This window comes from Eucalyptus grandis, chromosome 5, assembly GCF_016545825.1.
Source record: "Eucalyptus grandis isolate ANBG69807.140 chromosome 5, ASM1654582v1, whole genome shotgun sequence".
Lineage (NCBI taxonomy): Eukaryota > Viridiplantae > Streptophyta > Magnoliopsida > Myrtales > Myrtaceae > Eucalyptus > Eucalyptus grandis.
In genome coordinates this window covers 26,755,741-26,899,919 of record NC_052616.1, presented here as the reverse complement: position 1 = coordinate 26,899,919, position 144,179 = coordinate 26,755,741, and the positions used below count along the sequence as shown (strand labels likewise).

The 144,179-nt window shown below is 38.6% G+C and overlaps 4 protein-coding genes, 1 long non-coding RNA gene and 3 other non-coding genes across 9 annotated transcripts; 2 read left to right on the top strand and 6 right to left on the bottom strand.

The window, feature by feature from the left end:
* Window positions 1-8,191: 8,191 nt before the first annotated feature.
* LOC120294177 lies at window positions 8,192-8,347 on the bottom strand. Its single transcript, XR_005551668.1, has one exon. It is a non-coding gene; the product is annotated as a U4 spliceosomal RNA (small nuclear RNA).
* Window positions 8,348-16,203: 7,856 nt separating this feature from the next.
* Window positions 16,204-16,356, bottom strand: LOC120294176. The gene has a single exon (XR_005551667.1). It is a non-coding gene; the product is annotated as a U4 spliceosomal RNA (small nuclear RNA).
* A 9,572-nt stretch (window positions 16,357-25,928) lies between these two features.
* On the top strand, window positions 25,929-41,767 carry LOC104444671 (peroxisome biogenesis protein 1). Its single transcript, XM_039312748.1, has 17 exons — window positions 25,929-26,253; window positions 28,017-28,190; window positions 28,740-28,836; window positions 29,326-29,802; window positions 31,301-32,032; window positions 33,262-33,353; window positions 34,491-34,564; window positions 34,692-34,914; window positions 36,232-36,325; window positions 36,455-36,609; window positions 37,146-37,376; window positions 38,640-38,840; window positions 39,270-39,395; window positions 39,490-39,551; window positions 40,127-40,244; window positions 40,977-41,261; window positions 41,460-41,767. Exons 1-17 carry the CDS (start codon window positions 26,047-26,049, stop codon window positions 41,496-41,498), a joined length of 3,387 nt encoding a protein of 1,128 aa, XP_039168682.1. The 5' UTR covers window positions 25,929-26,046; the 3' UTR covers window positions 41,499-41,767.
* Window positions 41,768-43,173: 1,406 nt separating this feature from the next.
* Window positions 43,174-58,204, bottom strand: LOC104444672 (vacuolar sorting protein 3). The gene is made up of 14 exons (XM_010058407.3): window positions 56,882-58,204; window positions 54,431-54,706; window positions 53,335-53,531; window positions 53,040-53,181; window positions 51,976-52,248; window positions 51,804-51,876; window positions 48,553-48,601; window positions 47,844-48,132; window positions 47,382-47,437; window positions 46,743-46,811; window positions 46,527-46,638; window positions 45,245-45,334; window positions 44,093-44,263; window positions 43,174-43,817 (listed from the first exon to the last, which is right to left on the bottom strand). Exons 1-14 carry the CDS (start codon window positions 58,199-58,201, stop codon window positions 43,725-43,727), a joined length of 3,210 nt encoding a protein of 1,069 aa, XP_010056709.2. The 5' UTR covers window positions 58,202-58,204; the 3' UTR covers window positions 43,174-43,724.
* A 7,929-nt stretch (window positions 58,205-66,133) lies between these two features.
* LOC104431504 lies at window positions 66,134-67,138 on the top strand. Its single transcript, XM_010044128.2, has 2 exons — window positions 66,134-66,469; window positions 66,569-67,138. The coding sequence occupies exons 1-2, from the start codon at window positions 66,134-66,136 to the stop codon at window positions 67,136-67,138; spliced, it is 906 nt and encodes a 301-aa protein (XP_010042430.2).
* Window positions 67,139-75,656: 8,518 nt separating this feature from the next.
* On the bottom strand, window positions 75,657-78,521 carry LOC120293155 (glutathione S-transferase zeta class-like). Its single transcript, XM_039311980.1, has 7 exons — window positions 78,355-78,521; window positions 77,751-77,807; window positions 77,481-77,566; window positions 77,172-77,243; window positions 76,860-76,913; window positions 76,277-76,423; window positions 75,657-76,118 (listed from the first exon to the last, which is right to left on the bottom strand). The coding sequence occupies exons 3-6, from the start codon at window positions 77,544-77,546 to the stop codon at window positions 76,331-76,333; spliced, it is 285 nt and encodes a 94-aa protein (XP_039167914.1). The 5' UTR covers window positions 77,547-77,566; window positions 77,751-77,807; window positions 78,355-78,521; the 3' UTR covers window positions 75,657-76,118; window positions 76,277-76,330.
* A 1,526-nt stretch (window positions 78,522-80,047) lies between these two features.
* Window positions 80,048-83,563, bottom strand: LOC108959891. 2 transcript variants are annotated; one of them, XR_005551095.1, is made up of 3 exons: window positions 83,486-83,563; window positions 83,119-83,221; window positions 80,048-81,525 (listed from the first exon to the last, which is right to left on the bottom strand). It is a non-coding gene; the product is annotated as an uncharacterized LOC108959891 (long non-coding RNA). The 2 variants fall into 2 exon arrangements; XR_005551094.1 differs by lacking the exon at window positions 83,486-83,563 and adding an exon at window positions 83,321-83,447.
* A 44,154-nt stretch (window positions 83,564-127,717) lies between these two features.
* Window positions 127,718-127,823, bottom strand: LOC120294187. Its single transcript, XR_005551678.1, has one exon. It is a non-coding gene; the product is annotated as a small nucleolar RNA R71 (small nucleolar RNA).
* Window positions 127,824-144,179: the final 16,356 nt, after the last annotated feature.

The following is a 144,179-nucleotide window of genomic DNA, read 5'->3' as shown; positions in this document are numbered from 1 at the left end:
AAGGGAACAGATCTTGCTGAATAGGTTTAGTTGTGCTGCAAAAATTTTCCCTGCTTGATCATATAAATTATAGTAATTAAATTGTTGCTAATTTCATAATTATAAAAAGGTTTGGTTTCTTCATTCTTCTTTGTGGAGCAAGCTTGTCCAGGCTATTCTCTGTTCTTTGGCTTAAAGGCAGCACTTCATGCATGCTGCAGCTTTCAGTCCCAGTCATTTAGGGTTCCTACTTTGGTGAAGTGACTTTTTATTGAGAGGTCATCTATCTCTATGTAAAATTGCTGTAACAGCAGCTCCATGGTCTGTTTGAGGGGATGGACCATAACGGATGGTGGCGTTTCCATTTTTCCCACAACTCTTATGTAAAATTGCTGTAACGCACAAAATGGTAAAGCTTTACAATTAACGGACAAGATATATTTCTTTTTCCTTTTTTTTTTTCCTATTCGATTGGTCATCGAGGAGTTGGGATCGATCACCCAACATCCGAGGCGAAGATTCAGACAGCAGAGGCTAAAATAGAGAATAGCCTCTTTCTCTCGTCTGCTAATCCGAGAATGACAGTGAAACAAAAATGTGCAATGAGCAAAACGTGCGATGAGCAAAGGAAGGTGAATGTGTCCCCTAGTCAGTTCATGTGGCACGATAAGGGTTGAAGATTCTAATATACACATAACATTACCTCAACAGGACAATCTGGTGGACCAAGCAAATATCGAGTAAACGAGACAGGGATGCCAGATAGATCAACGTCCACGCCTTCGTGGCTGTCAATGAAAGATTCAAAGGTGGAGGCTAGTAATGTACAACCAAAAACCGAAAAAGACTAGGCTAGTAATGTACAACCAAAAACCGAAAAAGACTGGAATGCGAATCTTGGACTTGTCGATTGTTATCAAAATTGAACATCTCAATGGCTTCCACGGAAGGAATGTAAGAGGATAAAGAAGATAAAGCCCCTCGTCACCGCAAAACGCCCAAATAACCGGTGTCCTTTCCCCCACGATTTGAAGTATTATCGTCTAGCATTAAAGTAGTTCGGACCTTTGCAAGTCCACTTTAGATGGCGACAATTATATGCAAGTTGGGTACTTAACATTCATCTATTGATCCCCGAAGTTTCATATGCCCGAGTGACAGCCGAATTTTGATGGCAACACGATATACTATCACATCCCATAAAAATGACAGAATACATGTCCAATTTACTTGCAAGTTGTATGGAATCCATGACATTGTTAGTTATGGTCTAAGTTTCATAGCTGTTGGTGAATGTGCCCCCATTGATTCAAAGGCCTAAAATTTGTTGAAAAGACGCCAATCAATGTGGTATATACATATCAAAAGCCTGGCATAAGTTTACAATTGTGTAAAAGAAAAGGGCAGAAGGATCTATGTAATCATCCTCCATCGGTTATAAGACAACGAATCTTCTCGTGTAAATGTTTGTGTCAGCTCTCTCTTTCGGATGGCTTTGTGATAATGAGCAAGTTATTCTCATATCCATTGTTATGAACAATTGGCCGCAATGGATCGATCCTCCATGTTCCATCGACTATGAACTTTATCTACATCAGGAAGACCACGGAGGTTATGAAGCTCATCCAGAGACAGCAATTGCTTGTAATTTTAGATCGCCTTAGACTAAATTGAGAGAAGACCTACCTCATATCTTCCAGGATACAACTGAAGGCACATGGAGAAAACTCCGATGCTCGACTTCTCCATCTTTCCCTGCAATGAAGCACATTACTCTACTGAGCATCATTTAGAGAAAGCTACTCGTATGTATGAACCACAGAACATAAATCTAAAAGCATGAAGTCTGAAGAACTCTCGACTCATATAAAGCGGATCCCGACCCCCTTTCTTTTAACCAGTGCACATGATGGGATAATATACGCATTGGTGAGGATTAATCGAGTTGATATGTTTAGATCCAGTGTTAAGACAAAAACGAAACTTTCACAAAGACAAAAAGAAGAAACGTTATTAAGTTAAATTTGTTAAGACGCCAAAGGCTTGAGAATCACCGATGCTTCAAACAAAAGGTTGACTGCCTGATTTTTTAAGGCAAGATGGACTAGACATGCATTGACCGCACAGATAATAACATCCTACAAAAATGCTTTGCGGACCTACTCAGCATGGATGAAACAACAATTTAATAAACTTGAAAATTATGAGTAAAGATCGATTCATGTGCCTGATTCACTCGATATCATCCAATATGGGTACAAAAGATATGAAGCCATGAGGCATTTTCATAGTCGTGGTACCAAACTTCCACGAGCAAAATTGAAATGTAAAACTCATATGTACGCCACAACTAGAGCTCCACGGGCATTATACCATGCTATTGCAGGTAGATTCTAATTTGACTGCCTATCACATCTGCAATGATTTGAATACCAGTCCATACTAGCTAAACTGCTCAAAGCAAATATATGGTGCAACCAAATAGTTCACAACAGAAAATCACAACTACTCCAAAGTTTACCATGAACTACATAGAACCCAGTGATGAGAACTAACCTGGGTGGTTCAACCATCAAATGACCCAGCTAAAAGCACCCATTTTTCGAATCGATATCATCCCAAAAGGAGACCAATCCAGCCTAAATGCGTTACTAGCAACAAACAACTCTATCCTCAAGCTAACACTCCTAAAGGCACCCCGAATCGATTCTCGGGGCACAACAAGCACCATCCTGGGTATCACCTCTTGATTTTGGATTACTCTAGAAGGGATTTGACAAAAGAAGAATTCTAGCTCAAAAGCAACCATATGTTTACATATTATATATTATATAAATACCCGCTAAATTCTTAAAAAATGCATTTTTTAATCATATCGAACTCGTTAAGGAAAAAGAAAGGAAGAAAGAAAGTGACTGAGCTCACCTTCCATTGGAGATTTCGTTCTTGCCGATGAACCCAAAGAAAGGGCCTTGATTGAACTCCTCGAGCTTCTTCGCTTGAAATACTGCTGCAGTTCCTTGGCCTTCGCCTCGGAACTCCAGCGTTATCCCGCCGCCGTCCTCCACAGCCGCCTTTGCCGCCCCCTGGGCGGCGGCGGCTTCGGCTGCTGGGGCGGCGGGGCGACCGCGGACGATAGCGGGGAGGAGGAGGGGGGGCGGCGAGGGGGACGGGCCCGAGGGGAGGGGCGACGGGCCGCCTCGGGGGCCCTCGGTGCGGGAGCTGCGGATGGTGGTGGCGACGCCGACGACGCCGGGCCTCGAGGCGGCGGAGGAGGAGAATCGGAAGAAGGGGGCGGAGGGGGAGGGCGGGATTTTGAGGCACGGGGCGGAGGAGGGAATGCACATGACGACGGAAAGGACGTCTTCAAGCGATCGAACGTGTGTATGTACAAGAGCGAGCGTCTCCGTGTGAGAGAATGAGCGAGCAAGCTAGTGCGTGAGATCTTCCAATGGATTGAAGACTCCCGCGCCCGAACTCACCAACGAAATGAAACCCTAGAAAATTTTTTCCCCAAACTCATAAGCCGTGCGTTCGAGAAGAAGAGAAAGAAGAGAAAGCCCAGAACAATTTTGCCTTGTTAGATTATCGACGTGGAAATGCCGGGTCGGATGATCGTGAAGGAGAGTTAACGATAGGCCAGATTTGGGACGCGAGTGAAAGTTGGTGCTTTTTTTCGAGACAAAATAAAGTTCGGGCCAGATTTGTCCCAAACCCTAAAGTTCGTGCTTTTTTATGGAATTGGCCCCTTGATCATATGAGGTGCTACATACTTCTGCTTTTGCTTAACTTTAGAATATTTTATTAATCTATAATATATATATATATATATATATATATTTAACTTCTCCTTAAATTAGTGTTTATATTGTAATGGCTACCATTGCAATCTATTTCAAATTGCTTTGCTGCAGTGGTTAAGAGATTTAAGGACTTAGTATTTACACAGTTAATTTGTACGGACTGTTGTTGTGATTTTTTTACCTATTTTCTAATCCAACTCCCTAATTTTTTTATATTTAATATTCTTTTCGTCGCAACCATTATGCTAGTCTACTCGTATCATAAGCTATTAAATTATGCAAGGAGAAAATGTTTAAAATTATGACAATGGAAGTGAATTTCAAGAGTTATTTTCCTTTTTAGCTAAGTAATTTCATTTTCCAATTTTAACCAAGCAATTTCAGGTCAATATTTTGGGCATTCTAAAATAAGAAAACCAATACATTTCACTTAATACGAGTCCTCCTCAATTCATGGTCGATCACAGATATCTCAATATAAATTTTCCACTTAACTAAAAGCTGGTAAAAGTATTAAAAAAAAAAAGTTCTAAACTTATCGTATTTATACAAATTTAATTCTAAACATTTTAATTGGATAAATTTATTTCTAAATTTTTTCATAGTGGTACTAATTGAGTCCATTCAACTAATTTTTGTTGGAGATCACTGTTATAGATGCTAGCCATCTTACTGACATAACCGCATTGATGTGGACAAATTTTATAATTTTTTTAAATATTTTTTTCTGAATTTTTAAATTTTTATTATTTTTTTCTCATATTTCTTTTTATATTTTTTCATCTTGGCTAATGAGGGTCGGGGGCCCTTGCCCAATCCATCATTGATCATAGGCAAGAGTCATGAGGCCCAACCTTCAACCTTGCAACCTTTGGCAAGGGCTCAACACTTGGCCAAGGCCACCCTTGTCGACCCTCGGCTAGGCGAACAATGGGTTGTTTGAGGGCCGCAACCCTCATCAACAACGAGCAAAGGTTCACAAGGCCTCGCCTAATGGTCAGTGAGGGTAGCGGTGACCATTGTCATCGACAATGAAAAAGTAGAAAATAGAAAAATAAAAGGAAAATATTAAAAACTATGTAAATTTTATCAACATCAGCATCGGCTGTCTTATATCAATCGTGCCACGTAAAACAACTAGTGTCAATGCCAACGATTTCCAATCAAAATTAGCCAAATAGACTTAATTAATACCATTGTGGTAAAGTTTAGGATTAAATTATTCAAATTAAAAATTTTATGATCAAATTAGTACCACTGCAATTGATTTATAACTTTTTTGGTACTTTCTCCTAAAATGCTTGACAGTGAAGTCATGGTACATTTGAATTTTTAGCTTGAAATTAATTTGCAAATAACAATTAGAGTTAAGACGAATGCCAAAGTTTTTATTTTTATTTTTATCAGAGGTGATTCATTATATGTTAAATGATCATCAAACAAAATAACATTGAAACAAAAAGAAGATCTGAGATGAATGACCCGAAAGGTTCCTAATGAAGAAATTACGAGTGACCTGATAGAAGAGAGTTAGTCTAATTAAGTAGCCTCCAGAAGCAAAAAGTTACTCCTATAAAAATTAAAACTAAGCTTAAAATGTAAGAAAGGCAAATAATGACCGATGGCAGATATCTCAACATAAATGTTAGACATAATAAAATGCTGGACGATGAATTCAAACTACACTGTTAGGTTTGATTATTGTATCTGGTCCGGAAAAGGAAAATGAAAAACTGGTATTCTTGCCGAACAGACCGATAAGAAGGAAATTTGCAAACGGAATATCAATAATCAGATAAACAGAACGAATGCAATTTATCTCACTGAAGGGATACATTTACAATGTCTTGAAACAAGGGCACTCATCATCCTCATGGAATTTCGGTTTATATTTAAAAAAAAAAAAACAAATTACTAATAACTGCTGCCGTTCTCTTGCTTTACGTAGGTGGGATTTGGATTATGAGAAGAAGGAGAGGGGAAGTACTGCGGAGGTGGCGGAGGAAATCCCGGAGGAGGCACGACCGTGCCGACTGGCGGGGCTGGTGGCGGCAGTGGCGGGGCAATGCCATTGGCGGCCAAAAACTCCTGCGACGCGAGGGCACGGCCTTCTTCTTGGCCCTTTCGCCTTCCCATGTGGTAGCACGCGAAGCACAGGACGACAAAGAGGATCAGCATCGGGAGGGAGACGATCACGACGTACCCCATTTCTGCGGCTTCTTCCTTTGCTCCTCTTCTTCAAGATCAAGAGTTTCTCTGACTCGGATCGGAGAGTTGATGGAAAATCTTGATGTGTGGTGGATTGTTTCTCAAGGGAAGTGTTGCGATAGAAAGTCGACTATTGCGAGAAAGTCAATGGAAAGGACATGGGGACTTGGTTGCGGGAAGCAAGAAACTTCTGCCCACCTTCTAGCCAGAACCGTTGACCACATGCTTTTTCGTGCGTTGTAAACAAAATAAAAATAAGTCACATGGGATGACAGCCGCTACCTCCGTTAGATCTCCGTGGGTGACTTATCTATACGAGGTGTTAAATGGTGGTGATCGATTTTAAGGTGGTAGGTTTCAAATAAAAAATATGAAAATCATTGTAGTTGATTCCTAGTCTTATCTAATTCTAAAATACTACGTTTCCTTTCGTTCTATATATATTTGCTAATTAATTTCATATAGTCAATTGCGGTAGGGATCTATCGATTTGGAATTTTTATTGTGGTATTATTCCAATAGTTTTCAAGAAGCGATCATGCGTCATAGTTAGTAACACACTAGGTCTGTTGCCCCAAGCGCAAAGATGCTTTGATGAAGTCCTGGTTTCTCACTGACATTGACCAGAAATTCCATGTTCCAACGAGTGGATGTCATACCCCTTTTAAATCCACTTCTGTTTATTTCTTGAGTAGCCCCTTTCATACGTTATTCTACTCATAGCTCTTTACGTAACTCTTTGTTTTATTAGCATTTATTTGATGAACTATTTTAGTGGTCTGAAAAAGTTTCAATTCTTGAATAAAAAAAATCCTAGACCAAACAGACAGAAAATGCTTCATAATATTTGTTTATTCTATACTTTTGCGTTAAAATTTCAAACCCACATTGGTTTTAAATTCGAATTCATTGTTAATTGTAAAATACTGCATTTCCGTTCAGTCCATATATTATTTACTCATTAATTTAATATAGTCTATGTTTGTTTGTACAAAGTCTATGTTATTTGTTTAACTCAAATATATATTTAAATTATATCTGGCTGGTATGATCTACTGGTTTTACCCTTAAGCGTCTAAATTTGGTCAAACCCGTTAAGAATGAGAGCCACATAAGGAGAATATGTTCTCAATTTACAAAGTTTCTAAAAAAATTTAAAATTCACCAAGCTAAAAAAGCTATTAACAATGTCTTTCTATGAGAAGAGACTATCAATATCGTGAAACAAAATTAACTAAACTAAAATAGCTCTCGATGATGTCATTTTTTGTGAAAAGACTCACTATTTGCGAAAATTAACAAATTTATCATCTCATATTGGAATAATATAGAATTCTAACAAATTTAACACTTCATATCTCTAACTTCAAGACAAATACAAAAATTAACACATTATTGGTTTGGGGCTTTTCATGAGACGGAAATTAATTTCATTTTGAGATTTGTTAAAAATTTTATGAGATAAAAATTATGCTAAAATAGGGACAATTGCACCATAAATTCTAAACTTATTGTGAAAATGCAATTGCGTTTAAATTTTTCAAAAAGCATAATCACGTTCTAATCAAAACAATTAAGCCTCTTCATTAACTCATTCAATTAGGCTATGGAAAATGCCGTCATGCCTTTTCTTATTATTTCCTCAAATCACTTGGCACTGATGTGATTCCACTGCATCGGGAAAAAAATTAAAAATGAAAAATGAAAAAAAGGATTAAAATTAAAAACGAAACGAAAAGGAGGATAAAAGAAAAAAGGATCAGAATTTTAAAGAAAAGCTTCTTTTTTTTTTAAAAGGCAAGCATGATTGAAATTGTAATTGCTCTAGCAGGGGTACCGCAATCGCCGTAATTTCAGTTCGCCTTTGGCGTTTCGGCGAGAAATCCTCAGTCTTGTACGGCAAAATCATCTCTAACATGGACTGATTCGACCATCTCCTTGTCTGACATCATGGCGGGGTCCCTCAAACGAATTCTACAACCCAAGCATGAGCTAATCAGAAAACGCTCCTCCAATATTGAACCCACTGAAAATTGCAAGCAATATTTGAACAAAATCTGTTAAAGATATAATAGATCAATGCACTATTACAAATATAATTAAACTTCCAATTTATCCCTTTAAAATAAATAAATCAACTTGAATGTAATGATATGAAACGAAATTGATATTAAACCAACAAAGTTTGAACTAGTAATTGTAGCGTTTTACCTCATAGGGAGCCCTTCCAGAAATTCTCTCAATGGCCAGGGCTTGAACCCAAGCCAAAGAGTGGGTTTGGAAATAGTTTTCAACCAGCAATAGACACGCCTCAATTAGCACCTCACTAGCTATGCCATTGTCCCAAGCACAAAAATGCTTCATCTTATATGAAATTCTTGGTTTATATCACTAGCTAAACCTTCTTGGTAGGCCATGTGGGACACTTGTCTTGCCCTTGTAAATGCACAAGTCAATTTTTAGATAATGGACGTCATTTCTCTTTGAACAAAACCCATTAAAGATATAGTAAATCTCCTCAAGAATGAAAACCCAAAACAAAAAAGAGGGCAAATCTTAAAAAATGGTCTCTTCAAGTTCATTTCTTGATGCAGAAGTGAAATGCAAGTTTATGAATTCATGAGAAAACGAAAGAAGAAGACAAAATGAGGAAAATTGCATGGCGCAAGAGAAAGCACATTGTCATATCTTGGAAAAAGGCTCTTGACAATAGAAGAAGAAAAACAAGTGAGAAAGGAGAATTGCAATTTTGCTTCGAATAATAGAAAGTTCAATATTTTTAATTCTTCATGAAAGTCTGTCATAAACATGATTTTGGATTTGTGGATTTTGACTATGATTGAATTCTCAAGATTGATAGGAGTTCGCGACCATTGGCTGCTCGAGCTTCCTTGAGTTCAACCCTGGCTATTTGAGCTTCATCGAGCTTGTTTTGGAGCTCTTGGCCATGGAAACTTAGGGCCATTTGATAATGATTCTGTTCTTGGGAGTAGTCTAATCAGAAATGATTCTTTTTTACTTTGTTCTCAAGAATTGATTATAAGTATTTTAAGCCGTTTGGTAATTATCCAAATTTTTTTATTCTGGAATAAAATTGCATTTGGTACCATGCTCATTAATTCTGTTCCAAATCAATTTCTTTTAATTTTTAAATAAATTTTTTACTTTTTTTCTTTTTTTCTTTTCTTTTTTTCCTTTTTCTCCTATTATTCTTCTTCTTCTTCTTGTGGCCGATCGCCGGACCGGTGATTAGCCGACGAGGGCCAGCCGACCGACCAAACGAGGGTTGGCTACCTCACCGGAGTGTCGCCGACCCTCAGCGAGGCCGACCCTTGTCGGTCGAGCCTCGCCGGTGGCCAGACCAGCCTTGCTGGGGCTGGGCGAGCCTCACCGGTGGCCAGGCGGGCCTCGCACAGCCCCAGCGAGGCCCGCCTGGTCACTAGCGAGGCTTGGCCTCGCCAGATCTAGGAGGCTGAGCCTCACCAATGGTTGGGCTTGCCTTCGGCGAGCTCGCTGGACCTTGCCTTGGCCTGGCAAGCCTCCGGCGAACGGCAGCCGGCGGCGGCGGACAATGGTGGGCGGTGGTGGACGGCAGTCGCAAGATGGCCAAAGGAAAGAAGAAGAGTTGTTGGTTTTGATTCTTAAATTTGTTCTCAGAACAAGAATCAACTTCTTCTTTTTTTTATTCTTGATTCCACTCCCAATCTGCTCCCAGAACAAAAATTTTGCCAAACACGATTCTGAGCCCAAATTGATTCTAGGAACAAAAAGTCAGAATTTGGCCCTATTTGGATGGTTACCAAACAAGGCCTTAATCTTTTTCGAGCCTTTGGCCATGGCCACTCGAGTTTCATCATAGAGAAGGAGCTTAGGAGCTCGTGACCATGGTAGCCGGTGCTCCATGGAGCTTAATGCCATGGCTTTGCTTGAGCTTCGTCAAAGCTCCCCTATTGACCGGTTGTTTTTTATTTAATTTTTAGGTTTCTTATTATTTAATCTCATCCTTTAAAAAAATTGATTTTTTTAAATATGCTTTTTATTTATAAAAAATCATTTTTTTAATCCTAACGTGGCGCTTGGTGAGTGTGTTAAGAAAGTTATAAAAAAAAGCTAGGAACATTTTTAGTTAATTGAACCAATTCTAACCGTTTTAATATTTAATTACACCTTTTCAAAGTTTTAAGACTTTATTATACTTTTATAACAAATTTTAAGACTTTACAACAAATTTTGAGACTTTTAATCCAATAATCCATTCAAAATAAATAGATAAATTTAATTTTTTTCTTGCAATTTTATGAAATAAAAATGACATTCAAGCCAATAAGTTTTGAACTAATGATTGTAGGGCTTTACCTAAAGGAGGGATTTGGAAATAGTTTTCAACCAGGATGAGCCTCGCTTAGATCATTGCCCCACACTTAGATCATTGCCCCATGTGCAAAGATACTTAATCTTAGATGAAATCCTTGGTTTTATACCACTAGCTAGTGCTTCCTTGTTCTTGGTAGGCGATGTGGGACGCTTGCCATACCCTTGTAAATGTGCAAGTCATTTTCTAAATGATGGACGTCATTTCTTTTTGAACAAAGCCGTTAAAGAATAAATAATTCTCCTAAAAAATGAAAGCCTGAAAAAAGAAGAAGAGGAAATATCTTTTTTTAAAAAGTCTCTTCAAGTTGATATATTCAAATAGTGGGATTTGCCTTAATGGCCAACCTTCTCACATAGAAATGGGGGAGGCGGGGGATTCTAATCATCATCTTCTCATAGGGTGTTTGAGGTGGGAACAATTAACTTCAAGACTCCGTTTGTTTCACAGAAAATAACTTTCGAGAAAACATTTTTTGAATTTTTCGACGTTTGTTTCATAGAAAATAAAATAGTCAAGGAAAACATTTTCCATTATTGAAAAAAAAAACACCTTGAAAGATGGGGAAATGGAAAACATTTTCCATAACTTTTTTTACCTCGTTTTATTTCACCAAACATATTTTACTTTTGTTTTTATTTTTTAAAATCGAGTTTTAATTTTCTTTTCTTTTCTTTCTCCTTTTTTTTTTTTTCTTTTCCTCCTTCTTTGGCCAGTTGCTGGCTTGGCAAAGGCTAGCGGCTGGCCACTAGCGACGCTCGAGCATTACCAGATGATGGTGAGGCTTAGGCCTTGTAGATTGGTGATGCTCAAGCGTCGCCTGTCACGCCCCGACCCTCAGGCACGCACACATCCCTTACTTTTGGTCGATTTTAAAATGCGATATCCCAGGACTATGTATCGCCGACCCTTTCATTTATATATGCACATGCGGAAGCGGTTATAATTCCTCAGACAATAAAGCAATGGGATAGAAAAGCAGGCCATACATTTTTCATACTGAAAATTCACAACTACAACTTTTTACATGCAAACAAGGACTGACAAGACAGGATAGGATTTCGGTCCTCATCCGGGTCGTACTCGATGTCATACTCGGGGTCATCCTCCACGTACTCCTCTTCGGGTTCCTCAACAAGGATCTCCTCGTCGATTCATGCTCCTTAGGCTCCTCATCCAGTCCCCGAAATGGTTATTCAATAACCACTGAGACCACGTCTCAGCAAGTTCTACTTCCTAAGACTCAATTAGTAAACTAATACACCTTAGGGCTGCCTACGCACAACATGAGTCAGAGGACTTACCTTAGCCTCAGATTCCACCTGCATATTAGTACAGATCGAATAGGCACACAAGCAATCGCATCACCGATCGAAGCATCGATCTAATCGACTTAGTCGATTTCACATCAGGAAGACCACTCACGATCATCTCCCTTCAATCATTCACTTCACAACATCAAACCAAGGCAATGAATCACATCAAGTCACACTCAGATCGAATCCTCGATCAATCGACCTAGTCGATTACAAGTCAATTAGACCATCTCATGGTCATTTCCAATCAATCGGGTCCATTCACAACATCAGATCAAGCAATGATCAATCGATCTAGTCGATTACATGTCATCACGACCCATGCCTGGTCGGCACATTCAATACTATCTATAAGTCCGACCATAGTCCAGGACTACTCACTCTAAGCTGATATATAGATAGTATAGCTCGCACTAAGCTGATAGGGTTAAGGTATACTGCTCTCGCTAAGCTGACATATCACCCACAGGCTGATATAGTATACCCCCGATGCTCACACTGAGTTGATAAAGTGTACTGCTCGCGCTAAGCTGACATATCGCCCGTAGGCTGATATAGTACACCCGATATCTTTTGCTCTCGTTAAGCTGACATATCAGAGCCCGTAGGATGATATAGTATACTATCCGACCATTCAATCCATTCCATATGCTATCCTTCTCGATAAAATAACCGTGTGTGGGGACACGGTCGGCCTTAGCCAAAATATAATATTTTCCTTTCCATAACTCCCACATTTTCTGTAGTCCACCAAAACACTTTTAGTGCTGTCAACCGACACCCGGTTATTTTCCAATTACCAATCAAAGATTATTCCATTAAAGAATAATTCCCAATTTCACAAATAATTCAATTCAGCACAAAATAAAGCTCAATTAAATAAATGAACTGCGCCACGACAATCAGCACCAAATTCCGGTCGCTGGCCATCCCAGTTGAATTTCCGGAAAATAAATAATTAAATAATTAATTTCGAAAATTAAATAAATAATACAATAAATTTAATTTAGCACAATATAAAGCTCAATTAAATAAACGGAGCGCCATGATCATCAGCATAAAATCCCGGTCACTGGCCATCCCGGTTGAATTTCCGGGAAATAAATAATTAAATAATTAATTTCGAAAATTAATATTTAATTCCTAAAAATACCACCTAGGCTCGAATCGCTTAATTAATACCCGATAAGGGACGGGAAAAATCCCAAGAAGCATCCAATAAATACTAAGACATGTTTACTAATTAAATGCACAATCAATTTAATTAACATGCATCAATGAGTCTTTAATTTAATTACTTTAATCTAATCTATCCACCTAATTGCAATTAATTAAATCTAATCAACCTTTAAGTATAATTAGCAAACTAAGAAGGCATTAGTGAGCAAAACTCACTTGCGCAAAGCGAAGACCGGAACACCGCGATGACGACGCTACGGCGGCCGAATTCCAAAATTCCGGTGGCGTCGATAGACACTCGGGCCGGGCCTACAAGCCTCGCAAGCCTACAGCAAAAGCTGGCCTTGGGCCGACTTGCTTCACGAGCCCCAGATGGGCTGAACTTGCTGGGTCTCACTGAAATACAAATGATGCTGGGCTTGAAACTAAACTGAATTGGGCTTCAAGATGGGCTGAATTGAGCAAATAACAACTTGCTGGGCTGGAGTCCAATGCTTGTGGGCTGAACAAGAAAGCCCAAAGAAGCTGCTGGTCTTGTTTGGAGAAGCTGGGCCGAAACACAACTTAACCGGGCCTGTCTTGTCGCAGCTTCAAGATGCGAACTTCGCTGGGTTGGCTGCTTCGACAAGAAAAATGGAGGCGCTGGCTGGTTTCGTTGACTCGGATGGACAAATCCCGAGCAGCTACTGGCGAGGTTGGCTCCGTTGGCGAGCTGCTGATGATGGGCCAGACTGTGGTCCGAATTGCTGCAGGATTCGGGACTTCGCTGGCGGCAGCTAGCTTCGGACGAGGACTTCGGGCGTTGAAGATGGAAGCTCGGTGGACGAAGGAATCAACCGCGGACGTGCGGCAGCTGCTTCAGTGGGATGCTGCTGTGGACGCGTGGAGTTGCTGCTCCATGGAACGTTGACTGAGCGTGGAGCAGTAGCAGGGTCGCACGGGGTCTTCGGTTGCTGATGGTTGACCGGTGGAAGCTGGCTAACGGACAAGTGGCCGTGAATGAAGGGGAGGAGAAGCAGTCGGTGGGATGGCACGTAGCTGAGGGGAACTTTCGGTGGAGTGGCGTGCGGACGTGAGACGTGCGTGGAGATGGAGGGCTTCACCGTTTGCTGACTTCCACTCGTTGAATTGAAGACGTGCAGCAGCAGCTTCGTGGGACATGGGCCGAGCGGAGAGAGAGACGGCTTCGGTTGAATGGTGGCAGAGACGAAGGGAGCAGAGGAACGTGGGTTGTAGTGGTGCTGGCAGGCGGTCTGGCGGCAACGAGCTGCCCCTGCTGGCCTTCTCCCCTCCTGGTTGGAGGTCGCACGCATGGAACGGAGAAGAAGGCTTAGACGATCCAGGAGAGAAGCTGTTCGGTTGTGGGGTATGAGAGAGAGAGGTGGATAGCTATGAGGAGTGAGGGCTCCACCAAGGTTTGATATTTTGCAAAATATCTCCCTTAAATCAATCTAAATCATGTATAAATACTTGGCCTTCATTAAGCCCATCAAAAATAGCCCCATATAACCTCCCAAGTGGTCCATTCTTTGCTAGGGTGTGGGGATGTTACGAATTTCCTAAAGAACGCTTCAATTGCACAACCACTCCTCATGATTCACTCTTACTTAGCCTCTATAAAATTAATCAATGTCTCCATGCTCCAATTGTTATTTTTCATCATCCAATAACCCATCTTGCATCCCAATTTCACAATCCCTGGCTTCAACTGAATAAAAACGGCCCTATTATCCAGTCGAATTTAGAATCCGAAAATCTGGATGTCACATCGCCAGAGGTGGTGAGGCTCGGGCCTAGTTGATCACCTTTGGTGATGCTCAATGGCGAGGCTCGGGCCTAGCTGATTGACAATGCTCAAGCGTCGCCAAAAGACCGCGAGGCATGAGCTTCGCTAACGCTCAAGCGTCGCCAAACGGCGACGAGGCTTGAGCCTCGCAGACTGGTGATGCTCAGACAGCAGCGAGGTGTAAGCAGATCGTGACTCTCGAGGGCAACGAGGCCCAAGGTAGCGCTTGCCCTCCATTGCTGGCAAACAGTTCAAGAAAAGTAAAAGAAAAAAAAAGAAAAGGAAAGAAAAGAAGAATACAAAAATAATTTTAAAATATATTTTAAAAAAATAATTTAAAATTCAATTTTTTGAAAATAAAATAAAAATATAAAAAATATAAAAAAGAAATAACAAAAAATGATCAAAAAGAAGTGCATGGAGGAAAATCAAATGAGATACCGAACGAAGGAAAATATTTTCTACTTTAATTTCAAGTTTTAGTTTGTACATCGAAAAATATTGTCATTTTCCTAGAAATTGAATTTCAAGAAAATATTTTCCGAAAATGTTTCATTTTCTACGAAACGAATGGAGCCCAAGTGTGAGTTTTGACTCTCATGCCCTGTAAAGAAACAAGTAGAAGTCTAAAAGTGAGTTAAAAGTTAGACTAAGATAGACCAAAACAAAAAGTTAATATCTTGATGCATAAGTGAAATACAAGTTTATGAATTGATGAGAAAACAAAAGAAGAAGACAAAAATTAGGGAAATTGCATGTTGCAAGAGAAAGCACATTTTCCTATTGAGGAAAAAGGCTCTTGACAATAGAAGAAGTGAGAAAAAGAACTGCAATTTTGCTTCCAAAGATAGAAAGATCAATATTTTTTATTATTCATGAAATTTTGTTATAAACATGATTTTCGATTTGTGGATTTTGACAGTGATTGAGTTCTCAAGATTGATAAGAGTTTGCGATCCACTGCTCGAGCTTCCTTGAGTTCAACCTGGCTACTTGATCTTCATCGAGCTTGTTTTGGAGCTCTTGGCCATGGAAATGTAAGCCTTTTCGAGCCCTTGGCCATGGCCACTCGAGTTTCATCGTAGCGAAGGAGCTTGGAAGCTCGTGACCATGGTAGCTGGTAACGTCATGGCTGCTTGAACTTCGTCAAAGCTCGCCCAGAGACTGATTGTTTTTCATTTAATTTTTAGGTTTTTTATTATTTAATCTCTTCCTTTTAAAAAAAAGTTTTCTTTTAGTAAAAAATCAATTTTTTTCCTAATGTGGCGCTTGGTGAGTGAGTTAAGAAAGTTATAAAAAGTTTTCTTTTAGTAAAAAATCAATTTTTTTTCCTAATGTGGCGCTTGGTGAGTGAGTTAAGAAAGTTATAGAAAAAAACTAGGCAGCATTTCTAGTTAATTGAACCAATTCGATCCATTTTAATATTTAGTACTTTTTAAAAGTTTTAAGACTTTATTAAACTTTTATAACAAATTTTAAGATTTTTAGTACAATCATCCATTCAAAATAAATAACTTCACAATTTTTTTTAACGAATAAGTTTTGAACTAATGATTGTAGGGCTTTACCCCCAAAGGGAGCCCTTCCAGAAATTCTCAAAGGCCAAGGCTTGAACCCAGGCCAAAGAGGGGGTTTGGAAATAGTTTTCAACCAGCAATAGACGCGCCTCGGTTAGTACCTCACTAGCTGCGTCATTGCCCCAAGCGCAAAGATGCTTAATCTTAGATGAAATGCTTGCTTTTATACCACTAGCTAGACATTGCTTGTTCTTGGGAGGCGGTGTGGGACACTTGCCTGCCTTTTTGTAAAATGCGCAAGTCAATTTTCAGATGGTGGACAACATTTCTCATTCTCATGTTATGGAGTGCTTTTGTCTTTCTTATGTTGTCCCCACAAATATAAATTATTAGCTTTGTCATTGTTCGAGGTACTTCCGTCCATTCACACTGAGTATCCCAACACCTTAGGTATTGCTTTTAATATTCTATTTTTCTTCATTCGGAGATAAACATCATTTAGGCATTTCCTCCCAAAGTTTCATCCTTTTGGTCAACTCTAGAATGTTATTTTTGCCTTGATGCATTTCTAAAACACCTTTCGACTTCAATATAAAGGTATGGCTTCTACTTTTCTCTAACTCGATAAACTCCTTAGATTTACTTCTTCAACACACTTGTCTATTATTGGACTCGTGATCTAAAAATAATTGGAGTAGTTGAGAGTATTATTAGAATAGACTAGTTAAAGAGTGAAAATTGCAGTCATATAAAATTGTTTGTGAGGTGATTGAGTGGCAAAATTGGGGGATAGAAACACCAAGCTCGCACATGCTACAATAGTGAAATGAAGGCAAAGGAACAAGTTATCCATGTTGAAAGTAGATGATCAAAATTGGCGCAAGTAGCCTCAACTAATTAAACAACATATAAATATATTCTATCATAGGCTATATGGCATAGTTGGCCCCAGAAATCTTCAGCCGATTATAGACCAATGTCCTTGCATAGTTAGAGATGAAATGATTGAAGCTCTAGTAAGGCCAATGATATTAGAAGAAGTAAAATTGGTGGTTTTCCAATCTAGGGCTACAAAGGCACAAAATCTAGATGGATTGAATTGACAGTTTTATCAATATCACTGGGAGATAATTTAAAAAGAAGTACACCAAATGGTTGAAAAGTTCTTTGTTTCAGGTGCTTTAGACCCCTCTCTCAGCAAAGCTCATATTGCCCTTATTCCGAAGGTTGCAAGCCTTAAATCTCTAACACAATGTAAGCCTATTAGCTTATGCAATTTTAGCTATAAGATCATTTCCAAAGTTATGGTTAATGAGCTGAAACCTTGGCTAAGCGGGGTGATTAAATTGAAACAAAGTGCTTTCATTAGTGGATGAAAAATACAAGATAACATCTTAATTGTCCAAGAAATGTTGCACCAACGCAAAATTAGAAAAAGAAAGGAAGTTTCGAGCGGTACTAAAACTTAATGTGCAGAAAGTTTAGGATGGTGTGGAATTGGACTTCCTACGCGAATGCATGAAAAGTATGGGTTTCAGCATCAAATTAACGGGGAACCTCTCTGATCTTTCAGATCAATTGGAGGTGTAAGTAAGGGGATCCTCTTTCTCCTTACCTTTTTATTATTATGAAAAACATGCTTTCTCTACTCATACACAAAGCATTAGGGGATGGAAGTTTGAAAGGTATTAAACTAAATAGAAGCTGTCCAAGTCTCTCACACTTACCTTTTGCTGATGATGTGAAGAACTTGGCAAATCTTTTCAACCAATATTGCTATGCCTCGAGTCAAGTAATCAACTTGAACAAGTCTGGTATATTTTTTTAGCAACTACTATCCATAGCAATTGAGGAAGAATATGGCAAAAGAATTAAGAGTTCCTATCATTGCAAAAACAAAGAAATATCTTAGTATTATGTCGGATTGGGGACAATCTAAGAAAGAGATGTTTGTGTGGGTTCTAGCGAAAGCAAATATGAAACTCTATAGGTAGAAAGAAAACCTAATGACGAAGGCGGGGAAGGAAATCCTTATTAAAACAATAGTACAAGCACTACTACAATATGCTATGTCTATATTCAAGATTCCTATTTCAATTTGTAGAGCAATTGAAAAAATGATTGCATCTTTCTATTAGAAAAGAAGCAATGCAAAAAAGGAATCCACTAGAAAAAATGGGAGGTGCTGAAAACCAAGAAGGATCGTGGGGGTTTGGGATTTAAGGACCTTATTGCTTTCAATAACACCATGTTGGGAAAGCAGGCTTGGAGACTCATACAAGCCCTTTCAACCTTATGGAGTCAGTTGATGAAAGGCAATACTACCTTTCAGGGGAGTTCTTAAAGGCAAATAAAGGATCTAAACTGTATTGGGGATGACAAAGCCTACTTTCAGGAAGAGAGATATTAGAGCAACAAATCATGTGGTTTGTGGAAGATGGCATGCAAATTCAAGTAAGAGAAGACAGATGGTTAGAGAGAGGATACATATGAGGACCTATGAAAAAAAGAGATCTTGATTATGAGGCTAACCTAATTGACCAAGACTCTAAACAATGGAATATGCAAAAATTATTGAGCTTGTTTGACGAGGATCTTGTAAATGAAATTCTTACAATCCCTTTAACCCCTACCAAAATAGACAAACTCATATGGACAAAAAGCAAATCTAGATCCTATTTAGTCAAAAGTGGATACAACACACTACATTCAACCAACGATCATAGCAACCAATTCTAGGCTTCCTCATCATACCAACTACCCAAGAACTTATGGAACTTGATATGACAGCTCCACATTGACCCAAAAATCAAGTTTTTTTCTTCTTTTTTTTTTTAATATGGAGAATGTGTACTAATGCACTCCCAATGAAGGAAAATCTCCACAAGAGAAAGATGATACTTGACCCGCTTTACCTGATGTGCCATTGTGAACCAGAAATGCAAGAGCTTATTTTTTGTTCGTTCCTAGAAGATGAAATTATTTTTTGTCGGTTCATCTTTGTAAGTGAAAAAAGTTATAATTTTTAGGAAAATATATTTTAAATCATTTATTTCTTGCGAAATAAACATACTCATAATTTTGTTGGAAAAAAATTTGAACAGCCTTAAACTTGTAACTTTACATAAAAAATTTTAAACTTTTATTTGAAAAGGTAAATAGTCAAAACTCAATTAAGTGAATATTATAGCAAATATAAATCACATTGATGACTAATGGAGCGTTTGGTAACACTTCCGAGAACAAATATTTTAATTCTTTTGTTCCTTAGAACAAAAACGGAACAAAACCACGTTCGGTAAATTTTTTGTTTCCGAGAATAGATTTGAAACAAAAATAAGAAACAAAAACGAAATTGTTTCTTGTTTCCGGGAATAATATAAGAAACAAGTTCTTCTTTTCTCTTCATTACTTTTCTTTCCTTTTATCTTCCTTTCTTCTTTCCCTAGCTGGTCGCCAACCTCGGTGATGGCCAACAACCGGCCAAACAAGGCCCAGAGACATCGTTGAAGCCTTGTTGACCCCCGGCAAGGTCACCCCAAGCTCGCTAACCACTAGTAAGGCCCCCCAAGCCTTGCCATGGCTAGGCGAGGCTCTTCACGCCTTGCTTGGCCACCACAAGGTCGGTGTCGCCTACTGTGGTGGCGCTACCGTGGGCCTCGCCTTGGTTGATCACTATGAGGTTGGCGTTGTTTGGGTGGGCGAGGCTGACCTCATGGTGGTGGGGCGAGGTCGAGCTTTGCCGATGGCCGAGCGAGGTTGTCTGGCCTAACCAAGGTGAGGCCAAGCTTTGTCGGTGGCCAGTGAGGCTCCCTCAAGGCTGGTGACCTTGCTAGCCCTCATTTGGCCGGTCGTTAGCTAACCATGGCCAAGGCCAACGATTTGCTAGAGGAAGGAGAAGAAACAGAAAAAAAGAAAAGAAAACTATAATAAATTTATTAATAAATTAAAAGAAATTCTAAGTCACAAAAATATTTTGGGTCATACTAAATATATTTCTATTCCGGGAACAAAAATTTTATATAGTTGCCAAATGTCTTAAAATACTTAGAAATTGTTTCTGAGAATAGAAATAGAAAAAAATGTTTTTGAAAAAGAAACCGTTACCGAAAATTGAAATATTACCAAATGCAACCTAAGTTGACCAAGTGGATTTAGTTTGAGGTTAGAATTGAGTGCATTTTCTTCTAGTATTCTCAACCTAAAATGGCTATATCTTATACATTCAACCGGTCATCTTCAGACAAATGCATCACTAGCACCGCTGGAGACCTATCAACAACACGATCCATTGCTCATTAGTTTCTTGATGCTGTCAATGTTAGTCCGGACAAATTGATTTGCGAATGCACATCCAATAATCCTTTTGAGTAATTAGCATATAAAGACATGGAAAAAAGCTAAGTCGGAAATCTAGACTTAAGCACGCTGTCTTAGGCTCGCGACAAGCCTCGCAAAAACACAGACCTCATCATTGCGGTTTCGCAAGTGTAGAGCATAGATTAGAAACCCTTACTGAAGAAAGAAAATTATTGAATTTGCTCATTCTAGGTATGGCGCGATAAACTGAGCTAATTACGACGCAAAAACTGTTTTTGAACTTGTTCTTCTTGATTGGCTCATTAAGAAACACCGACTTGCATAATAAGCTATTTCATTCATTGAACCAAATTTCTATGGTACGAAGTAGATAATAGCTTGCTGTGAATTGGAGGTAAAGAAACGTACCTGGATTTGTGATCCAAGCGAGTTATGTTGACCGCGCTCATTAATGGTTTTTGCAATCTGCGCACCTAACACCTAACTGCATCCCAGTCCACAAAATCCATATGATTCGCAATTCTTGATCCAACATTGGAATACAACCTTCTCAGTTCCTCCTACTCAAAGGGGTCGGTTTTCTTTAACTTTAACTTCCTTCTTTGCTTCATTTTCCTTCTCCCGTCTTCCCGCATGCCCTTTCTCGTGTTTGATAACACCTTGAGAGTTCACTTTATTTCTTTAACCACAATTGGTTTCAGGGTGTCGTGGGATTGCTGAATCTTGACGGCTTGAATATTTCGCGATTATTATCTCTGAAACTGCATCTTGGCTCAACAGGTCACTTCCAATAGTCTCCTGGACATCAGCGATGAGGTTCTAGGTCACTGCTAATAGTCTCTTGGATATCAGCGATCTCCTCATCCCTTCTATTGACCATGGGCTGAATAGAGGGGAAACATGTGGTGGAAGATCATAAAGTACATGATTGGTTACTTCTATCCATAGATTTATCTCGTACTAAGAGCAATGTGTACATAGTTTTCGAGAAACATAATGCAGGGAAACAAAATCGCCACATAATACTAAGCCGAAAGTAACTAAAACATTTTCAGTCAAGAAAACTCCAACAACCGAGTACACAACAGAGCCTTTCCAAGGTCGGAAATGTCTACGTCCTACGGAGTTTCCAAATGTGTATTTCAATTACTTCTTCACGAAAACCACTGCGATTAAAGATAGAGTTATTTCAAAATGATTAAATCTCATAATTTATTTCATGATCTTAGAGTAGATAACTCAGTTGATTTAATTTTCGTGTGAAGAGACATGTATTCCTTCAAAAATAACTCGCTAACTATTCCAAGATGCGTAATTTCAATGTTTAAACATACATATTTTTTGTTTGGAAAAATTATTCCTAGCTAGTATGGGCTATGGGTCTTAGCCCCTTGAGCCTAAGTTAGTCATAAACTTTTAAAGCTTTGATACAAATAAGGGGAGGAGACCCTTATTTATACATGAACTCTCTAATTACAATTGTATATCTCCTTTTATCTAGCAGTGAATATCCCATCTTTCCCACTTACTAGTAGCCGACTTTAATTATAGGTATACACTAGAATACAAGAGTATATTTCATATATAATCCCCTAGAATATTATGGAGTACACATGAAGTTCATAGGCTCTTCAAAGTTTACGGTTTACCTATTCATCTTAGACGCTTCCTCGATCCATTGTGTGTTGAAACCTCTAGCCGATGACACATGCGTGGTAGTATATTATATAGGTTGAGTGACAAACAGGTCTATGGAGTCGAGATTGAGCGTGCGGTTTATCATGCATCATGCCCACAAGCAATGCATAATGCATCTATTCGGACTGTTGTCGTTTTGGTGCTCTCGAGTCTGCTTTAAGTCACGCATGCCTTGCAGACCTTACTTGATAAATTGGATTGAAAAAGAGCTCTAACATGTCCTTATGAATAGTTTTCTTTTAAATTTAGGAAACTTTTTGAGGGACAATGTGGCTTTGCAAGTACTTTTAGCTACTCTTCACGAATTTATGAAGCTATTCTTTAGTAATGTCATTCATTACTAAACTCTCAGTTGATATTCTAGATAATACATAGTAAGTTTGTCACTGTCTAATCTCGCCTTTTCGCCTTTAATGATGAAAACTTGTAGCTGTCGGCCCATAACCATGAAAAAAAAATCATAACCATCAAAATTAAGGGCTTATGGTGCGCATGACAAAATTTCTGGAACAGAAATTGATTTCTGGCTAAAAATTGATTTCTCAATTTCTATTTCGAAACGAGAAACTAAAAATTTTAGCTTCTGATTTCTTCTTCAAATATATTTCTGGAATAGAAATCTGTTTCAGAAATAGAGAAATCAAATTGCGTTATCAAATGGATTTCTGTTCCAAACCTTTTAAAATGGAAAACAGAGAAACAGAGAAATCAAGAAACAACAATTTTATCATGCGCAGCCTTAACCTCATCATCACTCTCTTTATTTTTATTCCTTTATTTCTTTTTTTGCTAAAGCAAATTATAACATTAGAATAGCAAACACTTCACCTTAGCATAAGAAAGGAAAAAAAAAAACGCTTGTTGGCGATTTTTAACTAAGACGACATCTTTTAAATAATGCTGAACGAAGTTTAGTTCGTTTTCTTGATAAAGGTCTAATACAATAGAAAAACTGGAACTATCCACTTCGTGTAGGATATGACCCGCACTTTCAGTTATTTCAAGAAATATTTTGCATTCAAGCAATACCGAATTCTCAAAACCAAAAAAATAATTAAAAGAAAAAGGGAACGCACATGGCGTGAGAATTTTGCGAATCAAGCAGCGAATTGGATCGTTTTCTTTGGACTTTAGATCATAAATTAAATGCATCCATAAATTAAAGAATTCGAAAAGCTGATCATCAACGAAGTTTTAGATTTATCGACTATCCAAAATTACTATACACATATCATATAGAATCAAAAGGGTTAGTTATAGTTTCACTTTAAGATCCGATGGGTGAAGGACTTGACATCGCGATTTAAGGCGTGCTTGAAAATATATATTTGATAGAATCAGAAGGATTAGTTATAGTTTCACTTTAAGATCCGAAAGGTGAAGGACTTAAAGTCCTGAATTAAGATGTGCTTGGAGGTTTTGTTTCGATTTTATGCCCATCCTTAGTTTGGACCTAATCAACACGAAGAGAGTTAAAAAATTTACATATTAAATCACGTCTTCAAATAATGGTAATTTTTTTTAAATCAATCGATCATGGCATCTAGGGGTGTGCATGGTCCGGGCGGGCGGTTCCCGACCTAGAACCGGAACCGCCCGCTAAGTACCGGTTCCGAAAAATTGGGCAGGATCCACCCATTTGTTGCATGGATCCCAGGGAACCGGACCGCACGGCGGTCCGGTTCCGGTGGATCTATGGAACCGATCTTGGCGCGGCGACGCCGGTTCTTCGGGATTTGCAGAAGGGTCGCTTGGGCGAGAGGCAGCGGCGGAGTTGGGTCGCGGGTCGCTGAACTGGATCGCGGGTCGTTGGGAGGCTGAACGGTGACGGCGTCAAGGCTGAGATGAGCTCAGATCTGTAGTTGTCGAGCGAGATCAGCGCGGCTGAAGCAGGGGACACCGAGCGTTGGTTGTGGATGGGTCTCGTGGGTTGTTGGAGTCGCGGCCACCGGCGTGAAGAAATGAGCGGCGGTTGCGGTCTTTGCACGTCGAGGAAGGCGGATCGCGGGGAGGCTGAACGGCGACGGCGTCAGGGCTGAGATGAGCTCAGATCTGTAGTCGTCGAGCGAGATTAGCGCGGCTGAAGCAGGGGACACAGAGTGTTGGTCGCGGATGGGTCTCGTGGGTTCTTTGGAGTCGCACCACCGGCGTGAAGAAATGGGATGGGTCTCATGGGTTCTTGGAGTCGCGGCCACCGGCGTGAAGAAATGAGCGGCGGTTGCGATCTTGCACGTTAGGGGAAGGCGGATCTAGCAAGACGGCGACGATGGCGGAGGTGCGAGCGTCGAAGGTCGGTGGGCGCGCGGTATGAGATCGGAGTGGCGCCGACGAGGGTGGTGGCGACGGCGGGCTACGGCGGCTTTGCGGCTCGTGCGGTGAGGCGGACGCACAGGTCACCGAGGAGGAATCGAAATAGCAAGAGGAACTGAGGAAGAGAGAGAGAGAGAGAGAGAGGTCGCATAAACCGAAGAGAAGTGGAAGAGACAGAGAGAGAGACCTAGGTTTGTTTTAGTAATTTTTTTTTTTTAATATTAAAAGGGAACCAGTCCGGTTCGGGTGGGCGGGCGGGCGGATCCGCCCATGGAATCGGGAACCAGGCCGGTTCCCTCAGAACCACTGCGGTTCCGGGGCGATTCCGGTCCCTGGTTCCGAGCGTCCGGGCGAGATTAAGGTATTTTACACACCCCTAATGGCATCACAAAATCTCAGACCCCATCAAATCCCTACACGTACTTTCTCTCTGCGTATTAATTTTATGCTCCGTTCGTTTCGCGGAAAATAACTTACAGGAAAATATTTTCCTGAATTTTCGGTGTTCGGACGGCGGAAAATACACGGTCAACGGAAAATATTTTCTCTCGGAAAATTCCTCTTTGGAACTCCTTTTTCCTTCGTTCTTTTCCTTCTCTTCTCTCTCTTCTTTCTTGCTCTCCCTGCTTTGCAATGGCTTCCTTCTCAGGATCGGCCTCCGCCCTACCCGCCGCTCTGCCCGCCTCTCCGTCCGGGGTGCCGCCGCCGCCGCTCCTCCCGCCGCGCGCTCCGCTTCCCCGGCTCGAAGCCGCTCGGGAGGATCCGGCTCAAGAGGGAGCACCGCGGCGGCGCCGGAGGCTCATGGGAGCCCGCCGTCCGAGCCGCTCGTCGTGCGGTGCGAGGCTTCGGTGGACGGGTGAGCCTCGCCGGCTTTGGGGCGGAGCTCGGCCTTGCCCGGATCCAGGCGAGCTGGGCGGGGCTCGGGCCTTGCCCGAGCTCGCCCGAGGTGCAGCGAGCCGCGAGCTCGCCGGATCTGGCGACCGGATCTTGGTCGGTCGGATCTGGTGACCGGATCTTGGTCGGCTCGCCATCGTCAGGCGTGTGGCGGTGGAGGAAGGAGGAAGGAGGAGGAAGAAGGAGGAGGAAGGAGAAGGAAAAAGAAAAGGAAAATATAAAAAGAAAAATAAAAAGAAAAATAAAGAAATTAGTTAAGGAACGATGGAAAATGTTTTCCACTCAAAATTTAAGTTTTCACCGAACACCGGAAAATATAGTCCATTTTCCTGGAAAATGACTTTAGGAAAATATTTTCGGAGATGGCATTTTCCGTGAAACGAACGCAACATTAATATTAAACCAAGTTTCAACGATTCAACTCTTTTCAATTTCAAGTGGCAAAGGACCTAAAGAAAATGAATAAATAAATAAATAAAACCTTTTCCATGACCATTTTCTCAACAGGGAAATACCCAAAACCGGGTTTTTATCTCCTCGAGACTACAAACTCTCTCTCTTCCCCGGTAGACCATTTCGATTGCTGCTTCTTCTTCCCATGCCAGACCTCCACGCCTGCTGAAGAGAGAGAAGGAAGAAGAAGAAGAAGAAGAAGAAGGAGAAGATGGGGCTGGAGTTCGAGGTGAGGGCGGTGGGGGGCACGGAGGACTGCTTCGTCTCGCTGCCCCTGCCGCTGGTGCAGACCCTCCAGCAGTCCACGCCTTCGGGGCTCCTCCCTCCCCTCCTCGCCCTCGAGCTCCGCTGCCTCCGCGGCCGCGACTCCTGGGTCGTCGCCTGGTCCGGCGCCACCTCATCCTCGTCGGCCATCGAGGTTTTCGTCTCTCTCGCTCTTTCCTGCGGGAAAAAGAAGAGTTCCCTTTTCGTGTTTTTGCTTGAATTCCATAGGAAGAGGGCGAAGTAGCGTGCTTTGGAAATTGCTAAGGCTTAGTTGCGGTTAGCGTGTGGAGTTTTGATGAATTAGATGTGGGGATCGATTGACGGGCTGGGTCGTTTGTGGGTGTGTGTCTCTCTCTGAGCGGAATTGGTGATTTGACTGTCCTGAGAAATTGTGAAGATGGTTTCTTGGTATGCGTTCTGGGATGTTCTTGAAACTTTTTTTTTTTTTTTGCTTTTTTGTTTGGAGTAGATTATTTGCTTGGTAATTACTTGGGGAGCCATTGGTTGCGATCGGCGGAGTGGCTTGATGTTTTAGCAGCTTATGTTGAGTCTTGTTTCAGCACATGGTCAGAGGGACGGCAGAAATGGTAGTGGAAATGGTTTTGTTTGGGTTTGGTGGTAAAGCTATGGAGATAGGATGCGGTTACTTGCATCAAGATGGAGCTCTTGAAAGATTGAAAGTCCTGTTACTCACACACAATGGCTCTTTCCTGTACTTTGGTCGTCAGCAAATGCCAGCTACCGGTTTAGTCCGGAGTGTGCAACATTTTTTTTTCTTTGTAGGGAAAATTTATGGGAGTTATGTTGCCTTCTCTGAGTGAATTGACAAGATTTTTATTATACCAGTTGAAAGGATTCTAATCACTGAAAATTGTCTGATGCGACTTGTTGTTTCCATCAGCTTAGTTTTCTCAAAGAGTGTTAAGATCATGAATCTTAAAAATAAAACAGTGGGAATGACTAATGGGTCATAGGTAAGAGTGAGAGCTAAGGAAATTCTTTTTCCTAGAGTCAAAAGGGTCAATGTTACAGAGATCTCACCATGGAAACAATTATTTGTTTTGCTGGTTCATGAAACCATCTAGTCCTGGATATAAAGGATCAGTGTTGTTAAAAGCGCTAGGTGCTTTTAAGTCACTAGACTCTCCCAATTGCCTAGGTCGCTAGGCGCTAAACTAGGCCCTCACCCAATGGAGGAAGGCGCTTGCTAAATCAATAAGAACGCTTTAGAAACTGAAAGTAGAAATGAATCTGATATCTATCACTTTAAAACTCAAACTCAGTAGGTCTGAAGTTCTAAGTTCTAAGATAGCCTAATTTAACAAATATCAACCACATCATCTTTTGTCATTATCATCACCATCCATGCTTTCATCCCATTCATCACTAGATTTGCAACCAACAGCCTCCTCCAACTCCTCCTCCTCCACCTTCTTCTCAGTTTATTCAGACTTAGCTTTGTCATCGTCATTTTTTGCTATTCTAGATCTTGAAATTTTATCACTTGCTTTTGATCTCGCTTGTTGTGTCATTAATGTCCCATGTTCTTCAATCCCGATTCTCTCTACATATGTATAGAACATACACTCGAAAGAGCAGTATGGCCATTGTATCTGATGATGAATTGCATGTTTGCTCATGCATCATAATGATTTCGGTGAAATTGAGAAGTATCTTATGCCTTCCATTGGTGGTATTAATGCAATAGGCCATAATATAGAATCCTTTCAGATTTTATGGTTTTATTTTCACACAAGGTTCGCATTTCTTGTCTCTTCTCCTCGCAGCTAACATTTATAATTTTTTTTGTGAGTTATTTCATTCAGACATGTTATACTAGGTTAAAAACTCATAAGATACATGTCATTTTTGGAACTTTCATTTACCATATTTGTGACTACTTCATATTCTGTATAGGTTTCTCAGCAATTCTCTGAGTGCATTTCATTACCTGATCGAGTTGCTGTTAAAGTGCGTGTTATATCAAACCTGCCCAATGCTACTCTAGTTATGGTGGAGCCACTTAGTGAGGATGATTGGGAAGTTTTGGAGCTAAACTCAGAGCATGCTGAGGCTGCTCTATTGAAGCAGGTAATTCTGTCAACAGTTTTTTGTATCTGGATCATAGATACTTTATGATCCTTGGTATAAGGATTTCTTTTTCTGGAAGTCTTGAGTATGAGCAAGCCATGTTTTGTGCTAACATTTTTCGCACCAATGCCTTTTCTGCTGGCAATTTAAATAATTTAAAGTTCCTTAAGGCTCAATCTCAGACTCTGAAAGAAAGTTTTAAGTCACTCTTATCTTATGAATTTGTTATTCACTTTCTGGTCTTTTCTTTATTTAGGAAGGGGGTGGAGGGTGGGGATGAGTCTATCAACACAGAAGGTTTTAGGATTTAAATGATGAATTATGGCTAGCTCTTTGTCATGCTTTCCTTTCTCTTGAATCAAAGCTTTGAAGCCTGGTTGTGCCAGTTTTGTGCAGTATGTTAGTGCTGTTCCAATGCAGTAACTGGTGTTACCTCATATATCATATAATCTTAACTTCACTTCTGCTACAATGGCCATGTAGCATCCTTTTCTGAAGCAGCATCCAAGCACTTTCTTGCTATATTACATGGTTTTCTTTCCCTTGCAGGTTCGGGTTCTTCACGAAAAAATGAACTTCCCCTTGTGGTTGCATGGCCAAGCCATCACATTTCGTGTTACCTCTTTATATCCAGAGAAAACTGTAGGTAAGATTAAATCTTCTGCAATTGCTTTGTCTATCTTTACTGTAGTTGAGGCACTTCAGCAAGCAATTGTTGCACTTTTTGATGTTTAAGCTTCATGGAATCACTATCTTGCTTTTGTTTTTTTCAGAATGATTAGAGATTATTTGTTTGCTGGATAATTGTACCTTTTTTCCTGTTTACTCAAACTTAAACGTGATGAAGATGAAGTGTTACCTTTTACCGTATGATTTTAAGATTCAGTGCGTGTATTCACTAAAGTGATTATTTTCAATGTTGCCTCATGTACTATTTCTTGCAACATTTTGGATCTAGTTCTCATTCTACAACTACATGCAAAATATGCTCTATTTTATCATTCCCCGATAATGTGGGATTTCACTCACCTCTATTCCTGATAGGTTAAGCAATGTGCAAATTTGTCGTATAGATGCATAACCTGTTTTTGTAAGCATGTTTGTACCAACATGACTGATGTGAGAATTTTCTCAGTCCAACTTATGCATGGGACTGAAGTTGCCGTTGCCCCAAAGAGACGCAAAAAGAATTTGCTGAGAAATGACTCCACACAGTCTCCTGACAGGAAGCATCAATTACAAAGGGCATTACTGCGAATTCAAGAACCAGATGAGAGATTGATACACAAGAATATAGTCAATGGTGTTGAGCTAGGGATAGTTCTCACAGCTATCGCTTATATTCATCCAGAAACTGCTAGGAGCTTTGGCTCTGATTCTCTTAGTACAGTTTTTATTACACCCTTTTCAGCAAAGGAGAGCAACATGAATCCTACCAACAATTCGTTCAGACCGAAAATCAATTTGAATGGAAAGGAAGGGAGCGGAGGAATCAAGAAGAATGAAGTACGTAATGCAGTAGTTTGTCTTTTGATTTCTGAATCTGTGGCCAAAGGACATATTATGATTTCGCAGTCTCTTTGCATGTATCTTGGAGTTGGCCTTCATTCGTGTACGTAAGTTTCCTAGATTTTAAATAAATGTAATGACTCCATTTGTTTGATTTGGCATAATGTGATTGCAGTAAAATTTTGCTTGCTTGCCTATGTATATCACGTGTTATTTCCAGGTATAGGTGTTATCGCATAAATGCTTGTTTTGTTTTTGTTTTTTGGTAGTACTTTATGTTATTTTAAATGCTCTGGCAGCTTCTTATTGTTTCTCAATTGTTCTGTTTTCATTGGTAATGGTTTCACCAGTGTCAAATTACTTGGAGTTTATTTAAGTAATTTCTTATATTGATGGAGTAACCTCTCCAGTAGGGATGCTGCATACATTGTTATTTGCTAATTTTAATTGCATTTTCAGTGTTTGCTAAACAAATATTTTGGAACGTTCTCACGATTGAAGAATTCTCGAACATTTCATAGAAAATTTAATAAGATTTAATGACAGAGAACTGCATATCCCCTTTCTCCCGTAAAGGTAGTGAGTAGCTGCATCTTCGAACTTAAACTTTCAATTTTCTTCTTCCCTGAATTTCTGAGTTGCAATGTCTCTCTGTTTAGTCTACAAGTTAAGATGAATGGGTTCCAGTTTAAATGGCTCTTTTGTACTTAGGAAATAACATTGTACAATTATTTTGGCATGGGAGAGGTTCTTACTATGTAAAAGATCCGAAATTCCTTTCAGTTCATTTTACTTTTTGATTGGTTTAAAATCCCATAGTGCTCACATCTTCAATGTACATTGGATACTTGAGTTTGAGTGCTTATATATATGATCAGCTATAAAATCTTCTCTCTGGAACTTTTTAGGGACCATAATATTGTTGATTGTGATATTATTGTTACACTGCGGTATCATCACAAGCTGCTGTTTTAAGTTATCTGCTTGTTTGTGTAAACAACTAAACTTAAATAGACTATGAACAGTTGAAGGTGAATTAGAAGAAATGACTTTCAAGTCTCTTGTCCAAGGACCAAAGACATAGGAAGCTCTGCTTTTATTGCTGAAGGATGATGCTGCGAGTACCTGATAACTGTTAAATTTGATGAACTAAGTGGTTCATTACAAACTTTAGGTATTCTTACATAAGATTTTTTTTAGGATAGGTGTCACAACAACTTCCCATACTTTACCGGTGGCATAATGAGTTAACCTACTTATCAATTTGAAAGCTCTTTTTGTATTCTAATTTTCTTTTAGTTTCAACTGAGATATGTCTAGGTATTGTATTTTCTGTTGGCAATGGGGAAACAAAACCTGTTATTGTATTTGGTGCCAGTGCATGCATGTATCCTTTCACGCTAGTCTATGGAAATCTGTCATCTTATATTCAGTTGGCTGACTACTCAGCAAGTTTTTGCTTTTGTATAATTTGCTTCTGGACTTGTAATATCTCAATTGAGTTTGCTAATGCGTATTTTCCTTTAGTTGACTTCTTTTATGTAGCAGAAGAACAAGCATAGAATACTAAGCAACGAAATGATTTTCCCTCTTGTTTGTAGGGGTTCGCGTGAAGAGTTGCTTTACAAATTTGAACAGAAACGTTTCGTCGATATTGGTCTCTCCTGCCCATTTTAAGTTGCTAGGGAAGGAAAAAACTCCTGGGAAAAATGGGGAAGAAGAGCTTAATCTGCACAGAAACAAGAGCAAGAAAAAGATGCATCTGGATGCGCACACGGGGGTTTCTATGGATGCTGAAGACTGGTCTTCTCATAATAAAATTGTTGATGCACTGTCTCATGTGCTTTCTAAAAACAAGGACGATGAGAATTCTTACGGCTCTGGGTTGCAATGTCTTCTTAAATACTGGCTTTTAGCACATCGTGATGCTATTGCTTCTACTTCTCAGGAGGAAGTTACTTCATTGGTTTTGGGGAATCAGACTTTGCTTCATTTTGTTGTAAAAATGGGCATGTTTAGATCTCCAGGAGAGAAGTTATCAAACACTTCATTAGCTAACAGATCTAAATTGGAAGAACAAAGAACTTCAATATTATTCTCTCTGATTATATCTGATGGGTTAACCCAACGTGAGAAGTTCAGTGCATACGAGCTAGCATTTAATGAAGGGAAAGAGAAGTGCAATGAAGATATGAAGTTCTTGGGCCAAAAGTTGGATTGGGGTGACCTGGCTTTCCTTTATTATACCAAGGATGAAAATTTTGAGGAGGACTTAGATTCAGATTTATCTTCATTGAGCTGGATGCAGAAAGCTGCTTCTGATGTTGTCAACCGTAGGTACTTCCTCTTAGAAATTAGAGCTGTAGGCATCTACTCGTCTTTGTTATTATAACAATAAAATGATTATAGTGATTATACTGGGGCACATAATTCTGCTCTGAGAGAGAGATAGTGAGGAGCATGTATACATACAGGATACCCCTACTAGCTCGAATTCCTTTCCTAAAGCACCAAATATTCATGCTGACTAGGGAACAGAAATCTTAATAGTTTCGACACTTCACTTTTTGTAGCTGATGTATAAAGATATCCGGACTAGGACTAAGGACTAGATTGCTTTTGGACAGAGAAGGAAGAGAAAGAGTGTTATGACCTTTTTTGAATTGGGTGTGCCTAAACTGCAACTGATACAGAATTTTTTCTCCTCCTGATGTGATCTATTTGTTAGATATAAACATCATAACCTTTCTCCTGTGTTTGGGATTTGATGGCATGGTGACCTCCTCTGAGTTAAAAATTCCATGGCATCTAGTCCTGATTGTTTGTTAGGAAGAAAATGAACTCAGCTATTGACTTCATTCCTTTTTATGGCAAGCAGTTGGAGGTTGAAATTCCAAGCACTAGTTTAGGTATTCTAGCATGAAATGGCACTTAACAATTTGTACTGTATTGTCATGATGACGTGTTTGGAAATGGCCTCATTTAGGAGGTAAATTCATTTTCAGACTCGAGGTCAATCTCTTTAGTTTAAAACAGGATCTGGATTTTACTTATGTTGAGAATATCAAATTATATGTTAATCAAGGGAACTGTTGTTCTTCATGGATTTGGTGTTGCTAAACATCTATGGATCCAGATTGATCATCATCTATATGCAGAAGCCAAGTGTCAAAGATGTTGCTAGGTTTATATTTTCTTTGTGTTTTGATGGAAATTTCAAAGTTTTGAATGCTCCTTTCATGATTTGTATATTACTTCAATTTCTACAGATTAACTTCATTTCTTCTCTAAATTAAAGGGAACTGAAACCCTCTAGCATGCTGCTTTTTGTTTTTATTGAGAGGTTAATATTATCAATCTGACTCCATTCTGACAATATACTTATGTGGGAAACTGGGGGGACGTAGTCACTTTCTTCACGACTTTATGCTGCTATGTTAGGTGGTGTTATCTGATTTTGGCGAATTGTAGCCATCCTCCCTCATACTTTTGATTCTTACCTGAAGGAAAAACGTAATTACCTTTTGACAGATCCCATCATGACTGTAATTCGATAATGCAGGGTTGATGGTTTTGCTCTCTTCAGCTTCTGGGATGTGGTTCAGCAAGTATGATCTTCCTCTGCCTGGACATGTCCTAATACATGGTCCTACTGTGAGTATAACTGTAAATTTTGAATTTTCAACAGTTTGGGCTCAGCTTTTGTCAGAAATATATGACTACACAAACATTAGCTTAGTTGTTATTGGGCGTGGATGGAAGCACTGTGTGATTGTAGCTTGTGCCTGTCTTCTGTACTCTATGTCCCACAATCTTATTTCTACTTTTGGGCCTGCCATATGTAACTTAGAAAGCATTCTGATATTTTCTGTTTTCAACTCTAGCCTTCAGAGGCCTGTGAAATCTTGTTTTACGTTCGTTGACCTTCGATCTAATAAGTTTAAGTTCATGATGTATCCGTGGTCAAAACACAGTCCTGAAAGTAAAAAGTTCGTGACTCTGGCAATCCTGAAAGTAAAATGTCAATGATTATGGCATCTTAGTATGCTTAGGAGATGACTGAGTAACATTAAGCCAGTGACAAAGTAAATGCTGTTCTTGAGATCTTATGGTAGTGGATAGGTGTCCTTATCTATTTCATCAGACAAAGTATGCTCGTTGAATCAATGTAACAGACAATCAGATAAAATCTGTAAGGGATTTCTTCTATTTCTTGATTGCATCTAAATTGAACAATATGAATCTACATAATGTTTACTCCAAAACGTCTTAATCACTTATAGCTTCTCTTTACCAAACATTTTATGGCTTTTGAGCACATCATGCTGTTAATTGTTAGAGGATTTTGGGTCTTAGTGCCATACAGTCCGTGAATCATTTGTTGTATATGCTATCTTCATCAGTAGGTTCTTCAGATGCCAAATTGGACCTTGTAAATGGGGATGGTTATTTCCATGTACTATCCAGGTGGCTTGCTCTTTGACCCTTGCTTGAGTAATTGTTGAGATAGCTTGCTCATTTGTGCGTCTCACTCGGTTTACCTGTGGAGTTTATCTCGACAACATATTCTCCACTGACATAGTTCAATTTGACCTTGTTTGATTAGATAAGTAGAAGTAAATGCCTGCAAAAGTTAGTATATGAGCTATGTTAGTCAATTAGTTTGGACTTCTATCTGACCTTTTTCTTTTAAATGTATTGTTCCATAGTCCTAATGTATTTAATATTCTCATTGGAGCATTGTATCCTGTAGTTCAGTTTATAATAGTTGTCATGACTATCTTTTATCAGGGGTCTGGGAAGACGCTATTGGCAAGAGCTGTTGCGAAGCACTTGAAGTTTCAGCCTGACATCCTTGCTCACATGTATGAATACTAATTTATTTTATTTATTTATTTGAGGACTTCTTTGGTTTTTGTAATTTTGGCTGAGCCAGAATAGATTGAATTTATTACCTGGAGACCTAAGTCTGGCCTTTTGTTTGCTGTGCAGAGTTTTTATTGATTGTTCTCGGTTTGCCCTAGAGAAGGGCTCCCTTGTCCGTCAGAAACTATCTGGATACGTAACCAATGCTTTAGATCATGCACCTTCACTTGTTGTCTTCGATGATCTTGATAGCATCATTTCTTCCTCTTCTGATTCAGAAGGGCCAGTATCGTCGACTTCCGCAATGGAACTTTCAGAATTTCTCATAGACATCGTAGATGATTATGCGGTAAGCTAGTTTCCTCAAATTGCTTAGTGAACATTTACAAAATGTTTTCAGCTTATGCATTGCTCTTTCATTGGAAGTATTTACAAGAGATATATGCAATATTGTTCCATGTTTCATGTGTTAGTACTCCAGTATGCGGGGATATATTATCTTCTTTGCTTGTTTGGAGGATGAGAGAAAGGAGCAGCTAATGCTGATTAGGAGACTTTATAAACTGTGAATGGAGTTTCCATTCTAGTGGTAGTTGGTGAAGTTGCAAACTGTTTTAGTTGTTATATCATGTTTTCCTAAATGTTGTTTATGTGACAATGGAATATTGGCAGCCTTAGAGGCTAATAGTTGGCTAAAACGTAGAGCTGTTTATAACATCTGAGTAGAGAGAAAGCTCAATGCTGAGAAAGCAAAGACTGTTATTTCTGATCTGCAGCAAAAGGGTTTTTTCATTTTGTTACAACTTTTCAAGAGCAAGGGATAAAGACTCTCTGGTGCGTGACTGCATGATCTGATACTTGCATGGGTGAGAACTCATTTGCTTTTAGTGAAAATTAGATTCATGGAGGAGAGGTTGGTGAGATCCTTTATCTGAGACAAGCAGTGGAAACCTAGCGGCAAGAATGACCTTTGGCTAAGCTTTGAGTTCATGGGCAAAGGAATGACTGAGCCACATTCCTAAACCCCCAATTCCAGTCTTATTTCTTTGGAAAAAACTAATCACATGTATTTAAACATCTTCTTTGATTTTGGATAGGGAGCTGTGTAAGAATTTTTTTTTTTTTTTTTTTTTTTTGTAAATGGTAAGAATATATATTGAGCTTTGGACAAAAATACACAAAGACGGCACCAAAAACTTATGCTCTAACTGTAAGACAGAGAGAGCGGAAGGCATGGTTTATTATTTAAAAAGTTTAAGCTTTTTCTTCCCCCTTTTTTGGTTAGAAACTTAAGTTGTTAGATGAAGGCGTGGTTTATTATTTAAATATTGTAATACTCCTCGTTTCGCATAGTCTGGTCTTTTTGCGTAGTACTTAGTGTTAAAATTTAATTATGGAAGAAAATTGGGCCTGGAAAGATTTGAACTCAAGATCTCCAACTCTAGCTCTAATACCATGTGTAAGATCTTGTTAGGACCCCAACCAACTATTCTAAAAGCTTAAGTTGTTAGATGAATGCATGGTTTATTATTTAAATATTCTAGCAGGAGCATCAAAATTTTTTGAGGGATTTCCTACTCAATAGTTTACTAGCAAGTACTAGTACTTATAATGCATCATTTGGAATATTATTGCGATTCATCTCTCATTTAAAAGTGTCATCCAGGAAAAAAGGACAAACTCATGTCGAATTGGACCCATTGCTTTCCTTGCAACAGTGAGAGCTCTAGATAAAGTACCGCAGTCCTTCAGTTCCTCAGGTTTGCCTCATGTTTGCTGGAGTATTTTTAATCTTCAAAAAAAACATTTCATGTTATATGTCTTCCTTTATATTTGCTTTGTTCCTTTTCGGTACTTTTACTGCAGTTTATACATTTTATCACTGCTAGGGAGGTTTGACTTCCATGTGCAACTGCCTGCTCCTGCTGCCTCGGAACGTGAAGCAATATTGAAACATGAAATGCAGAGGCGTTCATTAGATTGTGCTGACGAAATCTTACATGAAGTGGCATCCAAATGTGATGGTTATGACGCCTATGATTTGGTATGGTGAATTTGACCTGGATAACTTTCCTTCTCTCCTCCTTGTCCTCCTCTCTCTCTCCCTCTCTCTCTTGCAACTAAATTTTCTCCTCCGTAGAATCTGTGAGTCCAAATTAAGATGTCCAAGGAGTACATATGGCTCTGGAGATATGCCTTGTCCATGATTGGTGCACAAACAATAAGTGACAATTTCCTCTATATCATTATGGGAGAAACACTTAAATCCTCATCTTTGAAACTCAGAAAAATGATGTCAACAAGATATATATGTGTCTAAAGAGACTTTGTTGAAGCTGCACTGGGAAATGTAGTACATTAAGGCTATTTCTTGAGCAGATAATAATACGGATAGATAAACGCTGAAAAAGAAAATGGCCTTTCAGATGTGTGCTGTTTTGTCTATAAGCTATATCATTGTTGTGAACTTTATGTTGTGCATGCTATCAGTGTCTTTTCAGTCTGGTATTTTAGTTGTCTTCTACATTTGAATTACTTGTAAAATAATTGGAGCCAAAATCTTTTATTGACTTCATTCAGGAAATCTTAGTTGATCGAGCTATTCATGCTGCTGTTGGCCGTTTTATGCCTTATTCAATGTCTTTGAAGAGGCCTGAGAAGATGAGTCTTCTCAGAGATGATTTTTTGAGAGCACTGCATGACTTCCTTCCAGTAGCTATGCGGGATATCACAAGAAGTGCTACTGAAGGTGGTCGTTCTGGATGGGATGATGTTGGTGGACTCAGTGATATCAGGAATGCCATTAAGGAGGTAAAATGTTTTCTCACCTTTCTGTTTGATGAACAAAGTTACTGACCCTTTTGTAAACTCCCTATTTGTTGATGGTTACAGTAAATCTTTCTATCTTTGTGTATTTTGACTAATGGAAACTAGCCATAAAAATTGGCCACTCTATGTGTGCTGAAGTTCGTGACTTTGATATTTGTTTCTCTCTTTTTATTTTTGCATCTCAATACACGCATTATTTCTTGTCAGGTCTCTTCAAGGATATCAAGAAAATACAAAGTCAAGTCTCTTATTGTCTTAGTTTTCTTCCTGTGTTGATGGAAAACAGTTTACCTATATGATGGGCTTTAGATAGTACCTGACACCTATACCATGAACATTTATGGAACAATAGCTGTAGCAGTGGATCACTAATTTGAGCAGTAGTAAAACAAGCTATGCTAGTATACTGTAAATACCCCTTTCCAAGTAGCTAGCATTTGAGAGTAGCTACTGAATCTCTGACAAATGCAGCCTTTTTTTTTCTTATTTTCATGCATGTCTCAAGTGGCTCTTAGGTCATGATATTTTCCTTCACCTGTTTGATATCCTTATGAAGGCTCATCCATGAATAATGTATTGCAGTCTGCTTATGATCTTGCTATTAGCCATCCTTACTGATTAGAATCTACTATACTCCTTCGGCGAAATTATCTCTGTTAAAATAGTCAGCACAATGTGAACTTTTACTATTGTAGAATGATTTAAGTGGTGGTTCATTGTTTGGTGTTTAGTTTCCTGCTTCCAACTTGGAGTATTAATATCGTTCCCCCTGAAGCTTACAAGATACTTTAGTAAATGAGTGAATAATGTATTCTGCTTGTTTTGAAATGGGCTTTAAGGTTGTGCTTTAAGGTTAAGTTCTTATTTCCTTTCCGAAGCCCACTAGTTTCTGTATCATTTCCACAATTCCCTTGAATTTTTATTCTCACTAGAATGGGTTTAGCAAATTTAGCAATTTAATGAAGAACGGATCTTTTCAAGTCAATAGTACCATATTAAACCCGCATGATTCTCAATGAACATGATCTATCTGTTTCTTGACGTGCTTGTACATAATTACTGCACAACAGTCCTTAATTACTGTGAAGAGACTGGTCGTACTGGAAATTATCTCAAGCTCTTTGCTAATAATGTCTTTAATATTAACTTGTTATATAAAACTATTTGATCTTCATGTTTATCATTCTTCAATGTGCTGATGAAATGTTTTCATGCCTCTTATCTGTTAACTTTGTGAAATATCAGATGATTGAATTGCCTTCGAAATTCCCAAATGTGTTTTCGCAAGCTCCTCTAAGGCTACGATCAAACGTTCTTTTATATGGACCTCCAGGCTGTGGCAAGACACACATTGTTGGTGCTGCTGCAGCAGCTTGTTCTCTTCGATTCATGTCAGTGAAAGGGCCTGAGCTGTTGAATAAGTACATTGGTGCTTCTGAGCAAGCTGTAAGAGGCTTCTTTTCAACTACAATGATGTTGATTGTATTCCACCTTGTGCAATTGTGTCTTAAACCGATTTATTTCCGGACATTTCACAATTTGTGCTTTTTTCTGTTTCTTTTGTATGCATCTAATAGAGGTCCCTTCATATTTGTGAACACTTGAAATAGTATAAACTAAAAGCAGCAATGAGGATCCTCCCATAACCACTGAAGTGCCAAGTTAAAACGGTTGATGATGCAAGAGAATCCTCTATGATATTTAATTAAAAGAAAGATTAAGATGTAAATTGATTGAAGCTTTTCTACTGGGAATTTGTAATCAATGATCAAATTTGTACTGGATTTTCCATTATGCATATGGATGGCGTTGATTCTGTCAGCAGAATTGACCAGTTTTGAATATCTGAAACTTATGGCAATTAGAAAATTACAGGTACGGGATATATTCTCGAAGGCAGCAGCTGCAGCACCTTGCCTTCTCTTTTTTGATGAATTTGATTCCATTGCTCCAAAGAGGGGGCATGACAATACGGGGGTCACCGACCGCGTCGTCAATCAAGTTAGTTTCTTGCATTCAATAGCACTTTCAAGGCGGTCATGTGAAATCTGTTTAATTGTATGAATTACTAATGTCTTGTATTTCCTTGCTGCAGTTTTTGACTGAATTAGATGGTGTCGAAGTTTTAACTGGAGTGTTTGTTTTTGCAGCAACAAGGTAATAATTTCGTCGTACATGGTAACAAAAAGTGCTCTCTTCCAATAGCGTGCTAACTATAAACTGCTAGTGGAAATTGCACGTCTGTTATGAATGTTTCAGCAAACATTTTCGAGGAAACAGTTAGTGCGGAGACTCTGTAATAATCCTTAAAGGCGGACTACAAACTGCGACGCATGATTTTTCATTGATTTAGAACTGTTTTAACCTCAGATACATGGTGTTGGATAAACTAGATTTGTATTGCAGAAGGTAACAAAAGTTTGGATTGCGTGAATTATTTTCAGTCGCTGAAATAGCTTAAATAAATGTATTTAGCTGATCTTGAGCCTCTACAACAGCATCAACTGATGCTGACCGTTTCAATCTTGTGACATCAAGCATAGCGCAATTTCTCATATATGTTGGACATCCTTGCTGCATGAGGTTCTCTTTTGTTTTCCTCAGGGGTCATGGGTTCACCTATCACCTAATGATTCTAATTCACGTAGTCTTTATTGAGATCCATCCTCTATTGTATATTTATCAATTTATGTGCTTTTAGTGCTAATCAAATTGCATTTTATGTGAAGCAGTAGACCGGACTTACTTGATGCTGCACTTCTGAGACCTGGCAGGCTTGACCGACTTCTGTTCTGTGATTTTCCTTCTAAACAGGAAAGGCTGGATATTCTTAAAGTTCTATCAAGGAAGGTAGAAACCTAGTTTCCATCCTTCTGCCAGTGCTTGCTAATATGGTCTGAAACAGGTTTTACCGATTGAAATTTATGGCATTGCTTGTTAAAGAACGATATATCCGCAATCCTACTTTTTCAAGGAAGATGTATCAGTAAGATTATATGACCAGTGAATTATTTAAAAAAAACACACACAAAACAGAGAGTTAGAAGCAGAGTTAATCTTGAGCTTGAAGATCCTGGTAAGAACTTACGGCATCTGACAGAGTACATTTGGTATAACCCATTAAGTTAAAGTTAAAATCCCTTCTCTAAAAGTCGTTTTGCCCCAAATCACTCCAGGCATTGTAAATTAGAGTAAAACATAGCAAAAGGGTTGGATCTACAACCTGCTCATGTGAGGCTTAGGTAAGTTTGGAGGTCTAAGAGTAAATCATTTTCAAACTTGGACCTTGAGACTGATTGATGTAACACTTATTGATGTCGCTGAGAAAAAATGTAAGACATGCATGTATAGCTGATCCGTGAAACCGGACTTGGACCTACCTACCTTCGGTTATCATTTAGTATAAACTTTCTAAGACATTGTCATCCTCTCCTGTTGTTTTCTTTTCACTAATTAGGAAGATACTGGGTGTATTCACCTCATTATATTAAGCTTCAATTCAGTATAATCAGGCAGTAAAATTGGCAACCACTGGGCATTGCTTAAGTTTTCCTAAGTATCTGCTTTAATGCCCTTTTGCAGCTTCCCTTGGCCAGTGATGTGGACTTAGATGCTATAGCTCGCATGACAGAAGGATTGAGTGGAGCTGATCTTCAAGCTCTGCTTTCAGATGCACAGCTTCAAGCTGTTCACGATCTTCTTGACAGAGGTGATGTCGATCAGCATGGGAAAAAGCCAATTATAACCGACTCTCTGCTGAAGTCTGTTGCTTCAAAGGCAAGGCCATCAGTCTCAGATGCTGAGAAGAGAAGACTGTATAGCATCTACAGCGAATTTCTCAATTCAAAAAGATCTACTGCTGCTCAGGTCTCTCTCTCTCTCTCTCTCTCTCTCTCTCTCTCTCTCTCTCTCTCTCTCTCTCACACACACACACACACACACACACACACACACACACACACACACACACACACACACACAAACACACACACAACACACACACACACACACACACACACACACATGGTTCCCCACATTAATCTGTTGACAACTTGTTCATTGCAGTCGAGAGATGCGAAAGGAAAGAGGGCAACGCTAGCATAACGAATGACCTGGAATCATTTTTATGGCATCTTGTCCCTTTTTTAAAACGTCTATATATTCTTGTTCTTTTTTAATTCGATTCTCTCCCCAAAATTAGAGTCGTGCATCCCCAAATTCAACTGGGGATTCTGATAGTTACTTTATTATACGTATGTTGTAGTTAATCCTTGCAATAGTCTCATTCTCATGGTGGGTATGCGACATATATAGGATGTTCATCTCTGGGAATAAATTAATAAAATAGCAGGCTCTCAGTTTGATTTTTTCAATTCACGTCTCAAAATTCCGAACGGTGAGGGCGATCCATTTGCATTCGGGATCAAAGATATGGGGATGAAAATATCGTCTTTTGGCAGCAGCTGCCATTTCCAGAGCTCTGGCTTTGAGCACGGCATTCAAAGTGAAGAGACAATTTTGCCTCTTAGCAAGAATCAACGGAAGCTGTGGAATCCCATCTTTAAATAACTTTTCATCTTTGCCCGTACACAAATGTTGCTCGTCCGAGAAACTACAGAGCCTAACAAAGTGTGTGGACTCAATATCCGGCTTTGGCAAGGGACATGGAAAATTATGAGCCTGAGTAGTGCTAGCCTGGTAGAATAATCTCTCCGGCGAGTCAATGACACGGTTCGCCGTCTATTTTCCGGAAATTCCATATCAATGGACTTCTCACGATACCGTCTGCTCTACTGCAGTCACGGTATAAATTATTCACCGTAAAGGGTTTGATGCAGTGTGCTTTGATAATAGTTCATGACGCAACTCGTCTGTATCGTTGCAGTGAGTCTTTATAGGAGTGTTCTCCTTCCGTTCTTGCCTTCTTGGCTTGGAAGTCATTCATTCTGCAATATGTTGAGGCACCAGAGGACAGTGTGACCGGCTTAAGAACGAGGCATTGTGGTGTGGAGGGTCCACGTCGTTCTGGCTTGTGAATAAACTGAATTGATCTTGTAGTTTGGAGAAGAAGTCCATTTCTCTCGACTGGTCTTGACACAAGTAGTGTAGATTTCACTGCTGGTCACGGTACTACAAGAAATTGAACCAAAGAGATCACCTGGCCATTGAATTACTATTTCTGTCAACTGCTGAAAGGATGTCGGTCAGAGCTAAAACCCAAAGTTCATCAACCACGCAGTGAAGGTCCAATCTTACATTAAGTTAAACCTGTCATGAGCCAACTAAACAAAGTAATTATAACCCAAATTAACCAGTTATCTTAATTGTTCTCTCTAAAATTTCATTTGTTCTGTGAAAAAATTAAATAATTTGAAAAACATCTTCTCAAAAATGATTACTGATAATGTTTGAAATAATTGTATAATACAAAATATTTTTATTATCAATATCAATTTATGTCAGAATTTTTCGAGAATGATGAAAAGTGCTTTTTTTCATTCATTTTTCTAAGTAATATAAGCGATTAATTTGAGAAAACGTTTTTCAAATAATTCATTTTTTTATGAAACAAAGATTTTTATGGTACATTTGCACGAACCATGATCAGCTTTAGGTATAACAAAGCTATACGTCAGGTGGGGAGGAAAAATTCAACCCATCCTCACTCCTGTCTCTATGATCGTCCGTACAGAGCTAACATTGATGAACGAAATCATCAATAAAGGACACGTTCCATTGGAGAGATCTTTTATCCATTTGCAAAACTGCAAAATGGAGGTTCAATTCAACAGGAACTAGCGTGATTCAACAGGAACCAATGTAATTCAACATCCATGAATGTAAGCAATTTTACACTTATTCACCGTTCTCTTGTATAGATCAATCATGTACAACATCTATAGCCTAATACCCCTCAAGGGGTCAGAGAAAACAAACACTCCCGACCCGGATCTGTCTCAAGAGCACATTAACAGGACTACGCAAGAAATTTGTCAAGAAAGATGTACAATGCCGGAAAAACTGACACAGGCTCAACTAAGACTAAAAATTGTTGTTATCAGCTTGAGAAGGTGACAACTCGAGTGATGTGGAAGCCTCTACATTATCCTCTGGCGATTACCCAATGGGTAATAGAATCTTCTGATTCAAGCACGGCAGAAGGCAAAACTGCAGATGTTCATCAATGTTCCTCACCGAAGACAATTGCCTTCCAGTTCATCCACGAGCTGACTCCATACAACTCTAGGCCAGAACGCTGAAGTAACTGGGAATAATAATCCTCTTCTTGAGCCTTCAATGATTTAAAGAATTCGAATACCACATCTAGAATTATTTGGTCACGAGCCACCCTGGCTTTATTAAGACATCCCTCCTGAAGTCACGTCCCGAGACAGAAGTCGACTCACCTTGACGTCGGAAGCACTGCAGAAACAACCAACTTTCAGCCATTTAAATTAATAGAATTGTGTCAAAAGTTCTTTTTTTTCTTTTTAAATACCAGAATACAATTCTGTAAACTGAACACCATAATGTATTAAACTTAATATAATTTTCAAATTTGAGTGTATCTACCACATATAAACAATCAGCGGGCAAAGGTTCATAAATTATAAAAGACCTCATCGTCTTGTAACAATTGCAGTGTCTTTCTCCCCTTATTTGACTGGATATATGTGCAACAAATGTATATCACTGACCTTGTAGCAGACAACTGTGTCATCTGGGTACATCGCAAAGAGTTTAGTCCCAAGACGAGCCTGACATGAATCACAGAGACTCTCATCATTGATCTGTACATGCCGTGATCGCTCCTCCAGTATCGCTAACCTTGCATCAAGGTCTACAGCACGAGATAAGTTGTGTACAATCTGTCATAAAAGATCAAACAAAAGCACAAGGGTGAAACAGGTCTAAAATGGCAGCAATAAATAAATTGATTTCCATTTTCGGAGACAACCAATGAATGGAAAACAACAAATTGGGTTATAAAGATGCTTCCCACATTCATATTTATCTATCAATGGAGAATGTGCTTTTTCTAAAAGATAATAAAGGATGTTGCAAAGAAATTGTTCTAGTACATCAGAAACGTACAAAGACAAAATGAAAGAAAAAACAAACAAAAATAAATCAATAAAGAATGGGATATTTTGTTAGTAAACCATTTAGGTTACTTCAGTTTGAATCATAGAACTATGACCAAATAGAGATGCTCAATCTACATGGATTGAAAAGACAAGCCCCAGTCCCAAATAAACTGTTTCTCGTGACATTCCTTATAATAGAGGATCACGCCATTGAGTACTTTCTAATATGTACTCCGAAGCTTCTCTTTCCAGTTCCTTACGTAGGGAAGGTCAACTCATAACTTGATGCTACTCAGAAAGTTTACAAATATTCAATTGTGATCCAATGTTTATCCAACTCAGTAATTAACTGCTATATCTTGGCCTATGTATTGCATCACAATGGAAGCCAATTTTAAGCTACTTAATCACAACGTGGACCAAATGTTTAGTGAAAAGTGAGTTTACTGGGGGTATGAAATGGATGAAATGTGCAAGAAGTATTCATGGTAATGGGCAGAAAATAGTTATACCAAGGAAAAGGACTTCACATGGAAGAGAATAATTTTAAAACCAAGAGGGGAAAATGACTTTAGGACCATTTCTATACAACAGAAAATAAATATAATTTAGTAAAACTGAAGGAAGTTTTTAACTAGATCGAAGCATGAGAAAGATTAGTTCACCTGCAACTTAATCCCATAGAAGGATAATCTAACAGAGCACATTTCATTACCTACCTACATCAGCCAACTACAGGAAATTGGCATTCTTAAAACTTACTTGTCCTTGACGATGATGATGCAGCCGGGCCCTCAACATTCTTAAGATTGTATCTGAGGCCAGTTGAAGAGGCATTTCCGGAGATAATGTCTGCAACATATAAAAAAAATAATGTTTAGTTTAGGCAATTAAACCAAGCAGAAAAATGTATTCAATCCAAGTGAGAATGCAAGGAAGTATCTCGATATTCTACTCGGAGAAGTGTCTAGATCTACCAAAGATGGCCAGATCCAAAACCAAATCCAAAATAATTTACCCTATTTTAAGCATCAATTAGGTGTAATATATTTCTGCAATGTCCACGACAATCATTTTATTATTACAATGCAGAGAGAACTCTGCCCAACACACATCCATGCAACATCTCCAGACCTTTATATCCCCCAGATACAAATTGAAAGAACTTCAGACGTGTCGTGCAGCAAGATAAAACCATATATAAGGGAAACATCAGCATTAGTCCCAATTTAACCTTCCCAAAGTTACTAATCCAAAAATATGTTGTCTCAAAAACTCTAGATGGAATTAATGAGGACCAGTGTTTCCAAACTTGGACCAGAGCAAAAGCCAGTGAGTAGTCCAGTTCACATGCCTACCCCCAGTTTAACTAGTTGAACTGCTAGGTGAGAATATTATATCTTCATCATGCGTGGAAGTGAAGACGTAAGGTCCAGAGCTCTATGTTATTTCCTTTTGAGGTTTTTTGGCTTTTCAGGTTTGTTTAGAAGTTCAAATGAAAAAAAAAAAAAAAATGACATCAGAGAGTTGCAATGAGGTTTAAATCAGTTGGGTGGAGTCCAATTCCGTGAGATTGCTGGGCTGATCCACACTCATGACAGTATTTTTTATTTTTTTTAATTTCAGAATTTAGGTGCCACTTCAACAGGTCAATCGCATTACGATTATACCCGCTGAACCGTGGTCAAACCTTCTGGTTGTCACCATGATGGCTAACCAGGAGGAACTCAGCTTTGATTTCCAGTTCAACCTGTTGAGATTTCGCAGTCCAGTTTGGGAACACAGATGGGGACTGCATTTGATGATAATGTTATATGAAACCTCCCACATTGGGGCTTCACCGTGATTCTTTTTCCAACAGTCCTCACACTAAACATTAGCATCTTGAACCTACATTAATCATTAAATATCGGCAAACTGCAATTGTTGAGGGTTTCATCACACTGAGCATGGCATGACCCATACCACAACAAATAAATTTGAAGGAAATCAATGTAAAATAAGCAATGTGAGAAAATATAGGAAACAAGGGAGGGCTCATTACCTCAAGAACTTGTAGAGGATCAAGAGATTCACCATGGTTGTGGAGAAGCCGAACAGCTGCCTTAAACATAGGCTCCTTACCATCATGTGGATCCAGATACATATCAAGTAACCTGAATTAAATATAAAGTCAGAACCCAGATTACATTTTCATAATCATTACTGTACATTCTTCTTTCAGAATCCAAAGAAAAGTGGCCAAAAGAATAGAACCTACTGCATATAGGCATCTGGTCTGCCAATCTCTGCACAATATTGTTCAGCAGCTTCACTGTCCTCCAGCTTCCTGAACCCTCGTATATGCAACAACTATTTAGTAAACAATCATCCTGAGTGGATGCACACAAAAGCAACACACGCCCACACATGCACACACGCTCACCCATAGAGGATGCACACAAAATTAGTTTTACTAATTTTGTTGCTCATGACATTCTAAAACTTCATAGATCAAGTTCAAAAAACAATCAAGCATGCAACACTTCTTGTTGTAAAAGCAGTCTAATTACCACGCCATCATTGGCATCACAAGAGCGAAACACAAAGAAAAATTCAAATTGACTCTTTTCACGACAAGCATAATTAAAAGAAAGTTCTGCCGCCTTCTTTTGACCCAACAAATCATTCCCTAAATATAGCCTAAGCCATACATGCTAGTGTACGAAAAGTCATGATCCAAAGTAGTTGTTAGTGCGATAGCACCTCCCACATTCAGTAGGCATCACCAAGATACCTAAACTGATATTAAAAGCTGAAAACTATGGCAATATGCCATTCTAAAATTGATATAGGGCCCAAGAAAAATTTACAATGACCACATTATTTGTTAAATTACAGAAAATGTTATGGAACTTACAGGGCTAATATCTGTAGAACCATTGTCTCTTGCCCTAATTTTCTGTATAAAATAGCCTGCCAAGCAACACAATATTATCAAAAGCCAGAAGCAACAGGTAAAAATACCCATCTTTCAACTTCAAAAAGCTAGAATACTCATGCATCCATATAAAAATAACTAAGAGAAAGAAAAGTTGTAACTGTCATTATATCCCTGATGCAGAACAACAAGATAAACAGTGGCATAGCCTCAAGTTGAGGAAAAATCATACAAGAAAATGAATCATGCTTCAAATCACCAGACAGTGACAGGTCTTTTAAGTCAAAAAGTAAAAAGTAAACAGAACTTGAAATGAATCGGAGGAAACATGGAGCCTTCAATTTGAGTAGCCAAATTCACGTCCCACCATCCTCCCCATAAGCAGTCAAGTCTTACAATTTAATAACTAAAAAAACAAGAAAAGAGAAAGGGCAGCAAAACCTTTTCCAACCATAACTCTGAATTCTCAATCAATTCCAAGACTTGCATTGGATCATAGAGGTCAGAGGATTCCAAGAATATTTGTAGTCTTTCCCGGACAGGGCTTTCAAAAATTGAATGTGATCCTGAATCATAGGTGCTCTTTTCTCCTATGTTTCCCACACCATGTTCACCATACATACTTTCCCTTGCATAAGACTCGAGTGCAGATTTGGCAAGTGAAATAGCATACATTGTATGGAAGTGAGTGTCATCAGAGTCTTGATCTTCAATCAACCACTGAAGGTACCTGAGAAAGCAATCCTCATTAAACTACCGCTTAAACCACACAGTTAAAAGGTTTCTATGAAAACAAAAGCTAAGTCGAATTAGCTATTGGAAGTACAAGACAGAATTACTCCAATACTTGATAAATCTACAGTTAAAAATGTCATAACCCACAAGACAGAACACAAAGCATGTCTAAAAGAACTCGGAGACCAGTTCATTGACATTTTCACTGCTCTCTTGTCCCAAGATTGACATCTTCAACTACTTTCTTGTCCCGACATTGACATTTTCAACTGCTTCTTATTTATTTTTTTCTTTTGGAATGAATGTGGTAAGAATTTTGCCCCAGTACTCCCAAATTTCAAAAGTCCTTGAAAGACAAGGCTATTTGCTACTGCAATTTTGAATTAATAATTTACCAGACTAAATTCTGTCATACCTTTGGCGAATTTCAACTTTCTTAAGATCAATTGCCGCAAGCACTTCACCTACAAGAGAATATACCATGATCAATACAAGCAAAGAGTGTTCTGTGCATACCAATTTAGGCGTTTCAGTTAATAATATTATATAATGGCCAGAACAACATCAATACCAAAAGAACATATCCTGCTATCTTTTACATCTTCAGCTTGTAAAAAGGACTACAAAAGTAAAGCTACATGGTATAACAAATAATTGGCCAATCTATATCTTACTCAAACTGTCCACACAGAAAAACAGAGCTTCGTCCAGCCACAGAATCTTCGATTTCAAGCAGAGGCTTGATCAAATTAATGCGCAGTTTGGACGGAGTTATTGGGAGAGAATAGAAAGGATTCGGATAATAACCTCGACAAAAAAAGAAAGGAAAGGAGAGGATTTGATTATTGTTGGGATGCCTATGAATAAAAAGAAAGGAAATGAAGCAATTGAGTTCTTTCACATTTGGTTGGAGAAGAGGAGCGGAAAGGAATCTAACTATATCTTTATGACTATCTTGTCCTTCATCATAGGAAAAATAGATAAAATTTAGCTTTACTAAATTAAATAATGTAACAGTTTACTCATAAAAAAAGATATAATAACAGAAAAACTTCACTTCATTCAACCCAAACAGCCAACAAATTAAAACACACATTCATAGTTATAACATAAAACAAGCAAAGCAACCTAAAATGCTTTGACTATACCCATATGCAATATTTTCAAATCTTCTCACCTTAACTACAAAGAAAGTTCTAGCAAGAATTCTCTATGGTAGTAATTACAATGGTTCATATATTTTTTTTTATCTATAATTGCTTCACAAAAGGCTTCTAATTTGCTTGCGACGAGGTGTGAGTTATAATAGTAATGTTAAAGTAGTGAACCAACAAAAATCATGCATTCTGAACAATTAAAGCACACATTACTTTCACATGATCTAAAAAAAAAGCACATAATGAAAACAAGTTCAAAAAAGCATCTTATGCTTACGATCTAAAAAAGTTAAGAAAACAATTACTTAAGAAAATGAAAAGGAGGAGTGCCTAGTGACTGATCTTAAAATGCTTAAACAATTTGGACAAAAGTAGTTAGAGATGCATCATCCATAATAGATGATACAGGAGTACAACATGGCAAGTTAAAAGAAGAAATACATGAAATAAAAAATTGAAAATGAACAATAAAATGTGTGCTTTTACTCGTTAAAAGGGAACAATGTTCAAATGACGGTATTTTATTTTATTTTATATAATAGAGGGCATACATGGAAGAGAGAAAAAAATTGTGCATCTCCCACGATCCCCTCCAAATCCCTCGAGATTTGGATCGATTTGAGAATATTAAAGAATTAAAGGAAATTTTGGACTATAATCCCTCCAAATCTGTCGAGCTCAATCCCTCCTACCAAACGAGACATACTTTTTCTAATCTTTTATCTTCCTGTAAGGTCCCTCCTAATCACTCCATCGACACTGAGTGTAAGGTATAAAATTTAATCTACAAAGCACAGTTGATTGGAATGCTACTTTAGACTTAAGGTTCCACTATAATAGAAACAGATGAGGGCGAATTACAGCCAGACAAAAACCAGAGTTTACATAACTTAAGAGTATGTCAGTTCTGTGGAGAACACTGACCAGATCAAGAATGGTAAATACATGCCTATTTGCATCCTTGAAGATGAATCCCGGAATATAAATTAGGAAAGACCACATGCATGCATATCAACGATATATAACTCACTTTGAGACTGGTTCCAGCCCTTGGATACAGCCATCATTTTCTTACTCGTCTTCTGTTAGGAGTATCAAATCCCATTTCAAGTCTATTAAGCTACACGACAAACTGCCAGCATAACATTTAAACATATGTAACAAGCCATATTGATTAAGTGCTCCAGCTCAAAGCCTCAGATGTTCAGTTCATTTAGTTTCTCTTTTAAATCTGTGAACAGCCCAATAATAATCTGAATCAAACAATTCTAGATTTCAATATCATCTTAATCATAAGATCTGTCTTGCTGACTAATTGCTAGAGAAAACATCAAAGGAGGCTATGAGGCAGAGCAGATTAGAATTTCAATGTTGTCTTAATCATAAATCTCTTTTAAGCTGAAACTGATTGCCTAAGAAAACACCCAAAGAGACTGGCAGAGTGGGTTAGAAGTACGCTTCAATTAACTAGTTCGGGTAATGCACATAGTCCTGCTAGAAGCAACTACTTGAGAAGTCAAGCTTTTGCAAAAGAACTCTCTTCTTGGAAGACAAACATAGAAGCTGCCGCACCGAAAGAATACCTTAATAGAGGTGACCAGAAAAGTGCAGGTCAAATTGTAAAACCTCCTTGTTTGAATAAAAGCATGACATTTCTCTTCTGAAGCATCAGGTAATCCATGTTAACAACCAAATATCACCGCATATGTAGTGTAATAGCACCAAAAGTGATCATCGTTTAGTCTTTTCTCAAACTGAAAACAACTGTACCACATAAGGCTTGTGGTAACTCCTACTAAGATATCTATAATAGGAGATAGTGGAATGGAACATGGAAAGAGTCAACTTTTTGAATCGGAGACAGCCAAGAAGTGGAACATGAGTTTGCAATATTGGAGTACCCTATAAGAGATAATAGGAAGCTCCTGCTAAGGTCACCTCTCAGTTTTATCCATCAAGGGAAATTTCAACTTGGTCATCAAGTGATGACCAAGTATCATCATGGGAAGAAATTGATTATGGCAGACCGCATTGGGATCGTTGAGTAGTACGTTCTAGAATGTAAGAATTTTCTGGTGCATCATATCATGCCTGCCCAAAACAAAGAAGTATTGCTGCTTTAAGACTTCATTGATTTGGTTCCTTTTATTAATGCCTCTCCAACACAGGCATTGACTCTTTTGACTTAATAAATTCTAAGACTTGAAAAGGTAAGTAAGACCCCAACCTATCCATGTCAAAGAAGATGATGAAGATAAACATCACAATGATGGCTACACCTATGATGATGATTACAATGGTGCTGGAGGCAATGATAAGCAACAAACAAATAAAAGAAAGAAAAAACTTATTGAAAAAACAGGAGGAAAAAACTTAAAAGGCACCTGTAGAAGGCCTGTGAAAGAGAAAAAGTAAAGCACAAAGGGACCAATAAGTGCCAGTGTACATAATTGAACACGCCAACGCTAGTTGCTGGAGGCTGGAAAAGATTTTCAGGTGTGATACTTACTTGGTGATAGTTGTTTTTCTCTTGTCTCGGATGTCAAGACTTTGACAGCAAGAACCTGGTTGATATCTGCAATCTAATGCCAGGATACAAACTCCTTTAGTGGTTCAATTGCAAAATAAACAGTAGAAATATACTTAAAAGTTTCTACAAAATTTCAAAAATTACCACATACCCATCCAAAATGTTGCAGAACTAAATTTTGATCTGAAGATTCTTCAAGAATCTTTGATGCCTCTCTAGCAGCAGTCTCCCGAGCATTTAGAGTATCTGAACTCCTATTCTGAAGTTCATTATCCGATGCAGAGTCCCTCCGGATACTAGATGTATAATTTCTAGCCAAGACACGCCATATAGCTAGAGCCTTTGAGCTCATGCCTTTACTGGCATACAGGAACGCAAGCGTCCGAAGATGCCCTGAGTCATCCAACAAATTCTCCAATTCCTCCTGCACCACACACGTACATGTACATCATACAGTCAATCTTTCAGGCAAGCTCCAGAAAATGGCAACTCCAATTTGCACCACATTAGACATGGAACACTGTTTTACAATGTGTTAGAATACCATATCATATTTTAACAACCAGACGGACTGACATTGTGGGGATTATAAAATGGTTCCAGGTCCAGAGGACTTAAAAAGGATATTTTCCAAATCATAAGACAACTGGATTTCAACTAATGATACAGTTATTATTCTTGAAAGAAATAAATTTTTAGTTCGATTCCAGGAGTAGCTTCATCTAAATGCAGGCACATATGAAGAGATTTCTCTGCTAAATCCAAGAGAAATAAAAACTGTCCCAATATTTTGGTATGAGAATTCTGCAGATACCTAATAGGCCAGTCAAGAAATAAAAACATGTGTTAGAAGCTCTTCCATTCTTGATATTTAACAAATATCAATAGAATCAAAGATACTACAGTAATTTTTCAATACCATAAATAATCTTAATAAAACTCAATTAACACTCTCCGTAATATCTCGATGGAATTTTCTACTTTTTTTCCATCAAATTTATAGTCAAACTCAATGAGAGAGATAAGTTTGCTAACTCCATAGATAATCAACAATTCTTATGGGGCTGTATTGCAAAAGCTGAAAATTTATGGAGATGGAAGCGAAGCTTAATTGAACTTAAGAACAGTATGCAACTTGAACTTTCACGAGTGTTCTCCCATCATGTGCAAAACCTTATGTTTCCATTACTCAACCTAGCTAATCAAGAAATGTACCACAACGCAACTATTTTCAGAGGAAGCAAGCTCCTCCATTTTGTCAACGGAATTCAGGGCTCTATAAAGGTACATCAGAAGTGTGTCCACTCCCTCCTTCACTGATGAGGTCAAATCCTTCTTCCGAGAAACCTCAAGATACCTGCATTATATTGAAATTATACTCAAGATGCAATTAGATGACATTCTAACATCAAAATCAGCAGCTTAAAAGGAAAGGCAGTAGGAATACAGACAGAAAACAACAAAATAGATCCAGAGAAAAACAAATAGACAGAGCACAAATCAGACACACCTTATCATACTCTTGATTGCTGCCTCCAATAGATCAGCTCTATTTGGAGGACTCAGAAGGAAATTATGATCCACCGAAGTTTCAACTCCAGCCTTTCTAAGAAATATAGCTCTTTGAATGACTGCTAATCCATTGTCAACAACATCTTCAAGAGGTGCTGGAGGAGGATGCAAACCCCAATATCGATTTCTGGGAACCTAAAACATTAGTCTGCTCTGTATCACCAAAGACTCTTGGAAACTTGAAAGCTTATAAGATAAAATACACGAAATAGAAAACCAAACTTAACAATACTAGATAACATGACTACTCAGCAGAAGTATAACCATGTAGCTTTCTCTTCAGGTTCATAATAAAACAATGCATAACCTTCTTACATGACTTCATCCATTACTTGCAAGAAACAACTCCAAGCTCTTCTATCGGTTTAACATGAATATACAACTGGAGTAGTAAATTGAGAACCAGTGAAAATTGGCAATGTTACTCAAGGAAAACTTGTGCATTCCAAAATATTCCTAGCACTTTCTTTTTCCCTCCATTATATATAGGATTTTAAAAAGAAACATGAAGACACTAATCCTAGCATGTCTATGCCATTGTGCTGCCCCTGGTTCTAATACCCTTATGGACAAAGTACTGAGCTAGAACATTACCTGCATCTTCTCAGCTCTCACTTTGACTTTTTTCAAAAATAAAAAATAAAGTAATAATAATAATAATAATAATTAAAAAAAAAATGAATCTTTGCACTAGAGATGAAATAAAGGTTGTTAAAATGGTGTTAAATTGGCATTCGGGCACAAGCACCAGGGCACACAAAGAACAAAATGACCTCCATTTGTGCTGACTATTCAGCATTGGATAATGCAGAATAAAGATCAGCATAAGTTTTCAAACGTTCGCCACAGGAAGCTTGCTTCTGCAGAACTTTCAATATGCCCTAAGTAACCAATTTCCAATTTCACTACATAATGCAATCTTACACATTTTTCTAGGATTCTCGCCATCATGTTACTACACACTTTTTTGAACAAAAATGATAATAGACTACTATAGAGACAACAAGATGGTAGTAAGAGTATATGCCCACTACCAGCAGTGACCAGCGATTGGGATCTCGCATTATGAAAGGAAAGACTTCAGAAGGCTGCATTATCTCTGACTGCAAAAAGTGATTCACCGCCTGCTCAAAGTGCAAGTCAAAAAGCAACAGAAAACCCACTTGAGCATGAACAAAGGATAGCATATCCTTGGACATTTCACCTTCAGACTCAAGCTCTTCCACCAGGGATATCGCTTCATTAAAGCTCTTCTTTCTTAAAAGGTCTTTGATTTGTTCTTCTGAAGGGACCTTTCGATAACAAAACACCTAACAAATGATCAACACCAAGGAGAAATTTAATCAAATACTTCCAATCAGATTATGCAATTAATAACGTGATAATGACAAAATGAAGCAAATTCATTTTGTAGAAGAACAATCACCAATAAGTAGCTACATCCAACCACTTCCCAATGGCACAGCAATTGGCCCAACCACGCCAGCTGCAATGAAGTCTACCTAAGCCCCAACTTTCAGTATCTAAGACTATTTCGCAAAGCAGTCTGCTAATTTGACCAAGCATCAGGCAGTAGCTTTTATGTGAGAACCTCTTCTTATCACGCATTTCTCCATAACATTTATCTCGATTAAATACCAAGTTTTGGCCTCATTGAGCCACCTTTTTTTCCAATATGATTCATCAGGTTTAGTTCTGAAATCCCCCAGCCTATAATGAACCAGCCCACTGGTAACCCCCACATTCTACTAATAAACTGATCATCCATCCAAAATTTGTGAAAGAAATTCTCTATTGGTGCACATAATAAATACTCAACAAAATTATTGAGAAAATTGTTTCCCTTGAAAAAAATTTCAGCTGAAAACATTTAGCCTGCAAATATTTTCATCTAGAGATGCAGGCCTAGATTGCTAAAGTTCATACTGAACGTTTTCTGTAGTCACCCCATTAGAAAATGTAGTCTACAACACAAATTTTGCTACCAAGAACCAAAGTTTAAGCATGATAACTCCTCAAAAGTGTGTAGATGACAAGCTTATACAATGATATTAGAAGAGGAAAGGAGGATATACTAGTCCTTTTCCGGTATCCACTCTATTCCTGTGAGATAACCATTACGCAACATCTTTGCCAAAGAAGCAGGTTGCCCATATGAAATTACTAAGTATGTTTCTGTATGGAGATTTTTTTATACAAATTAGGGATTGTAAGCTAATCCTATTTTTCAATGTTATTGGGAAGGACACATGCTAAGGCTAAGCCTAACATGTCAACAAAAACATCATCTTTTTCAATAAAACAGTAGAATGTACGGAGACCAATGTCTCTAATCCCAGCCCAGTCAAAGGACAGGCCTCATCTCTGGCATCTCTGGTTCACGAGTTGACAGGTTCAACTGGCTGAACCACCAAGTCTATAAGTTGGACAATTAAGTGTAGAATATACAATACATCCAAGCATACTTCACTTTCATGAAGTAGAGACACCCCCCCCCCCCAAGAGAAAAAGGGGGGGGCTCTTTAAATCTTTTCACAAGGTCAACCATATGGTCAAAGATCCTGTAAAACTGATAACTGGTTGAAAAGATTGATTAGTCGAACCAGGTCAACACCAGTTTGAATGATTCATGACTAGTCTAGGTGATCGAGTAAATCCAGACCAACTGGTTCCAAAAGGCAGCACTGTCCAGGTTTACAAACACTCATGGAGACATTGTACATTCAAGAAACAAGATCTGCCAGAAAATATAGGTGTTCTGCTCCATATTTGGTATAAAGAAACATATGAAGAAATGGTTATCTTCCTTCTCTGTCAGTATCAGATACTTAATATCTTATTCCTTTAGAAGATTCTTTCCCTTAGAATGCCTAGTCTTGCCTAAAATCAGAAATGCATAAGACTATTCATCCACTCTTAACAGAAAAACATAATGAGGACAAAGAAGCTGTAGTTAAACATTCTTTCATCTATTTGGCTATCAGGGAGTAATTCCGTCCAGTTAGAAACAATGCTCGATTACCAATTTTATGTGTTTTTTTTTTCTTTAAAATTTATTTAAAAAAAAAAAAAAAAAAAGTCAAGGCATTAACGTTTGGTGGAATTTACTTGATGCACAGAAATTAGACAGCACAAACCACCATTTACATCCAATATCCATACCAATGGGAAGTATTAGATCTTAATTACAAGTTTACAACAATGCAATATAACTGGTTTTCTATATTAGTTCAATCACATGCCTCTTCTGTCTAACAATCAAAGAGAATTAGTTAATGCTACATTCTTCACAGATGAGACAGACCAACACTCATAACAGTCCATTTGATTTCTTCCATAAAGAAAAAAATACTAATGGAATTGATTAACAAATATAATTAGCCATGACTCAAAAGTGGACATACATTTATCTAATCTATCTATCAAGAATACGTTCCTATTATCCAAAATCATGTCCAGCATCATTGGATCAAATTTATTCATACCTTAGAGGGTGATGCAACAACAATGAGATTGCCATTCGCATTTTCCTCATCAGCAACAAAACAGGGCCCAACACCCTCCCCAGCAAAGGGAGGAGTCTGAATACAGCTCCCAGATTTTTTATGATACACGTCCATCTTCCCATCTTTCACAACCATGACGTAGGAAGATACTTCTGCTACTGACTCAAGACCACGTCTGAAGACCAGGCTCCCACCAGCAGGCTGGCCATACGAATCGACAATTACTCCAACATTATCCACCAGTAACAGAACCTTCCACTCTTTCCTCAGCAACTTAAGCCGCGGCGAACTAGACCCGTCTGGCAATGAAAATATTACACCACTCTGCCCCGTGATGCACGAATATAAAATGTATTCACTAGCTGTGCCAACCATTATCGAATCATCCAGCCACACCATCGCCTTAACACCCTCGACACATTGCATCTCTCTCAAAACAACCAAAGACTCACTGATAGCACTGAAGTCAGCTATGACTAATCTTTTACCGATCACAATAGCGAAAATGTAGCTACCTTCGGGCTGCTGTCTTGATTGCTCCGCTTCTTTGACTTTCACGCCATTTGCACGAATGCCACTCCCGAATTTCTGCAAAAGCCGAGAGCCGGCGCTAGGATTATCCGAAGCATTAACAGAGTAATCGGCCAAATCAGAGCCCCCAGTCGCGCCGCCCGCTCGGAACCTCCTCGCGACGGCAGAAATCCCTCTGAAAGGCGGGATTCTCTTCGTAGGCTGCGTCAAAAGAGAATCGACCAGAAACAGAGACCCCTCCGAAAGCACCAGCACCTTCCCGATCTCCGCAAGCACGTGCACCGAATCCACCGGGGACTCCCGAGTCACCGCGACGCTCCGCAGGAAAGACACGCTCCCGCTCCCGCCGCCGGCCTGCCGCGCCGGCGCCGCTGCTGGCGGGAGAGCCCTGGCGTCGTCCCCGAGGGAGGGAGGCGAGGCGTCGGGGGAGGCGACGACCTGGAGCAGCGCGAGGGCGCCGGACTCGGTCCCGAGGTAGACTAGGGTCTGGGCGTCGGAGAGGGTGGAGACGGCGACGGATTGGACCGGCGAGCGGGCGTGCGCGGCGAGATCGAACTGGGCGAAGGGCTCGACGACGGCCGCCGCCATGGCGAGAGCTCGTGGGGAGGTCAAAGCCCGGCGGAGGAAGATGAAGCCGGAGCTGGAGCCGCCATGGCAGGAGCTTGGACGATCGGAGAAACCGCCGGCGAGAGGGCTCGCCGGAGATTTCGATTCAGAGAGAGTGCAGAAGAGACAACTACGGAGTTCTGTGAAATGACTTTTCTGCATTATCACAGCAAAGCCAGCGGGCGATTATACTCTCTGTTTCCGGCTATACGCTAGAAATTTAAAATACGTATTTACGCCGGTTAAAAAAGTAAAGTGTGAAAATGTTGCTGTTTTATTTTTATTTTTATTTTTTAGGAAAAGAGGAATGTAAAAATGACTTCTCATCAAAAAAAAAAAAAAATTGAAAAAAATTATTTCGCACTTCAATAGGATAATGGGTATATTGTGACAGATTGATTATTCTGTCTCGCTTGCAAGCATGACACCTTAATTTTAGAACCATTGGTTATGTAATGTTTTATCCATTATTATTGTGTGGAGTAGTCATCATACGGAATATCTACTCTTGTCAGATACCATAGTAAGTGTGCACTAAGTGCAAAGGAAAAGGAGTTCTTTGGATCAATTAAGGTGGGTAATTCTCGACATGACCTATTTGCCTAACACTAATTATATTGGTTTTGAGTTTGGCATGAACATGATAAAATTGTGTCTAGGCGAGTTGACTTAGTTTTTATTTTGATCAATCATATTCTACTCTACTCTAATTTTTACTGTCAAATTTTTGTCTTATTTTCTTGTAGAGTATGGAAGTCAAAACTCACAATTAAAATTAGACGCATTTCAACTCACAATGTTTCTACTCTCGAATATCACCTAAAGGGTAAGATAAATTTATAAAGGGATACAAAAATTTAAACATTAAAAGAATAAAACTTTGCTTAGTAAAATGCATATTTCAGAATGAAGCTCTATATTTTTATAGCCTAATTTGCTCAGTATTTAAAAGCATTATTGGGCATAATACTTAAAAAAAACACGTTCAACCTTGCTGATACCCAAAGTCAAGTCAGGCTAGAGTCAAGATGTCAAATCAGATGACCAATTTCTCATTGTTAAAGAGATGTCCAAGTTAAATTTGGTTTGATTACTAGTATAGTGTTGCAGATTAGTCTTTCTTTATGCCATCATGCTGCAAAACAATGCAGAGGAGCATGTGTGTTCAAGAGGGTGATCATGCTGACTTGTTTTTTTATCTAAGGATGAGATGAATTACTATCTTTAGCTAACGGATATAAACTGCAAAACCAAAGTTCACAGATGCACAAACCCTACTTGAATTAGCCATGGCAACATCCTGAGCCATCGCATATGGAACCAAAACAAATTGACGACATCCTAACAAGCAATTTATTAAAATTAGTTTTTCAAAGTGTATATTGGGGTAAAACATGCATTCAGAGTACCAGAGGCTGTTCTCTTCCTTTCCTATGGTAATGATTAAGGAGCATAATTTTTCAAAGTGTATATTTTGGATTACGACTTGCTTGTTTAAGCGTTCATTCGTTCGTTTTTTTTTAGGTCGTCTTCAAAGTGATTCTATTGCACGCATTTCCACATATTCGGGATTTAAATACACTTTCACAATCTGTGCAATCGGAAGTATGTGTACCGCATGTCTTGATCGTGAATTCAAAGGAATTGCATCAAAGAAATTAAATGTAACAAAGCAAAAAATAAATAAAAAATTGGGGTTTCCTCTTATCTTAAAATTAAAACTAACCTATATGGCATGCAATTTTATTTAAGTACATGACTTGGTTCTGTTGACATGCAATTTCTAAGTGAATAAACCTAGCATGCAAACTCTATGACATGCATATGATATTTTTGGTTTTTCTTTAAAATTTGTAACTAGAAATAAATTAAAATAGAAATACACCAAGTGAAATATCATCTAATTTAAGTTAGGAAATGGACTATACTTATCTCAGCATGCAATTGTACGTGGAAAATGCTATTTAGCCTAGATATTATTCAAACACTAATTTAAATTATAATAGGATAATATCTATATAGTCCTATCATGCAATCTAAATGATATGGTATGCCACGCAATCTTTTTTTAGATTTTTTTGATATATGGAAATTATCTATATTAGAGATAAACTCGCCTAATCCGCAAAAGCAATCCACAATTAAATTTGCAATTAAAGATTGAGATAATCTTTAAAAAAAAAAAATCCGGTGCTCTCATGATTTAAATTAAAGATTAACCCAATATTTAGGCATAATCAATTATCCAAATTTAAATTAAATTAATTAAAAAAAATTATCTGATATCTTTATCGGTCAAATTAATAATTAAATCAACTAATTTATCCCCAATTTGGATGATGCCTAAAGCTCAGTCAAATCAAACTAGATAATTAATAGCTCTCGGTGGCACATGGCAGGGTGCCAGGGACTACCATTTGATTAGTCAAAGCCGGATGTCCTGCAAAGAAAGAGGACCAACGGCGACAATGGTCTGAACTAGTGCAATTTGAGGAGGGATGTTGCCCAGCGTGATGGCCAGAATCAATGGCTTCGATCGGAATCTCGTTCGAATGTGATGGGATATTGAACCGCAGTTGTCGTTGCGGCCTTGCTGCGAAGACACCGGGAGGTGCAGCGGGAACTGCCATGGCTGGATGTTGCCGCCATAAAACCTGCAGACACGACCTGGAACAACCCGTGATATTTGGTATTGCAAGTGACCGTGAGTGCTGGTTCGCCGGTACAAAGTGTTCGGACCCGAGGTGCTGGTTGCTCCTCACAGGAAGGCTACTTCGTTGTCGTCAGGCGGTGGACAGCAACGTTGTCAAAACAACAGATCAGAAAAGCTCGTCCTTGAAGTATTCACAAGGCTGCTGGTGTTGCTGTTGGCAGCAGCGAGCGGTGTCGATGTTGTTGAGTTGGGAGGCCACGGTGTTGCAGGAAAACACCGATGTCATGAATGCCATTGATTTAGATGCGAACCCGACAAACGCTAGAAGGATTGACTGGACTGCACAAGACTGAACAAGGTGCGGCACAGTTGGTTTTTGCACGGTCGGGCACGCCAAGAAACCTGCAAAGGCAAAGAAATAGAAACAGCGACGGCCACAGAAACTCGTCAGCGCAGCAGCATCTGGAAACTTCAATCGTGCGAGGTAGTAGTGCGGCAAAGAAGAGCTGGTTGCGATGGAAAAGCGAGAGGCAACAGCGCAGATTGCCATATCCAAGGTCAATGAGTCAATGGCTCACCCTCTTTCACTATAACACTTTTAGGGAAAGCCAAGTTCGAAGTAAAGGAAAATATAAATGGGCGCTTCCCCAAAAGAGAAACCTGTCTTATATAAGAAAGCATGGCTTTATATGTTCAAACTTCACTTCATAATCTTTGGCACTTGACTTCCAGTGAAGAAATATGTCTCTAGGGGGTTCACAAATGAGGTCACCAAGCAATGATCCGTGACTCAAGAAAACCACAACCCACTACCTAATAAACTGAAAATTCACATGCTTCAGTATGCACGGATGCAACAGCAGAGAAAGCCACAGAGTAATGGACTGAGTTTATCGATTAAAAAAGAACTCGTAGATTCATGTATATTATGCTTATAGTGAGAAAAAAAAAGTTTCATCTGAAGTCAACATATATTTAACCGTCGAGTTATTAGAAAATGAAATTGATCAAATATCTCTATAAATGTCCTTGGAGGATGCATTTAAAAAAAGAAATACTACTGTCATTGCAAGGGAGGGAGTATCAGCAAAATCTACTCACATCCAAGAGGAAATAAGAAAGAATATCTATTCGAGAATTTGGTAGGGACCAGGTGCCGAGATCACTCTCCCAAATTAAAGAAACTGAAGCAGTTCATCTAATTTCACTTTGAAACTACTGTTTATCTACAAATATAGTGACATCATCTGCTCTACAGAGGACCTAATTTTTTTTTTTTTTTTTTTGAGTGCATGAAACTTTGAGTTTAGACATATACCAAAAACGCCTTAAAATATCAATTACAAGTCAATTGGACCAAAAAAGTGCACCAACATTTAGAATTTGATTGCACAGTCAGCACGGTCATTGTAATCGTGCCCTTAAGGCAGCACATGTAAATGTTTGCTGAATATTCTGAGTCACAGAAACAGGATGAGTGTAGTTGATTTTTCAGTTTGCTCAAGTACACATGGGAACGGAAACAAATCATATGCTGTACGTGTCCTACAGCAACCAAGACAAGCTACTTTTACAATGAAGTGAAGCCTGTATGAAGTGAAGGCCGCAGGCAACAATCTAAAATATGCTGCCAACAAAGGAGCTTAGCCTCTTGGTGAATATGTGCCAAGTAACCCCACTACTGCATGATCAAAATATATCAAAAGTTATGACCAAATATATATTTGGACTGTAATCTTTCACATCACAATGACTTGGTTATCTAATGGAAAGGCTAACGTAGTTTAACAATCATTTACCCCTAACTATATAAATCCAAACAGAGCTAATCTCTGCAACCGATATTTCTTCCTTCCTGTACAAAACTGCCTATTGAGCAGCACATTCTCCAAAGTTAATACATTTCTGCTCTGGCTATGTCTCCTTCTTCCCCACACTAGCTAATAAGAAAGCCCCTCTCACTCCAAGTGCACTCTCAAAACTCGACTGCGAAGATTGATAACATCACTCACCATCCCATTGCAACAGTAAACTCAATATTTCTCTCTAACCTCCAAGCCTTCGTCGTAATCGTTTCTATTCTGTCCATTTGCCGCTGTTGATGGACTTTTCATCCTGCGTTTCTTATCTGCAGGATCACAACTGTGATTACTATACCATAATCAACTTTGCCCATTCAAAACAGAAAATTTTATATTTCACCAGTGACCAAGAAACTCAACAAGTAATTTAAAGACATGGGACCAAGGTTTAAAAGAAGGACTTGTCTAAAATTGAATTTCTGGAGGAAACAGAGAAAGATTGGTTGCATACCATGAAATTCCATCACTAACATCCTTTTCTAAAGATCAAAACTTTTTTCTGTTGGTCATCGAACAAAAGAAATACTAATTCAAGATCAAGTCTGATTCGCCTTGCAAAGAAGGCTGAAATGGAACCCGTTAATAGTAGGATCCCAATAAATCCCTATCTCATCGCGGGCCGCCAAATCCCTCCGCTGCACGAACTCCTTGATCCAACACCCCTTGAGGACGTCGTTGTATGGGGCGCGTGGGTCGTCACGGATGCCCGTGGAATCAAGAGCCTCGACAGGTGGCCAAGAACCAAGATCGCTCTTTGTAAGCTTCTTCTTTATCTTTATAAGGGTCGAAGAGCAGCACCAACTCTGTGGAAAACGCCGTTGCGTCTCTCTTCCTCATCTTCACGTCCTGAGGCCTCTTTCTTTTCCTTCCGCTTTCTATTGTACCTCGCCTTCTTCTCCACAATTAAGGTGTCCTCGTCGGGGAGCGAGGCCATGCATTTGCGCTTCGGTTGGGCAGGAGCGATTTCTTGACAAGGGTCACCGGGTTTCTTGCTGCCCAAGAAACCATTCCCATCAGGCATGAGGGGAAAGAATTCGCGAGCCGCCACCACTTTTGCAGATGAAATTTCTCTTGACTCTTCATCACGATTCTTCTCCTGACCGTGCAGATAAGAAACGCACAATTAAGAGTCCATCGAGCGCGGCCAGTGGACCTCGCCTCTCAGGTGGTCGGCAATGGGTTTCTTCTCCTGATCATGGAGATAAGAAACGCACGACGATGGCAGCGAGTGCACATCACCTCTCGGATGGTCGGCAATGGGTTTCCTCTCCTGATCGTGCAGATAAGAAACGCACGACAATGGTGGCGAGGGGACGTCGCCAGTGGGACGCGAATTGGGGCCGAAGAAATCGATGAACTTCCTTATTTCTGGGAACAGAAATAAGAAACAGCTTCTGTTTTCCCCTAAATAGAAAACCCTTAACTTCTCTTTTGCTCCCTTCTCGGCTCACCTCTCCTTTCGTCCGCTTGTCTCTCTCCGATCTCATCACCTCCGGTCGCCTCTCTCCGGTCCTGTAGCCGCTGGTCCTGTAGCCTCTGATCGACTGTCTCCGGTCCCGTGCCCGTAGCCTTTGGTCGCCTCTCTCCAATCTGGTCACTGCCTCTCTTTGATCCGTCGTCTCTGGTCACAGTTCTCTTTGGTGGCGTCGCCTCTCTCCAAGCCGGTTGCCTCCAGTCCTTTCGCCTCCGCCTCTCTTCGGTGCCGTCATCTCTAATCCCACCGTCTCTAGTCGCTTCACTTTGGTCGCGTGCTCCGATTGGGTTGCCTCTCTCCGATCCTGTCGCCTCCAGTCCCGTCGCCTCCGATCACCTCTTTCCGATCCCATTGCCTCTAGTCCCGTTGCCTCCGGTCACCTTTCTCCGGTCACATCGCCTTGTGGTCGTCTTGCCCTAAATCAGGTTTGTTACTTTGATTCCTTCTCATTGTACATGTTCTAATGGTAATTCTCACTTTTTCTGAAGTTGAATAGTGTTGGCTCCATCGCGTCGCCTCTCTTTGTGCTCGTCTCTCTCACGTTGCTTCCCTCGTGCTTGTGTCGCCCTTGATTCTCTCACATGTATAAGCTAGGCTGACTAAAACAAACCAAAGCTGATATTGATGAACAACACCAAAATTCTGGTGCACTTTTCTCTATGCTTCTTTGTCTCTTAAAATCAATGGGAGTATGAAATGAAATGAGATAGTTGTGTATGTGTGTGCAACTCATAAGCATTATTTTCTCCGATGTATCATAAATCCTTATGTGAGAATGCTTCATACCTCAGTCTTGGAATCTATCCCCTAGATACGAAACACGTTCTTTAAAGGTGGCCTCGGCCAAGGTGTAAAAGGATTTAAAATAGGATCACCATTATATGACCTGAAACAACGAGCATCTGAAATTTTATCAAAGGGACAGAAAAAAAATATATATATAGGAGTGGTTAAGCGACCAGTTATGAGATTCATTTTCAACCTAAAATTTTTATATTGGTTATAATGAATCGTATCCCACAGTAGATCAATAAAGTGACGGCTAAGAAGTCCATATGCACTTTCAGGGGAATGAAAACAAACTGATAGGTAGAACATGAAGGCTAAAGGAATTAATTAACAAATTTATGGTGTGGAAGTTGCATGCTCTTGTGTCGAAGTTGAGTCTTTGTCAATGATCACAACAAGACCAGGGGTTATATAGGGCAAGCGTAGCAAGTTTGGATGGCAATGTACCCTACACAGAAGCTGCAATGACTGAAGGTATAGTGGCATTTACACATTGAAAGGTAAAAAGTAACTCAAAGTGAAAAGGGCATTCCTCCTAGTGCACTAAGGAACATTTCAGGTTTTAGATTATGACACAAAAGGACAAAGATACTGACATTTTTAGGAACTTTTATGCATTGGGTAGCTGTCCAATTTTGAGTTGGATCCATTGATTCTGGTTTGATGCTTGTAGCTGCTATAATGACATTTTTATGCACTGAATAGCTATCAAAGGTTTAGAGATAATATCATCTTATAACTGGATTTGTTACTTGTGTCTTTCTTCGAGTGAAAAGGGCATTCCTCTGAGTGCACTAAGGAACATTTCAGGTTCTAGATTATGACACAAAAGGACAAAGATACTGACATTTTTAAGAACTTTTATGCATTTGGTAGCTGTCCAAGGTTTTGAGTTGGATCCATTAATTCTGGTTTGATGCTTGTAGGTGCTATAATGACATTTTTATGCACTGAATAGCTATCCAAGGTTTATAGATAATATCATCCTATAACTGGATTTGTTACTTGTGTCTTCCTTTAGTTTAAAAAATGATGATGAGAAAATAAGGAAGCAACATGTTGCACTCTCTTTTTGGTGTGATAGTGGCAAGGCTGAATTCTTGTTACTCAATGATTGGAAGAGAAAAAAATAATGCCAATCACTGGGTTATATTGTAGTTACTTCATTTTCGGTAGTTAAAGTAACTCTTGGAGTGCGTGCTTTGTGAACCCAGCCTAATCTTGGGGACAAGCGATGACTTCATATTAGAAAGAAAGTGGTTTTCCATCTATTTAATTGTCTTGAACTCATTTGATGCTCAACTAGTGAAGGTTACATGGCATCCCAAAAAGAGGCATTTACCGCAAAGTGGACCGCAAAGTGGACTAAGCCTTTAACTAGCTTGTACGTCAGTTTGTTGGTAGAAGAGGTCAAAAAGGGAAATCGCACCTCTTCTGCTTTCAACAAAGCAGGATGGAATAACATACGGACAGAATTCAATAAACGTGCAAGACTCCAATATACTCAAGTACAGTTGAAGAACAAGGTGAACAAATTGAAAAAACAATATAGTAGTTTCAAGAAGCTTATTTCACAATCCGGATTTGGTTGGGATAATGTGAACAAAATAGTTGTTGTTGATGATCCAAGTATATGGGAACCTCATGTCAAGGTATGATTTAACCTTTGGTCATTTTGAGATAACTATAGATGTACATGGCAAGATATTTAATTGTATTGTTGATATATGTCATCATTGTGAAAATTGCAGGATAATATTGAGTGGGCAAAATTCAAGAAGGATGGGTTTCCTCAATATTCTGACTTGTGTATTGTATTTGGTGATACATATGCTACTGGGGAGCATACAACAGGAAATGCCGAAGATTTAGTGATGTTGGACGAACTTGGCATTGGTGGTGGTGATGCAGACGATGGACGAGAGGACTTAAGTGAACACTATATTGATGTGGGAGTTTTTATGTCTGACAAAATTCCTACTTCAGTTCATGACAAGGATAGGATGGATAAAACTCCAAATAGTAAAAGGAGAAGGAGGAGTCACTCATTTGGTGTTGCTAACACCTGCAAAATCATACGAGAGATGATCAAAACTAGAACTAGTCAATCTGTGAGTGGTTCTATCAACTCACAAGTCACATCACCACCTGTAGACCCATTCTCCGTATTTGCTGTAATTGATGTCCTAGTTGCCATGCCTACATTGGAGCAGGATCTTTACAACAAAGCAGTGGAACAAGCCTGCGTTAGTGCTACGTGGAGGGAAGCTTTTATCAAATCCCCAATTGAAAGGAGATATGGACTTCTCCAAAGTTCCTAGAGTGGGGAACTTTCCTAATCTGAGTTTGTGGTAAATGAGAAAAAGGAAAATAATTTCGTGGTTTTTTTAATTTAAATTTTCCTGGATAGATTGCCATGATATGGGCGAGCTTCTACCATTTCTTAAACTATTTTCATTATGGAATTTGATGGAACCTCAAAAAGACTGGAAATAAAATAAATCGTTTAATTCTACTTTCGAATAAAGAAAGATTTATAAAAGTAAACTGATTTCATTATATGGAATGTTCGCTGAGTAGAGAATTTATTTTAATCCTTTACTATTTTTCATATATCTTATTTATTTATTATTATTAATTTTTGCCTTTTGTTTAATTTTTTCTAGCTAAGTAAATTAAAAGATTTAGGACTAACAAATGTAATAAATTTAAGATTTTTTTGATAATTTCCCCTAGATTTGGGACTATAGGGAAAGTTTGTGATTATTTTTAAATAAAAAGAAGTTCGGAGTAGAATTGGTATTGGACCTAAAGTTAAAGTTTTTCTTAAAGAATTAAGCCCATACAAATGATGTAAATTTTAGCATTTAACATTATCCTATACGAGATTTTTTTCAACATTTTTCATGCATTTCACTTCATAATACTCCTTTTGTTGAATCCTGAGTTACAAATTTGCAAAAAAAAATTTTAGATGTCGTTCCCCAATTTTAAAAATTCTCCTGGATGCTTTAATCGTGAATGCACGATGATAAATAATAAATAAACCACAAATCAAATATTAGATAAGGTTATAGCCCCCAGTCTTTCTTGTTCCACCTCATAGGTGTCAAATGCAAGGCCAATTGCTTTTGGATTCAACTGAATTTATCAAAAGCCGAGACCCAAAATAAAATTTAGAGGCAACTTTCCAAACATAGATGCCGCAGTGGAGTACTGCTTTTAATCCACAAGACTGGACTGAGTTGGATAAACGTTTGACATGGTTGTCTCGTTAGAAGGTGGTAATCACAAAATTCCGTTTGGCTAGCGCTTGGTACATGTTATTTTGTTTGATTATGTGATGGCTAAGGAAGATAGTCAAACTCATCTCGCTTGTTCTTTTGGCTTTCCATGATCTCTTGTGTTCAAAAGGGATTCTTATTTCCAATTTAGTTATTATGCAGAAACTTAGTCTGGCTAAATTAATGACTGACAGAAGGGAACCAATGGTTCATTCATTTCACGGAAAACGACTTCCATGAAAATGTTTTCTAAATTTTTTGGTATTTATTTCATCAAAAAAAGAAAAAAACTAGTCAAGAAAAACATTTTCCATCAATGGAAATTTTAGAAAAAGGTTTTCTAGTTTTCAAGTAAGGGAAATTATTTTTCTTACTCTCTCTCTCTCATCTCTAGCTCATTCTTCTTTCTTTTTTACTTTCTAAAAAATACAATTTTTTTTTAAAAAATTTTTTTCCCTTCTTTTCGGGCTTGTTGCTAGCTGTAACAACGGCTGGCAATTGGCCATAGGCCTCGAGCTCGAGCTAGCCACTTGTTAGATTGGCAAGCGCAAGCTTGTGACTCACCAATTTCGTGAGGCCTGAGCTTTGTGAACTCGAGTTTGAGTTGGCCACTCGCTAGACTAGTGAGCGGGAGCCTTTTCGAGGCTAGCGAGTTCGAGCTCGCCTTTGGTCAAGAACCGATCAAAGAAGAAGAATGAATGAAAAGAAAAATAAAAAGAGAAAGTAAAAGTATAAGTAAAAGTAGAAAGAAAAATAAAAAATTTATTTTTAAAAAGTAAAAGAATAAAAATGTATTAAAATGAGTGTACAGAGGAAAACACCTAATGACGAAAAATATTTTTTAATTTATTTTCAAGTTTCAAACGAATATCGGAAAATATTGTTATTTTTCTGAAAAATAATTTGCTAGAAAATATTTTTCATAAACATCACATTTTTCAGAGACGAATGGAATCTAAATAGCAAAAGATTAGAAATGCCCAGCTTTTGTTCCAAGTTCTCTCCACTTTGCGCCTCAACCGAAAAGTCATTCCTTGAACACACTATTATCTCTGCAAGTTGTCATTTTTCTGAAAGATGGTTTTTCTCCGGCCGTTCGGGGTTTTACGAGGAGGAAGAAGGGATGCGCGGCGTCCATGGCCACTCACGGTGTGGAACAATAAAAAAACTTCTGCAAATGACACTTTCAAATGGAAAAAAATAAAAATAAAAAATAGTGCAATATATGCAGAGAGGATATGTGTCTAGGGATGCTTATTATTTAGTAAAAAAAATTATCTTATGGGAAGTTGAGAGAAATTTCAATTCCATTTGGGGAGTAAAGCATTTGTGGGATTAATTGGTAATATCTTGATTATTCATTTTACTAACATCACTATAATTCATCTTCATGAAAAAAAGATGATATTTACCTTTCTAACATGCTTATTATAGATCCATTTTGATTTATTGGTTCGGGAAATAATTTGTACTTGGATTTGGAATGTTGTATAAATTTAATTTCTATACGATTAAGTACAAACAATTTCATGTTTGGCAATCATATAAATTTTGGTTTATAATGTCAATTGGTATTCGGAATATATCAAAAACATGTCTCACTTTTTACCCAATGACTCATTACATACCTTTTGTTTTGAAAACACTAATACATAGTTGAGTTTTACCTATAGAGACCACTTTGCACTTCCGCATCAATTAGCCTGATGTTCCCATTTATAAAATTCTCTCCAAAAATGTCTACCCTCATGTCCTAAATTCTTACACCCATTAAAAGCACTCAGAACCAATAAGTTTTCAAGAAGGGACAATTTAATCTTTTGAATATCGAATTTTGCTCGGGTGTGTGTGGATGTTAATCGTAAAGTAAGTTTTTCATTGAACTAACCACAACAAGGTTGGGTTTAATAAAAACAAAAACCAGCCGGATAATGAGAAACGAACTGTCGTTTCTAGATTCAAGGGAAATACTCATAACTTAAGCTGCAACTGTCTCCTCTCTACCCTTAATCCACAACAGAAAAAACTCCTGCTCCTTGTCAACCACGGGGACAAACCGCTTAAGCAAATCAAAGCTCCAACAGACAAAGAAAACAAAAGCCAAAACTTCATTACAATCTGATGCATTAAGGGAGAGAATCAATCCTCCAATATAATTCATTCCGATCGACATTTCTTTTTACAAAAATGGGTTGCAGGGAGTCGAAGCATGCTGTTGCCACCGGAAATACCCTTACCAAAAGCCGGAGTTCAAGCGCCAATCCCGAGAAGAACAAACAAGCAGAACAGAGCGTTCCTCAGATGGAAGCAAATGGGAATGACACGGCATTACTTGTGCCACAAGAAACCAATGATGCGTTGAGCCGGGATACAGGAGCTGCAGCCACAATTGAGGACATAAGTGAACATCCCGAGCTTGAACAAGAAGAAGAGATCAAAGAAGAAGAAACAAAAGCTTTGAACAAAGACCAGGACGAAGAAAAGTGTGTAGAGGAAGAAAAGGAGATTGAGCCTGAGCTGGAGCTAGAGCCGGAGACGGAACCGGTACTAGAAGAGGAAGAGGTAGAGCCAGGGAGGTTCATTTCCCACGACTCGCCGGATCATTACTTCTCTCCGAGAAGAGACAAGGAAGCGCTGGAAGAGATCATGTCCGAGGGGCTCTCCTCTGAGTATAACTCGCCCCAGCATGAACCGGTCAAGGAGGGCGAGTACAGTAAAGTGGTGGTGGAAGAGAAGAATGCTACTGCACTGCAAAAGGCAGAGGAAATGAGGGAAAAGGAAAATGACTCTGCTCCTGATGAGCTACTTAAATGAATCTTCTGAGAATTTAACCGCTGAGTTCGAATACTAGGGACATGTATTCAGGATCATAAGATCACGCATGCAGTTTTGCGGACATATATCTTGACGCTGATTATGTTCATGCTAATCTACACAACCCATTCTTTTCCCTTGATTTTGATACATTTACTATGCGTCTAAAACATTGATGTGAAGGCCAAGAAATACAAACGTATCAGACTGACTGTTTGAGCGGGTTAACTCCTAACAAAGTTGTCGGAACTATGATTTTGTGCAGGAAGTTGTGGGTCATTTAGCAACTGCAGAAGTAGCGAAGAGCAACTGAATCGAAGCAGTGGCATCGCAAGAATTCCATTACTAATCTTAAGCAGCCTTTTATACCTTGGTTACATAAAATTACAGTGATGTAGTTTGGTTCTCGACACTAAAAATTGTCGAACGGAGAACAGACTTAAGGGTTGGGGCCACGGATGTAAATTATAGGATTTGTTATGTGTGCATTGGGGTTGGAGAGATGATCATTGTTCCTACATATCACTCCCCGTATTGTTATCACCTTGTGGTTTTACACTCTTCTGAAGACGAAGTTAAAAACAAGAGGACTTGAATCACATGATCAAATCATAGGAGTTAGATTTTACTGGACTTAAACAAATATACTCGTTCAAATGTAGTCGAACGGTGAGCTAAACTTAAAATAATGACTACAGTAATGGCATTTGATTTTTGTTTTAACACACCAATTGAATAGCACTTATCGATATTTCATTCTGACCTCGGAATTCCTATGGATTAATGGCCTCACAATGTCCGCAAGTCCTTGACAGAGAAAATTTTGAGACTGTTACAACACATTAAGAACCAATTTTCGTGCTTAGATATGAGAGGAGCCATTTTTTTCTTAATTGCAGTCCATGATGAACTTGGATCTTAGTGCTAATACATTTTTAAGAATCATTAACTATGGACATCTTGATCTCAGAGATGCCTGACAATAAAGGCATGTCCCTGTCCTAATTTCGATAGATTAGTTATATGGATACCTGATGTTTTGGGTTCATTCTTCCCTGATGGACTCTCAATCACTGCGATTAGATTATTGACAAAAAAATCTTGAAGTCATCCACGAAATCGCTGATGAACCTTATGTTGTGCATTAGATGCCGAAGAAAACAAAACCCTACTGGTGTTTGGCTGTACATTGGAAACGAATGGAGAGTGCATACTGGACTTCGTTCACAGTCAAATTACGTTGCAATATCCTATCAAAACAGTATAATCAAGTCTAGCAAACTAGCTTCTAATTGGTCACGTCTGGCAATTGTCTTTGCTGTTGATATTTTCAAGGATTTCTTCAGGAGAAGCCTGAGTAGGCATCACTGAATATGGCGCTACAAAAAAATGAAGTAGCTGTAAGCAATGGAGTGGCAGACTTGGTTACTTGTATATACACTTAAAAACATCAGGATTTGACTACAAGGCGTTATTGAGCAAAGCATATTCTTCCCAATATTTTTACAACTGGCCTTCATATAGTTTAACCAGGATGTCCATCATCTTTCCCCAAGCTCAGCCTAACTTTTTGTCCGATATAAAGAGTTCTTCACTATAATTGTGACAAATTTCAAGTTTCATTACGCTTGGCTCATATGGCCAATTCCCTAATTCTTGTAATTGATAAAAACTTCAGGTCATTTACACCAGTAGGCAGTTGGTCTAGTGGTTGGAGGTTCGATCTCATAGCCAACTAGCCAGATAAAATCAGTTCATTTTCAAAATAAGAAAGGCACAATGCCACATAAGTACAATGACAGCACCAGGGACCAGGGTGCCGAGATCACTCTCCCAAATGAAAAAAACTAAAGCAGTTTGTCTAATTTCACTTTGAAACTGCTGGTTATCTACACATACAGTGACATCATTTGCTCTGCAGAAAAGCTAAATATTTTGAGTGCATGAAAATTTCAGTTTGGACATACACCAAAGACCGCCATAGAATATCAATTGCAAGTCAGTTGGACTAAAAAAGTGCACCAACATTTAGAATTTGATCACACAGTCAGCACGGTCATTGTCATTGTGCCCTTGTGGCAGCACGACATGTAGATGTTTGCTGAGTATTCTCAGTCACAGAAACAGGATGAGTGTAGTTGATTTTTCAGTTTGCTCAAGCACACATGGCAACAGAAACAAATCGTATGCTGTACATGTCCTCCAGCAACCAAGACAAGCTACTTTCACAATGAAGTGAAGCCTGTATGAAGTGAAGGCCGCAGGAAATGATCTACACTGTGCTGCCAACAAAGGAGCTTAGCCTTTTGGTGAATATATGCCAAGTAACCCAACTACTGCATGATCAAAATATATCAAAGTGATGATCAAATATCTATTTGGATGGTAACCTTTCACTTCAAAATGACTTGGTTATCTAACAGAAAGGCTAACGTAGTTTAACAATCATTTACCCCTAACTATATAAATCTAACCAGAGCTAATCTCTGCAACTGATATTTCTTCCTTCCTGTACAAAACTGCCTCTTGAGCAGCACATTCTCTGAAGTTAATACATTTCTGCTCTGGCTATGTCTCCTTCTTCTGTACACTAGTTAATAAGAAAGCCCCTCTCACTCCAAGTGCACTCTCAAAACTTGACTGTGAAGATTGATAACGTCACTCACCATCCCATTGCAACAGTAAACTATATATTTCTCTCTAACCTCCAAGCCTGTGTTGTAATCGTTTCTATTCTGTCCATTGGCCGCTGTTGATGGACTTTTCATCGTGCGTCTCTTATCTGCAGGATCACAACAGTGATTACTTGACCATAATCAACTTTGCCCATTCAAAACAGGAAATTTTATATTTCACCACAGTGACTAAGAAACTCAACAAGAAATTTAAAGACATGGGACCAAGGTTTAGAAGAAGCACTTGTCTAAAATTGAATTTCTGGAGGAAACAGAGAAAGATTGGTTGTATACAATGAAATTCCATCACTAACATCCTTTTCTAAAGATCAAAACCTTTTCTGTTGGTCATGGAACAAAAGAAATACTAATTCAAGATCAAGTCTAATTCGCCTTGCGAAGAAGGCTGAAATGGAACCTGTTAGTAGTAGGATCCCAATAAATCCCAATCTCATCGCCGGCTGCCAAACCCCTCCGCTGCACGAACTCCTTGATCCAACACCCTTGAGGACGTAGGCCCCTGATGACGCCCAGAAAGAAAACACCAGTTGGTGCTCCCAACGCGTGTCCGCGTCCCATACAACGACGTCGGCACCCTCGCCGCTCATCACTTGAGTCACCATCTCCTCACTCATGCCCGGAGCACGTGGGTCGTCATGCATGCCCGCAGAATTAAGAGCCTCGACTGGTGGCCAAGATCGCTCTTTGTAAGCTTCTTCTTGATCTGGTAAGGGTCGAAGAGCAGAACCAGCTCTGTGGAAATGCCGTTGCATCTCTCTTCCTCTTCTTCACGTTCTGAGGCCTCTTTCTTCTCCTTGTGCGTTCTATTGTACCTCGCCTTCTTCTCCACAATCAAGCTCTCACCGTCGGTGAGCAAGGCCATGAATTTTCGCTTCGGTTGGGCAGGAGCGATTTCTTGACGAGAGTCACGGAGTTCCTTGGTGCCCAAGAAACCATTCCTATCAGGCGTGAGGAGGAAGAATTCGCGAGCCACCACTCCTCTTGCAGATGGAAATTTCCCCGGACTCTTCGTCGCCATTCTTCTCCTGACCGTGCTGACAAGAAACGCACGACCAAGAGTCCATTGAGGGCGGCGAGCGGACCTCGCCTCTCAGGCGGTCGCCAATGGGTTTCTTCTCCTGATCATGGAGATGGGAGGCGAATCACCTGGGCGGTCGGCAATGGGTTTCCTCTCCTGATCAACAACGAACTTCATGGGTTCCGGTTGATGAAACAGAGAAGTACTTGGCAAGAACATTAGAGGGAAACAGATAGGCGAAATTCAGAGAGAGAGGGAGAGAGAGGACAACGTCGGAGAGAATAGAGAGACGAAGACGAACAAGGGCGCGGACAGTTTACCGTTGGAATGGGATGGCCAATGACGTCGTCAGTCTTCATAGTCAAGTTTCGAGAGTTGACTTGGGGTGAGAACTTTCCTAATCTGAGTCAGTGGGAAATTTTATTTTAAAAAAAGGAAAATAATTTCCTGGGTTTTGTTTTGGGTCAGAAAATAATTTTCTGGTTAGAAATTAAATGCGCATGGAAACACATTTCTTTTTTGTTCTGAAACGTAAACAAAAAAAGTGTTTACATTCTAAAACAAACAAAAGAACGCGTTTGGTAAGTATAAAAAAAAAAAAGTTTTGGAATAAAAAAAGAACAAAACATGTTTTGAATAGCAATCATCAATTTACTGTTCCTGAATAGAAAAAATGAATAGAAACACGTTTGGAAACGACAAAAAAATTTCTGTTTTTTTTTTTTTTAAAATTGATATTGAATGCTCATTAATTTTCTGTAGTCATCTATTTAATTTATTCTTAATACGACAAAAATTCTCCCGTACGTGCGTCGTAACCTGGTAAGGAAGCAAAAACATTCGATGTTTTCATCAGCTACTGTCTAGTTGGTTTGCCATTCTAAAGTCAAAACAGGGCTAGAGATGCACCAACACCAGTTGACAGGACTTTTGGAGTAGCTTTACTGCCATGCTCCAGAAAACCAGACCCTCAAATTTGATTGTGCAGATCAGAGTGAACATACACACATTGATGTAAACGGGGCAATGAGCTTATACACAATACAATACACACTGATATAATTGCATGGTGATAGTTACAAAATGAGGACGAAACCGCGTGAGACAGTAGAAAAAGGAAAGGACGGCAACTTGTCGATCGCTTTTCCTCTCACGTCGGGCCCCAAATGGTCATTATCTACAATCTATACTAGCAAGTCATTTGGGAAACAGAAAAGGAAAATTAGTCCACAATAATTACAAGCGATCTGTGTCCGAGCTTCTTTCTATCTTTTGCTGATCTTTAAATCGTCTATTGCTTTGGTGATTCCTCAGAAGTCGCAAGAAGTTCCCAACCTCTGCTTCGAGCTGTTGCATCTAGCGTTCTCCGTGACCTCGGGCAAGAGCTTCTCGAAGATTTCAAGGAACAGTACCCACTCATCTTCGCTCATATCTCCGAAAGAGATCCCCTCGCCCTCGTTGTCGTGTTGCTGCACTGCACCGTGCATACCTTTGAGGCATAAAAAATGGTAAGTCACTATTACAGATGATTACAGTCGACTCACATGACATGGCACGGACGGGGCAACAAAAAGTGAGAGAACGACCCTCGCGGGGCTGGCAATTTGTTGAACTTTCGACCATGAGAATCATCACACGGCCTGATACCTGAGACATTTCGGCTTCCAACTTTGAGATTGGAGAGGAGATACCCATGTCAGATCATGGCATCGGGTTGACGTTCCGTGATGATGCTTCGTATTCAGGCAAAGTCTTGTACGATTCATGGATCCTCCTCAAAGTAGGGAACTTGGCCTGCAACGAAGAAGAATACGGACTCAGCTAGGCTACTCAAGCATCAAAGTAAAGACAACATGCATGGATGCTCGATCCACGAGTGCGGCACCAATGATGGGTTTCGAGAATCACAAAGCTCTGACGTTAACCATTCCAATACAGAATGTGCATCATTCAAAAGCCCTCATGCAGTGCTATACCATAGAGATGTCCCGGACTCGAGGTGCACCATGAATACATTTTCATATGTTTTTGCTCGCGAGACATATCTATAGTTACGATACATGGCAGCAGGTTCGCATACGATGAACTGTAAATTGAGAAGTAAAGGGCCTCTCATCTGAAGATCTTAATACCCCTATTTGGTAATTGCAATGTGAAAGTTCTCCCAGCGAGACAACTATCCCCAAAAACAAGATCTTCTAAAGAGAAAGCATTATGAACAGGACTATACCAGCACAGTCAGCATCTGAAGAGGCTGTATGCTCGAGCTGATTATACTTGCAGCCTGCCAAAACAAATGACAACGCCAGTTGTTTTTCTACTGAAAACACCCACCAAATTGAACCTAGAGTCTGTTGTGAAGTGACAAAGCAGAGAGGATAGGGGAATGAAGAGCACTACAATGGAAGATCTCATCTAATCAGTTTTGATCATGCGTAATTCAGCAAAAACTCAGAAATTTCATGTAAATGATCATCAAAATCTGCGGAAACTTCAGCTTTAAAGGAATGGAAAGTGCAAAAAAAGAAAAGAAAAAAGAGACCTGGAGGTTGAGAGCTTTCAATCGAGGATCACGAGGTAACAAAGCCTTCTGAGGATACTTTTCTTCCAAATACTGAACAAAGATAACACGTGCTTTAGCAAAAATCAAAATCGAAATGCACTCAAACCAATCAAACTGATCAAATCAAGCAAAGGGGCCAGAAACTATGCATTGAGTTGAAAAAGGAGCTAGAGAGCTTCTATTTAAGGCTCCTAAATGATGACCTCATACGTATTGGTATTTTAAGTTACGCGTCCATCCAACTCTTATCTATTGCAAACTCTGCTGCATAGCCTAAATAACACCCACCAGCAAAATTGCATAAGAATCTGAAACCACGAAATCTCCGTCCACTAACACTGGAACCAAATGCATAGGATTTAACTTGTCAAATTCTGCAAAATCAAGCACACAACTTCGATCAGAGCTAGAGAATACTTCACTAGATTTCACAGACTTGAGGTAATCGTGCCAGCGGGTATTATGCATACAAAATCTTTCCATTGCCATTCCGAGGCCTACCTACTGAAATCTCGAGAACAATTTGATCTATGACTAAAAAGAAGGATCTGAAATTACCAGCAGTATATTGCTTTTCTTTCCTGAGATCCACTGCTTTATACTCATATGAGATCCCTACACACCAACCAAGAATAAAGTTAAAAAACATCACCCTAAAGAAAGGTCTTTTTAACATCGTTTCAGCTGCAAACTTCAAGGGTTACTTTCAGATTGTAAGCTCAACATCTGGTTTATCATAATGCCAAAACCAGCTCGAGCGAGCTGCTCCAGCAGCTCCAGCAGCTGCAGCTCACTGGAGCTGCAGCTCGAGCGAGCTGCTGCTGCTGGAGCTGCTGCTCGAGCAGCTGCAGCTCGCTCGAGCCTCGCTCGAGATGCTGCAGCTCGAGCGAGCTGCGGCTCGAGCTCGAGCGAGCTCGAGCAGCTGCAGATCGAGCTGCAGCTCGAGCTCGCTCTCGAGCGAGCGTTGCTCCCCCTTCGGCGCGGCAGATCTGGGCGAGCAACGCTCGCTCGAGGCTCGAGCGAGCCGTCCCAGATCTGTCGCTCCGAAGGGGGAGCAGTGCTGACCGGAGAAGGAGCGCCGAAGGGGAGCGACGCTGACCGGAGGAGGAGCGCCGAACGGGGAGCAACGCTGACCGGAGAAGGAGGAGCACCAGAAACGTACCTGGAGTCGCCGGAGTGAGGAGTCGCCGGAGAGTCAGCCGAGTGGGTGCCGCCGGAGAGATGGGAGAGACGCCGGAAAAGGAAGAACGAAGCTTCAGCCGACGAGAGGAGCGATGAGCACGCACGAAGGAGAAGAGCTTCGCCTTTGTTCCGATTTTGTTCTTTTGTTCTTTTGTGCCTTCCAAGAAGTGTTTCTTTTCAAAAGAAACAACTTTTTTTCTGTTTCTTTTTCTGTTCTTATTTTGTTAAACAAAAACAAAAAGCAAAAAAACGCAACCAAACGCGTTTATTTTTAACTTTTGTTAACACTTTCCGTACAGAAGTGTTCCAAACACTTTTGGAGTGTTACCATGCACGCCCTAAGTTCCTGGAGCGTGGAACTTTCCTAATCCGAGTCAGTGGTAAAATGAGAAAAAGGAAAATAATTTCTTTTTTTTAAAAAAATTCCTGGTTAGATTGCCATGATATGGGCGAGCTTCTACCTTTTCTTAAATTATTTTGATGGAATCTCAAAAAGACTGGAAAAAGAATAAAATCTTTCGATCCTTTTCTTTAATAAAGAATGATTTATAAATGTAAACCTTTTCCATTATATCGAATGCTAGAACTAGAGAATTTCTTTTTTTCATTTCAGTCTTTTACTCTTTTTTTTTTTTGTCTGTCTTTTATATTTTTATTATTTTGTCTTTTGTTCAATTTTTTTAGCGAGGCAATTTACTGATTGGAGTATGCAAGCTTCATGTTCTCCTCCAACTTCTCTTTATTTCCTTCAATTATTAACTTATTCCTTTTTTTTCCTATTCAAATTACAACATTTCTCTTTCCAATTTTCATTCCTATTGAAAAAATGACGTCTTCTTTTTTACACTTTGTGTAAGAATGCTCTCTTTTAGTGAAAACATTATGGAATAGCGTGTTAATTATTATTTTGGGCTATATGTACGTGTATTCACCCCATTCTTCAAAACCCAATTTCATGGGGTTTAAACGTAAAAGCAAGTACTAAAATATCTTGCATTATTTATCTACAAGGTTTGTATGGGTATCATGTATCGTGTTGTCTATTCTCAATCATTCAAAGTTTAATCTCAATCTCACTTATAATCTCTAGATGAATTGTGTCTATATTTCAACCAAAAAAATAAATTGAATGTCTATTTATAATTTTTTGATCCTCAGAGAAGTAGGACAAGATCACGAGTTCTTTATGTTAGATACTTCTCAATCTAGGATGCAAGACTTTAAGACAATTTGCAGCCGATATGAATTTTTTTTTCTTCTTTGGGTCGTAACAGCCAATATGAATTAGATAACTAGGAATTTGCATTATACTTTCCCAATGGATGGGGTAAATTTTCTGGCTGAATCACGCCCAAAGAGTTATGTTCTTTACAGAACCAATAAATATGCTAAGATGTATAATATTTCAGAATGAAGCTCTAAATTTCTTATAACCTAAATTGCTCACTATTAAAAAGCATAACGGGGGCATGATGCTTATAAAACATGTTCAATCATGTTGATACCAAAGTCAAGCCAGCCTAAAGTCAAGATGTTGAACCAGATGACCATTTTTTAGTTGTTATAGAGATGTCCAAATTGAGATTTTGGTTTGATTATAGTGTTACAGATTAGTCTTTCTTCGTAACGTCATGTGGCAAAACAATGTAGAGGGGCATGTGTTTTCAGGAGGGTAATTTCAGGAGGGTAATCATCTTACAGACTTCATCTACTCCTGATCTAAGCAAGACACGGATTACGGTCTTTTGCTAACGGATACAAGCCGCAAGAGCAAAGTTCAGAGACACGAAACCCCACTTGAATTACGCACGGCGGCATCTGGGCCATCGCATACTTCGGCGTCCAGCTTTTTCCGGGGGGACCTTGTACTTTGCGCTGTCGGTCTTGCTCATGTGTGTGATTTCTGGTACAGAGGGTCATTGGGATTTGGGTCCATTAATGGCGAACAGATCGAGAGCAGCACCTGGAAATCAGAAATAGGAACCTTTGTGCACCCAGCGGTACAGGTCACAGTAACGGAGAGTGATCACCACAGAGCAACATCGACACTTCTAAACATATAGAACCAAACAATTGATGACATTCTAGGAAGCAAAGCAGCAAGTAGGATTATTCCAAAACAGTCGGTACAAGTTTTCTCCAACTGACTTCCTTGAAAAGAATAACCCAATGCTTGAGACTAGTTTTAAAGTCTTTGACAGAACTTTTGAGGTCTTTAGGGAAAGCCTTGAACAAAGTAGCATGAAACTGGTGTTTGGCCATCAGGTGACCATGCAGAGGAAATGAGTTGCTGTTTGATACAATTGTTTTTCAAGTGCATGGGGTAAGACATACATTCAAAGTACAAGAGAACGAAGGCCAGAAATGCATCATCTCAAACAAGTTCCGATGTTTACCACAGGACATAAAAATGTCCAGATTGTTTTCAGGTCACAGGCAAACAACATCAGTACTTCGACGCCTCAAATTTACCTTAACTAGGATGGGAGAGGGGGCAATGAAATTTTCTATGATATAATGGCCCCTAAATCGATCCTACCATCCAAAATAATTGAATAACATAGCTTGAGAGTCTTTAAAATTTCACTTTCAAAATGGTGAGGGCAGGGCTTCACTGTGCTGCTTCCTCAAAATGTCAAGGGAAATGCTACTGTTAAATATCGGGGTGAAACACTAGTCCTACGCAACCTCTGAAAAGAAAGGAACAATCAAGCAAAAACCTTGAGGAAAATTAAGAAGAAAATATTGGCAGAAAGGCAGCTCCTGCAGTGACAACAAGAAGTGGACATAATTCCCAGTCTTGATAACCCGCAACCCATGGCAGATATATATAGTCACAGACATTCACGATTTCAGCATTTGCCAATTTGGTCCAACCTAAAACCACTCTTAGTTGACAAGTTTCAATCAGAAGCATTCAGATCTAACGTGTTATACACATTAAAAGCCACAGCAATCAGCCCTCAGACCTTTGTGAAGCAAGGAAAGCAGAACTCAGTGTAGGCGCCTGAAAAAGGCATCTGCCCTAACAATAACTGATGGTTTCCAACAGATTGCTACATCCAATGTCAATAGCAGGCCCTCATTCAATAAAACACCTACTTAGGAAAAGCCAAGGTCAAAGGAAAGGAAATTGTAAATGGGCGCTTCCCTGAAAGAGAAACATAACTTAGATCAGCATGTCAACATATATTTAATTGTCAAATTACTAGAAAATGAAGTTGGGGTCCTTGATGGATGCGTTAAAAAATAACACTACTATCGTCGCACAGGAGGGAGTATCAACAAAATCTACTCACATGTAGTAATGCAAAGAAGGAAATGAACGACATCCAAGAGGAAATACGGAAGAAAATCTATTTGAGAATTTAGTAGAGCATGTTAGATGGCTCAACTATCTGATCAGATCCTTCCAAAGCAATGGAGGAAGAACTTATGATTGACAAAGGGATAACATCTAGGGCAAGATTAGGCAACTAAAGGAAGAATAAGATGTTGAAGGCCCAAAGGAAGAGAGCAATAAGGTAATGTACAGCAACTTTCAGCTTGGTCATCTTTCAACACCTTTGGTGGTTTAAATGGATAGTCTGGTGGGAACTGGGAAGTGAGTTGGAATAAGAAAGTCCCAGTTGCCGGAGAAACATGTTGCCAGCAACTGGGAGTAAAGGAAAACAAATGATCACACAGAAAGATAGAAGTTACTTAGAGTATCATAGACAAATGTACAGAGTAGTAGGAGGAGAATGGCCTGAGGTCCGTCTTTCGGGCACTGAAACAGCAATGGCAATTGTCACAATAAAATAGGAAGTATAATTGCTAATGAGTAACATGGCTCAAAAACACAAATGTTTCAACAAAAACAGGCAATAGGCGAAAGCCATTTGTGTCAATAGCCATTCCAAGGAACTTTAAGACACCGGAAGCCAAGAGAAAGCTGAGGGGCTGAATCAGGTTGCTTTATGAATCATCTAAGAGACTAAATACAACTTATATTGGTATGGGAATCAGATGCTTTCGGCATAGTTTTTAAGAGACAATTACACTTTTTTCACTGTAATGTCCATAATGACACTTTGGATTCACTACTTTAAAAAACTGTATACTTCATATCCTTTAGCTTGTATATTGAGCAAAAACTCAGTATCGGCATCCTTTGTTGATGATAATCAGCTATCCATTAGTCGAAGTAATACTCTTTGCAACAATAAACCAAAATACCCATAACTGCCATATATGCAATGGTTACTTTTGGCCACTCTCAGTACACAAACAAATCTTAAATCTTTTGTGACATCGACTCTCTTTCCCTCCCCTTCATTTACTATTTCAGGTGTCCACCAAAGACATAGGTGACGATGAACAAGCAATTTTGCTATTCCAGAAAAGACAGTTACCACCATTTCATCCTATGTGCAAAGGATGCTCCATTGTAAGATGCAACGCATAGTCTCCCCTATATTTTTAAATTGGCCTGCAATTAACCAGGATGTCAATCATCTCTCGCCATACTTAGCTTAACAAGTCTGATCTACAGAGTTCTTCACAATAATTGTGGCAAATTTTAAGTTTCATTACGCTTTATGGCCATTTCCCTAATTCTTGTAACTGATAAAAGCTTCATGTCATTTACACCATTAGACAATTGGTCTAGTGGATGGAGGATGACAGGGGTCAGGGCTAGAGATTGAAGCTTCAATCTCATAGCCTATTAGCCAGATAAAATCAATTCATTTTTAAAGGTCACCTTCGAAATGGTGAGGGCCAGGCTCCACTGCGCTGCTCCTTCAATATGTCAAGGTAAATGCTACCGTTAAATGTTGGGGTGAGACTATTGTCCTGAGTGCAACCTGTGAAAACCAAGAAACTGATAAGCAACAACCTTCATGAAAAAGTTAAGAAGAAAATATTGGCAGAAATTGTATTAGCAGCAGCAGCAGCAGCAGCACCAGGAAGTGGATATAATTCCTGTTCTACCGGTCATAATAGGGTGCAACACTTGGAAGATATATATATATATAATCATGACATTCGTGATTTCAGCATTTGCAAAAACTAATTTAGACTTCAAACGTGTTGAACGCATTAAACTCTGCAACAAGCAGCCCTCAGACCTTTGTGAAGCAAGAAAAGCAGATCTCAGTACCGGCACCCGAAAAAGCATCTCCCTAACAACCGATGGTTTCCAGCAGATTGCCATATCCAAGGTCAATAACAGGCCCTCTTTCAATGTCACACCTACTTAGGAAAAGCCTAGGTCGAACGAAAGAGAAATAAAAAGGGGCTTTTCCTTGAGAGTGAAATATGACTTCAATAAGCAAGCCCAGCTTTATACGGTCAAACCTCACAAAAATATCTTTATAACTTGACTTATAATGAAGAAATATGTCTCTAGGAGCTGCACTAATTAGGTCGCCGAGCAATGACCTGTGACTTGAGAAAACCACAACCCACTACCTAATAAAATGAAAAATCAATAAATAAACCTTAGGAGTTATGGACTGAGCTTATCATTTAAAAAAAAAAGAAAAGAAATCCTAGAATTTCATTTTCATGCTTACAGTGAGAAAAAAAGTTTCAACTGAAGAATATTTGACTGTCGAGTTATTAGAAAATGAAATTGATCAAATTGCTCTAATAGCGCACTTGGAGGATGCATTTCAAAAAATAAATAATACTATCATCACAAAGGAGCGAGTTATCAGCAAAATCTACTCACATATAGTAACGCAGAGAAGGAAATGAGCGACATCAAAGAGGAAGTAAGGAAGAATTTCTTTTCCAGAATTTAGTAGAGCCAAGACTCGTTAGATGGCTCCACTATCTGATCAGATCCTTCCAAAGCATTGGAGAAGGAACTTATGATTGACAAAAGGATAACATCTGGGGCAATATTAGGTAATTACAGGGAGAAATGAGATGGTGAAGGCCAAAAGGAAGAGAGCAATATGGTAATGTATCACAACTTGCAGCTAGGTCATCCTTCAATACCTTGGTGGTTTAAATAGATAGACTGGTGGGAACTGAGGAGTGAATTGGAACAAGATCCACCATATGGACTGTCTGGAGGACCCACAATTGTTGCTTGCCAGTGAAAGATGTCTTTGGCAACTGAGCCTAAAGGAAAACAAATGATTAACACAGAAAGGTAACAAATGTACTCAGTAGTAGAAGGGAAAGACTAAAGAAAAGAATGCACCGTTTCTCAGGCTCTGAAACAGCAATGCCAATTGTCGCAACGAAATAGGAAGTAGTTACAAAGAACTAACAGAGGTTGAAACACAAATGTTTCAACAAAACACAACCAGAAGGCAAAAGCCATTTGTGTTAATTGCCATTCCACGGAATTTCAAAACACCAGAAACCAAGAGAAAGCTGAGGGGCTGAATCAGGTTGCTTTATGAATCATCTAAGAGACCAAATGCAACTTACATTGGTTAGGGAATGAGATGCTTTCTTAAGCCATCTGCGTACATTTTAAGAGACAATTACACTTACACTTACCATAGTATCTATAATCACAGTCAGCATTCACTGCTTTCAAAAAATACACTCCACATCCTTTAGCCTGTTTATTGAGCAAACTCAGTTTTGGCATCCATGTTGATGATACTCAGCTACCTAGTAGCCGAAGTAATACTCTTTGCGTCAATCAACTGAATATCAATAATTGCCACATATGTAATGGCTCTTTTGGCTACGAATCTGTAACCTACTATGACATCTATTCTCTTTTCCTCCCCTTCATTTACTTTTTCAGGTGTCAATCAAAGACATAGATCATGACGACCAAGCAATTTTGCTGTTACAAAAGAGGTGGAAACACCATTTTATCTTAAGGTATAAAGATTTATTCCTAAAACTATGGGATGCTCCATTACAAGATGCAGGTTTCGGAATAAAAAAGTCACTATGTTTCCAATCATCATCCAAAATATCCTAACTCAAAACTATCATTAATATAATCGTCTATGCAAAATAAGTTCAGCAAAGTCACTAAAACGTTCTTGAACTTCCCACAACGAATTGTAAATTAACATACTAATTTATAACAATAAATAACATTGAATTTTCAATAATTAAACATGTCCATTATACTAAGTAATATATTCAAAGAAAAAATATCAACATAGAATGAGATATTTACACCTAAAACATCTCAAACTAATATAAAAAATAAATAGGGAAAGTCTCTTCTAATCTATCAGTAAAAATCTCTAAGAAATATGAAGGCACATTGGCCAACCATGGAAAAAACTTTTCGAGAGCTCTCATGTCACCTTCAAGGCGCATTTACTTGGTGCCATGTGGCCCTTAGCCCAAGGGTTGAAGTTTTAGTTAACTCGATCTGATAGAACTCTCTTACAAAAGCTATTGCAAGCCTCCTATAATTTGGGACCATGTTGACTTCCCATAGGCGATCTAACACTACTTGCCATTTAGGTGGAAGAGTGTTAATTAAGGCTAGTGCATTCTCAAAATCCGGCATAGGATAACCATTCCAGATGATTTCTTGTATCATATGATTGACCTTGACCACGTGTGATACTACATCACCGTCATTCCACCAATAATTAGTTAACTCTATCATTAGCCTTTTAAGTCTTGCATTTTCTTCGGCCGTTCTCGGAAATGCAGGCATGCGTGCAAAACGCATCATAATTCCTGCAACAAATGTAGAACAAAAATGGATTACTTATAATCCACGATGAACAAAAGAGAAAATACATAATTTTCCATGGTTCTTGATCGTCCTCTTTTGCACACAGCTCTGGTTCGTGTGAGAATTTCTCTGATCTCTCTATCTCGTGCTCCCCTTGGCGAGGGAGTTGAGACATCTAGAGGTGTCAAGCCGCTCTCGTTCAAGGTGTTCACCTTGACGACCTCAGACTCCAAAGCATTAAGTCGACAACCTGCAACTCTTTCCCATCTTTGTTTTACTCTCATTGATTTTCAGGCATTTAGATACTGCAGAATTTTTTTTGACATAGACGAGACATCCTATAGTTCTGTGATGATCAAATAAGTTCCTTGGCAGAGAAGATTTTTGCATAAGATAGGGACCCAAAATAACACCCACACTGAAATAATGCACAAAGAAAAGTGCGATAAAATAAGAGAACCAGGAGTCTTGCCTCGAAATTTTTGCTGGCGGTAGCAAGATGCAAGGCAGTGTTGCCATTGTGGTCCTTCCAATTAATGAATTGCTCCTTCTTGTGCCGCTTCAGATGCCCCACCAACCAAACCAGCACTTTAAACCGGTTGTTCTGCACGGTGAGGATGACGTCTGCTGGCACGTGCCACGCGCGTGTGTGGCTGACGTCATGATGACGTAAGTAGGCGCATGCCGCGCACGCGCTAGTGACCGCGCTCGTGCGTTGCACGTGCTTGGCATCGAATCGGCACGTGCCACGCACGCTCTCGGGGGGAGACTGAATCGGCACGTGCATTGCATGCGCAGGCGAGTTTGAACTTAATCGCAGGGATGTCGTGAAGATAAACTAAGTTATAACCATTGCGATCAGGGATAGCATAAGCGGAAGCCTGACGGGGAGATCTTTGGTGAGGCAAATGACCATCTGGACTGATAGAAAGAACTCGAATGTGTTGCCGCATAGGAAGAGGCCGTACACCACGAGCTCGACATTACCTGGAGGAGTGCCATAACTTAGAGTAATTCTAGTCACGCTATAGTCCTAGTTGTTATGCTCAACTTCCTTGGAATTTTTGTCGTTGACAACTTCTACGATTTTTGGAGGCTGAAGCACGGATTGGTACGTTGCGCTCACAATCAGCACAGCGACGACCAGCACAGCGTTGCGTATTTCACCCAAGGACTCTCCCCCTTGGTTTAATTTTCTAGATGATGAACTTGATGATGATTAAGGAGCATTTGTGACTGGTTCCCCCATCCGATTGGTGACCGTTACCTCTCTCCATATCGTCATCGTCAACTAAGACTGGTGTTGAAGCGGGTGAGTTTGATCGTCCTCCACTGCGCACAGCTCCGGCTCGTGTGAGAATTTCTCTTATCTCTCTATCTCGTTCTCCCCTTGGCGAGGGAGTTGAGATATCTAGAGTTGTCAAGCCGCTCTCGCTCAAGGCGTTCACCTTGACGACCTCAAACTCCAAAGCATGTCCACGAAACATGAAGTTGACCACCTGCAACTCTTTCCCATCTTTGTTTTACTGTCATTGATTTTCAGGCATTTAGATACTACATAAATGTTTCTGACATAGACGAGACATCCTACGTTTCCATGATGATCAAATAAGTTCCTTTGCTTAGAAGATTTTTGCATAAGATACGGACCCAAAATAATACCCTCTCTAAAATAATGCACAAAGAAAAGTGCAATAAAATAAGGGAACCGCGCTTGTGTGTTGCACGCGCTTGGCACCGAAACAGCAAGTGCCATGCACACGCCCGGGGAGAGACCAAATCGGCGCGTGCACTGCATGCAGAGGCGAGTTTCAAGTTAATCGCAGGGATGTCGTGAAGATAAACTAAGTTATAACCATTGCGATCAGAGATAGCATAAGCGGAAGCTTGACAGGGAGATCTTTGGTGAGGCAAATGATCATCTGGACTGACAGAAAGAACTCGAATGTGTTGCCGCACAGGAAAAAGGCCGTACACCACGAGCTCAACATTTACTTGGAGGAGTGCCATAACTTAGAGTAATTCTAGTCACGTTATAGTCATAGTTGTTCTGCTCAACTTCCTTGGAATTTTTGTCATTGACAACTTCTACGATTTTGGAGGCTGAAGCACGGATTGGTTGTCGCGCTCACAATGAGCGCAGCGACAATCAGCACGGCGTTGTGTATTTCGCCCAAGGACTCTCCCCTTGGTTTAATTTTCTAGATGATGAACTTGATGATGATTAAGGAGAATTTGTGACTGGTTCCCCCATCCGATTGGTGACCATTACCTCTCTCCATATCGTCATCGTCAACTGAGACTGGTGTTGAAGCGGGTGAGTTTGATCGTCCTCCTCCGCGCACAGCTCGGCTCGTGAGAGAATTTCTCTTATCTCTCTCTCTCTCGTGCTCCCCTTGGCGAGGGAGTTGAGACATCTAGAGGTGTCAAGCCGCTCTTGTTCAAGGCGTTCACCTCGACGACCTTAGACTCCAAAGCATGTCCACGAAGCATGAAGTGGACCACCTGCAACTCTTTCCCATCTTTGTTTTACTGTCATTGATTTTCAGGCATTTAGATACTGCATAAATGTTTCTGACATAGACGAGACATCCTACGTTTCCGTGATGATCAAACAAGTTCCTTTCCTTAGAAGATTTTTGCATAAGATACGGACCCAAAATAATACCCTCTCTAAAATAATGCACAAAGAAAAGTGCAATAAAATAAGGGAACCGCGCTCGTGTGTCACACGCGCCTGGCACCGAAACGGCAGGTGCCATGCACGCGCCCGGGGAGAGACCGAATCGGCGCGTGCACTGCATGCAGAGGCGAGTTTCAAGTTAATCGCAGGGATGTCGTGAAGGTAAAGTAAGTGACGGGGAGATCTTTGGTGAGGCAAATGATCATCTGCACTGATAAAAATAACCCGAATGTGTTGCCGCACAGGTTGAGGCCGTACACCACGAGCTCGACATTACTTGGAGGAGTGCCATAACTTGGAGTAATTTTAGTCACGCTATAGTCCTAATTGTTATGCTCAACTTCCTTGTAATTTTTGTCATTGACAACTTCTACGATTTTTGGAGGCTGAAGCAGGGATTGGTACGTCGTGCTCACAATTAGCGCAGCGACGACCAGCACGGCGTTGCATATTTTGCCCAAGGACTCTCCCCATCGGTTTAATTTTCTAAATGATGAACTTGATGATGATTAAGGAGCATTTGTGACTGGTTCCCCCATCCGATTGGTGACCATTACCTCTCTCCATATCGTCATCGTCAACTGAGACTGGTTTTGAAGCGGGTGAGTTTGATCGCCCTCCTCCGCGCACAGCTCGGCTCGTGAGAGAATTTCTCTTATCTCTCTCTCTCGTGCTCCCCTTGGTGAGGGAGTTGAGACATCTAGAGGTGTCAAGCCGCTCTCGTTCAAGGCTTCACCTCGACGACCTCAGACTCCAAAGCATGTCCACGAAGCATGAAGTCGACCACCTGCAACTCTTTCCCATCTTTGTTTTACTGGCATTGTTTTCAGGCATTTAGATACTACATAAATGTTTCTGACATAGACGAGGCATCCGACGTTTCCGTGATGATCGAACAAGTTCCTTTGCTCAGAAGATTTTTGCATAAGATACGGACCCAAAATAATACCCTCTCTAAAATAATGCACAAAGAAAAGTGCAATAAAATAAGGGAACCATGCTCATGCGTCGCACGCGCCTCGCACCGAAACGGCACGTGCGACGCACGCGCCTGGGGGGTGACCGAATCAGCACGTGCACTGCAAGCGCATGCGAGTTTGAAGTTAATCGCAGGGATGTCGTGAAGATAAACTAAGTTATAACCATTGCAATCAGAGATAGCATAAGCGGAAGCTTGACGGGGAGATCTTTGGTGAGGCAAATGATCATCCGGGACGAAAAAGAACTCGAATGTGTTGCCGCATAGGAAAAGGCCGTACACCACGAGCTCGACATTTACTTGGAGGAGTGCCATAACTTAGAGTAATTCTAGTCACGTTATAGTCATAGTTGTTCTGCTCAACTTCCTTGGAATTTTTGTCATTGACAACTTCTACGATTTTTGGAGGCTGAAGCACGGATTGGTACGTCGCGCTCACAATGAGCGCAGCGACAATCAGCACGGCGTTGTGTATTTCGCCCAAGGACTCTCCCCCTTGGTTTAATTTTCTAGATGATGAACTTGATGATGATTAAGGAGCATTTGTGACTGGTTCCCCCATCCGATTGGTGACCATTACCTCTCTCCATATCGTCATCGTCAACTGAGACTGGTGTTGAAGCGGGTGAGTTTGATCGTCCTCCTCCGCGCACAGCTCGGCTCGTGAGAGAATTTCTCTTATCTCTCTCTCTCGTGCTCCCCTTGGCGAGGGAGTTGAGACATCTAGAGGTGTCAAGCCGCTCTTGTTCAAGGCGTTCACCTCGACGACCTCAGACTCCAAAGCATGTCCACGAAGCATGAAGTGGACCACCTGCAACTCTTTCCCATCTTTGTTTTATTGTCATTGATTTTCAGGCATTTAGATACTGCATAAATGTTTCTGACATAGACGAGACATCCTACGTTTCCGTGATGATCAAACAAGTTCCTTTCCTTAGAAATTTTTTGCATAAGATACGGACCCAAAATAATACCCTCTCTAAAATAATGCACAAAGAAAAGTGCAAGAAAATAAGGGAACCGCGCTCGTGCGTCGCACGCGCCTGGCACCGAAACGGCTTGTGCACTGCACGTGCATGCGAGTTTGAAGTTAATCGCAGGGATGTCGTGAAGGTAAAGTAAGTTACAACCATTGCGATGAGGGATAGCATAAGCGGTAGCCTGATGGGGAGATCTTTGGTGAGGCAAATGATCATCTGGACTGATAGAAATGACCCGAATGTGTTGCCGCACAGGTTGAGGCCATACACCACGAGCTCGAGAATACTTGGAGGAGTGCCAGAGTAATTCTAGTCACGCTATAGTCCTAGTTGTTCTGCTCAACTTCCTTGGAATTTTTGTCATTGACAACTTCTACGATTTTTGGAGGCTGAAGCATGGATTGGTACGTCGCGCTCACAATTAGCGTAGCGACGACTAGCACGGCGTTGCGTATTTCCCCCAAGGACTCTCCCCATCGGTTTAATTTTCTAGATGTTGAACTTGGTGATGATTGAGGCACATTTGTGACTGGTTCCCCATCTGATTGGTGACCGTTACCTCTCTCCATATCGTCATCATCCATTGAGACCGGTGTTGAAGCAGGTGAGTTTGATTGTCCTCCTTTGCGCACAGCTCCGGCTCGTGTGAGAATTTCTCTGATCTCTTTATCTCGTGCTCCCCTTGGCGAGCGAGTTGAGACATCTAGAGGTGTCCAGCTGCTCTCATTCAAGGCGTTCACCTCGACGACCTCAGAGTCCAAAGCATGTCCACGAAGCATGAAGTCGACCACCTGCAACTCTTTCGCATCTTTGTTTTACTCTCGTTGATTTTCAGACATTTAACGAGACATCCTATATTTACGTGATGATCAAATAAGTTCCTTGCTTAGAAGATTTTTGCATAAGATAGGAACCCAAAATAACACCCTCACTGAAATAATGCACAAAGAGAAGTGCAATAAAATAAGAGAACTGCGAGTCTTGCCTCGAAATGTTTGCTGGTGGTAGCAAGATGCAAGGTAGGGTCGCCTTTATGGTCCTTCCAATGGATCAATTGCTCCTTCTTGTGCCGCTTCAGATGCTCCACCCACCGAACCAGCACTTTAAATCGGTTGCTCTGCACGGCGAGGTGAAGCACGGTCTCCTCTCGGGCCGGTCAGCGCCGGTCAACGGTGGTCAACGCCGGTCAATGGTGGTCAACCCCGGTCAACGTTGGTCAACGGTGAAAGGTCAAAGTCAACGGGTCAAGGGTCGGATGGGTCGAACCGATCGACCCGGCACGTGCCATGCACGTGCGAGGATGACGTAACGATGACGTCCACGCGCCGTTGACTACGCACGTGCGTCGCATGCGCCTGGCACCGAAACGGCACGTGCGACGCACGTGCCCGGGGGGAGACCGAATCGGCGCATGCGTTGCAGGCGCAGGCGAGTTTGAACTTAATCGCAGGGATGTCGTGAAGATAAACTAAGTTATAACCATTGCGATCAAGGATAGCATAAGCGGAAGCTTGCCGGGGAGATCTTTGGTGAGGCAAATGATCATTTGGACTGACAGAAAGAACTCGAATGTGTTGCCGCACAGGAAGAGGCCGTACACCACGAGCTCGACATTTACTTGGAGGAGTGCCATAACTTAGAGTAATTCTAGTCACGTTATAGTCATAGTTGTTCTGCTCAACTTCCTTGGAATTTTTGTCATTGACAACTTCTACGATTTTTGGAGGCTGAAGCACGAATTGGTACGTCGCGCTCACAATGACCGCAGCGACGACCAGCACGGCGTTGCGTATTTCGCCCAAGGACTCTCCCCTTGGTTTAATTTTCTAGATGATGAACTTGATGATGATTAAGGAGCATTTGTGACTGGTTCCCCCATCCGATTGGTGACCGTTACCTCTCTCCATATCGTCATCGTCAACTGAGACTGGTTTTGAAGCGGGTGAGTTTGATCGTCCTCCTCCGCGCACAGCTCCGGCTCGTGAGAGAATTTCTCTTATCTCTCTCTCTCGTGCTCCCCTTGGCGAGGGAGTTGAGACATCTAGAGGTGTCAAGTCGCTCTCGTTCAAGGCGTTCACCTCGACGACCTCAAACTCCAAAGCATGTCCATGAAGCATGAAGTCGACCACCTGCAACTCTTTCCCATCTTTGTTTTACTGTCATTGATTTTAAGGCATTTAGATACTGCATAAATGTTTCTGACATAGACGAGACATCCGACGTTTTCGTGATGATCGAACAAGTTCCTTTGCTCAGAAGATTTTTGCATAAGATACGGACCCAAAATAATACCCTCTCTAAAATAATGCACAAAGAAAAGTGCAATAAAATAAGGGAAGGAGCGCGCACGTGGCACCTAAACGGCACGTGCGATGCACGCGCCCGGAGGGAGACCGAATCGGTGCGTGCACTGCATGCGCAGGCGAGTTTGAAGTTAATCGCAGGGATGTCGTGAAGGTAAAGTAAGTTACAACCATTGCGATGAGGGATAGCATAAGCGGTAGCCTGACGGAGAGATCTTTGGTGAGGCAAATGATCATCTGGACTGATAGAAATAACTCGAATGTGTTGCCGTTTAGCCCAATAGATCATTGTAGATTAAAATAGATTCAAACCGAGATTTCCACAAAAGATATATTATCTAGATTGTGTTTGATGGAGACGAGACTTGTGATATTGGGAAGAACAAAAGACGGCGAGGTTGATTGCATAGCCATAATTGGAGCAGCAACGAAGATTGGAGCAGCAGAGAAGAGGGAAGAAGAGGTGAAATTGGGTGCAATATTATAGTGGCAATGAGAAATTGGGATTACTCGTAAAAGAAGATGATGAGTAAAGAGATGGTACACATGAATAAAATTTTTACAATGTATTGGACATTATTGAGGTAGTAATTGTAGCAAAGGAAGTATTGATTTGGGGGTAGAGATGTCAAAGAATTTGATGGGTTTTCCTACTCTGATAATGTTGATGTTTAGAGTCAGGGACAAAATAATGATAAAGTGTTTATGGTAACTCAACCCCAATTGGGGTTGAACAATATGTATTTATAGGAGTGGTTAATTACAAAAAGTATATTGACAAAATATAATCACAAAAATATCCTATTATACATATAAGATGCACATTAATATAGTCCTTCATTGGCCATGCAATTGGGCATCGGTGAAAAAAAATTCGATTTGTGCGTTTAGGTTGTGGCAAAAATGACGGTGGGCTCGGGCTATGTCATTAGGATAGTCATAAATAACTTCTGGAGATTCGTATTGTTTGGGAAGAGAGATGCTGTAATTTGGGGGAAAAAAAGAAGAAGGGAATATAGTTTATAATTGAAGGAAATAAAAGAAGTTGGCAGAGAAAATAAAACTTATTCAACAAAAACCTTATGGAGAATTGATAATTTGACCCAAAAATTAAATTGATCCACTCCAAAAATGTGAAATTATAATATCCATAGGGGATTGATCTAGAATCGAGAAATTATCTCTCTAACGTTGTTTCTTCTCTTTAGCTCTCTAAATTTTCTCCGAACCATTGCCTCCTGTTGTTCTTGCCGAGCATTTTTCTGTTTCTTCAACCAAAACCCAATGAAGGTCATCGATTTCTTCAGCCCCAAATCTCGGCCTGAGAGGTAAATGCACTCCCCAACGTTGACGGACTCTTTGTTGTGCATTTCTTACCTACACAATCATGAGAAGAATCACGATGAAAAGGCTGGAGAAATTTCGTCCGCAATAGTGGCGGCGGCAGTTTGCGACTTCTTCCCCCTCATGACCGACTGGAAGGGTTTCTTAGGCACAAAGGAACTCGGCGACCCTTGTCAAGAAATCGTTCCCGCCCAATCGAAGCCGAAATCCATGGCCTCGCTCACCAACGATGAAACCTTAATATGTGGAGAAGAAGGCCTTGTTCTGTAGGGGCCAGAAGGAACAGAAAGAGGCGGGAGTATGTGAAGAAGAAGAAGAAGAAGAAGAAGAAGAGAGATGCAATGGTGTTAAAAACGGAGTTGGTGCAGTTCGGGGACCCTGGGAAGATCAAGAAGAGGCGCACGGAGAGCGATCTCAGCCGCCCGTTAAGGCTCGTGGATGAGCATGTCCTGAGCGCGACTGGTGTAGGGGGTGGCAGGCGGCGACAAGATCGGGAATTTATTGGGATACTATTGCTAGCAAGTCTCATTTTAAGCTTCTTCGTGAGGCAGATGATGCATTGCGCGAATTTCTCTAAGGATCTATCAAATAACTTTATCGTTCAACTGTATCTGCTCGTGAATTAGTCTCTTTTGTTCGATGACCACCGGGTAAATTCTTGTAGAAAAAAGAGTATTGTTGGTGGAATTTTATTGTTATATGTAAATGCGTTATCTCTATTTTTCCCTTAGAAATTCAATTCCTGGATGAGTGCTTCTTTTGCAGCCACGTTCTAATATCTTCAATTTTCTTGAATTTCTTTCTTATTGTGGTGATATATGAAATTTCCTGTTCTGTTCCTTATTTACATGTGTATCCATAATTGCAAATGTCTAATTTTTAGAAAGAGATTTCCCATTTTCTTAGGACTTCACTGCTATTTTTTTTTTTTTTTTTTTTCAATATAGTTGTTGTTGCTACTGTTGTTGTTATTGTTTGCCTTATTATTCTTATATATATCTTTGGAAGATAACACCACAAAAAATCTCAAGCAAATATACTTGTGACAAATTTACCCTCCCTTAGTTTTTGTTAAATTTTAATATCAAATTATTGAGTTGGATAATACGTACAGTTAATGAGTGTACTAATTTGGGGTATTTCCTCTGTTTTCGCATGTGTGATAATTTGTAATTTTTTGTGGTATTAATTCAACTTAATGGAAATTAACATAAGGTAAATTTATCATATGTACTAGTTTGGAGTTTTTTGTGATCAAAAACTAGTTTAAGTTAAATTAATTATATGTGTACCAAGTTTGAGATAAATTTATCGTATGTATAACAATTTGAGATATTTTTATGATAAAAAAAATTAAATTTTGATTAATTTGTTACAAATAAAGTAATTTAGGATTATTCGTAGTATTAAGTCCTCGAATAATGAAAAACGCACTCTTTCCAGGCACGATGCGACACCCATCGATCAAGCTCCTTATTGGAGAGGAAGATTTGAACGAGAGTACTTTCTACAGAGCCCAGCCCAACCGTACCCCAAAACCTGCCAAAAAAAAAAAAAAATTGTGTTAGTTTAGTAAACAAGTTTGCCTACTCTTGAAATTAAAAGAAAAAAAAAAAAGAAAAGAATCTTCGTCCCACTTCTTACTTACATTTTAAAAATTCAAAATAGCAAATCTATTATTTTTATTAGATTATTAATGAACTTACGTGTTAATATTATATGTTTTGGACTGTTTCAGGTGTCTCAAGCTTAAAATGTGATTCTCAAAAGATTTAGAAAAAAAGTAAAATTCACTCTGAAGAGACTAGACTTTATATATAATTCGACTGAAACGATGTATCCCCTTTGTTCTGTTATTTTCTAAATATTCTTTCTCTTTTTGACTTTTCTTCCCAGGTGATAGGAATAATGTAAGAAAGAAGGGGAACAAATCGCTGTTGAATTTATATTGTAAAGATAATTGAAGTCTCTTACTAAGGATTAAAAAATTCGAAATGTCCGGTAGTCCATGCTCGACATCATCTGGGGAGGGTAGATTGCTACTCTGAATTAGAATAAGTGAACTCATCCTCTATGTAAATGTTACTTAGTTTAAGATTTACTTCGTTCATATATTAATTATTTAGTAAAAAATATAGAGTTTAGATGCCTGTTCATCCAACAATTCTCACACCAAGAATTTGTGAAGGGATCGGTACAGCCTAATGTGTTTACATGATTGAATCGGAGTGCACACCGAACAGATGGAGTGTGGCCTTGAATTGTACATGTAAAATTCAAAATAACTCACAAGAATCAACTTTTTGACTTAATGGCAATGTTTAGCTTTTGAAACTCCAATGTGTTAAAGTATTACTTGGATGGATGACCTTTTGCAAAGTTGTCCACCTATACTCTTGGAAAAGTGTCATCAAGCACAAGTATAAATCGAATCTCTTGCTATTTATTATGATTCATAGAATTGCCTTCTCAAGTTTGGATAACTGCGACGCACACGTTGCTTTAGAATTCTTCTTTGTTCGATGAGTTTAGGACAAAATTAGGGTGACGAAGCACAATGGCAGACAAGTAGAGAAAGGAAAGTTCATCTCTCTTTGGACAGCAGTTGAACTTTGGTTCTTGTATATTGTGTTATTCTAGGTGTATGCAGTTTACCTCGATGTCTATTTTTATTTTTTATTTTTTTGGACGGGTGAGGCTATTGTGGAAATTTACTTCTTATTGCTAATAATGAGGTTAATTCATGTTTACCCAAATGACTATATTATCTTAATACTTGTCATGGTAATTTGCCTTCTTAAGAGCATGTTAATTCCGGTAAGGAACTTGTATTTTGATGCCGATGATTTACATTGTCATGCTCATCTCTGTATTGAGAGGATGGCATGATTGAAATTAATGAACTGCAAAGAAGCATCAAGAGAGGACAATAAACAGATTTGGACAAAGAGCATCTTTTTCCCTTCGTCGTAGATTTTACGTGATTGGTAATATTCATAAATTAAGGGTCCATTTGTTTGAAGAAAAACTATTTTCAAAAATTATTTTTTTAATTTTTTGGTATTTGGATGATGGAAAACTAGCCCATTCACATAAAACATTTTCTGTAGACTGAAAATAAGAAACTTAGATTGGGAAAATGACTTTTCTTGAATTACCAAATAAGTGAAAACTAATGACTTTTTTAAAATGATTTTCATGGAAATATTTTCCTGTATAAAGAAGTCTTCAGTGAGACAAATGCACCCAAATTTAAATCTCTATTGTTCTCATGACCAAAAAGAAGTCCGGTTGCTTTTTACATGAACATTATGAGGAAGACTAATTCTCACCATTTTTCTTTGTAACCCTTGGAGTCGAAGGGATTTGGAAGGATGAAGATAATGTTACTTGGGTTGATTGCGTGTCATCTTACACTTACAATCCAAAGATCTCAATCGCACCATCCCCAAGGTCGAGAGAAAATAAGAGATGGAGGACCACACGTGAGGTTACTTGGTTGATTTCACAAGTACTTAAAGCTTCATTTATTTAGCGAAAAATAATGATTTATTAAGTATTCTTCCTGAAAATGATTAATTGTATTGTTTGAAACATTTTGTCAACGAAAGATGTTTTTAGTTTCAACAACAATTTTCATTTAAATATTTTTATAAATAATGAAATTTTTTGTGGGACTATTGCCAACTTTTAAAAAAAAAAAAATTAAGCTATTAGGCGGATGCGTAGTTTTTATATTTAAATATCTTAACAGTGCAATTAAAATTCGAAACATTTTAATTGTCTTGAAGCCTTTACACGGGGTGACTCCACCATTGGCCACCATCGCCCAAGGGTTGTCTGGCCTCATGAGGCCTACTAGGGGTGAAGGCAACCTGTGCTTACCCATGGACAACAACGTGGGGGTAGCGACCGCAATTCCAATAAAGAATAAATCACCATCTGTTTTCTTTTTTTTTTTTAAATTGTATTTTTAATTTTTGGCTTTATTTTTCTAAATTTTGGATTTTTTTTTTTAAATTGAGTTTTCCTAATATGCAAATCTAGCTAAGTGGTCTTCGAGAGGACTTGCTTATACTAGTTTAAAAATATCTAGGGCTTGATAGGATATTAATGTTTAGGATCGTGGTGCAATTTTCGCTAGATTATAATCTATTATACAAATGTATCTTACTTTAATTTTTTTCATTTCATTTTTCATCTCTTTCTTATTTTAAGAATCCATTTATACTCTTACATGTGAGGAAAATTAATATGTTATACGAATATTATTACTCCGCTTCCTAATTGTTTAAATTTTCTAAAAGAAGGATTTGTTAACATCCTTATCTTTTTAACATTTACCTAGGTGCTGCTTCTCTAGCATTCGATCATGTTTGATTAATATTGCATCTCTATTGATTTTGAATCAGAAGATGAGAACAAAATCTATTTAATCTGATACCCAAGAACTTGAAACAACAAAAATTGAGTGGACCTCAAATAATCCGCTTTATTTTGTGGCCCTAATTAAATAAATTTATAAAGTGCATAATCATGTACGTATATGCATATGCAACTCATGTATCTATTCTTCATGATATATGCATAAATTAGTAATGAGCTCGTAAAGATATTTGAATTATTTTATGGAACCTAACAAATTTAAATTTGCACCGTCGGTACCAGTGGTGGAAGCCCACAAAATTTGGCCCAAAAAAGCCCACAGATTAGCTATCGAGAAGAAAAAAACATAATAATTGAAAAGTAAACTCACCTACTAGTTTTTTTTTGACCAAAACACCTACTAGTCAAAACGCATAGGTATTAATATTAGGTTAACTTCAGATCCAAAATTTACGAAGACTTGTCAATTCGTGTTGAGCTATTGATTTTTCATCTAGATGTTATGTATTGGAATTTATAATTTGATATTAGGCAATCTGAAGATGGATTTAAAAAAAATGGAAATTTGTTAATAAAAAGAATTGACGTCTCAATTGTTTATTAAATTTGACTATCAAATCTCGCAATAAATAATTGATTATCATTTTTTCAACATTTATCATATGGAAAGTCAATGGAGGTCATCCTTGCTCCCATAGTCTCTTGATTTGGTTGGGCGATTTGCATAAGGTTTTACTCCAGCGTGTTTTGGAGCTCCCTTGATTACAATTGTAAATTCCCAAGTCGCTCCTTGGTCTTAGAAAGTTGTGGCGTGCCTATGCCATAAGTTTTGTTTGTACGCCAATTGTACGAGCACTTCTGCTCTATCCCAACTAGCCTTCAATAATGCGGTTGAAGGAGCTCACTTAAAATAAATAGTAATTATGACTCAAATCGAATATTTCAATCATAAGTGTGCAACTCTAGTAATGATGTACGATTACTCTTGCTCCATACTAACTTATATCCAACAATGCGAAGGTAAGAAGCTCACTTAAAAAGAGCAATAGTTATGACTCAAATTAAATATTCGATCATAAGTGTGCAATATTAGTAATGATGTCTAAGGAGGTCCTTGCTAATCACCCCTTCCCATTTTTCTTTATAATAAAATCTCTTTTAATCTTGTACACAAAGCATCAGTCATTTTTTTAAAGAAAAAGAAAAAGATAATCGAATTAGTACGAAAGTTGTTATATGAGTGGAGTATATACACTAAAATAAATTTAAATTATTAAAGTTGATGCAACTCACGTAAGTTTCAAGTCGGTCCCACTAAATTTAGCTATTGTGATTCAATTTTTCATATCTCATCAATCGCTTCTTGTGTCAGAAATCGAAATGGGCAAAATGTCAAATCGTACTATAAAATTGCACCGACTTGTTGATAGAATTCCGTAATGCAATAGTTTGGGCGGGATCTATTTTATCAAATCTAATCACCAATAGGCTTTTGTGGGTGGGGGGCGGAGCGGGGCGAAGCGTGCCCCTTCGAAAGTCAAAGAAGGAGACAAAAAAGGAGATCCATTCAAGATCTTCGGGCAATTCATCTGCCTCTTTAGTTTAGTGTTTCGTCTTTTGCTACTTTCGACAAGGCTAGGTTCACTTTTTTTTTATACTAAAGCAGAGATGGCAACGAGACAGATGGGTATTGGGTGGGAGGTGCACCTCCACAGCCCTCGTGATAATTAGTGATGTTCCATGTCTATCTAAGGCTAGATTTTATCATGGACTTGATAGTTTATAGGTCCACCTAGGCTCCGCTCGAACCACGGTGATACGAAAGGCACCTTTAAGCGTGTTTGGACAAGACTTCTAGTTATACAGGCCCAACTTGGCCAATAATGTTAATCTTAAAAATTTGGAATACTTTTACAAAAAATCTTAAAACTTGTCACGAAAGTGCAATTAAGTTCTAAAATTTGAAAAAAAAGAAGGTGCAATTATGTCTTAAAACATATCAAATTTGTGCAATCAAATTTTAAAATTAACACCATCAATTTGACTAATGAAAAATGATGACGTAACATTTTTATGAATTTTTTTATTCAAATTTTAAATTATATTTAAAAATAAAAAGGAAAAGTTAAAATTTATTTAAAAAACAAAGCTATATAATTAAAGGGGCAAGGTCACTGATGGACGCTTTTGCCATTGCCACCCATTGCCAAAGGGGACGGTGATGGCATACAACCTTGGGCAAGGGCACCCAAATCTAATCGATGACCATCGCCCACCTTGGGAGAGGCCTCGCCAACCCCAAGCGAGGGTCAACGACCTTGCTAGGCCTAGTGAGGTCTCATTGGCCCTTGCTTGGGGCTAGCAAGGTTGGCTAGATCTAGGTGAGGCGTCGCCCCATCGCCTAGATCTAGGTAGTCTCGCTTGACCCTGGTAGGGCCTTGCCTTGGGTGGGTGAGGCCTTGCACCCTTGCCTAGGGCTAACGACTATTGCTGGTCCCTCCAATGATGGGTGGCGGCAGTGGAAGCGCCCATAGGTGAACCTATATATATATATATAGAGTTTTGCTTTTAAAATAAAATTTAGCTTTTCCTTTTTAGTTTTTAAGTCTATTTAAAAGATTGAATAAAAAAAATAAAAAAATGCCACATGGACAATAAAAAATAAATTAAAAATGCCACGTGAAAAATAGAAATTAATTTTAAAATGCAACGTTAGCATTTTTCATTTGTCAAATTGACGGTATTAACTTTAAGACTTTATTACACTTTTTGTAAGTCTTAGCACATTCATAATAAGTTTTAGGACTTCCAGTGAAAATATCTCTAAAAATCTATGTGGAAAAGATTTGGCAACACTTTAAGCCTGACTTATGAGCTCAGCCTAACTTGAACCTGCTCATTGATCACCTCTATTTGCAGCCCATGAGAAGTTAACTTATACCTCCATCCTCATGTGGCAGAAGAGGATCCTGACTTTTGTTGTCCCATCTTATGTTCAACTTAATCCTAATTTTCTTTCAAAAAATTTGTCAAATGTCAGTGTTGTGTAGGACATTTAATCCTTCAAAAGGTAATCTTATAGAAAAATGTGATCAAAAACCATTTGAAAAAACTTATCATACAAGGACGAATTTTATTGTGTCAAAGATACCACCTCCCTTAATGTGTAAGCCAACATATTCAGTCCTCAATTTCTACACAAAATTCCGGTATCACCAATTTTATCCACTCCATTAGAGATGGGGCGATTCAGGAACGTATTAGAGTATGTCGAATTGTTACTCCTAACTATTTGGGACATAGTATATACCTAGTATTTTTTTCCGTTTTGATTTGAGTATCACCCGGTTGGCCAAAAAGCAAATACCTTAGACAGAGTAGCCCATCACATCACCTCTCAAAGCAAGTTGAGCCATAAATCACGCGAGAATGATGACGAACCAATGATACCGAGTGCCCTATCACTATATGCTTAATCACAAGAGAATAAGCGCGTCGAGAAAGTCTGATTGATTGGGTGATACCACACGTTATCCAAGAATGCCAAAAGTAGGCATAACATGCAGTTGCTTCGGGGAGAACCTATGAATTAGGGAAAAAAAGCTGGACTGTGACATAAAGCAATGTTTAAAAGTCAACCTTTTGGGACAATATGAGAGAATTTTCCCTATCAAAGCTGGTTCATGTGAAGATATGATTCTTAGTTGACGAAAATTGTCGAGTTTGGGCAGTCTTTTAGTCCAAATTGGCGCAAAAACTCCAAGATTGACTAATCTTTTTTCTTGTGCCGGCAAACCCCAAAATGATGGAAGTCTAAGAAGATGCCAAATCTAGGTTACTCATGAAGTTGACTGAGGTTGTTAGATGCAGTTAGCTCCCATCATGCCACTTTCGGTTCAAACGTAATTTGCTAACTGTAATTTTTTGCATGGACCTAGATCCGCTGCACCGGATTGATCTCCATTATTGGTTTTGTCAGCTCAACACGCGAAACTCACGTAATCAACGGTAAAGATTAACCTGATCCATTGTGGACCCAAGTCCAGGGAAAGACGGGTTCGATGTTAACAAGGGACTTAACGATGGCAAGATTCAGACACGTATTTGAGCGGATTGGATACTGCTGCACGTATTTTCACTTTATGTATAAAGTTAGAATAATAAAAGGATAGATGCATTTTACCTCCAAACAGTTGCAGTGTCGCGCGATATTAAGTTGTCGCGCGATGCTTTTCTTGTCAGTCTTATTATGTGGTTCTCTTATTTCCTAATTTTGTGTAAGATGTGGTTTTTATGTGTAAATCTTACGTTCTAATTGAAAAGCTCGTTTAACATGCAAAATGTGTGTTTAAAGGTATGTTCAAGATATAGCATAAGCTCATTTTTGACAACTTCAAGGTACGTATGGTAACATTTTTTTGTTCCCCCAAATAATTTCTATTTGGAAATAGTTTTTTTTCTATTGCAATTCCCTGTACAAGTTTTTCAGCAGAAGGATGTGTTCCGTAATTGTACAAAAATTCTATTCCTAGAATAGAAAAAGAATAAAAATTTGTATGGTATGACCATAATTCCCAATATTTTCATAATGTTAGTGGAGACTTAATAATTCATGTTTGAATAAAACTGGACTTTTGTAGGATTTAATTGATCAAAATATTCTAAAATGGCATAAAAAAATCCAATATAATAGTTAGTCAAAGATGGATGACTGTAAATAACAGTAGAGAATCCCGTAGTTTATAACTCACAATATGAGAATGTTGACAATAAATCTTTGGGCATTATAGTAAAAAAGTGCATAAACATTTTGAGCTATTTTAGTTGCAAGATAAAGAGCAAACATTGTCTGATGGAATGAGCAAGGACGAAACAACTAAGGATGGGGGCAATCCTTAAGTTAGTGTGCTTATTTGCACAATCTCATCAAACCTTTAAATAAATGATATCGGAAATCCATGGAGCACAGACTTATTTGATTACTATGAAATACAAGACAAATGGGATTGCAAAATACTTGTTCAGAGCCATTTAATTTTCTGTTAAAACAAATTTGCAATTGATTTTAAAGGATGTCTCCAATATAATATTATATTCTAATTGCAAGATAAACAGCAAACATTGCCTGATGGAATGAGCAAGGACGAAACAATTGAGGATGTGGGCAATCCTTAAGTTAGTGTGCTTATTTGCACAAACTCATCAAACCTATTGGAAATCCATGGAGCATAGACTTATTCGACTACTATGAACACAAGACAAATGACATTGCAAAAGACTTGTTCGAAACCATATAATTTTCGATTAAAACAAAATTGCAATTGATTTAAAGGATGCCTCCAATAGAATCTTAAGAGAAAAGATGTCTTCTCTCAGTGGAGTCAATGAGCTATTATGACCTAGCATTGTCCCTAAAAGAAACATACATTAAAAAAATCCATATGATAAAACTCTGAGAGCTTATTCAATTTTGAATCCAATTTTTATCAAAAGATTTTCACATTTCTTATGCTAAACTAACTCTAAACTACAAGTAGCACTAAAATCTAGTAAAACTAAGCAAAATCTAATTTCTAATTTTTTCCGAAATTTCTGAGTTTTTTATTCCAAAAAATGGGGACTTGGATTGGGTTAGGAGACCTAGACCAGATGTAAGTCTCATTTGGACCTTGTATCGATTGTATAAAGATGAACATTAGGTTATGTTGAGCTCGTTTTTCTTTTTTGTTCCTAGGAACAAAAAAATTGATTTTTTTACTTCTTAATTTTTGTTTCAAATCTATTCCCTATCCACTTATTTGTTTTAGGGAATAGAAAAATTAGCTGACATACATAAATGGATTTCCATTCTTTTTCTACTTTGGGGACCAAAAAACAGATGAACAAAAAATAAAAATGTTACCAAACATGTCCTTTAAGTTCATGAGGTTAAGATGTGTCTAATAAATTTTTGGCCTTATTCCCTTTTCTTTCTTTTCTCTTTTTCCTAAAAATACCTGATTCAATTTCATTAAACCAGAATTTGGTGAATGATTTTGTCAACCTTGACAAATGAAGTCGACGAATCTGGGGATTGAAGAAGTGACGCAAACTGCTGAAAAAATGGACAAGGGCAACAGACATTTTTTTGGAGTAAAATTTGAATAATTTTCAATGATTAAAATCGGAATTTAGGATCATTTTACATATTTGTTTTCTTTTACTAAGGAGCACGATCATTTTTTGTGTCAGAAATACTTTCTAATTATTAAGTATATTCCATATCGCTAAATTGTGTGGCATAATGTGCCTTAAGAGATATAGTCTTCCTTCACTTAATAATTTAAAATCTTGGGAAAATTTTTAAGGTACTTAGGTCCAATCCTAATTTTTCAAGTTGGACTTCAATATGGTATTAGAGAACGGATCAATAATTCAAATCCCTACACTCTCCTCTCAAGCTCGTTCTCTGGTTGTGGGTTCACGCTAGTTGACTCATGCAAAACACGAGTTGTGCCCATTACACAATAACTGAGCCGAGTTGTGCACATGCAAGGGATTTGCTTACACGCGAGGAGTGTTAAGCAATCACACATCGGTTAGATACATAATTATAATATGTCTTGTATACATATAATTTTTCTCCACCTTAGAATTTTCGAGTAGTGAATTCTTACACCAATCTTTTATCCCTTTTAAAATAGTAGAGCTTTCTTAACAACTGTTCCTCCTCTCGTTTAGAGAGGGGAAGAGGGAGGGAGGAAGGAAGGAAGGGAGGGAGGGGATATAGGTTTGTCCAGCCAAAATGCTTGAATTGGAGAGTTCAGATGCGATTGGTTAGAAGAATTTCGGAGCTAATTTCAAAAGTAGGTATCCGACCTCCTCATCACAACTTTTTTCATTTTTTTCCCTTTTCATCATGCACACTGAAATGGGAAGATCCTTGTTTCTGGACAAAAATTTGGTGCAAATCATGCATCATGTATGGTTTTGATGCCATGCCAAGCATATCAAATCATAGGTCTTTAATGATATGGTGAAAATTCAATGGAAGAGTATAACGGGACTGCATTTGTGGCAAGTTTTTATAAAACCATCATCATGCGATTCATGCGTGCTTTTGATAAAGCATGATCTAAAACCGCAATGTCTTAGAGAAATACAGCGAGGCATTATCGCAATGAGAGCTTCAGAACTTGAAGGTCTTATTAAATACCACCCTTCGCCTCATTGCCATCTTCACGCTTCCTTCCATAACTTGACACTCAATTTCCCTCATTAACTCGACAAGCTGGTCCATGAAATTGCCCACAATATACTTTCAAAAGGATGCAATGTGGACCATTTTCAATATAAATTCTCTAACACCCATAGCAGCATCATACCTTATGTTCGTTAACTTACTCGGCAAGTTCCTAGCTTCAGCCTTATCTAAGTCTCTATATCTTTCTCCCATTGCTTCAAGGAACTATCTGACATTCGTATCTTCTGGCAAACCACTAATGAGATGCTCAACATTTGATCTTTTCATAACAATGAGGCTCAGTTGGCTAGATTTTTCCCATCTAGCATAATGAGCATTTTGATCTTCAGTACTTTGATCATTGGGTCTGACAGGTTCATCCTCACGTAGAGCCAAGTCAATATCAACGATGCCCAGAGCAAACTCTATATCTTGCTTCCATCTCTTAAAGTTTGATCCAATTAACATTTCAACCATGGCATTGTTGTTATTTACAGCAAAGGTAACTGTTTGTCACCCATAATGCATTCAGATCAATTATGAGCAATAAGCAATTCAACAAAAATAATTAGTTCATCATAAACTTCCCTTTGAGCAAAGTGTATAATGCATCATTATTTTTCCTAGCATGAAGTTTATAAAGTAACAACAAGGAGAATTACATATAATTGTCAAGGATCCATCTCCTTTGGGTAGACAAATCATTTAAATTATACATCTCCATAATATCAATATAGAGGGGAATTACATATAATTTTCAAAACATTTATCCCCCTTGGGTAGATAAATATTTTTCAATTATACATTCCCGTCTTTTAAATATGGGAATTAAACTTCATGCTATTTTTCAAATTAATATACACAATAACTTCCTTTGGGCGAGTAATTGTATATACTAAATTTTATCAATAGGGAACTCCAAAATTTATCCCCAAAATTCATCAAACAATATGAAATACTTTACAAGATGTGCTTCTAAAGATCATATTTTATTTGTTTAAACAACAATTTTTGCCACAATTTTTTTAATTATTATTATTATTTTAATGTTATTTTAATATTATTTTAATATTATTTTAATGTTAATTTGATATTTCGGACTGTTGCAGGCCTAGGACCCGTAAGCAGCCCTAATCGGACCGCGGGCCAGACCCTCGAGTCCTAAACCCTCACGTGGCCCACTCCTTTTAAATTGAAAAAAGGCCCATGAAATGGGCTATTTAAATAGCCCACGAAATTAAAAAAAAAAAATGGGCGAAATCCCATATTTAGGCCCAAGCCTGGCTGGAGGTCTTCTTCAACCTCCAATCGGGTCATGAATTTGCAACAAATTGGGTCGTACGACCCGATTTCGACCCAAAGCTCCAACGATACAAATTAACATAATTTTTGAAAGAAATTTCCTCATGGGTTTTGCATATAACATCAATATGATTGACTATAACGAATTAAACGAAGAAAAATCGATTTACAACGAACATCAATCAATTGCAAGTAATATCAAAATTCTAGAACTTTTTCGTGTATAAACCCTAGAATTTCAAATTTAAAAATCACTCTCAATTCTCAATGAAATTATGCAAGTTATATATGGTTAGAAAAATCTCGACATGTGGAACAAAAGCCTATAATTTCAGGACCAATCAAGCAAAAAATCCACACGAATAAATAATGCCCATATTCGGCTCAAAGAGGAAAATTTTGAATTTTTCCATGAAAAAAAAAAATTGGGTTTTACAATCATATATGACAAGCTCTGATACCACTTGTAGAAATTTATTCACATAAACAACTAATCAATAAAAAAAATGGATCCATATATAATTGTAAAACACTAAGATCAATAAATACAACAGAATTAAAGTGTACATGTTTGAGCCATTGCTTCACTTAAAAAAAAGTAGATCAATCTGATACCTGATAACCGGTTATCTATCGGAATGCTAGATCTTCCTCTCTATGACCTATTTCGATATAACAGCTTTCAAAGGGATTAAAACAACAGATAGGTATAACCTACTATTTTATAGGCTAGAGATGAAACCTAGCAAACCCTAATCAATAACGTGTCAACTGGGCCTTTCCATTACGAGCTTCGGTTAAATACAATTGCCTACACTTTACTGCTAAACTAGGCCCATTATCAATAGATACCAATACCCAATTTAATCATATCACTATAGGGTTCAACAAATATTGGAATGTACATTAACCCAATTATTTAAAATAGAAAATTAATTAATTATTGTAAGCCCATATTATAGAAAATTTCCAATAGTTTGGAGATTAGTTTGTAGATATTTAGAGTCAAAGAAAAAATAATGATAAAGTATTTATGATGGCTCAACCCTAATTAGGCTTGAATGATATGTATTTATTGGAGTGGTTAACTATGGAAAGTGTATCGATATAAATATAATCACAAAAACATCCTATAATACATATAAGATACACATTATTACTCCCCCTCAATCTAAAGTAGGTGTAACAACTAAGAGATTGGATCTCAATAGCATGTGATACGGAATAGGTAGTCCATTGGTTAAGGTATTGATCTGCTGTAGACAAGTAGTGCACATGTACATCACCACAAGCAACCTGTTCTAAAAAAATGGTAATCTAATTCAATGTGTTTGGTGCGAGCGTGGAACACAAGATTGATAGCAAGATAGGTGGTAGAGATGTTGTCACAATAAACAGTGAGGATTATAAAGGGGAACCCTGAGCTCACAAAGTAAGTGATGGATCTTAATAGTCTCAGTAACATAGTGAGTGACAAGATGATACTCAACTTTTGTATGAGAACAGGCTATGGTGGGTTGCTTCTTAGCACTCCATGAAACAAGATTAGTGCCTAGAAAAACACAAAATCCAAAGATGGACTGTCGAGCATTTGAGCATTTGGCTCAGTCTACATCTGCATAAGTAGTCAATGAAATAGAAGAACAACGCTCAATGAGCAATCCATGGGTGGAGGTGCCAACTAAATATCGATATATATATATATATATATATATATATATATATATATATATATATATATATATATATATATGTTTAACGGCCCGGAGATGAGGTAATCTTGGTTGATGCATAAATAGACGCATAATATAGAGCACAACAATTTGTCAATACAACATCAGAAAAGCGAGAACCTCACCATCATTAACAAACAATAAAGTCTTCGAGACTAGAGGAGTAGTACAGGCTTAACCTTATCAAGGTCAAACTTGTGCAAAAGGCTAGCAACATATGGCTTGAGATAAAAGTGTACCATTGGAGCATTGATGAGCCTCAATGTCGAGGAAATAGTGAAGTGGTCCAAGATCCTTCATAGCAAATTCCTGTAAGATTCGAGCAAGTAGAGACCGTAATAACTCAAGAGTATCACCGGTGACGAGAATATCATCAACACATAGCAGAAGATACAAATGACCCCGAGAAGAAGTGTAGATGAATAATGACGGATTGGCCTTACTCACCGTGAAACCTAAAGATAATAAAAAGATACTGAAATGATGAAACCATGCACGCAGAGATTCTTTTAAACCATAGATGGCTTTCTTGATACAGCACACGTGATTCGGGAATTCATAATGAATGAAACTAGGAGGTTGACGCATGTAAACTTCCTCACAAAAGATGCCATGCATAAAGGCATTCTTAACATCAAGTTTACGTATGACCCATCTTGAAGATATCGCAATAAAGAGAACAACCCGAATTGTAGTGGGTTTAACAACCGGGCTACATGTATAGTCATAGTCCAATTTAGCTTGCTACTTAAATCCTTATGCAATGAGTCGAGCCTTGAAGTGTTCCACAGTTCCATTGGACTTTTTTTCTTAATTTTAAAACCCATTTACAGCTGACTAAATTCTTGGAAGGATTAGGTGGTACAAGATCCCACGTGTGATTGGTGACCAAGGCATTGAATTCATTTACCATGGCTACTTTCCAATAAGGGTCAAGAATGGCCTTAGAGTGGTAAGTTGGTGCCTCTTCATGAAAAGAATGAGAGATTAAAAAATTTCCTAGGTTTAGAAAGCCCAAATTTGGCACAAGTCTACATAGGATGAGTCGAAAGATAAGAAACGAAAGCGAAGGAACTAGATAGAGAAATAGAGGGGATTTGTGGGTATGTTATGGGAGGAATTTGACTAGGAGAGGAGTGATGTGGGGACGCAGTGAGTGAGTTTGATGGGAGGGGAGGTGGAGGCAAAAAAGAATTGAAAGTAGGTTGGGTAAGATGAGGAGGAAAGAGGCAAGTTGGGAGATAAGGCTAGAGAAGAAGAAAAAGGTGGATGAGGAGCTTGAGGGCCAAAGTAGGTAGAAGAATAGATTGATTGGAGCAAACAAAAAGTAAAGTAGGTAATATGGAACAATGGGTTGTGGGACTAAGATTGGAAGGTTTTGATGAAAAGGGAAAAATTTTCTCATCAAACTGAACATGACAACTGATAAAAAAACGATCACTCAACTAATCAAGACAACAATAGCCTTCGTGATTTGATGCATACCCTAGAAATACACATGACACCGGATGAGGTGCAAGCTTATAAGAGACATGAGATAGAAAAAGGAATAAAAAGCACACCCAAAAAACTTGAAAGAATGAATAATAAAATTTGAACCCAACTAAACAGTAAAAAGGAGAAATATCATATATGACAAGAGTGGGAAATCGATTAATAGTATAAACTGTAGTGAGAAGAGCATCAACCCAATATAAAGGAGGCGTGTGAGCATGGATTAATAAGAGTCGAGATATTTCGACCAAGTGTCTAATTTTGCATTATGATAGACCATTTTGAGATGGGGTGTCTGGACAAGAAAAATGTTGAATAATACCATTTTCACATAAGTATACTTGGAACACATTATTGGTATATTCACCTTCCTCATCAATTTGTAAAAAATTAATTTTGGCATTGCATAGATTTTCAATAAAACAACGAAAGCAATGAAAGTGTGCAAGCAATTTAGATTTATTTATTTGGGAAGACCTAAGTGAACCACAAATAGTAATCAATGAATAACACAAAATATTTGAAACCATGATTAGATAAAATTGGACTTGTCAATACATTAGAATGAATTACAACTAAAGAAAAAAATGCACAATGATTAACATATTCAAAAGGCAATTGGTGAGATTTGCCTACAAAACATGACTCACATGATGCCAACTTACAACTAGAATTGTAGACACAACTCATAACTTGTTTATTTGGATGGTCAGGACGAGCATGCCAACAAGTGAGTGAAGCAGAGGAAGCCACGATAGGATGCAAGTGAGATGACACCATTGAGTTGGGAATTGGATAAAGACCATGAGAAGAATTAACTTGAAGGAGAACTTTCCCGGTTTGTTTGCCTTCAAAGAAAAAGGATGAACCATTAAAATCAATGACACAAGAATTTTTACAGCAAAGTTGAGCAACTAAGAGGAGATTGCGAGCAAGATTAGGAATGTGATAGAAAGGAGATAATAGTAAAGATCGAGAATCAATATGTACAAAGGCTATATGAACTTTCTTAACAGGCAATAAACAACTATCGCCAATCAAGACTTTAGTCAAATCGTAAAAAAGTCTAGGATTAAAGATGTTACCAATATCACTAGTCATATGTGCCGATGCTTCGCTATCAAGATACCAAGTTGAATTAGAGGTCTCGCCAATTGATAAAGCAAAGAACGAGTCCAACAAATCAGTAGTGGTAAAAACATGGTTGAATTGTTGGCGACATTGTAGCACGGTGTGCCCAGCTCCGTTACAGATTTGACAAGTAAGATGAGGCCTAGATTTGAGGATACCTCCCTGTGTGAATGGAGAAACATAGCATTTCGAACCACCATAAGATCAACCATAGGAGGTGGAGGAGGCATAGGAGATCGAGAATAATTGTGAACTAATCCAATCATAAGAAGATTGCCAACTCGGTTGATCATGCGAGAATCGTCCACCTTGTCCCTGACCAAATCTACGGCCTCTAGAATTACGTCCACCTTGAGATCCTCAAAACGGTGGACTATGTGAAGTGGCTTGACCGATCAAAGCATGATCAATATCAAATGAAGATGATGCTTTCAATTTTCAGAGAAATTGCTCTTCTTAGACAAGGAGGCGTGGCCACAAATAGCCAAAAGAGAGATTTTTCGGGCCATTTGTGACCATGGTGACAAAGGGATCATGGTCCGACAGAGCCCATAGAGGGCTTGAATCACTAGGTCCTTATTAGAGATAAAGTAATTGATTGCGGTGAGAGAGTCCGCAATTGACTTCATATGCTAGAGATAATCAGACATTGATTGATTGGATTTCTTCATAGTATTATGAAAATTGAGTTTTAGACCAATGTCCTTGGCCGTGCAATGATTAGTAAAACATTGTTCTAGAGCCAACCAAATCTCCCGAGATGTCTAAAGATCTTGAACCTCACAAAAAATCTCGACTGTGAGAGTCGAATTGATCACATTGTGAACACATCAATCTATCTTTACCCAAGTGGAATAGGAAGTATTGACCACTACAGTGCCATTTTGATCATTAATAAGTTTTAGCGGACATGGAAAAGAGCCATCCAAATAGCCTAGCAGATCATTGCAAATTAAAATAGATTCAAACTGAGATTTCCACAAAAGATAATTGTCTACATTGTGTTTGATGGAGATGAGACTTGTGATATTGGGAAGAAAAAGAGACGGCGAGGTTGATTGCATAGCCATAATTGGAGTAGCAACCAAGATTGGAGCGGTAGAGAAGAGGGAAGAGGGAAGAAGAGGTGAAATTGGGTGCAATATTATAGAGGTGATGGGAAATTGGGATTACCAGAAAAAAAAAAAAGATGATGAGTAAAGAGATGGTACAGATGAAGAAAAATTTAATAATGTATTGGACATTGTTGAGGTAGTAATTGTAGAAAAGGAAGTATTGATTTGGGGTAGAGATGCCAAAGAATTTGATGGGTTTTCCTTCTCCGATACCATGTTGATGTTTAGAGTCATGGACAAAATAATGATAAAGTGGTTATGGTAGTTCAACTCCAATTAGGGTTGAATAATACATTTTTATAGGAGTGGTTAATTACAAAAAGTGTATTGATGAAAATATAATCACAAAAATATCCTATAATACATATAAGATACGCATTAATATAGTCCTTCATTGGCTAAGCAATTGGGCATCGGTGAAAAATAATTCGATTTGTGCATTTAGGTTATGGCAAAAATGACGGTGTGTTCTTGGGCTATGTCATTAAGACAGTCATTAATAAAGATTCGTATTGTTTTGGGAAGAGAAATGCTGTAATTTGGGGGGGAAGAGAAGGGAATATAGTTTATAATTGAAGGAAATAAAGAGAAGTTGGCGGAGAAAATAAAAGTTATTCAACAAAAACCTTATGGAGAATTGATAATTTTACCCAAAAATTAAATTGATCCACTCCAAAAAAGTGAAATTATAGTATCCATAGGAGATTGATCTAGAATCGAGAAATTCTCTCTCTAACGTTGTCTTCTCTCTTTAGCTTTCTAAATTTTCTCTGAATCGCTGCCTCCTGTTGTTCTCACCGAGTGTTTTTCTGTTTCTTCAACCAAAACCCAATGAAGGTCATCGATTTCTTCAGCCCCAAATCGCGGCCTGAGAGGTGAATGTACTCCCTGACGTTGACGGACTCTTTGTTGTGCATTTCTTATCTGCACGATCATGAGAAGAGTCGCGATGAAAAGGCTGGAGAAATTTCGCTTGGAGTAGTGGCGGCGGCAGCTCGCGACTTCTTCCACCTCATGACCGACTGGAAGGGTTTCTTAGGCATGAAGGAACTCGGCGACCCTTGTCAAGAAATCGTTCCCGCCCAATCGAAGCAAAAATTCATGGCCTCGCTCACCAACGATGAAACCTTAATATGTGGAGAAGAAGGCCTTGTTCTGTAGGGGCTAGAAGGAACAGAAAGAGGCGGGAGTATGTGAAGAAGAAGAAGAGAGATGCAATGGCGTTAAAAACGGAGTTGGTGCAGTTCGGGGACCCCGGGAAGATCAAGAAGAGGCGCACGGAGAGCGATCTCAGCCGCCCGTTAAGGCTTGTAGATAAGTGAGAAGAGAGCAAGGTGAGACGAGAGTGTGAGGGTGGGGACGCCATTGTGAGGGACGCGCACGCATGCTCTGAGGGCGACTGGTGTTCAGGTTGCAGGCGTCAGTGTGGTCCTCCCACTTGAAGCGGGTTAGAGCAAGCTATTCATGAAGCAAAGGGAGTGGCAGGCGGCGACAGGATCGGGAATGTATTGGGATACTATTGCTAGCAAGTCCAATTTTAAGCTTCTTCGTGAAGCAGATGATGCACTGCGTGAATTTCTCCAAGGATCTATCATATATCTTTATCGTTCAACTGTATCTGCTCATGAATTAGTCTCTTCTGTTCGATGACCAACGGGAAAATTCTTGTAGAAAAAGAGTATTAGTGGTGGAATTTTTTTGTTAACTGCAATTGCGTTATCTCTATTTTCTGTTAGAAATTCAATTCCTAGATGAGTGCTTCTTTTACAGCCACGTTGTAATATCTACAATTTTCTTCAATTTCTTTCTCATTGTGGTGATATATGAAATTTCCTGTTCTGTTCTTTATTTACATGTGTATCCAAAATTGCAAATGTCTAATTTTCATAAAGAGATTTCCCATTTTCTTAGGACTTCACCGCCATTTTTTTTTTCAGTATAGTTGTTGTTGCTACTGTTGTTGTTATTGTTGACCTTACTATTCTTATCTATATCTTTGGAAGATAATGCCACAAAAAATCTCAAACAGATACACCCGTAACAAATTTACCCTCCATTAGTTTCCGTTAAATTTTAATATCAAATTATTGAGTTGGACAACACGAACAGTTAATGAGTATACTAATTTGGAGTTATATCCTCCATTTTCACACGTGTGATAATTTGTAATTTTTTAATGAAAATTAACATAAGGTAAATTTGTCACATGTACTAGTTTGGAGTTTTTGTGATAAAAAAACTAGTTTAAGGTAAATTTATTATATGTGTACCAAGTTTGAGATCAATTTATCACATGTATATCAATTTGAGATTTTTTTTATGATAACAAAATTAAATTTTGATTAATTTGTTACAAATAAAGTAATTCAGGATTATTCGTAGTATTAAGCCCTCGAATAATGAAAAACGCACTCTTCCCAGGCATGTGATGCGACACCCATTCGATCAAGCTCCTCATTGGAAAGGGGATTTTTTTTTTTAAATTTTATTAGAGAGGGGATTTTTTTTTTTTTTGGTCGGAAATACTTCATTGATTCATACTAAGATGGTGGATTACAAGTAGTACGGAAATCTAAACATAAAATAAGAAAAAGATCATGCGGAGGCTTGGAGACCCAATTACTAGGAAGAGACCCGGCTTGAAGGGATTTTGCGATCCAATCAGCTACCCTGTTTGTTTGGCGCGGTTCAAACAACAAATAGATGTTTTCCATTTGGGCCATCAACTATCTACAGTCGAGTACATGAGGAAGAGAAGCCCAGGGAGTCTTCTATCGGCCCAAGATAGAGTCCACCGCTGGATGACAATTGTTGGAGATGTACACGGGCAGGGAAGTTCGTGCATTTGGAGTTGTTCTTGTTAGATCACTTCAGAACTTCTTCAGCCACACGAGCCCCTGAAGAATAGCTAGGGTTTCACCTGTACAAGCCGATTGGGCGCAAATCTTTTGTGCAAAACCAGCGATGCAAACCTCGTCCACTCCTCTGCAAATTCCGATGATAGAGCTCTCTGATCTCCCTCCCTGCCAAGAGCAATCAACGTTTAACTTCAAAGAGCTCGGATCTGGAGGTACCCATATATTATGTATAGAGGTAATCGCTTCCTTTCATGGATTCCATTTTTCGTATAACTATTGGGAGAGGAAGGCTTCGCTGAGTATCTGAGTTTGGTTTGGTTTTCGGCCTTGAAATAACAGAGCATTGCGGGCCTTCCATATTAGCCAGAGAAGATGCGCAAAGATCGCCTTTTGGCATGCTGAAATCCCAGATAGGAGGTAGTCGCTTACCCATTTATCAGTTCGTGTGATAGACATTTGGGAGACATCTATGTCGACGCTGTAATTTAACCATATTACTTTTGTCCACTAACACAGCATGAAGAGGTGCTCGGATGATTATGGAAATTGATGACAAAATGGGCATTTTGGCTCAGGTATGATGTTTCTCCGGTGTAAATTGGTTTTTGGTAGGGAGACCTTCATTGCATAGAGTCCACATAAAATGTTTGATTTTGGGATAAGTTTGTAGATTCCATTTTTTTGTCCATAAATGTTTCGGAACCTGGTATGAAGACAATGCCCGATTTGCTGTGGTTGTTGCGTTAGCTTCTCGTAATCTATGGTATCCACTTTTGATTTTGTAATGCCCCGAGATATGCCCTGTCCAGATTAAACGATCGGGTCTAGGAATTATGCTGAGTGTGGTTGCTTGGATTTCCTTTGAAATATTACTATCGAAGAGAGCATTTATGAGTTGACTATTCCATGCACACACAATGGGGTCTATGATATCTGCCACCAGCTTAGGGTCGTTTTGATTCGCTAGTCCTCCAATCTTGCTTGACATTAGCCAACGATCTTCCCTTAAATTGATAGATTTGCCATCCCCTACCTCCCATTTCATATTAGATTCCAGGGCATCTCGGCCTATGAGGAGACTCTACCAACCCCAAGATGGTCTGGCCCCCCTTGTTGCAGTCCATAGATTACCATTAGGGAAGTAGAGGCCTTTAAAAATTCTGCTCCATAAGGCCTCTGGAGCTCGATTTAATCTCCAAGCTTGTTTCCCCATCATAACCTTGTTAAATTCCAGTAAGTCTCTAAATCCCATTCATCCTTGTTCCTTCCTCATCTTTAAGAAATCCCAACTCTTCCAATGGATACCTTTTTGTTTGGCATTCTGCTTCCATCAGAAAGTTGAGATTTTCCTTTCAATTGCTCAGCATATAGAGATGGGTATTTTAAAAATATTCATGGCATATTGTGGTAATGCCTGGACAACCATCTTAATCAGCACCTCTTTACCCACCTTCGATATTAATTGCTCCTTCCATCCCTCAAGTTTTCTTTCGACCTTTGCTATGATCCAATCAAACATCTGTTTTTTAGTTTGATTCCAATCGGATGGTATCCCTAATTATTTTCTAGTTTTTTCCAATATAGGAACCCTCAATTCAGATGTAATATTTCTTCTTAATTCCTGTGGACAGCTTGCCCCGAAAAACACACCAAATTTATTGAGGTTGATTGACTGGCCAGAAGCAAAACAATAGCAATTCAGTAAGTTGGCTAGGTTCTGAGCTTCCCTAACTATGCCATCCAAGAAGAAAATGGCATCATCCGCAAAGAATAGATGGAATAGAGTAGGGCAATGAGGATTTAACTTGATTCCTTTTAAAACTTCCATCCATTACAGCATTATTCACCATGTGGGATAAGACATTGGCCATTATAATGAAAAGTTAAGGTGAGAGGGGGTCACCTTGTCTTATACCTCTTGTTGGATTGAAAGCTTCGCTAGGTTCGCCATTAATTAGGACACGCAATTTAGTTGAAGAGATACAAAATTTGACCATGTTCACCCATTTATCATTGAATTCCATCTTCTTCATGCGATCACATAGAAAGTCTCACTCAACTCTGTCATATGCTTTCTGCATATCCAGCTTCAACACAGCTTAGAATTTTCACCTTCTCTTTTTTACCCTTAGCTGATGGAGGACTTCTTGAACTATAAAGATATTGTCTTGTATTTGCCGACCTCCAACAAATGCACTTTGTTCCGAGGAGATAAGAAGTGGGAGCTAAGGTTTGAGTCTATTCACCGTGACCTTTGTAATGACTTTATAACTAAAATTACACAGGCTAATAGGTCGGAATTCAGTTATACTTTCAGGGTTTGTTACTTTGGGAATAAGTGTGATATAGGTCTCGTTCAACTCAGGATCGAAGATTCCTTCATTGAAAAAAGATTCCACTAGTTTAAATACATCCTCTTGAATGATATGCCACTAACTTTGATAGAGAAGACCACTCAAACCATCTGGTCCAGGGGCTTTTGCTGCTCCCATTTGAAATATAACTTGCTGAACTTCCTCCCTATTAATTTGTTTTGTTAAGGTCTCATTCATTTCCTCTGAAACAACCAGTGGACACTGCTTTAAGACTGGCTGATAGAATCGGGACCCCACTGATGTATATAAATCTTTGTAATAGCCTGTAATATGTTGTCTAATTATATGAGGATCACGACTCCAAACATTCTCCTCAAACCTTAACATAGTGATTTTGTTTCTTTGTCTCCGCTGAATAGTCGTTGCATGAAAAAATTTGGTATTTCTATTGCCCCAGTTTAACCAATTAATTACAACGGCATCATTGAAGGCCAGTTGGGATAGAACAGAATTGCTCGTACAATTGGCGTACAAATAGAGCCTATGGCATAGGCACGCCACAACTTTCTAAGACCAAGGAGTGACTTGGGAATTTACAATTGTAATCAAGGGAGCTCCAAAACGCATTGGAGTAAAATCTTATGCAAATTGCCCGACCACATCAAGAGACTATGGGAGCAAGGACCACCTCCAATGACTTTCAATATAATAAATGTTGAAAAAATGATAATCAATTCTTTATTGTGAGATTTGATAGTCAAATTTAATAAACAATTGAGATGTCAATTCTTTTTATTAACAAAATTGGGACTATTACCAACTTTTTAAAAAAAATTAAGTTATTAGATAAATGTGTAGTTTTTATATTTAAATATCTTAACAGTGCAATTAAAACTCTAAACATTTGGAATCGATGTAATTAAGTTTGAAAATTAGGAAATCGGTGTAATTAAGTTTGAAGTATTTTGAAATTGGTGTTATTAAGTTCTTTTGGTGACCTCTTAGCCAATTTTGATTATGCCACCATTGGAAATTCCACGTGGCTTTTTTAGCACATGTGACAGTAACTAAGCGCTGATGTGTTTGTCACATTAAAATAAAAATCAACTTTCAAGGACAACTAAAAAAATAAAGAAAAACCACAATGCCAAAAAAAATTAAAAATTTTGGGAAAAAGAAAAAGAACAAAGTCAAAGTCAAAGAGAGAAAGACATCGTGAGTTTGAAGATATGGGGCGATGCTGACCCCTCACTGTCCCTAGCCAATTTAGGTGACCCTTTCCAGCCACAGGTGAGGACTTGCAGCCTTTGCGCGGGGTGACTCCACCATCGCCCGAGGGTTGTCTAGCCTCATGAAGCCTACTAGGGGTGAAGGCAACCTGTGCTCGCCCATGGACAACAACGTGGGGGTAGCGACCGCAACTCCAATCAAAAATAGATCACCATCCTTTTTCTTTTTTCAAATTGTATTTTTAATTTTTGGCTTTATTTTTAAAATTTTGGATTTATTAAAATTGAGTTTTCCTAATATGCAAATCTAGCCAAGTGGTCTTCGAGAGGACTTGATTATACTGGTTTAAAAATATCTAGGACTTGATAAGATATTAATGTTTAGGATTGTGGTGCAATTTTCGCTAGATTCTAATCTATTATACAAATGTATCTTACTTTAATTTTTTTCATTTCATTTTTCATCTCTTTCTTATTTTAAGAATCCATTTACACTCTTACATGTGAGGAAAATTAATATGTTATACAAATATTGTTACTCCGCTCCCTAATCGTTTAAATTTTTGAAAAGAAGGATTTGTCAACATCCTTATCTTTATAACATTTACCTAGGTGCTTCTCTAGCATTCGATCATGTTTGATTAATATTGCATCTCTATTGATTTTGAATCAGAAGATGAGAACAAAATCTATTTAATCTGATACCCATGAACTTGAAACAACAAAAATTGAGTGGACCTCAAATAATCCACTTTATTTTGGGGCCCTAATTAAATAAATTTATAAAGTGCATAATCATGTACGCATATGCATATGCAACTCATGTATCTTTTCTTCATGATATATGCATAAATTAGTAATGAGCTCGTAAAGATATTTGAATTATTTTATGGAACCTAACAAATTTAAATTTGCGCCTTCGGTACTAGTGGTGGAAACCCACAAAATTTGGCCCAAAAAAGCCCACAGATCAGCTATCGAGAAGAAAAAAACATAATAATTGAAAAGTAAACTCACCTACTAGTTTTTTTGACCAAAACACCTACTAGTCAAAACGCATAGGTATTAATATTAGGTTAACTTTAGATCCAAAATTTACGAAGACTTGTCAATTCGTGTTGAGCTATTGATTTTTCATCTAGATGTTATGTATTGGAATTTATAATTTGATATTAGGCAATTTGAAGATGGATTTAAAAAAAATAGAAATTTGTTAATAAAAAGAATTGACGTCTCAATTGTTTATTAAATTTGACTATCAAATCTTGCAATAAAGAATTGATTATCATTTTTTCAACATTTATCATATTGAAAGTCATTGGAGGTGGTCCTTGGTCCCATAGTCTCTTGATGTGGTTGGGCGATTTGCATAAGGTTTTACTCCAATGCGTTTTGGAGCTCCCTTGATTACAATTGTAAATTCCCAAGTCGCTCCTTGGTCTTAGAAAGTTGTGGCGTGCCTATGCCATAGGTTCTGTTTGTACATCAATTGTCCGAGCACTTCTGCTCTATCCCAACTGACCTTCATCATCATTGAAGGAGCTCACTTAAAATAAATAGTAATTATAACTCAAATAGAATATTTCAATCATAAGTGTGCAACTCTAGTAATGAGCTCACTCCTGCCATAGGTTCTGTTTGTACAATTTACTCTTGCTCCATCCTAACTTATATCCGACGATGCGAAGGTAAGAAGCTCACTTAAAAAGAGCAATAGTTATAACTCAAACTGAATATTCGATCATAAGTGTACAATATCAATAATGATGTCTAATGAGGTCCTTGCCAATCACCTCTTCCCATTTTTCTTTATAATAAAATCTCTTTTAATCTTGTACACAAAGCATTAGTCATTTTTTTTAAAGAAAAAGAAAAATATAATCGAATTAGTACGAAAGTTGTTATATGAGTGGAGTATATACACTAAAATAAATGTAAATTATTAAAATTGATGCAACTCACGTAAGTCTCAAGTCGGTCCCACTAAATTTAGCTATTTTGATTCAATTTGCCATATCTCATCAATCACTTCTTGTGTCAGCAATCGAAATGGGCAAAATGTCAAATCGTACTATAAAATTGCACCGACTTGTTGATAAAATTCCGTAATGCAATAGTTTGGGCGGGATCTATTTTATCAATTCTTATCACCAATAGGCTTTTGTGGGTGGGGGGCGGGGCGGGGCGAAGCGTGCCCCTTCGAAAGTCAAAGAAGGAGACAAAAAAGGAGATCCATTCAAGATCTTCAGGCAATTCATTTGCCTCTTTAGTTTAGTGTTTCGTCTTTTGCTACTTTCGACAAGTCTTGGTTCACTTTTTTTTATACTAAAGTAAAGATGGCAACGAGACAGATGGGTATTGGGTGGGAGGTGCACCTCCACAGCCCTCATGATAATTAGTGATGTTCCATGTCTATCTAAGGCTAGATTTTATCATGGACTTGATAGTTTATAGGTCCACCTAGGCTCCGCTCGAACCACGGTGATACGAAAGGCACCTTTAAGCGTGTTTGGACAAGACTTCTAGTTATATAGGCCCAGCCTGGCCAATAATGTTAATTTTAAAAATTTGAAATATATTTATTAAAAATCTTAAAACTTGTGATGAATGTACAATTAAATTCTAAAACTTACAAAAAGTGTAGTCAAGTCTTAAAACATATCAAATTTGTGCAATCAAATACTAAAGTTAACACCGTCAATTTGACTAATGAAAAATGATGACGTGACATTTTTATTATCTTTTTTATTCAAATTTTAAATTATATTTAAATTCTAAAACTTGCAAAAAGTGTAGTCAAGTCTTAAAACATATCAAATTTGTGCAATCAAATACTAAAGTTAACACTGTCAATTTGACTAATGAAAAATGATGACGTGACATTTTTATTATCTTTTTTATTCAAATTTTAAATTATATTTAAATTCTAAAACTTGCAAAAAGTGTAGTCAAGTCTTAAAACATATCAAATTTGTGCAATCAAATACTAAAGTTAACACTGTCAATTTGACTAATGAAAAATGATGACGTGACATTTTTATTATCTTTTTTATTCAAATTTTAAATTATATTTTAAAATAAAAAGGAAAAGCTAAAATTTATTTTAAACAAAACTATAAAAATAAAGGGGTAGGGTCATCGGTGGGTGATTTTGCCACTGCCACCCATTGCCGGAGGGGACAGTGATGGCGCACAAGGCGCCCAAATCTGGTCGATGACCATGGACCACCTTGGGAGAGGCCTCGCCAGCCCCAAGTGAGGGTTGATGACCTTGCTAGGCCTAGTGAGGTCTCGTTGGCCCTTGCTTGGGGCTAACAAGGGTCACTAGATCTGGGAAAGGCGTCGCCCCTTTGCCTAGATCTAGGCAATCTTGCCTAACCCTAGTAGGGCCTTGCCTTGGCTGGGTGAGGCCTTGCACCCTCACCTAGGGCTAACGATTGTTGTTGGTCCCTCCAGCGATGGGTAGCGACGGTGGAAGCTCCCATTAGTGAACCTACATTTTTTTTATAATTTTATTTTAAAAATAAAACTGACATACATAAATGGATTTCCGTTTTTTTTTCTACTTCAGGGAACAAAAAACAGATAAACAAAAAATAAAAATGTTACCAAATAGGTCCTTAACTTCATGAGGTTAAGATGTGTCTAATGGCCTTGTTCCCTTTTCTTTCTTTTCTCTTTTTCCTAAATATACCTGATTCAATTTCATTAAACCAGAATTTGGTGAATGATTTTGTCAACCTTGACAAATGAATTTGACGAATCCGGGGATTGAAGAAGTGACGCAAACTGCTGAAAAATGGACAAGGACAACAGACATTTTTTTTTTTTTTTGGGTAAAATTTGAATAATTTTCATTGATTAAAATCGGAATTTAGGATCATTTTACATGTTTGTTTTCTTTTACTAAGTAGCATGATCATTTTTTTGTGTCAGAAATACTTTCGAATTATTAAGTATATTCCATATCGCTAAAATGTGTGGCATAATGTGCCTTAAGAGACATAGTCTTCCTTCATTTAATAATTTAAAATCTTGGGAAAATTTTTAAGGTACTCAGGTCCAGTCCTAATTTTTCAAGTTGGACTTCTATATGGTATTAGAGAACGGATCAATAATTCAAATCCCAGCACTCTTCTCTCAAGCTCGTTCTCTAGTTGTGGGTTCACACTAGTTGACTCATGCAAAACACGAGTTGTGCCCATTACACATAACTGAGCCGAGTTGTGCACATGCAAGGGATTTGCTTACATGCGAGGAGTGTTAAGCAATCACACATCAATTAGACACGTAATTATAATGTCTTATATACATATAATTTTCCTCCACCTTAGAATTTTCGAGTAGTGAATTCTTACACCAATCTTTTATCCCTTTTAAAATAGTAGAGCTTTCTCAACAACCGTTCCTCCTCTCGTTTAGAGGGGGAAGAGGGAGGGGGAAGAGGGAGGGAGGGAGGGGATATAGGTTCGTCCAGCCAAAATGCTTGAATTGGAGAGTTCAGATGCAATTGGCTAGAAGAATTTCAGAGCTAATTTCAAAAGTAGGTAATTGACCTCCTCGACCTCCTCATCACAACTTTTTTCGTTTTTTTTCCTTTTCATCATGCATACCAAAATGGGAAGATCCTTATTTTTGGACAAAAAATTGGTGCAGATCATGCATCACGTATGGTTTTGATGCCATGCCAAGCATATCAAATCACAGGTCTTTTATGATATGCTGAAAATTCAATGGAAGAGTATGATCTAAAACCATCATCATGCGATTTGTGGCAAATTTTTATAAAACCATCACCATGTGATTTGTGCGTGCATTTGATAACGCATGATCTAAAACCGCAATATCTTAGAGAAATACAGTGAGGCATTATCGCAGCGAGAGCTTCAAAACTTGAAGGTCTTATTAAATACCACCCTTCGCCTCATTGCCATCTTCACGCTTCCTTCCATAACTTGACGCTCGAGCTCCTTCATTAACTTAACGAGATGGTCCATGAAATTGCCCATTTTTCAGAGCACACAATTTTAGGAGAAATATTACTAAGAATGGAGCTCAGGTTGGGTCGAGTATGGGTCCCTACGAGCTAGAATGGGTAAATTTTGGTCATACCATTTTCAACCCGATTCATCATCATTTTATGCATTGCTTATATATATGGATATAAGAAAAAAAAAAACTATAGTAGGAATACATTTCACTTTTATGAACTAGATATTTCATGGATACGGGAACTTAATTACGCTATACTAATCTAACACATTTTCAGTATCTTTTCTCTTTATTACAAAAATGTTTTGTCTACGATCTTGATCAATTTTAATCCTAAATGAATAATATGTGAGGGATGATCATACTATTGGAGAAACATCCTAGTGTACTTTGATGATTTAAAAAAGACAGTGCTATGTCCACCCCCTATATAATTAAATCCACTTAATTTTCACCAAAAAGACAAAATTACCCTCTATCATTCAATTGCAATTTAGATTGTGGTCCGAAATTTATTTACTTTCCTTTTTTAGTATTTCTATATCTATGTAGGATTTTCTTACCATGATTAATAATTTCATGTATTTGGTTTTTGTTTATCGTGGATTTTCCATGTATGTTAAAGGTACTATGTTTTTCTTGTTTGATATTACTTCCAAAAGAATTTGTCTTGTCAAAAAGAGAAATTTCCAACAAATCTAGTTCTTTTCTGCTTTATCGATCAAATATATAGATAAATTGTTAAGTAGATGAAATTTAATTAAATCAAAAGATTGCATAAAGTAATTTCTTTATATTTTAATGAAATATCATTATTTTGGATCGAAAAAATTACTGTTATCTATGAATTATTTACACAAAAATATAAAGATATGTCATTGTGCATAATGTTTTTAGTGTACTCCTAAATATTTCTCTAACATTTTACATGTATAAAAGTATCTTGTCAATATAGTAAGGAAAAAAGATAAATTCTTTCATATAGTAAATAAAGAGACTTGATATATATTTTTAACTAATGAAATTAATAAGAGTTTCACCAAGAAAGTGAGCTATTGAGATAAGAGGAACAAAAAAAAAAAAAATAGATAAATTGCTATAAAATCGATGATAAAGAATAGAATTTCAGTTTTATACTATATCAAAAAAAAAAATCCCTTATAAAACACAGAGCATAGAAAACGTTGTAGGAATATCTGAGATTGCACTTTTCTTTAATATGCTAAAAAAATGTGAGATACATGGTAACTATCCTAAATAAAAAAGGAAAAATAAATTGCAATTGAAAAATTGAGGATAGTTTTGTCTTTTTAATGTAAATGGCAGTGGATATAGTTATTTAGGGAGTGGAGATAGTGCTGCACTTTCAAAACTATCCTTAATATAATATCTATTATGAAAGGTGCAAATGTTCATGATGATACCCAAGAAAAAGTGATGATATCCTTAATGATTGTAAAACTTAGTACAAGCTAGCATAAATGATGAAGATCTTGATTAGATATAAATAAGTTCAATATGATGTTGTGTTCATAAGAATTTGGAGATTTCATGATCATTATTGATAATTCTATAAAAATAGAGTTATTTTACCTTTTTTTTTTTGGTGACCCAGGGAACCCCTGACGGCTGGCAACCGGAGAGTAAACCCTGGGGGCACACGTGCTAGCCACCACACACGTGCACCGGGTAAGTCGCCTAAATGTCTTTGCCAGCCTCCCCTGCTTCGCAAGGGAGCCGAACGCTCGACCTCTTCGGCGGGAGAGGGAGCGCCGTGCCAGCAGAGCCACCCTAGTAGGTGGTGTTATTTTACCTATTTTAGGCAACAAATAATGCAATATTTATGAGAAAATATTTGAATTTCCTTCTGATTATTTGATTTTTCCTTGTTTATGTAGAATAATGAGATATGGAGAAAATAAGGAAAAGAATAGCAAAAATCAGGAATTCAAATAAAAAAGCAATGGAAAATGGATATCAAACCAGGGATCCTTGATTTTGTTCCCTAATATTATCTGCAAGTGTTGAGAAATAGATATCAAATCAAAGATCCTTTAATTTACTCTCTAATTTTATGCGCAATTGCTTGGAGATAAGGATCTTATATATATCATATAAATAGAAGAACATCAAGAGTTTGAGGGAGCAACTAAGTTTTTTTGTTAGATCATTTTTCATTGTTCTGAGACTTTTCAAGTATTTTTAAGAGAAGACAAAAGTGGTGACAAAATTCTTATTATTTGATTTAAGATGTTGAGTTTGATTTATATTTTTATTTCTTCTTCTACTATGTTCAAATTTTCTTTTGTTAAGGCTAGGATGTAACATAACCATGATGATGTGAATTTCATGATTTTTATGTTTTGCTATTAATTTCATTTATGTGAGTTTTATATTATTGTGTATAATACTTTTGAGTGACTGGCCATCACTTGAATGATCTGATGTGCATGTTTGAGACTGAGAAGTAATAATATGCAATTATTCATTATAATATATAATCATGAATTAAACGTGAATATAAATATACCGCGTGATTTGTGTAGCTTTTGGTGATAAGGTGATCCAAATGACTCATTGTAAGTCGGGAATATTAATAATTTTTAATGCATTTATGTTTATTTTAATTCACATAGATATAATGGATTAATAAAGTGAATATGTTTGCTATACCTAGAGATAGGATAGTAAATAGATTATGAAATTCTGCTATCACATGTTTGATATTGTTATTGTACTCACAACAATCTGAAATTCATACATAGTGGATGTGGTAAAATCGGATGCTCTAACTTATTCATTTGATCGATTTACCACATTTAGTCTCCAAATTTTGTTTTGAATTTATTCTTAATTATATTTTGATTTGTTAGATAAATTTTAGAATTAATCTATTTTAGTATTTAATTAGTTTATTAATCATCAATCTCCATGGAACGATACTATTTCTTATTATTATATTACTTGTTTGACACATTCACTTGCGTTTAGAATTTTACGAATAAGTTTTTGGCGCCGTTGTCGGGGATCGTTTGTTTGATACTAATTAATATTGATACCAGATAATTCTAAGTTTAATCTAGCTTTCGTTTTGTGTTATTTTTCAAGGTATACATCAGTTTATAACACGTAGCCAACAAGGGAAACTTGTTGAGCTTGGTCTAGAAATTGAGCATTCATTTAAAAGGCGACTGGGAGAATAGAGAAATCACGCTAAGAAAATGGCAAACGGTGATAATGAAAATTCACGTAAACTCTTAAGAGATTATACTTCGCCAACAATTCAAGGCACCGCATCAAGTATCAGAAGACTTGCAATTCAAGCAAACAACTTTGAGATCAAGTCGTCACTCATTCAGATGCTTCAATAATCAGTGTAATTTAGTGGGCTACCAAGCGATAATCCAAACGCTCACATCGATACTTTCCTTGAAATCTGTGACACCATTAAATATAATGGAGTTACAAATGATGCTATTAGATTGAGATTATTTACATTCTCTCTTAAAGACAAAGCTAAGAGTTGGCTTTCTTTTCTTCTTGCAGATCAATCACTACATGGAATAATATGACTTAGAAATTTCTTGATAAGTTCTTTCCACCTGCAAAGTTTGCGAAAATGCGTAACAATATTACTAATTTTATGCAGATGAATAATTAATCGTTATATGAAGCATGGGAAAGATTCAAAGAATTTTTTAGAAGATGCCCACATCACGAACTACCTGTATAGATGCGGGTACCAATTTTTTATAATGGCTCTAGTACAAATCTTCGTTCTGTGATTAATGTACCTGCAGGGAACTCTAAATAATAAAACGCTAGAAGAAGCCTACAATCTATTAGAGGAGATAGCGTCCAATAGTTATCAGTGGCCTACTGAGAGACTACCAAATGCGAAAAGCAATAGTTATCAATGGCCTACTAAGAGATTACCAAATGCAAAAAGCTAGCAGAGCTTACGAAGTGGATGCTTTTGCTATAATTGTTGCACAATTTGAAGCACTTAACAAAAAGCTAGATAATATTGGTGTTTTAGTCATGAAAATTCAGAATTTGACATATGATTTTTGTGGTGGAGGACATGTTAGCACAAAGTATCTTAGTAGGTAATACTTTTAAATAATCTAGTGAAAATTATAAATTTGTTGGGAATTTTAACAGGTTACATAATAATCCTTACTCCAATACGTACAATCCGAGATGACGCAATCATCCAAATTTTTCATGGAATAATCATAATGTGACGAGACCACCAAGATTCAAACAATCAGAAAAGACAAAAGTCAAATTTGGAATATATAATCACCAAACTTGCCAACACGACTCATGACTTCATCAAAAGCTTCAATAAAAAATCTGGAGATTGTGGATAGGACAATATATCATGAACTTCAATGTGCATCAATGATATTTTAAATAAGGAAACAGAATATTCGAAAATCAAATTAGACAAAATTTTTACCTAATCCGAATATTGGCTTCCAAATTTGGACTAACGGCAATCGGATTGAGATCGCAATGGGCTCCTCGACAATGAACGGCAACATTGGCAAGGCCGTGGCGAGCAGCTGTGGTTCGTGGTGAACCGCGATGGATTACTTTGCAGTAGACGTGGCTGCTTGTGGTTGTTCGGGAACAACGATACCAATGATTCTTCAGTAGACCTGCAAAAACAGAAATCTTTCAATGAAACAGGGACCGTCGCGATGGAGCTCTCGGTTTGAGCAGCTACTTCGTCGGGGTGCAATAGGTTCGTCGGCATCAAGGCAGCGGCATGGATCTTGTCTGGTTGTCGGATAGAGAAGCAAATCAGCTGGCTCGGTGAAGCTTGGAGACAGCAAGGACGTCGGGGTCGGCTTGCTGCGTCGCAGGTGCAGATTAGAACAACTCGTCCTTAGGAAATTGCAGGTCGTCACGAGGCTGCTGGTCATCGAAGGAGTAACAGCAGCGAACGGAGGTCGCGATAGCGAAGGGGGTTCCGAGCGGTGGTCAGCGGCAGCAACAAAACTGGAGACGAACGTGGGGAAATCTTCGAAAAATTGATGGGCTTCGATTGGTTCGAGAATTTGCTGCGCTCGCCGGAAATAAAAAACCAAGGAGTACATGCATGACAAGAGACGTGGCAAGGGCTGGTCTTCTTGTCAGTGCGTGTCCTCCGTATCTATTCCACCCGTGAAGAAGTGGACGGGAAGTGAAGGTCTCCCCTCTTTCTTTTCTCTTTCCCTCTGAAATTCCTCTCTCTATCCTCCTGCACACATTAAAATCGGCTCCTTTCTTATGATCAAATTTACACTCTCACGATCGGGGGCCCCCTCCTTTGGTTCTATGGTCTTTTTCTTTTTATAAGCCAAGCAAGGTGCCTGAAAGAGCCGAAGTGCATATCTTTCCTTCCTTATTCTCAATATACAAATATGTTTGACCTGATTTTGTCCATGCCCATGGACGCCTAAAGATGGTCTCAAATATATTCCCGCGTTGACCGATTCCACTTTCCTCCTTGAAACTTGCCGATTTTCTTTCTTTGATTTTATTGGTCCATACGTTTATATCCACTAGCTCGATCGAATCCTCAATAGTGAACCTCTATGTATAAATTCCTAAAATCTTTCCGAATTCAACCGGGTAATGCAATCTTTCCGAGTGTGGCACTGATGTGCAAAAATCTCAACCCCAATAATGAATGGCTTGACTGAATTCTTTTAGTTCATGGGCCTAGCCTTTCATTTGAGTCAACCCCGCTGCCGGTCCAAATTAAAATGTAATTAATTGAGATATGAACAATGTAATAAATGCTTATGATGCAATTAATTAATATTTTTGCTAGGGGTCGGGGTCGATCCCTAATTTTCTATGTGATGAATAAATGACCGGGTTGCCAAAATTTAGGTGTCAACAAGGTGCAAGCTTATGAGAGACACGAGATAGAAAAAAGGAATAAAAAGCACACCCAAAAAGCTTGAAAGAATGAACAATAAAATTTGAACCCAACTAAATAGTGAAAAGGAGAAATATTAGATATGACAGGAGTGGAAAGTTGACTAATACTATAAACAATAGTGAGAAGAGCATCAACCCAATATAACGGAGGCATATAAGCATAGATTAATGAGATTCGAGACATTTCGACCAAGTGTCTAATTTTGTGTTATGATAGACCATTTTAAGATTGGGTGTCTAGACGAGAAAAACGTTGAATAATACCATTTTCACATAGGTATACTTGGAACGTATTACTGGTATATTCATCTCCCCCATCAGTTTGTAAAAATTTAATTTTGGCATTGCCCAGATTTTCAATAAAACAACGAAAGCAATGAAAGTGTGCAGGCACTTTAGATTTATTTTTCATTGGGAAGACCCAAGTGAACCGTGAATAGTTATCAACGAATAACACAAAATATTTGAAACCATAATTAGATTAAATTGGACTTGTCCATACATTAGAATGAATTACAACTAAAGAAAAAAAATACACGATGACTAATAGATTCAAAAGGCAATCGATGGGATTTGCCTACAAAATATGACTCACATGATACTGACTTAGAAGTAGAATTGCAGACACAGCTCAAAACTTGTTTATTTGGATGGCCAAGACGAGCATGCTGACAAGTGAGTGAAGCAGAGGAAGCCACGGTAGGATGCAAGTGAGATAACACCATTGAGTTGGGAACTGGATAAAGACCATGAAAAGAATCAACTTGAAGGAGCACTTTCCTGGTTTGTTTGCCTTCAAAGAAAATGATGAACCATTAAAATCAACGACACAAGAATTTTTACAGCAAAGTTGAGCAACTAAGAGGAGATTGTGAGCAAGATTAGGAACATGATAGATAGGAGATAATAGTAAAGATCGAGAACCAGTATGTAAAAAGGCTATATTAACTTGCTTAACAGACAATAAACAACCTTCGCTAATCAAGACTTTAGTCAAATTGTAAAAAAGTCTAGGATTAAGGATGTTACCAATATCACTACTCATATGTGCCAACACACCGCTGTCAAGATATCAAGTTGAATCAAAGGTCTCACCAACTGATAAAGCTGAGAATGAGTCCAATAGATCAGTAGTAGTAAAAGCATGGTTGAATCATTGGTGACATTGTAGCATAGTGTGCCCAGCTTCGTTACAGATTTTACAAGTAAGATGAGGCCTAGATCGGAGGATACCTCCTTGTGTGAATGGAGAAACATAGGATTTCGAACCACCACAAGACTGACCAGAGGAGGTGGAGGAGGCATAGGAGATTGAGAATGATTGTGAACTAAACCGATCATAAGAAGATTGCCAACTTAGTTGATCACGCAAGAATCGTCCACCTTGTCCCCGACCAATCTACGGCCTCTAGAATTACGTCCACCCCAAAATCCTCAAAACGGTGGACTGTGTGAAGTGGCATGACCAATCAAAGCATGGTTCAATATCGGATAAAGATGATGCTTTCGATTTTCGAAGAAATCGCTCTTCTTGGACAAGGAGGCATGACTGCAAATAGCCAAAAGAGAGAATTGTTGCACCATTTGTGACCATGGTGACAAAGGGATCTAGTCAGACGGAAGCCCATTAAAGCCTTGAATCACTAGGTCCTTATTAGAGATAGAGTAATTGATTGCGGTGAGAGAGTTCGCAATTGACTTCATATGCTGGAGATAGTCAGACATTGATTGATCGGATTTCTTCACAGTATTCTAAAAATCGAGTTTTAGGCCAATTTCCTTGGCCGCGCAGTGATCAGTAAAACATTGTCCTAGAGCCAACCAAATCTCTCGAGATGTCCAAAGATTGTTGATAAGTTTTGGCGGACATGGAAAAGAACCATCCACATAGCCCAGCAGATCATTGCAGATTAAAATAGATTCAAACTGAGATTTTCACAAAAGATAATTGTCTGCATTGTGTTTGATCGAGACGAGACTTGTGATATTAGTAAGAACAAGAGACGGTGAGGATGATTGCATAGCCATAATTGGAGTAGCAACAGAGATTGGAGTAGCAGAGAAGAGGGAATAAGAGGTGAAATTGGGTGCAATATTATAGAGAGGCGATGGGAAATCGGGATTAATAGAAAAAGAAGATGATGAGTGAAGAGATGGTAGAGATGAAAAATTAAAAAATGTATTGGACATTGTTGAGGTAGTAATTGTAGCAAATGAAGTATTGATTTGGGGTAGAGACGTTGAAGAATTTGATGGGTTTTTGTGCTCTAATACTATGTTGATGTTTAGAGTCAAGGACAAAATAACGATAAAGTGATTATGGTAGCTCAACCCCATTTGGGATTAAATAATACGTATTTATAGGAGTGGTTAATTACAAAAGGTGTATTGATAAAAATATAATCACAAAAATATCCTATAATACATATAAGATATGCATTAATAAAGTCCTTCATTGGCTAAGCAATTGGGCATCGGTGAAAAATAATTCAATCTGTGCGTTTAGGTTATGGCAAAAATGACAGTGGGTTCTTGGGCTATGCTATTAAGAAAGTCATTAATAAAGATTCATATTGTTTTGGGAAGAGAAATGCTGTAATTTGGGGGGGAGGAGGGAATATAGTTTATAATTGAAGTAAATAAAGAGAAGTTGGCGGAGAAAATAAAACTTATTCAACAAAAACCTTATGGAGAATTGATGATTTGACATAAAAATTAAATTGATCCACTCCAGAAATTAGAAATTATAGTATCCATAGGAGACCGATCTGGATTTGAGAAATTATCTCTCTAACGTTGTCTTCTCTCTTTAGCTTTCTAAATTTTCTCCGAACCGCTGTCTCATGTTGTTCTCACCAAGCGTTTTTCTGTTTCTTCAACCAAAACCCATTGAAGGTCATCGATTTCTTCAGCCCCAAATCCCGGCCTGAGAGGCAAATGCACTCCCCGACGTTGATGGACTCTTTGTTGTGCATTTCTCATCTGCACGATCATGAGAAGAATCACGATGAAAAGGCTGGAGAAATTTCGTCGGCAGTCATGGCCGCGGCAGCTCGTGACTTCTTCCCCCTCATGACCGACTGGAAGGGTTTCTTAAGCACGAAGGAACTCAGCAACCCTTGTCAAGAAATCATTCCTGCCCAACCTGATGGTTTTATGTGATGGGCCTAAGTTGGCCCGTCCGCCCATGATGGGCCTAAAAGCCCGGCCCACAAGATTAGGACCCATGGATGAAGGGGTACGTTCCTTTCTGTTGGAAGGACGTATAAAAGGAGAGAGAGAGGGAGGAACACACCTTTTGGCATTTACGTACGTTCCTCCTTCCTCTCTCCTTCCAAAAGAAAAACAAACGCAATAAGGCGACGCCATCTTCCCTTCAAGGCCAATTGACGTCATCGGATCGAACGAGATCGGTTTCTCTTCTTCATATCGGCGTCAGTATTTAATCTGTGGCTAACAAGGTACGCTCAATTTGTGGTGTGCTTTAGGATCGGTGATACATGTGAATTTCCCGAGCTCGTCTTCCGCATTCGTTTTAGGGCTTCGATTTAGTGTCGAATCCAATTTTGGGAATCCGACATTCCCAACATTGGTATCAGAGCCGTAGTTCTTGTTTCCCGATCCTTTTCCATGTTTTTCCTGACCCCTTTCATGTTTATGGATGATTACTCATTGATTTTTTGCAGAATTAATCGGCTGAAACCGATCGGAGCGAAAAATCCCGACACCCGAGAGCTGTTCATCCATTTTTTCGAGTTTCTGTAAGTCGAAATCAATTTCTGATGGCATAGGGTGAAAGAGCTCGTCGAGACAAGTCCGTCGATGGGTCGAACGCCGCTAGGAGACGCCGGACGCGCCCACACACGCGGCCAGAAGCCGCTGCGCATAGGCGCCACGCGCCGGTCAACGAATCGACGCGTGATGACGTCACCCAATGGTCGGTAACCGCTGGGATGACGTCATCGCCAGCGACTCGATTCGATCGGTGAATCGACCGACCCGAGACGCAACCCGACCCGAGATCCGACCGGTCGCTTGCGCGTGCGAGGCACGTGCCGGGTCGGTTCGTTTGACCCAGCCCAACTGGTCCGACTCGCCGCCCGTCGACCCGACCCGTCGACCCGTTGACCGTTGACCACCGTTGACTATTGACCGACAACCGTTGACCGACGACCGTTGACCCAAAAAAAAGGGAAAAATGATTTATTTCTTTTTCAATTATGTTTATGTGGATTATATGTAATCCATTTTTTATGCAGCATTTCTTGCATGAATCATGGAAAATTATGTATTTTTCATTATGTTTATTATGGATTATAAGTGATCCATTTTTAGTTCTGTATTTGTTGTAGGAACTATGATGCGTTATACACGGATACCTGCATTCCCGAGAACGGACGAAGGAAGAGCAAGACTTAAAAGGCTAATGTTAGAGTTAGCTAATTATCGGTGGCATGGCGGTGATTTAGTATCACATGTGGTTAGGGTCAATCAGATGATACAGGAAATCATTTAGAATGGTTATCTTATGCCAGATTTTGAGAAGGTGCTGGCTTTGATGAACACTCTTCCACCTGAATGGCAAGAAGTGTTAGATCGCCTATGGGAGATCAATGTGGTCCCGGGTTATAGGAGGCTAGTAGTAGATTTTGTAAGAGAACACTATAGGATTGAGTTAACCAAAACTTCAACCCTTAGATTGAGCGCCACATGGCGCAGAGTGAATGCGTCTTGGAGGCGACATGAAAGTTCTCCAAAAGTTTTTCCATTGTTGGCATATATGCCTTCAAATTTCTTAGATATTTCGACTGATAGATTAGAAGGGACATTCCCTATTTATTTCTTAGATTAGTTTGAGATGTTTTTGGTGTAGATATTTCTTTTTATGTTGATATTTTCCTCTGTGTATATTACTTAGTGTAGTGGATAATTGTATTATGTGAAAGCATTATTACACTATTGGATGTCAAATATTATTTGCTTTCTGTTAATTGTTGACTGTTGTGGGTAGTTCATAGAAGTTTTTGTAACTTCATAAAATTTTATTTTGCATAAGACAATTATATTAATAATAGTTTTAAGTTAGGATTTTTGGAGGATGATTGGAAACATAGTGACCTTTTGATTTTGAAACCTTACTTAAAATTGTTCATTGATATGATGGGTCTGTGCAAAGTGAATGCGTAAATGATAGGCATTAATTATTCATGCATATATGTCTGATGTGTTTAGATCGATGGTTTCAGCAACTAAAACCGTAATTGCTGATATGAACGGCAACAATTGTGAAATATTGAGTATGAAGATTCAATATGTGCTGGAAAAGCAAGAAGCACTTGAAGCATTTGACCAAATTATGGAAGATCTTGAGGATGCCATGCGTCGCCTTGAGCTAGTAGAGGACCGCCTAACAGCATTTAAGCCGAAAATAGATATTTGTAATGATGGTTCTAGCTCATAAAGGGCTTTGAGCTCTAAGCGCAAGCGTATTGATTCGTTCAATATGTGGGAATGCAAAGGATCAAGTCCTTATTGCAAGAAATCAAGAGTTAACCAATACAAGAGAGGAAAACATCCTCAAGTGAAGAAAATGTCAAGGGTGAGGTGTTACAATTATGACAAGAAAGGTCACTATGCTCGCAACTGTTGTGAGCCGAAAAAGGTAAAACACCTCTTGTACATTTGAGAACTTTGCTTATGTGTCAAGTTCTAAATTATTAGCTGAATCCAATCTTTTGTGGACTGTAGATTCAGGAGCAACAGACCATGTAGCAAAGGATAAAGGATCCTTCGTGGAATTCCGACGAGTACAAACTGGAACTAAGTGGATCTATGTGGGAAATAACTCCAGAGTTGAAGTTAAAGGGATTGACACTTGCCTATTGAACATGCGTGGTGGACGCACCTTGTTCCTACATGATGTTCTATATGCTCCGGAGATTCGTCGAAATTAAGTGTCTGTTTTTTGTGTTGGTTAAGCTTGATTTTAATATGAACTTCCATAATAGAGGTGTAGATTTGTATTTGGATACAAACTACTATGGTTGTGGTCATTTTCTAGATGGTTTTATTGTACTAAATGTTGATTGTGGTGATGTTAATGTTTGTTATTCTCTTTTTATATCTTCTACTTCATATGATAATGATGTGAGTGTGTGGCATGCTAGACTTGGTCATATTGGCCAACAACGTATAAATAGACTAGCCAAAGAGGGCTAGTTGGGCAACATTGAAAAAGGCGATTTGCCCAAATGTGAGCATTGCCTAGTAGGGAAAACGACAAGAAAACCATTTGAAAAAAGTAAAAGAGTTGAATTTCCTTTGCATTTAATCCATTTTGACGTATGTGGTCCAATGAATGTGAGAGGAAGGTATGGGGCTATTTATTTCATCACTTTTATAGATGATTATACTCGATTCGGATATGTCAATTTGATTTCTCATAAATCTGAAGCATTGATTTGTTTCAAAAGGTTTATGAACTTGGTAGAAAATCAATTAGACAAAAAAATAAAAGTATTAAGATCCGATTGAAGTCGAGAATATTTATCTGATGAGTTCAAAAAATTATGTGATGAAAAAGGAATAGAAAGACAGTTGTCTATTCCATATACTTCTCAACAAAATGGTGTTGTGGAGAGAAGAAACAGAACCCTACTGAAAATGGTTAGGTCCATGATGGCACATGCTAACTTGCCTATCACTTTTTGGAGTGATGCGTTGTTAACTGCTACTTATATACTTAACTGGGTGCCTTCCAAATCAGTTATTTCCACTCCATATGAGTTATGGATAGGTAGAAAACCAGACTTAAATTTTCTTAAGCCATGGGATTGTGCTGCCTATACTCATGAGTCCTCTCACAATTTTGAGAAATTAGGTCCCAAAGGAAAAAAAGAGTATTTTAATGAGATACTCCGAACACTCGAAAGGGTATGTGTTCATAGGTAAGCAGGAAAGTGGGAGTATAACTGAATTTGAATCACGGAATGTCACATTCTTAGAGGATGAATTTCCGAAGAAGTGCGAAATAGGTGAAGATTATTCCCTATTTGAAACCTTTGATCAAGATAATGATATTAGTGGAGTTCGTCCAAGTGGGAGTAACATGAGAAGTGATGAATTTAATTCAACTCATTCTCAATTACAACCACATGATGAGACGACATCATCATTATCTACTCCTAGTGGGAGCATAATGGGGAATGATGTTCAAAGTGTACAATCTCCCATACGGCGAACAAGTCACCATTTTTATTATTGCTCCACAAGATGAGGATGAGCCAAGAAATATTAATGAGGCTCTAAATTGCCCTAGTAAGGAAAAATGGATTCATGCAATGGAAGAGGAAATGGAGTCAATGAAGTCAAACCAAGTTTAGGAACTGGTTGATCTTCCAAAAGGACGCAAAGCTATTGGGAACAAGTGGGTTCTCAAAATAAAGCGAAAAGCTGATGGCTTAATAGAAAGGCATAATGCTCGCCTTGTAGTGAAGGGGTATAATCAATAGGAAATAATTGATTATGAAGAAACATTTTCTCATGTAGTGTGATTTACTTCGGTTCGCATTATTCTGGCAATAGTGGCTAGTATGGATCTCGAGTTACATCAAATGGATGTAAAGACTACTTTCCTAAATGGAGAATTAGAGGAAGAAATATATATGAAACAACCTGCTGGTTTCATAGTGAAAGGCCAAGAAGAAAATGTATGTCGACTTTTGATATCGATATACGGCCTTAAGCAATCATTAAGACAATGGTATATACGTTTTCATAATGCCATAATGACATATGACTTTACAATGATAGATGAGGATCATTGTGTATATATCAAAAGATCCAATGATCAATTTGTGATCATATTATTATATGTTGATGATATACTAATTGCCGGAAGTAATATGGAGCTTGTCAATACTGTCAAGAGTTGGTTGTCTCCCAACTTTGAGATGAAGGATATGGGTGAGACTACATACATTCTTGGAGTTAAGATTTCAAGAAATCGTTCGAAAAGATCGTTATCTCTTTCGCAAGAAACATATACAATAAAGTTCTTAAACGATTTCGTATGCAAAATTGTAAACCCATAGACACTCCTATTGCAAAAGGTGAAGGATTGAGCCATAGACTGTGTCCAAGGACTCCACAAGAGAAGGAACAAATGAAACATGTTCCTTATGCTAGTGCTATTGGGAGCTTGATGTACGCTATGATGTGTACAAGACCTGACATATGTTTTACAGTTGAAATGGTGAGTAGATACTAAATCCAGGTCTAGCACATTGGAAAGCCGTTAAGAGAATACTGAGGTATCTGAAGGGAACTGCTGATTACAAGTTGAATTACCAAGGAAATGATCTGCGACTTGAAGGCTATTCATATGCTGATTGGGGAGGAGATTTAGATGAAAGGAAATCTACCTCTGAATTTTTTTTCTTACCGAATAATGGCACCATATGTTGGAGCAGTAAGAAATAAGAGTGTATAGCCTTGTCCACGATGGAAACTGAGTTTGTGGCATTATCAACAGCAATATAAGAAGATGTTTGGCTTAAGAGATTATTGGATCATTTAGGTGTTATTGGAAGTGCTGCAGATTCATTGTTGGTTAATTATGATAGCCAAGCAGCAAAAGCGTACACCAAAGATCCAAAATATCATGGCAAGACCAAATATATAGATACCAAGTATAATTTTGTCAAAGATATGATTGCACGAAAAGATGTGAACTTACAGTACATATTACACATAGAATGGTAGCAGATCCTATGACAAAGCCAATACCTAGAGATGTGTTTTGTGGCCATATAAAATCTCTAGGATTGCGTGGAGTCTGATGTACTGGACTGTAATTTCCCTGAAGTGTTCACATTTGATGAATTTGTATTTTTCATCATTAATGCCTATGAATTTTTGTTTGATCTTTATGCATCTTAATGCTTAGTGCATTACTTTAAGTTGAGAAAGTATGTCGGACATGTATAAGATTAGCCTACTCACACGGGTAATTGCATCTATTTACTGTGTGATAAATAGAGATGAGACTATTTTTAAGCTTATTATCTATGTGATAATCGAGAGCTCAAGCTTAAAATACGTATGTCGCCTTAACTGAGTGTTAAGATGATGAAATAATATTTACTATATCCGAAAGTAAACTAACCCACATATTTTACTTTATCTGTCTATGATGCCAGATGTGAGTTCTGATGAATTTTGTGAATGAGTAGATACGTGAGCTCAAGTTAGACATTGGTTATGTCTGAACTATCATCTGTACAATATTGAAGGTGTAGACATACGCTCCATGGGAAATGAGTTAATACTGTAATACGTATTTCATACTACATATGCATGAAACAACCAATAAGAGTGGCAAAAGTTTTGATCTCAACTTTTATGTCGTGTGAGACTCTTGAGGAAAAAAGTTCCTCAATTTTAGTGCCCTCATGACTTTTACTTATTCTCAAGATTTTTATTTAATGTTTGCTATCTTAGGATGTTGCCAATGGTCATGAGTTGATTCGATCTAATGGGACATTTCTAGAAAAGTAAGCTGAACTGAAATTGAGAGTTTGAAGGAAAGAGGAAGATCGAATTTGGAGAATCACATTGTAGTTTTGTATTCACTGGTTAACCAATTATAACTGTCTTTGGGATAATCATAATTGTGAATACAATATATATATATATATATATATATATATATATATCATTGTTTAAAAGAGATTAAGAGAGATATAAATGTGATCGATCGATCTAGGGTACTGCATACTAAATCTACTCAGAGTGTGATGCCCATTATGAGCTACTATATATTCCTAACAGATATATGGTAACGAGCTCTCAAAGTATTCTGGTCGGACGAATTATTCACCAGTATGAATGTTGAAGAGAGGTAAAGAGAATCCTATTCGGTCCACCATGTGCGAGTGGGAGATGATGGTTTTATGTGATGGGCCTAAGTTGGCCCGTCCGCCCATGATGGGCCTAAAAGCCCGGCCCACAAGATTAGGGCCCATGGATGAAGGGGTACGTTCATTTCTGTTGGAGGGACGTATAAAACGAGAAAGAGAGAGGGAGGAACACACCTTTTGGCATTTACGTACGTTCCTCCTCCCTCTCTCCCTCCAAAAGAAAAACAAACGCAATAAGGCGACGCCATCTTCCCTTCAAGGCCAATTGACGTCATCGGATCGAACGAGATTGGTTTCTCTTATTTATATCGACGTCGGTGTTTAATCTGTGGCTAACAAGGTACGCTCGATTCCGTGGTGTGCTTTAGGATCGGTGATACATGTGAATTTCCCGGGCTTATCTTCCGCATTCGTTTTAGGGGTTCGATTTAGTGTTGAATCCGATTTTGGGAATCCGACATTCCCAACGTTGGTATCAGAGCCGTAGTTCTTGTTTCCCGATCATTTTCCATGTTTTTCCCGACCCCTTTCATGTTTATGGATGATTACTCATTGATTTTTTGCGGAATTAATCGGCCAAAACCGATCGGAGCGAAAAATCCCGACACCCGAGAGCTGTTCATCCATTTTTTCGAGTTTCTGTAAGTCGAAATCAATTTCTGATGGCATAGGGTAAAAGAGCTCGTCGAGACGAGTCCGATATTCCCAACACAACCGAAGTAGAAATTCATGGCCTCGCTCACCAACGATGAAACCTTAATATGTGGAGAAGAAGGCCTCGTTCTGTAGGGGCCAGAAGGAACAGAAAGAGGCGGGAGTATGTTAAGAAGAAGAAGAAGAAGAAGAAGAAGAAGAAGAAGAAGAAGAAGAGAGATGCAATGGTGTTAAAAACGGAGTTGGTGCAGTCCGGGGACCCCCGAAAGATCAAGAAGAGGCGCACGGAGAGCGATCTCAGCCGCCCGTTAAGGCTCGTGGATGAGCGAGAAGAGAGCGAGGTGAGCCGAGAGCGCGAGGGTGGTGACGCCATTGCGAGGGACGCGCACGCATGCTCTGAGCGCGACTGGTGTAGGGGGTGGCAGGCGGCGACAAGATCGGGAATGTATTGTAATACTATTGCTAGCAAGTCCCATTTTAAGCTTCTTCGTGAGGCAGATGAAACATTGCGTGAATTTCTCCACGGATCTATTGAATAACTTTATCGTTCAATTGGATCTGGTCATGAACTAGTCTCTTTTGTTCGGTGACCAACAGGAAAATTCTTGTAGAAAAAGAGTATTAGTGGTGGAATTTTATTGTTATATGCAATTGGGTTATCTCTATCTTCCCTTAGAAATTCAATTCCTGGATGAGTACTTCTTTTAAAGCCAAGTTCTAATATCTTCAATTTTCGTGAATTTCTTTCTCATTGTGGTGATATATGAAATTTCCTGTTCTATTCCTTATTTACATGTGTATCCGTAATTGCAAATGTTTAATTTTTAGAAAGAGATTTCCCATTTTCTTAGGACTTCACCGCATTTTTTTTTCAATATAATTGTTGTTGTTGCTACTGTTGCTGTTATTGTTGGCCTTATTAATCTTATCAATATCTTTGGAAGATAACACCATGAAAAATTTCAAACAAATACATCTGCGATAAATTTACCATCCGTTAGTTTTCATTAAATTTTAATATCAAATTATTGAGTTGGATAACACGGAAAGTTAATGGGTATACTAATTTGGAATTTTATTCTCCATTTTCACACGTGTAAAATTTGTAATTTTTTGTGGTATTAATTCAACTTAATGAAAATTAATAGAAGGTAAATTTGTCACATGTATCAGTTTTGAGTTTTTTATTATCAAAAAGCTAGTTTAAGGTAAATTTATTATATGTGTACCGAGTTTGAGATAAATCTGTCGTATGTATAACAATTTGAATTTTTTTTTTGATAAAAAAATAATTTTTGATTAATTTGTTACAAATAAAGTAATTTAGGATTATTCGTAGTATTGAGCCCTCCAATAATGAAAAACGCACTCTTCCCCAGGCACGTGATGCGACACCCCTCGATCAAGCTCCTTATTGGAGAGGAGATTTGAACGAGAGTACTTTCTCCAGAGCCCAGCCCAACTGTACCTAGGGGTGTGCAATGGAAACCGCTCGAATCGGGAACCGGCTGGACCAGATTGGCCGGTCGGTTTTGAGCGGTTCTAGAGGGTCTCGGTCTGGTCTCAAGTTCCTATTTTTGAATCGGTGACTGGTTGGTCCGGTTCTCGGTTTCGAGGTCGAAATCGGACCGACTATATATATATATTTAGTTTATGAACTAATCTACAATACCCATTACCATCAAATTCATTTTTCCTCTCGCAACTCAAAGCTAATCCCTCCCCTTTTTTGCGTTTCTGAACTAATCTACACTAACTATCACATCAAATTTTCTTTTCCAAATTTTGCAATTCTCGCTTTCCATTTTCCCTCCTAAAACCTAAACCCCTTTCTTTTTTCTTTTTTCTTTTTTCAAGTTTTTGCTCTAATCTACAGTAGCCATCACATCAACTTCCATTTTCCCAAATTTTGCAATCCAATTCGGTGGCAATTGCTGCAAGTCTCACTTTGCCTTTCCCTCTCAAAACCGTAACCCCTCCCCTCTTGCTCGCTCAACCCCTCGCCCTCAATGCCTCACCTCACGCCCCACTCACTCCGACGCTCTACTCTCTTCCTTCAAGTGCCTCGTCGCAACATCCTACCTCACACCTCGCTCCCTTGGACGCTCAGCTCTCTTCCTCCTTCGAGTGCCTTGCCGCAACATCTCGTCTCACACCTTGCTCCCTCAAATGCTTGGCTCTCTTCCTCCTCCGAGCGCCTTGCCCCAACGTCTCGCTTCACGCCTCGATCTCTTTTTTGTTAAATGAAATGAAAACAAGTGATGGTTCATTGGAACTGGACCGAACCGGTTGGTCCCGTCCGGTTCTCGGTTCCAAGATCAACCGTCCAGTCTGGTTCCCGGTTCTTGGGTGGAACCGGACCAAACCGGGAACTAATCACCCCTAACCGTACCCCAAAACCTACCCGAAAAAAGAAAAAGAAAAAATTGTGTCAGTTTAGTAAACAAGTTTGCCTACTCTTGAAATTAAAAGAAAGAAAGAAAAAAAGAATCTTCGTCCCACTTCTTACTTACATTTTAAAAATTCAAAATAGCAAATCTGTTATTTTTATAAGATCTTTTTTTTTTTTGGTCGAAAGATTAGTTATATTAGATTAGAGATCCATACAAGAAAGTGCCGAAGCATCCGAAGATAGTATATTTAGGAAAATAGAAGGAGGAAAGAGAAGCCAGTTTGTAGGTGGGCCTTGATCCTTGTGGGCTTTAGCGGCCCAGTCAGCTGCTAGGTTTGCCTGACGCCTCACATGTTGAAGCAAGAGATTAGGGCATTGCGGAAGGAGTTTGCTGAGAATCGCGAAGAGATGGCGTTCCATCCATGGCGGCCGCAGTTTTGTCCGAACTATCTCCACCAACTTTAAGCAATCAGATTCGATCACGAAGTACTGAAGCTGGAGACCCTGCTGGATCAGCCATTGAAGAGCAAATATAAGGGCATAAATCTCGGCTTGAAATGCCGATTGGGCAGGCACAGATCTGGTATGCACATCCGTTAAAATACCCTTACTGTCTCTGTAAATACAAGCGATTGTTCCTGTCTCCGATTCTTTGCGATAAGCCCCATCAATATTGCACTTTATATATCCCTCCGCAGGTGGTTTCCATCTCTGTTCTAAACTGACCAATTTGTTTTTAATCTTTTGTGGAGAGGGCTGTAAAACCTTGAATATGGTGGTTTGGGTTAGGGCATCATTGACGACTTGGAGAGGATCCGGTGGGATCTGACGAAAAACAGCATTATTTCGTTGGCACCAGATCTCCCACAGAATATGAGCGACCACTTCAAACTCTGGAGACGCTTGTGGAAGGGAAGCTCTGTCAACAATCCAGGCATCAAATCGGCTAACTGAGGTAGGTGATATCTTGACTCTAATTTCTTCATGATTCCAAATGTCATTAGTCCAAGGGCAGAAGAAAAATAGATGCTCTATTGATTCTGGAACAGAGTTATTGCATAGAGAACAGTAAGGATGCGGGATGATATGGCGTTGATAGAGATTGTGTTGTGTAGCAATTGCATTTTTACAAGCTAACTAGAGGAAAACCCTAATCTTTGGAGCTGTACACAT

Coding starts and splice junctions, on each gene's coding strand:
- LOC104444671 (XM_039312748.1), top strand. CDS start 26,047: ATGGGGCTGGAGTTCGAGGTGAGGGCGGTGGGGGGCACGGAGGACTGC. Junction 32,033..33,261: donor TGCTTCTGATGTTGTCAACC/GTAGGTACTTCC, acceptor TCGATAATGCAG/GGTTGATGGTTTTGCTCTCT. Junction 36,326..36,454: donor GCAGTCCTTCAGTTCCTCAG/GTTTGCCTCATG, acceptor TATCACTGCTAG/GGAGGTTTGACTTCCATGTG.
- LOC104444672 (XM_010058407.3), bottom strand. CDS start 58,201: ATGCAGAAAAGTCATTTCACAGAACTCCGTAGTTGTCTCTTCTGCACT. Junction 54,707..56,881: donor TTGTTGCATCACCCTCTAAG/GTATGAATAAAT, acceptor ATCATTTGTTAG/GTGTTTTGTTATCGAAAGGT. Junction 45,335..46,526: donor ATCCTCTACAAGTTCTTGAG/GTAATGAGCCCT, acceptor TATATGTTGCAG/ACATTATCTCCGGAAATGCC.
- LOC120293155 (XM_039311980.1), bottom strand. CDS start 77,546: ATGCATTTGGTTCCAGTGTTAGTGGACGGAGATTTCGTGGTTTCAGAT. Junction 76,914..77,171: donor TGAAAGCTCTCAACCTCCAG/GTCTCTTTTTTC, acceptor TTGTTTTGGCAG/GCTGCAAGTATAATCAGCTC. Junction 76,424..76,859: donor TTCAGATGCTGACTGTGCTG/GTATAGTCCTGT, acceptor TCTTCGTTGCAG/GCCAAGTTCCCTACTTTGAG.
- LOC104431504 (XM_010044128.2), top strand. CDS start 66,134: ATGGCATCCCAAAAAGAGGCATTTACCGCAAAGTGGACCGCAAAGTGG. Junction 66,470..66,568: donor TATGGGAACCTCATGTCAAG/GTATGATTTAAC, acceptor TGAAAATTGCAG/GATAATATTGAGTGGGCAAA.